The sequence below is a fragment of the Ictalurus furcatus genome, chromosome 7 (genome assembly GCF_023375685.1).
Source record: "Ictalurus furcatus strain D&B chromosome 7, Billie_1.0, whole genome shotgun sequence".
Taxonomy (NCBI): Eukaryota; Metazoa; Chordata; class Actinopteri; order Siluriformes; family Ictaluridae; genus Ictalurus; species Ictalurus furcatus.
Genome location: NC_071261.1, coordinates 5335684 through 5452774, shown reverse-complemented (window position 1 = coordinate 5452774; position 117091 = coordinate 5335684). Strand labels below are relative to the sequence as shown.

The 117091-nt window shown below is 39.1% G+C and overlaps 1 protein-coding gene across 1 annotated transcript; it reads right to left on the bottom strand.

The window, feature by feature from the left end:
* Positions 1-33605: 33605 nt before the first annotated feature.
* Positions 33606-103056, bottom strand: tnr (tenascin R (restrictin, janusin)). Its single transcript, XM_053627984.1, has 21 exons — positions 102525-103056; positions 100463-100939; positions 77561-77824; positions 75637-75752; positions 75100-75250; positions 69698-69967; positions 66151-66336; positions 61558-61647; positions 61040-61303; positions 60034-60300; positions 56941-57060; positions 56693-56836; positions 55064-55183; positions 51603-51746; positions 44287-44417; positions 39359-39491; positions 38770-38921; positions 38422-38518; positions 37142-37303; positions 36808-36971; positions 33606-33796 (listed from the first exon to the last, which is right to left on the bottom strand). The coding sequence occupies exons 1-21, from the start codon at positions 103015-103017 to the stop codon at positions 33677-33679; spliced, it is 4065 nt and encodes a 1354-aa protein (XP_053483959.1). The 5' UTR covers positions 103018-103056; the 3' UTR covers positions 33606-33676.
* Between the last annotated feature and the right edge of the window lie 14035 nt (positions 103057-117091).

The window sequence follows — 117091 nt, the reverse complement described above, 5'->3', positions numbered from 1 at the left end:
CCACCCTGATTACATCCTAAAGGGCATTAAAAGCACACTGCTTTACTGAATATGTCAATAAAAGAACATGCTGGAGCTCAGGTTATGGGTTCCCCTTTTAGTGAAAAAAGTGACAAATAAATCACACTGGCACTCTGTTTCGAGAAGCCAAATATAGCATGAGCGGCATGCACACTATGAGTCAGGCAAATGAAATGTATCGGCTTGGTGCTGTACTGTGAAAAGGGGTGGGGCTGGAGATAACATCATGCAATGCTCTTAAAAAAGTAATGCACATCTTACTTTCTTTCTTTCTTTCCACATGAAATATCTTACACTATGAAATGATGTGGAATGGTGTATTTATGTTACAGGTTTTCTCAAGAAATTGTGAAACGTATCATGTTCTTGCATTCGCCTCCCAGAGTGACAACAGGATTCCTCTTTTTCATTTGGGCTTTACATTAGTTGTAACCATTCATATGTCACAAGGCAGATGTGTTATCAGCCCCTGGAAAGGAAATGCAGTTTAATGTGAAAGACACAAAAGGGAATCAAAACCTGCACTCTGACTTGATTTTGTTCTTTAATAACTATTTCTATTACCTATATTTGCACTCCAAACTTTAGCTGGACAAGATTTTAATAAGTACTCATTTTGAGCTTAAGCTAATAGAAGAATAGAACACCTGTCAAAACCTTCGGAAAGTATTGACCAGTGTAGAACAAACATGGGGCATACAGCACAATCTAAAGCAGTAGGTATAAACAGTGCACCACATAAAAAAAAACAACGAAACAAAACAACTTTCCAAGAATGTACTCAAGCTTATAGAAAAATTGGTAGCCCTGTTCATTACAAACAGCACAACCTTTTATAGTAGGCCTGATGAATATTTAAGAAGGGGCATACTTATCAAGTATGATCAAATATTATCGTAAGTATTATCAAGATTTCTTATTGTACAGTTGTTAAAATCCTCTCATTTAGAGAACCTGAAAATAAGTAGTTGGAAATTTCCCACATGAATTCACCCCACTTTCAGCACAAAACCTCAACGACATTTTATTTTTGAGCTCCTACCAACCTCACTTCATACACCGATACAATCTCTGTCAGTGCTTGTTTGTGTGCATAAAGCTTTTCAAACTGCTGCATGGCAGATTCTAGTTTTCTATGCCTGTCAACACTGCCAAAAAACAAATGTGCTGAGAGTTATGGCAAAGTTTAACTCTCAAGATAATGAATTCATTCTTGGGTAAGAGGTGGGCTGTAATTATGCTAGATTTAATTTAGACTTAATCAACTAATGCTGCAAATGAAATGAAAGTAACTTTATATCACTCCTCCTTTTATCATTCTAACACCGATCCAGGGCATTACCCCTCTCCACCAGCAGAGGTTAGGGAATTCTTTCGCAACCTCTGCCTTTCCACTTCTTGTTCACTTGAAATCTATATTAATTACTTAATTATTATATTAACATACAAACATTATGGTTCTGTTTGGCCTGTTTGGATTGTAAAGTCTGTATTAGGGGTACTCCCTGGTTTGGATTTTGCATTAAAGCTCTTCTGCACATGGATCCTATCTCTCTGCAAGTCTGATATGTTGAGTGTTGACCACGTCGTCCTTGCCCAGTGGGCTGCTGCTGATTAGGGTAGAATTAGACCTTTTCTGTAATAGATTACAACATGCTCTCATCACTGACAACATCATTTAAAGACAAGGCCTCACAAATATTTTCAGAAACATCTTCAACCCCATTCAAAATGTTATGACACAGCAAATCACCTCACTATTACTTTATCACAGTTGCAATAATTAGCTATATTTTCCCTCACAATTTTGTATCCAAAAGGGTTTTAGAGACAGACTGTTTAAAGATAGCGGCCTTTTATGCTTTTTTATCTCATAAAAATGAGTGTTGTATTACTGCTGTGTGATTACTAATCAGCAATTCATTGTTATTTAGTACACAAGAACTCTGGTACATCAATGGTTTTGATAGATTAGTAACCATGGTTTCTATAAAAGCAAACTAACAAACAAACATGGTTAATTTCCCAAATGAATGGAATGCATTGTACAGTTACACTTTGCTTGGGTCCAGTTAAACTAGGCACAGTTTTCTATCTGCAATGACCTGTTTCTTCACTATTGAAAGTCTCTGGGCAAAAGGGGGAGGGAATGCAAAGTCTTTTTTGAAAGATAAACAAGCTGATAGAGAGATAGATAGATAGATAGAGAGAGAGAGAGAGAGAGAGAGAGAGAGAGAGAGAGAGAGAGAGAGAGAGAGAGAGAATTTCAAAGACCTCATGAATGGCTGAAAGAAACTCTAATTCAAAACTTATTAGGGTGTACTTAGCCTGAAGGAGTACTCCACTGTGGTTGCACCATATGCTTTGCTATCTCTATAAAAGGATAAAAGGCTCAAAACCTGTGCAATGCAAGATGGTTCAAAAACAAATTTTGCCTAAGAGCATCAGTTTCAGCATGGCTGGGAAGCTCTGAAAGCCCTCATTTGTACAGAGTGCCCTCTTGCTCCAGGCCATTGGAAGGCTTTTCTCTTCTATGTAATCTTCTGTCCTACAAACTACATTAAAGAGACAACAAAAAGACTATGATCAAAAGATTCAGACTTACAGAGTGCAATCTTTAAATTATAAATATTTACAGTTTTGTTGTTTTTCCTTCTGTAACGTATTTTGACACCTCTATTTCAAGAAACCACACAGAGGACATTGGGGGAGACAGAATCTTCTCACACTCTATCTCTGTGGGTCATTTAATTGGAATTGGGGTATTTTCTCAGTCTTTGGTTGTTTTTGGGTAGTTGTGTGTGACCCAACCGCTGGGTTAGTGGCTGGGCCATTTTCACTGACAGTTGAATCAATGTACCCCTCCCCCACTCCAATGCCTCAGCCCAGCTCCTTGGGTCAAACCAACTTAGCTCGGGCTGTTTGAATTCACCTCAGGTGGAAGTAGTGGTTTTCACATGGACAGACTTTTATTTGGAGAAACAATGATTACGGCTTACAGCTCATGGAAATAAAAAATCCAGTATCTCAAAATATTAGAATAAAGAATTTATAATACAGAAATGTCGACCTGAGAAGACTCTAATCAGATAATTAACTCAAAACACTTGCAAAGGTTTCCTGAGGCTTTAATCTCTCAGTCTGGTTCAGTACACACAACTACAATCACGGGGAAGATGAAAGTAAATTTTGCATTTCATTTGGAATTCAAAGTCGCAGAGTCTGGAGGAAGAGTGGAGAGGCACAGTGTGAAGTTTCCACAGTCAGTGATGATTTGAAGTGCCAGTCATCTGTTGGTGTTGGTCCATTGTCTTTTCTCAAGTCGAGAGTTGATGCAGTTGTCTACCAGGAGATTTTAGAGCACATCATGCAGTACAAGTTTTATGGAGATGCTGATTTCCTTTTCCAGCAGGACTCTGCACCTGCCCACAGTGCCAAAACTACTAGTAACTGGTTTACTGACCGTGGTGTTACTGTGCTTGATTGTCCGGCCAACCCGCCTGACCCGAACCCCATAGAGAATCTATGAGAGACAGCAGACCCAACAATACAGACGAGCTGAAGTCCGCTGTCAAAGCAACCTGGGCTTCCAGAACACCTCAGCAGTGCCACAGGCTGATTGACTCCATGCCACACCACATCGATGCAGAAATTTGTGCAAAAGGAGCCCCGACCAAGTATCGAGTGCATAAATTAACATGCTTTTCAGAAGTTTGACATTTCTGTATTATAAATTCTTTCGTTTCCAGCCTGATGAGCATCAACAAGTCCTTTGTTCATGCCATGATACGCTTCCATAAACGTGTTGGGAAAATAAGACTCTGATAGATCCCTGTTCTATAAATAAAACAGGGTGCTCACTCACACCTGATTGTCATCCTACTGATTGAAAACACCTGACTCTATTTTCACCTACAAATTAACTGCTAAACCTAGAGCTTCACATACTTCTGCCAATATTATGTAATATTGGATTATTTTCCTTAATAAATAAATAAATGACCAAGTATAACATTTGTCTCATTTGTTTAACTGGGTTCTCTTTGTCTACTTCTAGAACTTGTGTGAATATCTGATGATGTTTTAGGCCATATTTCTACAGATATATATATAAAAAAATTCTAAAGTTTTACAAATTTTCAATTTCAATCATTTGAAGAAAGTATAAAATAATACACACATAACAGGAGATACTACACTTAATCTTTATCAGTGAGCTATAACTAGGTTTCTATTTACAGCTGCAGAATTTCTGAGTGCAGAAAATTCTAATAGAAGCAAAATGATACCACAAGCACAAAAGTGATGATAGTAAAACTGATGTAACTCCACACCTATGAGACTATTACAAGTCATTTTAAACAGTGCGACAGATGAAAACAATGGCTATGTCTATAGGTGAATGGGAACTGATAATCTGCCTGAGGGTAAGGTGACATCCACCTTGATATATTTTATAGCTCCTGGAGGAAGAAAAGATATAAGATGCAATATATGTTACTTAAAAGCAAAACAAAACAAAACAAAAGCACAAGATAAAAATAGCTAACCCTACGCCAGTCCTAGATCTAATAAAACATTAAAAATAGTAAATACCTAAACCTACCTAATGTTTGGTCAAGTGAATGACATAAAGAAGCATTTCATAAGATCAACATATGAATAAAGTATAATTTATTACACACATAAGAGAAGATGCTACACTTAATCTTAATCAGAAAGCTATTACTGTAAAGCTATTTCTGTTTACAGATGCAGAAATTCTGAGCACAGTAAATCCTAATAGAAGCTAATGATGTCAGTATAAATACACCTGTTCTGAGTCTGCGACACCACTAAGCAAGCAACATGAAGACCAATGAGCTCAGAGACAAAGCTTGGAGAAGTAAAGATCAGGGTTGGGTTATATAATTTTTTTTTCCAAACTTTGAACATCCCACAGAACAGCATTAAATCCATTATAAAAAAAATATGGAAAGAATATGGCATCACTATAAACTTGACAAGAGAAGGCCACCCACCAAAACTCACAGACCGGGCAAGGAGGCCATTAATCAGATATTCTTTTCATCAGCAGGGACTGTAAAACTGGTAGGGATTGAAGAAAAGATGAATGGCACTAAATACAGGGCACTTATTGAGGAGAACCCGTTACAGTCTGCTAGAGATTTGAGACTGGGACGAAGGTTCACCATCCAGCAGGACAACGACCCTAAACATACCACTAAAGCTATACTGGAGACATTTAAATGGAAACGTTTAAATGTCTTGGAATGACCTAGTAAAGGCCCAGACCACAATTCAATTGAGGTCCAATCATGACTTGAAGATTGCTGTACCCCAACACAACTCATCTAACTTGAAGGAGCTGGAGCAGTTTTGCTGTGAAGAATGGGCAAAAATCCCAGTGCATAAATGTGCTAAGCTTGACTCGATAGTATACAGTTGTGGAAGAGGAATGACTCTTAATTACACTGTGTCACCCATACACAACCTGGTGTCACCCAAAAGAGGATGGGTTCCATTTAGAGTCTGGGTCCTCTCAAGGTTTTGTCTTCATGCCATCTTAGAGAGCTATTTATTGTCACTGATGCCTCTGGCTTGCTCATTATGGATAAATTTAAATGTTTATCTGGATCTCTTGAAAGCTGCTTTGTGAAAGGTCCATTGTAAAAAAAAAATAAATAAAATGCTATAGAAATAAAACTGAATTTAATTAAACTGAAGTTTATATCATTACAAATATATATTAAGATTATTTTGAAAATAATTTACACTATGTATGTACATAGAATATATAAATGCATACACACACACACACACACACACACACACACTGAACAACCATAGCATTAAAACCATTGACAGGTGAAGTAAATAAAATTTATTTTCTTGTTACAATGCATAGCTGCAGACCGGTCAGAGTGCCCATGCTAACCCCTAAGCATCAGAACTGGACAATGGAGCAATGGAAGAAGGTGGCCTGGTCCGATGAATCACATTTTCTTTTACATCATGTGGCTGGACAAGTATGTGTGCATTGCTTACCTGGGGTCTCAATACATGTATGTCAGCACCACGTCGGTTGTGCCTTTGTCAGTGGATGTTCGTTTACATCCATTTCTTGGTTGGTCTGCAACACGTCCTGTCATTTTGAATTTGCCAACAAATTTGGCAACAATATTGTTGCCAGGAAGCATGTGGTTGTCATGTTTCCTGTTAAAGTTTATCGTAACCTTGCGACAGCTTCCTGATCCAGCCATGAGAATCATTTCAATATGCTCTTCTTTTGTCAAAGGCATTCATAAAGGCTATCTGGATATATATATATATATATATATATATATATATATATATATATATATATATATATATATATATATATATATAACTAAGTATGAATAATGTATATGATATCAGAGCAATTTGACAAGGGCCAAATTGTGATGGCTAGATCACTGGATTAGAGCATCTTAGCGTAATTAGAAAGCCTAATTAGAAAGCTATAGATAATATTTCAAAATTTACATTAGATTGCAATCAGAAGTTATTACAAACACTCTGTAGTCTTTCAAAGTGAGTTTTGAGCAAAAAATATGCTGATGCTTTGTGGGGGAGACTTTTTTGCCGTGCCATCATGATTCATATCTATACAACCCATTACGTGTTTATGATTAAATTACTATTAGCACAAAATTGAGCACAAAGTTCTTCATAGGTCTAGCCTCTTAATTTTGCTCTCAAAGTGCACCAGATATGTACAAAATCTTCTTATCGCCGAACCCTCTCAGAGGTCCACCCACCACAGTCTGAAAGTACTGGCACAGTAAGGCCAATTCTCTTGCTTTTTTACTATACACTGAAGACATTTGGGTTCGAGATCGAAAGATAAACACGAGACATTAAATCAGAATTTCAGCTTTCATTTCCTGATGTTCACAGCTAAATGTATTAAATATCTTGCATTTAGATGTATTAAAAATATGGTAGAGAAAACAATGTGTAGGTGAGCAAAAGGAGGGTCACTATGGTCACAGATGGTCTAAAAAAAGTACTGACTCATAATCTGGTATAGTCTGGTGCAACAGAAAAGAGGATGGGTTCCCTTTTGAGTCTGGTTCCTCTCAAGGTTTCGTCCTCATATCGGGTCAGTGTACTTTTGTGTTCATTCAATTTTCTATTTTTAAATCTGAAATAAAATTTGTGAAAAGGTCGTTGTTTGTTTGTTTGTTTGTTTGTTTTCATAAGAATAAATACAGCAACCATTAAAGGCTGTATTTTGCTTTCAGAAACATTCTGCTTATTTAACAAACACAATATACTATTCATTTTCATTTTTTTTTTTTTAAATAGCAGATCATTTTTACTTTCAAAATGTTTAATTTAATGGCATGTGTTTTGACCTGCTTGAAGGACATAGTGCTGAAAGTGCTGCACCCCAAACTTTCAGGATTCTTTTAACTGTGCAGCAACTGTTAAAATAATAATAATAATAATAATAATAATAATATAGCCTAAATAATTTAAGAATTAAATCATTTTGACTAGTTTCTGAGTTTGTATGTCAGAGATAGTATTCCTGTTATGATGCAAATTATTATTATTATTTTTAATTTATTAATGAGCAACAGACTCATTATGAGTTTAATGTTGTGGATCGTTCAGAAGACTCGAGTCTCCAGGACAGAGGTGTTTACGCATTACAGTTTCTCATTAACATGGCAAACTGCACTTTTTGTCTCATTAACTTCAAGAAAAAGAGCAAAAATAAACCCTGGTGAGGGAACAACTGTATAAACTAACTTCTTTGTAGGATAACCTACTGACCTTTACAAAGCGCATTGGGACTCTTTCCATAAATGTTAAATGAATGTCTCCTAACTACGGAAGCCTTAAGCGGCCATGCATTATTAATATTTTCTTTCTTGTTTTCTTGTGATCTCGACATAACATAAATTGTTTTCTCATGAGAGCGCACAGTGGCTTAGTGGTTAGCATGTTTGCCTCACACCCCCAGTGTCTGGGGTTTGAGTCCCGCTGGGGCCGTGTGTGTGGATTTTGCATGCTGTCCCCGTGCTGTGGGGGTTTACCTGGAGGTTTCCTCCGGGTACTCTGGTTTCCTCCCCCAGGTAGGCTGATTGGCGTGTATGTGATTGTGCCCTGCGATGGATTGGCACCCTGTCCAGGGTGTACCCTGCCTTGTGCCCCATGCTCCCTGGCATAGGCTCCAGGTTCCCCCTGACCCTGAAAAGGAGTAAACGGTAGAAGATGGATGGATGTTTCTCATGATCTCCACTTAAATTTTCTGTGTACTCGACATCCATCGTCCCAAAGTCAATGGGGTTTATTAATGGGTTTTTGATTAAATGCCTGAAATAAGGTCTGTGGTTAACACAAGCTGAAGATATTTTCACGTTTTATTCTACAGCATAAACTACATAAGTAATTCCCCACTGATGATTTTTTTTTTAAGCTTTTACGTGTCTTGAAAAAGGCGGTTGCTAACAAGTGGATAAATAGGACTACGGAGGTTATCAGAAACATTAAACGTCATCATGCCGAACAGGAAAAATCATCTACTACAGCCTCGTTGTGTTTATACTCATGTGCTTGAAACTATTCCAACTTCAACTTTCCAACTTGTAGATGTATCAGTTTATAGTATTTTCCAATGGTAGTGTTTTTAAGTAAAGATTGAAAGAGCTGTCGAAAGCGTAGTGGTAGTGACGTTGAAGTCATGCGACCGTGGTGTAGTTCATTTATAGCTTAACTTTAGCTTTTTACTTCTGCCGATTGTATTTAGGCTTCAAATTCATAAAGGTTATGTCCCTTTGTGAAGATTAGCTTTATGAACAAAACGTGCAAGAATCATAAACTTTTGTTGGTTACAGAGCTTACTTTCTGCAATAATCTAAAACTCAGAGGAAAAATCCTATTGGACTTTTGTCGAGGGAACCAGGGTGATGCTAACTTCCGAGTTGGCCTACAAAAATACATCTTCCCTGCAGGATTGGTGACTTTCACAATAGACATATATAGACTCCCTATTGGCCACTTTGGTTCGTTGTTGGGGTACGTCAACATGTCCGTCATATTGATCCGGGCAAGACTGCTCTACAAACAAATACAAGTAAATGGGGGAGCTGTGGTTTTTCTGCATAAAAAGCAACATTTACATTTCTCAACCGATTTCAATGGTTTATGATTCACGTGGAGTAAAAAAAAGTTTGTTCCCCCAGTAACTTAGCATATCGTTAGTTAGACTTGGAAAATTATTCCTTGTCATAAAGTATCGTCAAGCATAGACTTGGCTTATGTTTCGTGGTTAATAATTGTGGAGACGTCTTGAATTTAATATACATGAAATGTGCATAGTTTTTTTCAGTTGTGGAAAGGACTTTTTCCTGTCTTCAACCCCATAATTTTAGCTTTTCTTGTTCTCTAGGTCAGAACACAGCTCGTTCACTTTGAAATACTGAAAAAAATTAAAAATAAAATTAAATTAAATAGTGCATCTTTAAGTACTAATAATTGACCATTATTGAGAAAATTCAACAAAACTGACAAATACAAATCAAATAGTGAGAAAATGGCAGTCAGTCTGCTTTCTATATTTTTTATTAGCAATAAAAGGATACAGATATACTCTAAAACAGACTGTATAAGATAATTATAAGATAATCATTTATGGATCCAGTAAAACATTTACAGTTACAGCAGTAAAACATATATGGGATAATAATAATAATAATAATAATAATAATAATAATAATAAATGACAAGCTATCAAATCATTATAGCCTATACACCAACTGTTTGGAGATGAGTGGGGAAACTGTGGACAGATGGTTTAGCTCTATTTCTAATCCTGACAGTCTGACCTGTCCTGTCAAAGTCCTCTGGTTTGAAGTGCTTACTGCATAGCACGGAAGACTCATTTGCAGAAACACCTTCCCTTCTTACAGCTACTTCCCACTGCCTCCTCAACTGTCTTTCTTTGGGAAAACTTCTGTGTGAGAAAAGTTAACTAGCCAACTAACTACAGTAAGATTCACAATGTCAGTTGCTCAGGTGAAACGAGGAGCTTGTCATAAAAGTCAGTTTGGAGAATAACCAGCAATATAGATGACAATGAGCAATTTAGTTTAGAATATAAACTATAATATAAGCTGAGGCTTACTGTTGACCAATATGGCGGTGACATTGACGTACGATCCAGCAGCCAACGTGGCGTCTATATTTATATGTCTATGACTTCCACATTAGCGTCTGACACTTGAGAAGGGGACTGCCCTCTATCTTAATGCAGAGATAAAAATTCATCTCTACAGCGGGCAATTATTAAATTTATGATGGCGAAGATACCAACGTGCATGAAACACCAGTCCCATTCCCGAGATTTTCTCGGGATAAAATTACGTCATGAGAAAAGAACTTTTTATTATGTCGAGATCACGAGAAAATGAAGCTGTAATCACGAGAAAACAACAAAGAAAAAATTTGTAGTGTATGGCCACTTAGGGCTTCCATACCTAACAGAAATCTTCGCCATATCACGTGAAAGAAACTATGTAAGATTCTACCAATATTCATCTATTAGCAGGATATCACCCGGAAGGGCAAAATACCTTAAAAAAAAAGAGTCAACTTTAAATAAAAAGAGTCAACTTTAAAATGAGTCTCTTTTAAAAAAATAATGAAGTCAATTTTAATTAAAAGCTGCCAAAATAAAGAGAATGCTCTATTTCTGGCGTAAAAGAAGCACTTCTCTTTCTAGTGTGAGTTGCAAGCTAAATGCTAACTAAATACGCAACTGGATACCGTTATCAGGTAAATATTATTGACCTATGGTAAAGGGACAATGTGTGAATCAGGTGTTACTGTTACTGTACAGGTATGCGCTTTAAACATTGTGGCAACATGCCTACTGTGATGGTCAGGTGTCCACATACTTTTGGCCATATAGTTGTAATCAGTGCTTAATTTATAAATCTGCAGGTCCTGGAACAATAAGAGGGTAATAATCCGTCAGGTCCAGGAAAGGTCCCTGTCTCTGAACTAACAAACACTTAAAAGTGCTTCTAGATTGTCATATAGACAATGATATTCAGTGCTGATAGGTAGGCCTATGTAATTGATCACACTGGTACAGAGACCTAAAGAGTTCATAACAGTGAGTATTTTCAGTAGAAAGGGAAACATTTATGGATTGCACATTCAATCAACTTATTTGCAGTCACCTCAGTTAGCTACAGAGCACTTTCGAAAACAGAGCTACGTTTTATACAGCAGGCCTACTTTAAATAAACGAACGTTAAATGCACAACATAATCAAGAAAAAGTGTCTTACCTAACACAAAATATTCCACAAAGCTGTCATGTCAGTGTCCTCCTCACGCACACAAATGGCTTGGGATTGAATTTTGTAAGCGGTGGACCCACGATCTTCAAAAACATCACAGACAAGATGGTGGGGATGAGAAGGGATTCACGCTGTGAGCTATAAATGAGATTGATTTTGGGGAAACCCTGCTCACGCTCCACTCGAGATATGGTATGGTATTCACAGTAGTCAACAACTGCCTCAGTCCTTATGGAACTTTCTGTCTATTTGAGTCTTTGGTTGCCGCCACACACGCTTGACACCATCTGAACCAAATAAGTTTATCTTGGTCTCGTCAGACCACAGGACATGGTTCCAGTAATCCATGTCCTTAGTCTGCTTGTCTTCAGCAAACTGTTTGCGGGCTTTCTTGTGCATCATCTTTAGAAGAGGCTTCCTTCTGGGACGACAGCCATGCAGAGCAATTTGCTGCAGTGTGCGGCGTATGGTCTGAGCACTGACAGGCCCACCCCACCCCTTCAACCTCTGCAGCAATGCTGGCAGCACTCATACTTCTATTTCCCAAAGACAACCTCTGGATATGACGCTGAGCACGTGCATTCAACTTCTTTGGTCGACCATGGCGAGGCCTGTTCTGAGTGGAACCTGTCCTGTTAAACCGCTGTATGGTCTTGGCCACCGTGCTGCAGCTCAGTGTCAGGGTCTTGGCAATCTTCTTATAGCCTAGGCCATCTTTATGTAGAGCAACAATTCTTTTTTTCAGATCCTCAGAGAGTTCTTTGTCATGAGGTGCCATGTTGAACTTCCAGTGACCAGTATGAGGGAGTGTGAGAGCGATGACACCAAATTTAATACACCTGCTCCCCATTCACACCTGAGACCTTGTAACACTAACAAGTCACATGACACCGGGGAGGGAAAATGGCTAATTGGACCCAATTTGGACATTTTCACTTAGGGGTGTACTCACTTTTGTTGCCAGCGGTTTAGACATTAATGGCTGTGTGTTGAGTTATTTTGAGGGGACAGCAAATTTACACTGTTACACAAGCTGTACACTCACTACTTTACATTGTAGCAAAGTGTCATTTCTTCAGTGTTGTCACATGAAAAGATATAATCAAATATTTACAAAAATGTGAGGGGTGTACTCACTTTTGTGAGATACTGTAAGATTAGCATTTTTATTGCAGTTTTTTTTTTTTTTTAATGTTGTTCTATTTTACTTTTGGTGAATTAAAAACTAAAACGAATTGTTTTGAGTTGTGGGACTTTAAACATCCAGCTGCAGTGGTGGCAGTGTTCTGTTGATTTGTCTTACCGTGTCAGATATTCCTACCCTAGCGCAAAATAATTGAAAATAAGTCAATGTAATTTTGAAGACTCTTACGTTTATGCTGTTTTTCCCTTCGCACTTGTTTCCACATTCTCTGCTTGGTTTTCCAAATGTTGTAGTTCGAGTTTCATGTAAATCAGGGCAGGCTTTAGCGTCACAATTAGTGCACTACAGCTCCTCCTTCTTGCTGTACAGTAAATAAATGAAAAAGCACAAAGCTGGTGTACATGCTTCTGAAGAAAATAACAACACATTTTGTAAGTATCTAAAATGAAACTAGTGTTACTAAATAAGTAGACATTCTATACATTCTATACCTGTTGTTTTTTAATGACCAGGGGCAGGTATGCATCAGTGACCTATATAAAAATATACATGGATAAAAATAAACTATTTGTTTTTGTGAGGAAAAAAATCATCTTTATCAACTATGTGACGCTTAGAATCAGGTTCTATGTTTATAAGTCATTTATACAACCGGCCGATTGGAGAGAAAGGCCACCCATAGCATAAGAATAAGTAATTTCTTTTGCAGTTTGAGTCTTACTTCATCAGAACGCCACCCAGTTCCTTGCAGTGATTGAAAAGAAGAGTCATGGAGCTTATATGGCCCAACAACTGCTTATACCTGATCAGTGATGTTTGCAGCCCAGACCTTTATTACTACAAAACAAAGACAGTGTTGTCAACAGTTTTTCTAATTAATCAATTTGACAGGGACAATGAACCAACATAAAATGCACTGTGCAAAGTGAATGTGCCAAACAGTCAAGGCCATAGGTTTGGTCTTTATGTTGGAACAGACAACAACACACCCCCCCAACAGAAGCATATAATATGAAAAATAATGTGATTGAGTATGATGAACTATTAGGAGGGACATTTCTGTCCTCCCAAAATACTGGTAGGGAGCTACCATCCATATGCAAACCTATGCCCAACAGTCATCATATAAAAAGTGTGCAGGACAGCTAGAGGAAGTGGATTTAACTCAACATTTTATGTTGTCCAAATTAAAAAAAGAAAATAATGATAATTTGGTGGCTGCAGTTTCAGTGAGCTTTGATTAACAAATACTGTTCATCTTTGTTCATGCATTTTGATCTTTTTAGGCATATTGTGCTTTTATTATTTATAGGGCTGTGTCTTGTTTGTATGATTTATTGGTTATGCTGTCTACTTCCTATAAATAACTGTGACCTGTGACTAACAGGTCAAAATGGCCACCATAATTTAAACACTGCAGGCATGCAAACATAATGCCAAGAACGAACTAGTCAGGTAGGTCAAACTGGCAACTAATGATGAACGGAGATCTCTGTAGATATAAAACCTTCTTGTTCTTCTGAGATTTGTTTTACATCTAATGGGAACTTTATTACTGGTTCTTCATCTGTTGTGGTTAATTTTACCTCCTTGATGTAGCCATATGTTTGGTTAAGCTTTTTAGGGGCAACTTGAATAACGTAAGGTCTTTGTAATGCTGAATCTTCTTGGAGCTTCTCAGGATCATTTACCTTGGTCACAGAATGCTGAGGGCTGATTGTAGGTGCATCAGTGCAAGGAGGCGTCTTGAAAGAACTGTTGCTCTCTGTAGACCCATTGGAGACTGAGTCATTAGGCACCTTTCCAGTTTGGCTTCTTCTGTATGGTTTAATGTGACCAATGCTATATTTAGTTTTTAAAGTAATCCCTCCAGGTTTGTTTAACATGACAAGTTTACCACTGAGTCTCTCAATGATGTAAGGTCCTAAGAAGTCAAGTTCAATCCTTTCTCCTTTTCTTCCATGCTTCTTCATATTCATCAGAAGAACCTCATCACCAAGATTGTAAATCAAATCTTTATACCACTTCTAGACCCTTTTAGCATATGCTTCCTTCTGTTTCTCATACGATTTACAAATGTTTTCTTCTGCCTCATCGCTCTTCTTTTATCGGAAACTACATAATCACTAAAACTAGATTCCACAGGGAGACTGATGGTGGAAAGCTAAAAAATAAGGCAATTTAACTGAAACAATATAAATTAAATTTTGAAATATTTAAAATGTTACATGTGCCTGTATGTAATGGAAAGCCCCTGGTAGCATCAGAAGAGGTACTTTCCTGTTTTAAAAACATGGTTGGTCACTATTCACAAGAAACTGAAAGGAATATTAGTGACCATTATTGTCGGTCGTGCAACGAGGTCCAAAAAAATATGATCATTACCATTAACAGTTTAAGATCAAAGGGTTTATAACAGATGTTAAAATTGTAAAAATCTGTGTAATCAGTCCAGGGTACCAAAAATAAACATGATATTTACTGTATGATGAGATTTTCAAAAAAAAATAAAAAAGTTTTGCATCATCTACAGTACCCATGGGCAGTGATTTCAAGGCTAAATTTACTTTAAGCACAATCCTTCTGACATAGGCTAGTATGATAAATTGTTGAAATGACTCCATAAGCACACTCACTGATATTTCAACAGGAACCTCTGCAGGGAACAGTGCCACTCGCTCATACATTAGAAGAAAAGGGGAGTGTTTTGTGGTGGTGTGGACCTTGGGTCTTAAAGAAAACAAGGTAGCATCCAGATAGACATCCCAGTCATTCTTCTGGCCGTTAATCAATGTATTGAGGGCTCTAAAATGAAACATAAGTTGAACGTTTTTTTGTTTTTGTAGAAGGCTTATAAACCTGTTGTATGACAGCCTTTTTAAAAATGCATTTATAACTTGTTTGGTGCAATATTAACTTGGTAAATGGTCCATACTTATATAGCGCTTTTTTAATCTTAGTGGTTCCAAAGCGCGTTACACTGGTTCTCATTCATCCATTCACACACCAATGGTAGCAGAACTGCCATGCAAGGCGCTAGCTTGCCAACTTGGGGAGCAAGTTGGGGTTCAGTGTCTTGCCCAAGGACACTTTGGCATGTGGAGACATATGGGCCGGGAATCGAACCGCCAACCCTACGATTAGTGAATGATTAGTGGACAACCAGCTCTACAACCAGAGCCACAGCCGCCCTCTTGTGGAAGATGAGTGAAAATGTCTTAAAAGTTCCCCTTTCTCTTAGGGTTATGAGTATGTATTTAGTTAACAGTGTATTTAAATTAACATGTGGGGCATTTCATGCCTTAACTTTTCCTGACCTACACTAGTTACATACAATATTAAAACCTACCGTTTAATGTTGTCATTGGTCTTTTCATCCAGGCCGTTAGTTTGAGGATGATAAGCTGCTGTCACACTTCTTTTGATACCCAATATTTGACAAAGCCTGTGGTTAAGCTTAAAAAATATAGAACAAATTACTGTGAGCAAATGGATGAAAAGCTCCTTAAAACTGAATGAATATATGTGCAATGGAAAATATAACAACTCTTGTAAATCTAAAAATGAAGACATTGAGGCTAAACCTAAACCACTTTATTACTGATCATTTTTAAATACACTTACTTCATTTACAAATTCTCTTCCCTGATTGTTTTTAAAGAAAAGGCCTCAACCCACTTTGAGAAGTAGTCTGTGGCTGTGAGGATGTATTGAAAGCCATCCGCAGTTTCAGGTACAGTAAGGGTTAAATCAATGCCAATCAATGCCAATCAATATATATATATATATATATATATATATATATATATATATATATGTATATATAAAACGCCTCTGAAACCATCATACTCAGCACTGGCATCCCCCAGGGCTGTGTCCTGATTCCTCTGCTGTTTACCCTGATGACCCACGGCTGTTGTGCCAAGTATAATTCTAACCATATCATCAAGTTTGCAGATGACACGGCAGTGGTGGGGCTCATCGGCAGTGATGACGATTCGGCCTACAGAGAGGAAGTGAACCAACTCATTGTCTGGTGTGACAATAACAACCTTTCACTGAATGTCAACAAAACTAAGGAGATCATTGTTGACTTCAGGAGAAAACACACAGCACATACTCCTATCACAATCCATGGTAACGCTGTGGAGTACATGGAAGGTATTAAGTTCCTGGGGGTGCACATCAAGGACGACATGACATGGAATACTAACACCAACTCTCTTGTGAAGAGGGCACAGCAGCATGTTCACTTCCTGCGTCAGATGAAAAGAGCTAACCTCCCCCTGTCTATCCTCACAACCTTCTCTAGAGGCACTATAGAAAGCATCCTGACCAGCAGCCTCTCAGTCTGGTATGGCAGCTGCACCGCTTCCAACCAGAAGACCCTCCAGAGAGTTGTGAGGATGGCAGAGAAAGTCATCCGAGCTTCCCTCCAGACTATACAGGTCCTATACTGGTCATGCTGCATAAGCAGAGCCAATAAAATAGTCAAGGACTTCACTCACCATGCCCATGGTCTGTTTAACCTTCTGCCATTGGGTAAATGCTAACACAGTATGCAGTGCAAGACTGCCAGACTCAACAAGAGCCATCAGACTACTCAACCCCTTTAATACTACACAAACATGTCTGTCTGTCTTGAACTTTTGAACTCCTGAACACACACATTCCATGAATGTAAACCTTAAACTGCTGTTATTTTTCTGTGCAATAATTCAATTTCAAATTACTCAAGCATTTTATATTAATAATTTACTAGTGTGAAGTTTACAGGTACTATGTACAATAATTTATTTAAATTTATTTACTGTATATTTCTGCACATTTGAGCTTGGAGAAACACAATTTCATTCTGCTGTACACTCTTTGTTGTATGGCCTGAATGACAACGTTCACTTGACATACACACACACACTAATTTTATATATATATATATATATATATATATATATATATATATATATATATATACTAAAATAAATATATTAAATAACATATACCCAATTTTCAATGTCAACTGACATCGTAACAGTAAAATCTGGCACAGATGGCAACACGTGTTTTACGAATCCCTGCGTGCCCACCAATCAGAGAGGAATATAATTCTTCAAAGAGCATCCCGGCTTCCTCTTTGGTTTTAATCACTCTTCTACTTCCATTAAAGTTAAAACATGACTATGACAGAAGTACTGTAGACTAAAAGTACATTTGCCATGTTTGGAAAACAAAGATCAAGATGGCAACAAATGAATAATAAAATAAACATAATTGAAATTTAAAGTTAAAATAACTACCCTTTAGGTTGAATTTGAGTGCATATCTATGAATGGTTTGCCTTTTGGACTTTTCATGCCCTGATGGGTACGATCCCACTGACAGGAGATAATATAGTGCTTCTCACTTATCTTCTATAGCTGTTAAAAAATGCAAGAAAGAAAAAAACACCAATTAACAGATAAATTTAAAGAAAATAAAGAAAAAATTAAAATTATTTTACACCAAACAATCAAATAATTTTGAAATTCACTAATCAGTGATGCATGCCGCATATCTAGTCTAACTTTTGCATGAAATATGCTAACAAAGATCATCACTGATGCTAGCTGGCTTCATAAGAATGTGACTGTAAACAGTCCTCATTGCTGCTAGCTGCCTTGGTATAATAAAAATGAACATAAATAACATAACATAACATATAAAAAAAAAATGCCTTACAGGAAGAAATCCATACGCAAGTAGTAAAAATGAACAAAAATAGTGAAAAAACCTTACGTGAAGAAGTCCAAGCGCAAGTAATAAACAATTATGGGCGTGTTGTTCAGCGTGACAAAAATGACGTAATATTGAGGTGTGCATACACAGAAAGCTCTAATAGGACAATCCGACAGGTAGGATGAAATGTCAGGACACCTGATCCACATATACAGGTTCCAGAACGCAGGTGTGCTACATTTTGGAAGTGCCGGATCCTGTTCAAATTAAGCTCTGGTTTTAATACATGAGGTCACTAATATAATAATTATATACTAATATACTAATAGTAATGTGTAATCCTATATTGCAGAAGTCTGTACACTCATATGGCCTGCGATAACGTGTAATTCTATATTGTAGAAGTCTGTACACTCATATGGCCTGCGATAACGTGTAATTCTATATTGCAGGAGTCTGTACGCTCATACGGCCTGCAGTAACGTGTAATTCTATATTGCAGAAGTCTGTACCCTCATACGGCCTGCAGTAACGTGTAATTCTATAGTGCAGGAGTCTGTACGCTCATACGGCCTGCAGTAACGTGTAATTCTATATTGCAGGAGTCTGTACGCTCATATGGCCTGCAGTAACGTGTAATTCTATATTGCAGGAGTCTGTACGCTCATACGGCCTGCAGTAACGTGTAATTCTATATTGCAGAAGTCTGTACCCTCATACGGCCTGCAGTAACATGTAATCCTATATTGCAGGAGTCTGTACGCTCATATGGCCTGCGATAACGTGTAATTCTATATTGCAGAAGTCTGTACGCTCATATGGCCTGCGATAACGTGTAATTCTATATTGCAGGAGTCTGTACGCTCATACGGCCTGCAGTAACGTGTAATTCTATATTGCAGAAGTCTGTACCCTCATACGGCCTGCAGTAACATGTAATCCTATATTGCAGGAGTCTGTACGCTCATATGGCCTGCAGTAACGTGTAATTCTATATTGCAGAAGTCTGTACCCTCATACGGCCTGCAGTAACGTGTAATTCTATATTGCAGGAGTCTGTACGCTCATATGGCCTGCGATAACGTGTAATTCTATATTGCAGAAGTCTGTACGCTCATATGGCCTGCAGTAACATGTAATCCTATATTGCAGAAGTCTGTACCCTCATACGGCCTGCAATAACGTGTAATTCTATATTGCAGAAGTCTGTACCCTCATACGGCCTGCAATAATGTGTAATTCTATAATGCAGAAGTCTGTACCCTCAGACAGCAAGCAAAAGTTTTCAGCTATTCTTTTTGTGATTTTAATTACATAATTTGTAGTTTTATTTAAGTATATATATAAAAAAATCTGGAAATAAATACATAATTGCACATTGCATTAAATAATTTATTTACTGATTAATAAAATACATGTTAAAATGTGTAGTTTACAGTTAACAGTGGTGTTCCCGAAGAGAGGTGTGATTCCTGAAGTTATCACTCGCCTTCCAATCAGGATGTAAAGCCAATGGTAGAAATCAGGTAGTACACAGGGAGTTGATCATTTAGGTACAGCTCACTGTGAGGAGGAAAACACACAAACATGTACACATTATATATATAGCACATTTATAATGACCTTATAATGCAATAGATTTAATCCAAATTCTATTAAGTACTATTAAATAGAGTGTGTAAGCATATAGCTAACTATTCTGAATCTAGACTACTAGCTATGATAATACCACTGTCACTATACTAACATTAATAAACATTAAACAGTAATAAGCCACAATAAATTAAATACAACTAAATAAATAATAATGCGGCTACATGTGTCTTTAGGTATAGGTACCAGTAATAGGATCACGATTAGCTAAGGGTTAATTCGTGCTAGCCAACATTCAGTGGCGTCAGCTAGCTTAGCTGTTGTAGCTACCTAGCGCTTAGCATAGTTTCTGTTTACATTCTGAATTTTCCACAAATACTCCAATAGCATTAGCATTGCTACAAACATAGCATTTAAATTTCGAGTAGAGAACAGTAACACCAGATTCACACATTGTCCATCCATTCATCCATTTTCTATACCGATTATCCTACAGGGTCATGGGGAACCTGGAGCCTATCCCAGGGAGCATCAGGCACAAGGTGGGGTACACCCTGGACAGGGTGCCAATCCATCACAGGGCACCAATCACATACACATTCACACACTACGGACAGTTTGGGCTTGCCATCCTACCATGCATGTCTTTAGACTGGGGGAGGAAATCAGTGTACCCCTGCAACCCCCGCAACATGGGGAGAACACGCAAACTCCGCACACACAGGGCAGCGGCGGGAATCGAACCCCCAACCCTAGAGGTTTGAGACTAAAATACTAACCACTAAGCCACCGTGTGCCCTCACATATCTTTTTACCATATTTCAGTAATATTTACCTGATAACTGTATCCAGTCACGTATGCAGTGGAAATTATTTAGTGAAAATGAAAAGAGCCCCCTGCAGGCTCTTCACTACATAAGTCTCATTTCTTCCACTCTTCCATAATGCACCATCATCCGTGTATAATTATCTACCAACACCCAGGTCTATTTGTGAATAAATATCATTAATCATTATATTAAACAATATTGGAGTGCATACACTACCTTGGGGAGTTCCATTTTCTTTAGAATATACTTGTGAATATGAAATCTCAACTCTTACTTGTATGGTCCTATAAAATAAAAAATCTTCCATCTAATCATGCGTTTTTTTCTGAAATTCCCAATTTATCAAGTTTCATTAGCAAACCCTCCTTCCACAACATATCATATGTCTTTAATATAGCGAAAACTACTCCAACTATCACCTCTTTATTCACTTGAGCCTTTCTTATTGCTGCCTCCAAACTAATTACAGAATCCATTGTATTCTTCCCCTTCCTGAAACCACTCTGGTATTGGTAAAATTTGAATGCTATAAATAAGGCTATGAATAATTCAACATATTAATTTATTAAAACCCTATTTCCTCAAGAAAATACATCAGTCATGACACTACCATTCATTCCATGAGTTTGCAGAGGTTTGAGGTCAGTGCTATAGGTCTATAACTGCTTGATTGAGACTGATCTTTCCCTCGCTTAACGATCAGCACTATCACACTATTTCCCTGTTTCCCATATTTATTAAACATACCCAATATTGTCGTTAATGATGCTTCCGATAAATTTTTAATCATCTCAACACAAATTTCATCTTTTCCTGGAGAAGTCTGTCTAACCCCCGTGAGCGCACTCTTCGTTTCATATAATGTAAACTCTGGCTCTATTATACTACCTTCATACATTTTCTCATTCATGATGTTCCCTATATTTTCTCATTTCTTCCAAAATATTGTCATTACTATGCACCTTCATAAATGTTTCTGCTAATACTTCTGCTTTTTCACTATCTGTAACTGCTCATTTATCCTAATTTATTTGCACTGCTATATCTCTGAATCCCACTCATCTTCCTAATCATCCCCCATACAGTATATCATTAATTTCAATGTCTTCTCCAATGTTTTCACAGAATCCCTTATTTACCTCTACGATTCTGTATCCAATACCTTGTTTTATCAAAGTTGCTACTCCACCACCATTTCCACCTTCCTATCTATTTTCTGCAATATATCCATATAATGTATAATTTACGCATGGTTTAAGCCATGATTCTTGAACACATATGATATCTGGGCATCTTTCTTGTTTTAATATAAATTTCTTAAATTCTTGTCTGTTAGCATCAAGCTTCTTGCATTCCATTGCAATATTGTTAAAACCATTAAGAACCACCACATGTTGCCTGAGTGTTTCCTACCTGTTCCTTTATTTTTTCCATTTATTATCTCCACATTAATTCCCTCTAACTCAAAATACTTTTCCTCTGCTTTATTTATGACTTTCTGCTTGTGCAGAGCAATTCACCACCTCCGCTATAAAAGCAATGAATAACACTTTATCAACCTCCAGTGAATTCTCCTTAGTTTTTTTCTTGGCAATCCTTCATTTTCTGGGGTGATTCTCCTCTATTTTCGTTTGTTGTTGTTGTCTGTTCAACTTTCTTCAGGGCCTCAGCATATGTTAATCCTTCTTCCACTCTGACATTCTGCACTTTCAAGACTTTTGATCTTGCCTTGACATCCTCCATACCCTGCGCTATGCTCTCCCCCACAGTTACAGCATTTGGGATTTACACGTTGCTCACATTTTCCATATTTGGGTTCTCCTCCACATCTTGCACATCTTTGTTTACCCCTTACACACTGTTGCCACATGGCCATATCTTTGACATTTATAACATCTTAATGGATGAGGTACATACGGTTTGACCACATAGCTCATGTAACCTAGATATATCCTTTCAGGCAGTTTGTCCTCATCAAAATGAATCATCACAGAAAGACTATCCTTCCTTTCTTTGTCTTTGACATACTGAAGTTGTCTTCCCTCCTTTACTTCTGCTCCTGAAATGTTCTTTTTAATCCTTTCTGTTGTCACATCATTTGAAATTCCTGATATTACCCCTCTTACCCACTTCTTATCTTCTGGAATTGAACATATCACTTTCTTTTACCCACTATCATCGGGGCAACTGTGGATCAGGTGGTAGAGCGGGTTGTCCACTAATCGTAGGGTTGGCGGTTCGATTCCTGGCCCACGTGACTCCACATACCGAAGTGTCCTTGGGCAAGACACTGAACCCCGAGTTTCTCCCGATGGCAAGTTAGCACCTTGCATGGCAGCTCTGCTACCATTGGTGTGTGTGTGAATGGATGAATGAGACACAGGGTAAAGCGCTTTGGATAAAAGTGCTATATAAGTGCGCCATTTACCTTCAATCCCCATGCAATTTTCTGTCGCTTATTATCTTTACAGAATAACAGCAACTTCCTATCCCTTTTATTCACTCATTTAATAATAACAATCTACCATCAGTCTTTCCATATGAATAACTATTAAATACCATTATGACAATTTCACTGAAAAATAAATAAATAAACAAATTAATTAAAACAAAGTTAAAAGTAGGGCAAGAGTACACCTTATATGTTTTAGTTCAGCATGGAAAAAAAAAAAAACTATTTTAAAATTTTTGGACATATAACAACAAAAGGAATACATTAAAATGTATTATGGCTATCAACTACAGAAACTAGATTTTAAATATAGCAACATTTATTATTTTAATATTTCTGGCAAAAATAATATTTATAATATATTTCTGAATGAATAACTTTCTTCACTGTAAAACCATGTCAAACCAAACGCACTATATTAGAATCTCTTAATCCTATCAACTATAGCAAAACCTCATTTTTAAAAATATATATTTTAATGATTTTTTTATTAACATTTTCGTTAAATCAGTAACCAAATATGCTACAACACAGTCTATTATTCCTATCAATTAATGCAAATAGATTTTAAAACCTCAGATTTTATGCATGTTCATGTTTATTTACTTTTAAAAAAAGATAAAATGTAAACATCAGTAACCTTTTGAGTGTAGAAAGTACACATAAAATTCTATTTAATTTTATTTGTGTAGTATTTTTAACAGTGGGCATTGTCACACAGCAGCTTTACAGAAATATTTTGTGATAAAACCAAATGCACTATGATAAAGTATATTATTCTGCAGAATAATGATTATTTCTCATGTTTCTTAGTTTCTTATATGTCATATTTTAGGAACAGTGGATACAGGATTGTGGGTGCTATGGGTTGTTGGGGGGCTTATATTAAAATAAAAGCAACACTTATTTTTTTTTTTTTGTAGCTGCTGCAGTTTATAGAAAAAGCAGACTGTATGCTTTGGTGATGCTGGATGGGTGATGGTGATGAATTTCAGTGTTGCTCATATCTATCCCCTGAATGTTCTGTTCTCTCAATACCTTTGGCTCAATAATAATCATAGTAAAGCTTACTATGTCACGCACTAGCTCTTCTATGCTCTGATCCAACTTGAAGAGGACAGGTGCCTTGTTTTGAAAAATCAAATTGGATTTGTCAAAACATTATGGAGAAAGCATGTGTATATTTTCATTTGGGAGTCTTTCAGCCTCTTCTGAATAATAAAGACTGGCCACTGGAGGAACAGATGTTCCAAACCTTTCCGTAAAGAAAGCCAGTGCTTATGTACTCTCTGCTAGGCAACATTGCAGAACTCTTGAAACTGTTTTAGGTCTTCTGTTCATTTAGAACTTTTCTCAAAGTAGTAGTAAATGTCAATGTCAATCAGTTCTTCAGGTGACACTGAGAGCTCCTTAGCAGCAGTTTTGACACAAATGTTGACCAGGTGACTTGGACAGCTAATGCTGTAAATATGAGGGGCCGATGCTTTGAGAGTTATCATCTCACAGCAGTTGTCAATGAATTAGACCATTCATGGCTGTTGTCATGCAGTTGAATATGTTTTCAGCTTTGGCATCATTGCATTGCAACAATTGGATTTGCATGTCTACAAATCTAACTTTTACCTTATCCGGTGTTTCACCATAGTACCTGGCTAAAATGGCACATTCCTGCTCATACATGATGTTGTTTGTCAACCAAAATACTAGATGAACTTGTACAGATCCTCTGAACATTCAGGTTCTAGTGCCATGTTCACAAAAGCTGCTGTCTTGGTTGATGCACAGGCATAGTTTATTTATTTATTAATTTTTGCTATTTCTGAATCTGGAAACATTTTTCTGAATAGCTTGCCTGTGCTCTTACACACCTGGAATGGCAAGTTATGCTCAGTGATGAACGATGTAAAGTATACCTATTGGCCTTCTTTATGCTGAAAAGAACTGTGAAGTATTTGAGCAGTGTACCTTGCACTTAGCCTCCCTAATATGTTGTGGTCCCTAAAAGAAATAAAAGCATCAGGTGTATCCTTATTATATGGTCTTATGTAATAATATAATATAATATAATATAATATAATATAATATAATATAATATAATATATTATTCAACTCATGGAGTCGTTTTATTATTCTATAACAATTTTAAGCAAGTCTACAGGGAATTTGGCCTCATCATGTAGGACATCAATAGAGTAGCTGTTTAGCAGCAAGCCAGCTAGTTTAAATAACATTAGTTATGCTAATGAATGAATGACACGTGTTAAACTCACCTCAGCATGTTTTTACAGGCCTGAACTGATGATGGATGAACTGAAGAGAGAGAGAGAGGTTGACTTGAAAGCCCACCCAGAGAGAAAACTGATCTTTGGTCTAATTAACAAAAAATCACTCACTCTTTTGATATCTCCAGAGCCCATCTACTACTAGAAATGGTCTCTCTCTCTCTCTCTCTCTCTCTCTCTCTCTCTCTCTCTCTCTCTTGCTCACTCACAACAAAATAGATTTCTGGGATATTGTATATAATTTGTGGGCCTCAGGGAGCATCTATCAATATACGGGAGACTCCCAGAACTTCTGGGAGAGGTGGGATGTCTGATTTCTTCAAAGACAATCACCAAGCTCAGGATCGTTCCCAGGAGCTCAGAGCCGTAAGACAGCAACACTACCAGGAGTTATGCTTTTTGTCTGAAAAGTAGTCTCTTATATAATATGCTGCTTTCATTATTGACATACAGTGGGGGAAGTAAGTATTGAACGTAAAAAATATTTACATTTTTTCCTGTAAATATTTTTCCAATGAGGTTATTCACATGAAATTTTCACCAGACATCAGTATTAACTCAAGAAATCCAGAAATATAAAGAATTTACAACATTAAAGTCCATAAATAAAGGTATGAGTAATAAAGTGGAATGACACGGGGAAAAAGTATTGAACACGCTAAGAAAAAGCAGTTGTCAAAGGCAAGGTAAGGCGAGGAACCAGGTGACATGTGTAAGTAATTATACCCCCTATCTGTGTAAATTAATATCAGCTGGGTTAGTAAATTGATGGTCTATAAAAAGGCTTTTCATCACCAAGGTGTCACAGAAGAAACATCTCATGATGTTTATTTTTTATTGAAGCAAAAAAAGTTATCCAACACCTATCACCAATGTGAAAAACTAATTGCCCCCTTAAACTTAAAATCTGGTTGTGCCACCTTTAGCAGCAATAACTGCAAGCAAACGCTTCTGATAACTGGAGATCAGACTTTCACTTACTTCTAGGACTAGGATTTACTCGTATGCTTTGGATCATTGTCTTGCTGCATAATCCAGTTGCGCGTGAGATAACGGCTCTCACTGTGGTCCTTTGGAGTCTCAGATCTTTTGAAATAGCTTTTTAACCCTTTCCAGACAGATGTCTTTCGATCACTTTCTTCCTCATCGTTTCTGGAATTTCTTTAAATTTTTGCATAGTTTGTTACCACGTAAGACCTTTTAAACAACTTCATGCTGTTGAAAAAGTTCTATTTAAGTGTTGATGTGATTGGACAGGGTTTGCAGTAATCAGACCTGGTTGTGTCTAGTCCAGCTGAACCACATTATCAATGCAGTTTCATAGATTTGGGGAATTAGTACCTATGGGGGCAAATACATTTTCACACAGGCCCAGTTGGTACAGATATTTTTTTTTCTTGAATAAATAACATTATCATTTAAAAACTGTATTTTGTGTTTACTTAGGTTGCCTTTTATTTAATCTATGAAACAATTTAGTATGAGATATACACAAAAAAGAAGAAATCAGGATGGGGTAAAATACTTTTTCACAGCACTGTACATGTATACTGTAGCATATAATGTACTGTAATAGACCACTTTTCAGACAAAAACCTTAATGAAGGCTGTCAGGAATGAGTAAAAACTTAATTTGATTGTAAAATAAAAAATGTAATTGTCAATGTCCTGTAAAAATAATTGTGTTGGACAAATATTCAACACATTACTGCACTAGGCTAGATTTATCATTAGCAACACAACAGCAGGATGTTTTCTTTAGTCATATTTGTGGTGTGAAAGCTAGTAGTATACAGGTGCTTTTATTACAAATATCACAAACGTCCATCTTTTTGAGCTCATCATTGTTTGTACTTAATTCCTATGCTGCTGTATTTATATTTATTGCACATGAAGAGACAAATTCATATTAATATTTTATTAGTGTACAAAACGTATTAAAAAGGAATTATACAGCACGTTTAAGTCAAACTAGAGCTAATTTTAATTAGTCACGTTAGTATCCAAGGTTATTCAACTGTAAGTTTCAGGCTATTACAGAAGCATATACAGTATTTCCACATATCCATCTTCTTACAATATCACGTTTGTCTTCAGCGCATGCATTATCCATTCTCTCAGTAAACAGCAAGAGTCAGGTAGGAAGAGAATACACAATTTAATGTGTATCATCTTCGCTCATCTACAGTCTCACAGATTAGTAAAACATCTGCAGAAACTACATTAGACATGATGAGAAAAAGAAGCCCATAATAAAAAAGTGACAGTATTAATAATGAACTGGATAACAGCATCATTTAGTAATAGCAAGTGGTTAATTAATTCATAATAATAAGTCTGAAATGTCAAGAGCACTGAGACACTTCTTAGTCTGTTAGCACACAAAGTCTCCAGCCAATGGATGGGAGCAAATGGATTGAAATAGAAAACAAAAAACAAACAAAAAAAACCTTTTCTATAAGATGGTCAAATAAGAAATGGATGGAAATGTGCTGGTGTCAACACTGAGATGTTCTCAATTACATTAGCATTAACGAAGCAAATCTTTAATCTTCTTAAGAAAACAAGTAAAATAGAAGAAAATACACCTTCAAACATATGTGTACTTAATTTTTATTTAAACGTAATCATGAGCCTGTGTGTAATATAAGTCTCTGATCCATTGTAGGGTGCACATTCTCATCAGTATTTGAGAGTGTATGTTTATTGAGCCTGGTGTGTGAGATGCTGGCACTGCTATGGTGTGTTACCCAGTGAATGAGCAGATAAAGACATTACAGTGCAGCCAGCAAGAAAAGGCTCATTAGTGGCTGGTCACTATGACAGGGGTTGCTGAACTGCATCATGAGAACAGGACTAAGACGGTTCTCCCTAATTGAAAACAGGATGTAATCGGTCATTTTTTTTATTTTTTATTTTAGAGAAGCATTGTGTTATAATAAATAACTAATCCAGTGATAAGAGCAGAATGGGAACTGGTGTAAATCTATGGCTTAGCTATTATACACTTCCTGACACTATCACTGATGTTCAAACTCTATGGATAAGAATGAAGGAAAGCACAAAGTGTATGTTTAAAAAATGGTGTTACAGTAATATGGAACCTGTATTGAAAATGAAACTCTCCCTACAAATAAAGGAAATACAACACAATGCAAAAACCTTACGGTTCTAAGAGAGCAAAAAAAAAAAAACAACAAAAAAACAATTACTTTCACAAAGATTGACCAAGACAGCAACAATGTGAATATTTAGTGTACCTGAAATTCCACACTCCAAGACAAATAATCATGTATAAAAACAGAAGACTAACTAAATAAATAAAAAAAAAAAAACATACGCCTAAGAAGGTAATATTTTAATAACTTTCCTTCATACACCATTAATAATATATAAACAAATCATTATTCAGAATTTGACCATTAATTGATGATTTGTAAATGTGTTTTGTACATGTTTACCAAAGAATTACAGATATAAAACACTAATCAACTGTTGTAAAAGTTCAGCTTTCTATTAGCTACTGTAAAATTGTCTGTACATAATTAATTTGTTATTAAACAATCTGTTATAAATATGAGTGGAGATGTCTAATAATAAAAGATATATGGAGAAGCCTAAAAATATATGACTGTATGTAATGCAAGAACTTAGCCAAAGATCAGTGTTAATGAATTTATGCAAATAATATTGTGATGATGTACAGAAAATTTAAATTCAGGACAGTATTTTGCATTTTCTGGTTTCTAACATGACAAACTGTGTTTTTTTTGTTGTTGTTGTTTGTTTGTTGTTTTTTTTTTATTTCAATAATCGATAACATGGACTAATTTGTTTCACAGACATTCCACAACATTAAATGTAACTATAAACATGAAAAGCATGACGTGATGTACTTTAATTAATTTTAAAAAACTGTTGCGTTGTATTACACTACTCAGACATTGATTTTTTTTTTCATAACAGCATGACCCAAAGCGTTTTACATATGTTTTCATTACATTTTCATAATGACTGCACATGTAAGTAACTACATGAAGTGTCATTAATAATCATTAGCTGTTTACATGTTTAAATTCTGAATAACCAATGATTTGTTCATATCTATTAACAATGTATTACAAAGTTATTAAAGTGTTACTGCCTAAGTAGTTCAGCAGGTCTATCATCGGGTTAATGTTTACCACTGAGTGCTATTTTTCTTTACAAATACATTTCTTGAATTTATACCATATTGATATAGCATTTTACACAATTACACATTTTAGCAAACCTTCCAAACTATGTAACTGCTACACATTAAATGTTTTCAAGTATCCAGAAGTTACATATTTAACAACTTAGTGGAAGACCGGTAGTGTGGTTTTACTTTGGAACTAGTGGAATTTTCCCTTTTCCCCCATGCTGAGTACTAAAAGCAAAATCATCACCTTGTGATTGTCACCTCACGCCCACAACAGATTCCCACAATGTCACACTCACCCTGTGGCCTTTCTCATGTACCTATTTGCCACAATGGTTTCCTCTGGGACTAGTGGAAACTGTGGATTTGCAATATGTTATGATGGCACACATGACCAGACAAAAATCAAGTAGGAAAGTTATGAATAGCTCATTATTACCAATGAAAACCCATCAATCTGACAACATACACTTCTAGGGTAGACACTGGAAAACCTATACTTGTTTTACTCTATAAGGGGCTCTATTTCACTAATTCTAACTGTATAAAACCTGGATATAAAAATCTGAGTGTGTACACATGCTGAGATCAATAAATTAAATACATTTGCTATAATTACCTTCATGCCATGTTACTTCTTTTCCTTTTCTCTACTCGCTAAGCACATAGCAGGTCTCAGATAGATTTGATTTTGGAGTCCTCACAAGATTGTGTCTGACATCCCAGTATAGACAGTAATTCACAACCCATAATTGCAAAGTGTTTTGTCTGCTGTGCCACAATGACCCATTTTTTCCTTTTATGTGGAGAGAACATCTAATAGCTCAATGGTTAAATGTTCCATTGACCAAAACTTTTGGGGATGTACCAAAGTTCTTATCACCAGTACTGACACAGCATATTTGAATACACTTCCTCAACTCTTCAACAAGATGCTGATACTATGATTTTGTAATCTTTCTATTTTTAAAATTTGCACCATCAGTCAAGGTGCACGGAGGCACACAATAGGTGATGGTAGTTCTAATATTTTACTTTTTTCTACTGTGACATTTGCTCTTAGTACGTGGCAAGGACACATACAATGGGGAAAACTCAACTAGTTCTGAAACTACCCTCTGTCTGGAATGAAAGAAAGGAGAACCAAATTTTTCAATAATTACTTTTGTCATGTTTCAGGTCTCAGTTTTGCACTTCAATGTTCCTTTTTTTTTTCTTTTTTTTCCTTTTTTTTTTTTATTCAATGGGTATGTGGATATTTTCAATCTGTGTATGCCTTTTTGCTTCCTTCCACTTATGTATGAATAAGGCTATGAATAATTCAACATATTAATGTATTAATTAATTTAATTAGAATTAAATTGTGCAATTGTGATACTTGATTAGTACAATCTTGTACTGTAAAGCTACCCAGAAATATTAATGTGCAACAGAAATAGATGTAGAAACAGATGTATCTAGAAATCTAAAGGCTGTGTAGTTAGGTTAACCTGCAAAATAATACTGACCCTAGACACCCCCCTCCCCCCAACCCCAATCTATATACAGTTTGACAAGTTAGACAAATTTACTCACTACGAACTTAAACAATACCATACATTGAAAATAAAAAAGAGGAAGCAAAAACTTTTTGAAGCAGTAGATTTTACATTTCAGTGGTATGTTATTCTGAACTCAGTATAAACCTGACTCAATCCTGTTCAGTGTTAACATGTGACCATTTTTGACATTTCGTACACTGAAACATTTACTTGCATGAATTCTGCAGCAAAACTGATTTGACTGCACACTATGACAGGACAAGTCACATGAAAATTTAAATTACATGAGCATGAGAAATAGTGCACATATAAACCATTAAGTTCAAGAATGGATTTTTTAAAAAAAGAGTTGAATTTACTGCAATAATCTGGGATTGTCTGGGATGCTTTATAAGCTGCAATGATGGCATTTCTGTAACATAAACTATCAAGCTGTAAGCTAAGTTGATTTTGAAATCTTTTATGAAATTCAGTCTGTATTTCCAGGCATTTCCAATCAATAAATCTTTGGTTCTCAAAGATACCATCAGTGCAAGGAATCAAAGAGCAATGAGACATTATTATTCTCCACGTGTAATGAAACTTACCTATGAAATCTCCAAAATGACAAAAGTCATTACTAGGCCAATGAGTCTAATGAGTCAAATATACATGGATTCATATATATATATATATATATATATATATATATATATATATATATATATATATATATATATATATATATATATATATATAATTGAATACAAACTGATTATAGAGTTGAGTTAAAAATACCTTCAATCATTTCCTAAAGTATCAAACAGTCAAAAAAAAAAAAAAAAAAAAAAAAAAAAAACCACATTATATAATTATCATTTACTGGATCATAACACTAACACTCTAGGAACTGAAAGTGAACATTTCAACAGGATAATGATCCTTAGCACACTAGCAGATCCACCAAGGAATTGCTCAAACAGAAGAAATGGTGGGATTGGAATGGCCTATTCAAAGCCTGGATTTAAATCCCATTGAAATGTTGAGGGGGGATCTGAAACAGGCAGTGCATGCAAAGAAAACCCCCAAACAGCTTGCAACTGAAAGAATATTGCATGGAAGAGTGGCAAAAAATTCCAGCAAGCCTGGTGGACAATTATGCAAAATGTCTACAAGAAGTAAAGGGGCCAATACTAGCTACTGAGGCCAAGGGTGTACTTACTTTTTTCCACAGAAGAATGTCACATCTATTGATATTTCTATTGAATAAATGACTGAAAAAGCAAATTTTCCTTTTTGTTCAAGTATATCAACTTTATTAATAGGCACTGTTTCCAAGATGATCAAATGTTTGCTTCTCCAAATATGTCAAAAAAGCCATAAATTTTCCTGTCTGGAATTTCTGAGCATGTCTCCCTGTGCACATGCAGGTTTCCACTAGGTTACTCGGTTTCCTCACACTTCCCATATACATGCCAATATGTAGATTGGCTATGATAAATTGCTCATAGGTGTGAAAGAGTTTGTGAATGTGTGTGTGCATAGTAACCTGCAATGGACTGGTGTCCCATTCAAGGTGTATTCCCACCTCATGCCCAGATACTGCATGGGTGAATAAGACACCCCCCCCTAATTATCATACAAGTGGTGTGGACTTTAAATCAGGATTGGTAAAAAAAAAAAAATGAAATATCTGGATATGTGCTGGAATCAATAATAATCCAACAATCCAAAAAGGAAGCTGTAGAATTGCTGCCTCATATTTCATTTTCACATATCCCAACATGTTAAGAAGCTTGGGTTAGAATGTGCCATGATACAGCGCCCCTGGAACAGATAAAGCTTGCTTAAAGGCCTAACGGCAGCAGCTCAGCAGTGCTGGAGCCACTGCACCATATTGTGACTCAGTGTTTGCTGGCACTGGCTCCTGATTTATCGTGACCCTGACCAGGATAAAGCAGTTATGGGTCTAAAAATATAAAAAAAAATTCTAACAATAATTAAGATGTTTTTTTTAAACTCACTCTATAGTATTCAGTTATATTTTTGACTATCAGATAGCCCATATAGTCTAGATTACCTTGTAATGTCATTTTGGGGATTCCCTAGTTACCCTATGTATATATTAAATAGCAAAATACATTAAAGGAACTTGCTCAAAACCAATGTCAGATCAAAAACAAAACAGTCCCAAAATATTGCATGTAAATCATTCAGTCATATTTTACAGCTGTTTTCAGTTATAAAAATATAAGTCTCTTAATTCCTGTGTAGTGATTTTCTTCTAAAATCATTTTCCTTAAAGTAATTCATGTCCTTTCCCCAAATCACCTGTGGTAATTAACACTGTACCATACTGTACCTAGGACATTTTTTATTATTATTATTTTTTTATTTTTATTATTATTATTTTTTTTACACCTTCAGGGATCAAAAGTTTTACAGAGTAGGGAACAATCCAAAAGGCTCATCGTCTAAATGCAATTCTTCAAAAGAGAGCAAATAAATGACAGCCTTACTTTTCCTTTTATGTAAAAATAGGAACAGCTAGTAAGATGGGCATAAAACAGCTGATTAATGTGGAGTGGACCTCCTTCGCTTGGCATTGATGCTGCGGTAATTATAAGGTCTCATCTTCATCTCCACAAATGGGATGGAGAACTCATGCCCTTTCCACAAGTGCCAGTTGATACCCTGAAAAGTGCAGAAGGGATATTAAAAAAAAAAAGTCACATGTGTAACAAAGCTACATATTATACTATACACTCACCATCCACTTTATTAGGAACACCTGTACATCTGCACATTCATGTCTATCTGCACATTCAGGTCTGTCTTACTGTATCTAATCAGCCATGTGGCAGTAGCACAATGCATAAAATCATGCAGATACAGGTCAAGAGTTTCAGTTAATTTTCATATCAAACATCAGAATGAAGGGAAAGTGTGATCTCTTTTACTAACTGTGGCATGGTTGTTGGTGCCAGATGGACTGGTTTGATTCTCCTGGGAAGTTCACACAATAGTCTCTATAGTTTACACAGAATAGTGTGGACAGGAAACAGGAATCTGAGTCGGTCGTGGACACAGTCTCACCCAAAGTGGACAGTTTAGAAAAAAAATATCATGTGGTCTTTTTCCAGTCTTAAACTGTCCAGTTTGAGTGAGTCTACGCCCAGTGGTGGGATGAACTTCCAATCCCTACCACAGATGCTCTCACCATCTTCAAAAAACAGCTAAAGACCCACCTCTTCCGTGAACACCTAACCAACTCATAAAAAAAAATAAATAATAATAATTACTCTGGCACTTACACCTCTACTCTGTGCACTTTGCTTCTTCTGGAACTCAATTAACGGATCTTGTACGGTAGCACTACTTGTATTGTTCTCTGCTTGATATATCGCTTTGCTTGTATTTTCTCATTTGTAAGTCACTTTGGATAAAAGCGTCCGCTAAATGAATAAATGTAATGTAAATGTAAATGTAATAATAGCCTCAGATTCCTGTTCTTGGCTGACAGGGAGTGGAACATGATGTGATGATCTGCTGGTAGCCCATCCACCTCAAGGTTCATTGTATTGTGCATTCTGAGATGCTTTTCTGTTCACCACGGTTGTAAAGAGTGATTGAGTTACTATAGATTTCCTGTCAGATCAGACCAGTCTGATCATTCTCCTCTGAGCGCGTTCATCAACAAGGTGTTTCAGCCTGCAGACCCTCTGCTCACAGGATTTGTTTTGTTTGTTTTTCGTACGATTCTGTGTAAACTAGAGATTTTTGTGTGTGAAAATCCCAGAAGCTCAGCAGTTTCTGAAATACTCAAACCAGCCAATCTGGCACCAACAACCATACCACAGTTAAAGTCACAGAGACCACATTTGTCCTCAAGCTGATGTTTGAGGTGAACATTAATTGAAGCTCTTGCATGATTTTGCATGATTTTGCATGATGCATGATTTTTTTGCACTGTACAGCTGCCATATGGTGGGGAGTATGTGGGTGGTGACTGATTTTGAATTAAACACTGGTATACTGGCTGGGATGGAAATGGGTAGAATGGCATCCATGCAGTAGAGCAATGCTAAAATGTATTGGTGATTTTAGTTGTTAAGTACAAGTACAAGGCCAAGTCCGAAAAAGTTGGGACAGTATGGAACATGCAAAAAAAACGAACAAAAAGAATCATTTGAAAATTCAATTCACCATGTACTATATTGAAAACACATTATTTGATGTTTTACTTTGTGAATTTTATTTATTTTTGAATAAATAAAAATTTTAAAATATACACTCATTTCAAATCGTCGGACCACAAAAACCCATTCCACTGTGCTACTGTCCATCTCAGATGAGGCCGAGCTCAGAGAAGTCGGTGGCACTTATGGACAGTGTTGATGTATGGCAGGCGTGTCAAACTCGTATATAAAAAATAGACCAATCCGCGGGCCAGATATGGCTTATGTTTTTTTTTTTTTGTTGAAAAAAAGTAATGCTGCTGTGACAAACTAGTCACTGCTTCACACAAATATGAACTTTTTTCGGTGTTGGTGTTGAGTGCGAATGGTGTTGGGTGACAAAAGTTGACCAAAGTATTCCCAAGCCAATGTCAGGACATTACAGACTCATGACTGATGGTGTTACACCCCCCCCCCCACTTTTCCCCCTTTTCCCCCATCTTTTCCCCCTTTTCCCCCATGCCTAGCAGTCCCTTTTTCCCTGTTTTGATCTGTCATGAGTCTGTAATGTCCTGACATTGGCTTGGGAATACTTTGGTCAACTTTTGTCACCCAACACCATTCGCACTCAACACCAACACCGAAAAAAACTTCTGAATGTGTGTGAATGTGTGTGAATGTGTGTGATCTCCGAACCCTCAGATGTCACTGTCTTGAAACCAGTTGTTTTTAAGACAGTGACATCTGAGGGATCAGAGATCACACGCATTCAGAAGTAGTTTTCGGCCTTGCCCTTCATGCACCAAGATTTGACCAGATTCCTTGAATCTTTTGATTATATTGTTCTCTGTAGAAGGTGAAATGCCCAAAATCCTACCGCTTTGTCTTTGGGGAATGTTCTCAAAGTGTTGGATTATTCGCTGATGCATCCGTTGGCAAATTGGCGAGCCTCGACCCATCCTTGCTCTTGAAGTACTAGGCCTTTTTGAAGGCTCATTATAGACTACAATTAGACAATTACCTCACCTGTTTCACATCACCTTATTTCAGTGTGTCACATCGCTATAAGTCCTAAATTGCCCCTGTCTCTACTTTTATGGAACGTGTTGCATGCATCAATTTCAAAATAAACATTTTCCTTCAAAAAACTATGCAGTTGATTAGGTAAAACTTCAAATATATTTACAGGTTTTTTTTTGTTTAAATAATAAGTCAAAGTGCATTTACAAATCTTTCCTCTTTGTTTTTATTAGCATTTTCCATACTGTCCCAACTTTTTCTGAACCGTGGCTATAGTTCAAGTCATTGTTTCTTGGAATTACAGAATAGCGTGAACATTATACCCAGTACATTTCCTTTGGGTTTTGCAAAACCAAGCAAGTAAGAGACTGGAGCACAGGTGTTTGAAAAAAATCAACTGCAAGAAAAAGCATGGTGGAGAATTTTTTTCATTCATGTTTCATTCATGGCTATAAGTTAAAACCAGGTACTGAGTTCAATATCCTGAGATATTTTTTTGGCATTTACCTGACTGTGTCTGGACTCTCCATATTTGCCATTTAGGTTGACTCTGTGACAGTTTTTATACCACCAGGCTCCTTTGTAGGAAAGTGCACAATTAGTCACAGCGTTGTCATTATCCTTGTCTTTAGTGGAGAAAGGTCGACCATGGTGGTAGCTCAGAGAGTCACCTAGTACAAATAAAACACAATATTTCATGCTATACAGAATTATACTCAGCAGCTTTCTATAACTTTAAAGGAATGAGATACACTGAGGATGACAAAAAAAAAACTTCTTCAAAGCCCAGCACACACTCAACTTTCAGTCTCCTTTTTTTCAGAAAAAGCCATCCACTCACCAGCAGTGCCATTGTATGTCCCTATCCTCAGTTTGTAGAGGTTTCTGGAGTCTCCAATAGAGAACCGGTCATAGTTGGCAAATACTGCATCCTGGCCATTTCTCATGTCAATGCGCAGCTCATAGCGTCCTTGAGCTGTAATCTTGTGAAGATTCTCTAAACCTGCATGATGAAACGAAAAAAAACAGGGTTATCGAGTACCTCTGAGAAATAGGTCTGAAAAATACACTGTATAACAAAAACAATAATACATGAATCATTTTTTTTTATTCATAAATTAATGAATAATACTTTTTCAGAAATGAGGTGCACATAGATCTATGCTGATTTGGATGTTTGGAAGTGATTATCATGCTGAAAAATCTGGCCATCTGTCTATGCTATTTTTTTTTTTTAACAGACAAAAATCTTTGAATGCATGGATAAAATGGCTTAGTAGTATTTGTAACAATTTACATATTTTCCATTATATATATTGTTTATGTACAGGTGAAAAACATCTCTTCTGAGTGTGAATTTTGTATTGTTGATCAAATGCAGCAACAGATTTTCTAGAAACTGTAGGTGATTTAATGACGTGTTTTTAAATATTGTATCTTTTTAAGAGAAAGTATTATTATTGTATTTTACACAGGGGAAATGCTTTGAATTCTGAGCCATATGGAGACATTCTTTTTTCCCTCCAGTGAATCTTAATGAATATATTCATTGTTTTATAATAAGATTTGTAAAGAATATTTATGCAGCCAAATACATCTAAAATGGGCTCAGAGGTTCCATGTCAAATTGGGTTTTTGATGAAGACAATTACAGGGTTGTTCAAATGAATGAATCTGGAAGCGGAAAATCATCATTACAGATTATGAACCCATTGTGGCATGAAGCAATCACAACAACACAATGGCTGCATGCACAGAGAAATAGATAACCACAAAGAATGAGAAATTAGAATGACTCAGACACTATATAGAAAAATTTGTTTAAAAAGTCGTACATACATTGTGCAGTTGTATTGCTATGAAATCAAAAGTGATATATTAATGGTTTAGCCAATACAAAGTAAACTAAAAGAAAATTAGCATTATTTGTACATAAGTATGAAGTCAAGTTTGTATTTTATATATGCCCAGGGGCAAATGGTATAAATGGGCATAGCAGGATTAAGCCTCCACTGTCTTTCGAGGATAAAGACATCATGTATCACCATGGTCTAAACATTCAGACTTTTATTTAAAAGTGGTCATAACACTGCTACAAAATGTGATCTGCTGTAATCTCACCTAGCCAGAACTCATCCTCCAGATTCCCAAATCCAGCCCTATATTCACTCCACTTCCTGGAGAAATCAGTCAGACCATTTTGGCGACGCTGAAACACCTAAAACAAATCAAATACAACACTCAGGGGATGCACATCGAGACCACGCTCAGGTTACAGTCTGCATATAGGAAATTTAGTGATAAATATTTAGTGAAATTACAAAATATATAGAACACTTGCCCAATATGATAACTTTAACGTTACTCCTAACTCCTTATATTCTGTATGGGTTCATTTTATAGATTAGATTTTTGAAAAGTAAACACATGGCATCTAATAGATGTTTCTAAAAATTTCTAGACACTTACAATCCAGCCACCACCATCAGTAGTCATGTCACAATAGACCTGTACACCCTGACTGAGGTCGCGGTTGATGTAAACAGTGTAAACTCCACTGAGGAGCTCACCATTTAGCAGATGCTGAGCACAGTTCTGCGGCACAGCAAACAACCGGTTTCCTAAGCAGACAATTAAAAACAAACATGTTAGAGTAATATCCACGTCCACGAAGAAAAGAACTGGGGACTGCATCTCAGAAAGCCTAAGAAGAATTGCCAACTAAAATGGACTTATTACAGGAGGAAGTTAGTCTTTAATCAAAAAGAGACATTAAAAAAATGAAGTGGAAACTTTAATCATGCCAAAAAATAAGTTCACAAAAAGAAAATAAGAAAACAGGGCCAAACCCAAGCACAGACACACACAGTGCAGTACTTTTTCAATATGACATTTATGAAACTTGAGCTTCCAGTCAAAAATGTAAAATCTTAATCACTGAGTTACCATTGTGCAGGCGCCCATGTAGCTGTTTAAGATATTAGGAAGGTTACTGACTATTTTAAGTTATTGATTCATTCATTTCATGCATCATTTTGTTTGAGTGAGGGTGAGGTACCAGTTGTGAAAGTTGTAGAGACAATGGCGCTGGTCTCAAGTCCTCGGGCTGCCTGCAATCTCACTGTGTACTCTGTTGTCTCTGCCAGCCCCTCCAGACGGATCCATGTATCCTCAGCATCAAGAATTAGCTCCTGCATTTGTTCAAACAAAAACATGGCCAATGTAAAATGATTACCCACACAATGGTATAAATAACAATAATGTAAAATCATGGCCTTTCTTCTCAGTTTTATTCCTTCACCAGGGGTTTTGTACAAGGAATAATATTTTGTTATGGAACAAAATTGCCTGTCACATTGCCTCTTCTTACTTGCAAACATTTGCATTTTCATCAGTGTGCACACACATGAAAAAGGCTTTTATTTTATTGTAATAGCTGTTAAATTCCGAAGAGATCGTGAGGGGCAACAATTTAATTGCTTACAAAATTTAAAACAATAGACTGCACCAGTTGGTCTAAGTAATGAATAGAACAAGACATTTAATAGACCTAGATGTTATATAATTTTAATGTTTTGCAAACATTAAATGATTGTGTATAGCAACAGAGATATTTCCATCACAGAACCTCATCAACCACTGTGTATTCACTCTGACTTAATTGAAATTTCTTCTTAAGCAGCATATATATATATATATATATATATATATATATATATATATATATATATATATATATACACACACACACACACGTGTGCGTGTCCTCAAGCTGACTCCTGAGGTAAACCTGCCGTAGAAATGAAATGTACTCCATCTGACTTGGTTTGGTTTTGACAAAACGTATTTTTCCTGAGAAGAAGAAAAAGGTGGATTTCAGAAAGAATAACAACTTTAACGCGTGCTTTGTTAGCTCAAAGATGCCATCTATCGATAAGAAGACATTAGACAAAACACACCCAGCTGTTAACTAAATAATGGATGACTAGATCCTTCCAACTCCTGTAAGAAACAAATGCAGCTATATATTTACCCCATCCGTCCTTAATTAAAAAGTCGTCAACACATTATTTTCTAATATGCATGTGAATACTGTATTGTGAATGTATTAACTAATAAATGAGAACAATTCACTTGATGTGTACAGTTGGTAATTTAAAGTTAAGTTAAATTGCAAACTACGTGGCTGAAAATAAATACTGTGCCAATCAGTCAATAATGTGCATCATTTAGCTTCAAAATATCTCGATACGGATGTATTTTAATGAATTAAAAGTACAAGTTACAGTTGCTGCCTCTGATGTTACCATCTGCCATATTTATTTTTCTTTTGCGCTCTATCGCTGTCTCGTGTTAGAGTATGGGAAATAGTGCACTGGCGAGTGTACATTGGATGTCCACTCGAAATCAGAGTGCATTGTGGGTATAAATGAGTGAACGAATTTAAGGAATGAAGATGAAGCTGTTCACTCAGAATTCGGACACCACTACAAAATGGCTGACACCCTATATAGTGCACTATATAGGAGATAGGGAGTGGTTTTAGACACAGCATTTGTGCACTTTTGACACGTGTGTTGTGTTGTGGTTTATGTCCTGTCTCCACCCCTGTATTGTTTTACGTTTGTTAAACACCTCATGTGTCTATCTTCAGAGTGAAGTATTGAGTGTTACTGCCGTGCCAAGCCTTTGTTCCTTGTTTCTGTACTTTGATCCTGTTCTCGTCCTCGTTTATTGATTCTGTTTTGCCTCGTTTATGCCCGTTTGCCGATCGCCTGACCATTTGCCTGTTTGACCACGCCAATGTCTCACGTTTTGGATTTGTCTGCCTAGCTCGTCTATAATAAAGCTCTTATCTACACTTACAGCTGTCCTCAACCTTCATACGTGACTATATATATATATATATATATATATATATATATATATATATACACAGGATCTCACAAAAGTGAGTACACCCCTCACATTTTTGTAAATATTTGATTATATCTTTTAATGTGACAACACTGAAGAAATGACACTTTGCTACAATGTAAAGTAGTGAGTGTACAGCTTGTATGACAGTGTAAATTTGCTGTCCCCTCAAAATAATTCAACACACAGCCATTAATGTCTAAACTGCTGGCAACAAAAGTGAGTACACCCCTAAGAGAAAATGTCCAAATTGGGCCCAATTAGCCATTTTCCCTCCCCGGTGTCATGTGACTTGTTAGTGTTACAAGGTCTCAGGTGTGAATGGGGAGCAGGTGTGTTAAATTTGGTGTCATCGCTCTCACACTCCCTCATACTGGTCACTGGAAGTTCAACATGGCACCTCATGACAAAGAACACTGATCTGAAAAAAGAATTGTTGCTCTACATAAAGATGGCCTAGGCTATAAGAAGAATCCCAAGACCCTGACACTGAGCTGCAGCACGGTGGCCAAGACCATACAGCGGTGTAACAGGACAGGTTCCACTCAGAACAGGCCTCGCCATGGTCGACCAAAGGAGTTGAGTGCATGTGCTCAGCGTCATATCCAGAGGTTGTGTTTGGGAAATAGACGTATGAGTGCTGCCAGCATTGCTGCAGAGGTTGAAGGGGTGGGGGGTCAGCCTGTCAGTGCTCAGACCATACGCCGCACACTGCAGCAAATTGGTCTGCATGGCTGTCGTCCCAGAAGGAAGCCTCTTCTAAAGATGATGCACAAGAAAGCCTGCAAACAGTTTGCTGAAGACAAGCAGACTAAGGACATGGATTACTGGAACCATATCCTGTGGTCTGATGAGACCAAGATAAACTTATTTGGTTCAGATGGTGTCAAGCGTGTGTGGCGGCAACCAGGTGAGGAGTACAAAGACAAGTGTGTCTTGCCTACAGTCAAGCATGGTGGTGGGAGTGTCATGGTCTGGGGCTGCATGAGTGCTGCCGGCACTGGGGAGCTACAGTTCATTGAGGGAACCATGAATGCCAACATGTACTGTGACATACTGAAGCAGAGCATGATCAGTATGCAGTATTCCAGCATGATAATGACCCCAAACACACCTCCAAGACGACCACTGCCTTGCTAAAGAAGCTGAGGGTGAAGGTGATGGACTGGCCAAGCATGTCTCCAGACCTAAACCCTATTGAGCATCTGTGGGGCATCCTCAACGGAAGGTGGAGGAGCACAAGGTCTCTAACATCCACCAGCTCCGTGATGTCGTCATGGAGGACTGGAAGAGGACTCCAGTGGCAACCTGTGAAGCTCTGGTGAACTCCATGCCCAAGAGGGTTAAGGCAGTGCTGGAAAATAACGGTGGCCACACAAAATATTGACACTTTGGGCCCAATTTGGACATTTTCACTTAAGGGTGTACTCACTTTTGTTGCCAGCGGTTTAGACATTAATGGCTGTGTGTTGAGTTATTTTGAGAGGACAGCAAATTTACACTGTTACACAAGCTGTACACTCACTACTTTACATTGTAGCAAAGTGTCATTTCTTCAGTGTTGTCACATGAAAAGATATAATCAAATATTTACAAAAATGTGAGGGGTGTACTCACTTTTGTGAGTTATATATATATATATATATATATATATATATATATATATATATATATATACACATATATATATACATATATATATATATATATATATATATATATATATATATATATATATATATATATATATATATATAGTGACAGATATATAGGCAATATATCTGCTGATGAGGAAACATCCAACAGTTTTATCATGAGCTCTCTCTCTCTCTGTCTCTCTCTCTATCAAACTTCACAAGCTACTCATGAGATACCAGTGATCCTGACTCATTATGCTCTCTGGACCTGCCTGATCCATTCTGATGCCCTACTTCTGGTTGGAATTCTCATCAATAGGAAATCAATCACTCACTGCTGCTGATTCTGGCCCCACATGGACAGCCTAAAGATAGTTGAGATTACTGTAGATGGTACCACTTAAAAACCATGAAAATGGCTTTGGACAACAATTCATATAAACAGTTTTGCTATGATGGCTTAGGACTACAATTTTTATGATAGCTTTAGGACTGCATTTGCCGCATACAGTTTTGCACTCAAGTCTCCATCAGTGAACAGTGGAGAAGTTCAACAAAACAGACATCATGTGAAAACTATAATGACTACTATAATGTTACACAATTGCACTATTTAACCATGTAGTACATAGTTATAGAAGGGATTTATTTATAATTGGACTATCCATTGTCACCCAGACAAGGATAGGTTCCTCTCAAGGTTTCTTACTCATGTCATGGGGTTTTTCCTTGCCACCATCACCTTTGGCTTGCTCATTAGGGATTACTTCATACATTTAAAATTTATATCCTAAATGTATATTTCTGTGAAGCTGCTTTGTGACAATGTCCATTGTTAAAAACACTATACAAATAAAATTGAATTGTAAGCAATGGACTCAGATCTCATTCCTTTAATTGTAGAATCCATTAGTGGAGCTTATGCTTTCTTAGTGAGGACCTAGTTATGTGGGTGAGAGTTTCTTTAGTCAAGCCTTCATTCACTGTCAATTACTGACACCCTCTGGACAATCAGCAGGACTGGAAACATACTGGGTCAAGTATTGATTGCATTTCCAGAAAACGTGAACCATTGTGATTGTATGACAGAGATATATAGAAAAATACAAAGAGTAATGGCGAGCAAACTACATTATGATTATATGCATTATGATGGCCTAAATAGATTATGAATGTAATCTAATTTGTATCAAAATATATTAGTGTTTTTATTAGACATTTTGCACATAGCATAGGCATGATGTTTTACTTTATTAAATCTTCACAGCAAACAATTCAGTAAAAATATAATAATTTCTTAAATTAAACTGGTGAACTGTGGAAATGGGAAGAAGAATTTTTAAAACAGGTGTACACACGCACACACACACACACACACACACACCTGTTTTATGGAGTACATTATAAAATGTGAAAATAATTTGGTACTCACCTTGCGGCTTCCATTGGCTGGCTTATAGGTCAGCATGTAGTTGTCGATGTCTGCAATGGGCGGTTGCCATGAGATGAGTGCACTACGGTGGTTGACCTCACTAGCAGTCAGATTCTGGGGAGCGTCCATGGCTTTAAGGTCACACAAAAGACAATTTATCTTCTCTTGTCCAGTTTTGACTTGTTTAACCAGTCCTGATATAATTGGTACTATTCACTTACAGTGATATTTTGTACAGTACAGTGACATCCTCTGCTGCAGGGAATATGTAGGTGTGGTAGGGGTTGCACAACTACTCATTTTTAATAGTCAATCAGTAATTCATAAAAGTGATTGAGTAATCATCTTTTCCATAATTAAAGCCAAAACTGCTCTAGGACAGTGATTCTCAACACTGGTGGTTCCCCCCCTTGGGGGGGGGGGGGATCTGAAGGGGGGTGCAAATTGTTTTCAAGAAAAAAAACACAGACAGGGCATCATTTGGGTACTCTGTGTATTTTATTGCTTTTCAAATAGAGTGTGTATGAATGAAAAACCCTTTTTGCTGGTTAGAGGCGGAGCTTAGCCTGCCTTTTACCTAGCTATCAGTGCAGACCAGTGTTGCCAACTTTTCAGACCCCTTTAGTGACTTTTTGGACAAACCTTTACAACTTTCCAAATATCAGCAGTACTGTCCTGCAAGCGCGAGGTCTTGCTTCCCCGCTATACTCACACCTCTCTCTGCATCTGCTCTGTTCAGTGAGGGGCTGAGAGCCAGAGATTTAACAACGTCATGGATAACGAGACGCGCCCTTCGTCCCGATGTATATAATTCGTATGTGAATGTTTTTAGAACACAAGACGAATGGAATGCAACATGTTTTACATGTAAAATAGTCCATGTTATTACAGCCTAGTTCTCTTGTTCAAAGTAGTTATAGTGTTCACAAACATTTTTGATAATTCATGTTCACTACCTGTCCGTTATATAGTTTTATAAAAGTCATTTTATAATGACTTTAGTTACAAAAGGTTGAGAACCTCTGCTCTAGGACATTATTATTTCTAGGCTGTTTTATGTAGCCAAGAACTTGTCAAACTGCACTTCAATTAACAGCCATACACAGGTTACAAATTCAATTTCCAGGTTCAATACTTCTTAGGCTACATTGTTAATGACAAAAGTAAATAAACTGGTGCAATATATGTGCAAAATAATTAATCTGTGTATCATATTACACTATTTAAGGACCAATAACAATTCTTAAAATGCACTTCTGTGGAAAAGCTAGCGACTCAGCTGGAATGGTTTATTCTGAATCTGAGAGCGTGCATTGCAACAAGGAAGGTACTGATAGCATAGCATAGCACTCAAAAATGAGTCTGAATCTGCCTTTTGGATCTGTCATGCACTTCTGATCTGACTCTAAACTAACTGAGAGGGACTGTATAGTGATGTACAACCAGAATGTGCTCTTGCATGGAGGTCACAACAGAGTTGTGCATCAATACCACCAATGTGCATCACTGCCATTAACCAGTATAGTGTTCCATCTACCCCAGTTTGCCCAGCCATAGGGTTATCGTGAGTCATGTGAAAAAGCATTTCTCTGGGTCACAGCTTCTCTCATTCTGTTCACTCACTATAAATGATCCTTATTAACTGCAAAGTGGAGAAAGGTCAGTGCTGCTCCAGTCTGCACATTTCTGCTAGTCAATCAGTGTAACCTCATCCAGTGCTTTCTTAAATTATTACTCTGTGACTGCTCCAGCCACGATGGGATGGAAGAGAGGAGGCGGGGCCTCATCCACTGTATGCGGAGGCTGGCATGAATGTGGATATTTGGTGCTCAGCCATCTGGGCTGCTTTTGCCAGAGCATCAGTTTGGTAGCATGGGATCCATGCTGACATCCGGGGTGAAAGACAGTTGATGAATTGCTCCAGTGGCACCCATTTGAGGACCTTCTTGGTTTGTGCCAGGTCCAGTCTCAGTCAGAATTGGAGGAGTATAGCATTCTCTGTGAGAAGGTCCCCTTGAAAATGTCCAGCTACACCTTGGCATAATCTTGAGGTGTCATCCTGGTGAGGATGCTTAATGATGGGCTCACAAATGTAGGAAAGGGATAAAATCTGTGACTGGATTGTTGATGATTCGAGTGAACATTGTTGTTGCTGCTACAGGTAAATGAGAACCTGATGTTGCTGCTCCTGCATCTGGGATTAGACTATTTGGGTGAGATTCTACTCAGAGTAACATTACAGGGTAATATTGAAAAAACAAACAAAAAGAGTCATTTGAAAATTCAATTCACCCTGTACTATATCGAAAACACATTAGTTGATGTTTTACTTAGTGAATTTAATTTCTTTTTGAAAATATAGACTCATTTGGGGGCAGTGGTGGCTTGACCACCACTAGGCTCTGGGCTACTGATCAGAAGGTTGGGGGTTCAGGCCCCAGCACTGCCAATCTGCCACTGTTGGGCCCTTGAGTAAGGAGCTTGACCCTCTCTGCTTCAGGGACGCTGTATCATGGCTGACCCCGCGCTCTGACCCCAACCTTCTAACATGCTGGGCTATGCGAAAAAAAAAAAGAAAAAAGAATTTCACTGTGCAGTAATGTATATGTGCCCAATAAAGACTCATTATTATTCATTATTATTTCAAATCTGACTGCAACCCACTCCAAAAATGTTGGGACAGGTGACTGTGTACCACTGTGTAACATCACCTTTTCTTTTAATAACACTTATTAAGCATTTGGGTGCTGACTGAAGATGCCAGTTGGTTAAGTTTAGCAAGCTAAATTTTCCCCCATTCATCTATTATGCATTTCTTCAGCTGCACAACTGTACAGGGCCTTCATTGCCTTATTTGGCATTTCATAATGTGCCACACATTCTCAATCAGTGACAGGTCAGGACTGCAGGCAGGCCATGGTAGCACTCTTTGCTTATGCAACCATGCACTTGTAATCTGGGCAGAATGTGGTTTGGCGTTGTCCTGCTCTGGATGGCAGCATATGTTGCTCCAAAAGGTGTACATATCTTTCTGCATTAATGCTGCCCTCACAGATGTGTAAGTTACCCATGCCATGGGCACTGACACACCCCCATACCATGACAGACGCCAGCTTTTGGACTTGACGCTGATAACAGCTTGGATGGTCCATTTCCTCTTTGGACCTGAGAACACGACAGCTGTTTTGTCTAGAAACTATTTGAAATGTTTACTCGTCGGACCACAAACACGATTCCACTGTGCTACTGTTCATCTCAGATGAGACCGAGCCCAGAGAAGTTGGCAGCACTTCTGGAAAGATTCTGCTTTGCATAGTAAAGCCTAACTTGCATCTGTGGATGCAGCGGCGAATGGAGTTGACTGACAAAGATTTACCAAAGTATTCCCGAGCCCATGTCAGGATATCCATTACAGACTCATGATGGTTTTTAAGACAGTCACTTCTGAGGGATCGGAGATCACGCGCATTCAGTTGTTGTTTTTGGCCTTGCCCATTACGCACCGAGATTTGACCAGATTCCTTGAATCTTGTAATTATAAGATTAAGGGCATTCTTGGCCACACAGATTGTGTGTGCTTGATGTGCACAGCAAGAAATGAAGTAAATAATCATGTCTTTTGTTTAATTAATTGAGAGATGTTGTCTCTGCACTAGTGTACGAGCTGCTCCACCACCCCCTGTATGCTGACTCATCATTACTGCTGATGAGGTGCAGTGTTGCTTATGAATAGTGTCATCAGTGAACTTTATGATGTGGTTGTTGAAGATGTCTGTAAAGACATCAGTCACCTGGTAGGTGCACTTCTTCAGCACATGAGCAGGGACATTGTCAGGGCCAGCAGCTTTACATGGATTTAACCTCAGCAGCAGGAGCAGACTTTACCATTAGGCAATTGCCTTGGGCCCCGAGCTACCAAGGGCCCCCAAAACACTGCTTAAATTTATGTTTAAGAAAGTTTTATGCTAAAATGCCATTAGAATGCCTGATAAACACCCCCCCCCCCCCCCCACCCCCATTAAGATACTGTGCATCTGTGGAGATAATTCAGGAAGAAAGTAGCCAACTTGAGCAAACGTCGGTGACATCACGCGTGGTGTGCAGACAAAGCAAAAATGAAGGGGAGCTACCCCAGGGATGCTCAAAAAAGGAGAAAGCGGGATGAAAGCAAGAAGGTTTTATCAAAGCCTGTGAAGTATTTTAAATGAACAGATTTTGCCTTTGGCATGAAAGCAGTTCTGCAGGTGTTTATGGCTCTAGCATTACAGCCAAAGAACAGCGAGGCAGGGACAGGCAGCAGGGTTCTCTCCCTCGTTCTCTTTTCTTATTCCTTCCTAAAGCTCTGCTGACCTGCTCCCAAATGAAGCAGTAGGTGAGCTTAATGTCACATGATGATAGTGTGCCATTCAGATTTGGATTCATGCTCAGTGCTACTTCAAATAAATATGTTTAAATATTACCGCAATTTATAAAATGGAAGAATATTTTAATAAGCTGCTGTCCTACTGTACCATACAGTGACTTATTATTTGCTCTTGGTTAGTTGTCATAGTGAAATAGACTTATTTATTAATATAGCCCTAATATCAAGATTAATGTCATACTATTGATAAAAATAAAATGTATTTTATTATTATTATTATTATTATTATTATTATTATTATTATTACTATTATTATTATAGTACTAGTAGTACTTGCAGTAGTAGGCATGGGAGTAGTGGTCTATTTTTGGGGGTTAAAATGATGAGATGTGGATTCATGCTAGTGCTAAAATATAAAGTTTCAGTCCTGATTGAGGAGATGTACAGCTGAGTGGTGCAGCTCTCCTACACTACACCCAGATGATGCCCCCTGACTAGCTAACATGCTGTCTTGTCTTGTTTTATATTCTGTCACACTGTTCTTCTGTTTCTATTTGCCTATTTTACAAATATGACTTGATATCTCTTCAGTTCTACTTCATATAAATATTTTTAAATAGCATTTATGTTTCTGTATTGTGTTATATTTTTATGCTAGTAACTGGTGTTAAAAATTGTTCTCACCATCAATGGGCCGTTATGTTATGGTGGGGCGTGTTGTGGGCCGGGTGTGGTGGGCTGCTCTGTGTGAAGTCCAGGGCCACTTTTTGGTCCCAGGCAACCCCTGATTATTGCTATTAATGCTAAATAACGAATGCTGAAAATGTAAATATCGATGTTAAAACACTGAAATGAGGGCCCCATTCATATATTTTACCTAGGGCCCCCAAATCACTAAATCCACCCCTGCTCAGCAGGGTTTTCCCTCATGTCTGCCCTGGTCAAAGACAACACTTGGATGCCAGGGGGAGCTGTTATTCATTCTGCTTCCTCTGTTTTGGAGGCTTAAAAGTGGGTGTAGAAGTCATTTAACGTGTCTGGGAGGGAGGCATCATCGGTGCGGACAGGGTGATTCCTCCACCTCTAGTGATTGTTTAAATCCCTTGCACATGTGTTGTGGGTTATTGATGGTGTTAATGTCTATTTTGTCTCTTTCAACAGCAGTTGATATGCAGGAATTAACAGCACTGAGGTGTGATCTGAAAGTCTGAGATAGGGCAGTGGATGGCCTTATATCCTCCTCTTCATGTTCATGTGAACATAATCCTGTGTGTTTACTCCCCTAGTTGAAACATAAACATGTTGTTGAATCATATAGTGCCTTGTGTAAGCTCAGGTGCAAGCTGTCCCATGAATGGTACGCATGTACTTCATTACTAAATACTACCTTCTAGACAGCAGCAAGTGCCCACCTACACAACATACAGCCTTTTAAGCACAACACAGCACCTTGGTCTGCTTCTCTTTGGGGGCTCATAAACTTATAATCAAAGACATATTATGTACATATTCATATCACAGTATAATCCACAACCATTTTGTTCTGTCTATGAAGCATCTCAAAAAAAGTATATATCTGCTGAGTACATTAATATTCATACCCACAGCCTTTAATCTTCATAACTATTAAAGCAGTACAGTAATTGAAATGCTGAAGACAGGCAACATTCCTCCAGAGGGAAGCATGAATTCAGTTTTATGTTTTCATTTCAATTATATGATTAACTCTCATATGCCATAAATGCCAAAATGACATATTTCAAAATCCCCTCTAGGACAGTACATATATTACATAACATCACTGGGATGTTTATTCTGCACTTTTTCAGCGATGAGGTATTGTTACAACTTATCAGAGCAGGACAGCAATTAAATCCACTGTGCTTTGAGTGTATATTTTTTTCTAACTTAAGCTGCCATTAATGAAAATATCAAAAATCTGTCTGAAGTCAAATGAACCCAGCAAACCCTGTCAGGCGATTGTACGTCAAAATTCACTAAGCCTGTGACACTTTTAGATGCAAATTAATTTCCTCTAATCCATGAGGCCTAATGAACAGCTTATGGGAGGGCTGCTTGATTGAGATTGAGTTTGAATGTGGCTGACTGCATTTGCTCATTTCTAAGCAGCCATGTTGGATTTTTCCTTTTTTTCTTTTTTTTTTTTTAATGCCTTGACTCATTTTCTCCTCATCTTGCCCATGGGGGAAAACATTCCTGCTGACAATTAAGCCTTTCTTGTTTGCCAAGGTCCCCTCACAATGTACTGTATGTTTCAAATATGTCACACAAGTGGCTTCTTGCAGCACAAGTCAAGGGCTGTGTAGTGGGGTGTGGGGTGTGATTGTCCTAGCCCTAAAGGAACAGGGTGGAATTTGTTTTCTCAGGTGTCATTTTTCCAATCTTCATCTGTACTTTTTTGGTTAGCCTATTCCCGCTTCCAGTTCTTTGCTGACAAGAGTGGAACCCAATGTTCTTCTCCTGTTTGACATGTTGTGCATTCTTAGATGCAATTCTGCTCACCATGGTTTTAAAGAATGCTTATTTGAGTTACTGTAGCCTTCCTGCCGGTACAAACCAGTCTGGTCAGAGGAAAAGGAATTTAATGAATGTGTGCTCCTCCAGTGCACTCCACTCACTCCCTCCATCATTGATCAAAATGTTCAGAGTTTAAATACTGACACTGCCAATTTACTACTCACAAAGCATTATGGGCGATAGTATTGCATGTAGTATTGCATCGTTTATAGTTCTTGGGACCTTTTCCAAATAGTACACACAATGTGAATACATGCTACATACAGTACATGAGGTTGCAGACATTGATATTGAAGTAGGCGATTTCAAATATTTTCATTCACATCACAAATAACACCAAGCACATCTTTAAACAGAACACATTCAAGTATCATGACTTGGATACATGTGATTGAGTAACTGACACGGGACTCACGAGTGATGAAGCTGGTGATCACGGTGCCGCTGGTCAAAGGGCCCTTGGTGGCATAGAGAGCAATGGAGTAGGGAGTGCTGGGGAGAAGTTGACTCAGCTGATGTTCCTGCTTGTTCCCTTCCACTAGAAATGTGTCTGCTGTCACTAGTTAGAAGGAAAAGGTACACTTCAACACCTCATTTGTCAAAGATAATGGCCATCTGTAGTTTGGTGTAAATCATGTTTTACCATTTCCACTTTTAATGCAAATATTTTAAACTCTGAATATTATAGTATACTGTTAAATACTGTAAATTAAGCATAAATATTTTGTTAACTATTTATTCATCATCAGAAATTGCTTTATTCTAGTCAGAGTCACCATGAATCCTGAGCTTATCCCAGAAAAACTGGGTGCAAGGCTGGATGAGAAAACACCCTGGATGGGATGCCATCATTGAGCACCACGTACACTCACATTCACAAACTCATTCACACCTAGGTGAAATGTGGAGTCACCAATCCACCTACTGACATATTTTTGGGAGGTGGGAGGAAACCCCTAAGAAACCCACAAAAATATGGGGAAAACATGCAAAAAAGGAGTTCCCTTTTCCCTGAAAAGGGAACTCCACGTTCCATTAGCATAACGCTATGGGAAGCGCCCTCACGTGCAATCAGCATCTGAAGCTTGTGTAACATCATGACTATTTATAGGCCTGGCGTGATCAGGTGATGTGGCAATTAAGCACGTCGGGTAATATATATGTGGCACTCGTGAACCGTACCGTCAGCCTCTATTATCTGAAGCAAAGATGCAATTCTCAGGCCTGCCCCAGTATGACAAAGCTATGCAACATCTCGTTCATTTCTCAGGGAACAGGGTTACTTGCGTAACCCAGACGTTCCCTTTCGAAGGGAACTCCATGTTACGTTAGCATAACACTATAGGAACAATAATACTCACTCCGTCATACCGAGGGTATGAGCTGTTCCAAAAAACCCAAGCCCGAGGGTCACTGCAAGACACTCGAGCCCGGGCGGAATGAATATCCGGGCTGTAATATCGAATGAATGTGTGTGGCATAGACCACCCTGAAGCAGCACACACATCCTGTAAGGATACCACTTTGGACAAAGCCTTCGAGGAGGTGATGCCCTAGTGGAATGAGCCCTTATGCCTAGAGGCGTAGCGAGACCGTGCGTCTCATAAATGATAGAGATTGCTTCCACTATCCAATTAGAGATGCCCTGCTTTGACACAGCATCACCTCTACTGTCACCGCCAAAGCAGACCAACAGCTGCTCTGACTTATGCCACTGGCCGGAGCGGTGGACGTAATTACAGAGAGCCTTTACTGGACACAGCATGTGCATTCTCTCTTGTTCTGGTGTGAGGAACGGAGGATGGCAGAAAGCCTGCAACACCACAGGCTGGGCAGCAGATGTAGGCACTTTAGGAATATAATCCGGCCTAGGATTCAGGAAGGCCTTGGCCTGGCCTAATCCAGGGGTAAAGTCAAGGCAGGAAGGGGCAACAGAGAGAGCTTGTAGATCTCCTACTCGCTTGAGAGATGTCAGGGCCAGCAGAAGAGCTACCTTTAGAGTCAGAAGCTTTTCAGAGGCTGACTCTAAGGGCTCAAATGGGGCCCCTGATAGACCTTCCAGCACCACAGAAAGGTCCCAGGAAGGTATGCGCGGCCTGCATATGGGTCTCAGCTACCTGACACCACGTATAAAGCTCAAAGTTATAGGATGTTGCCCCACAGAAGCTCCATCAATAAGGGTGTGGCTGGCTGAAATGGTGGCCACATAAACCCTAATTGTAGAAGTAGCCAACCCCACTGAGAAATGTCCTTGTAAGAATGCCAGGACTGTAGCTATTGTGCAGTTCACTGGGTCTAGCTGACCTTCCTCACACCACAAGACAAAAAGATGCCACTTGAGCGTATACAATTTTCTCGTGGATGGTGCTCTAACGTTCAGCAGACGTAGACGGACTCTCGCTAGAACTTGTGGGAGCAAAGTGGTGGGGGAAAAGCATACAGATGCGACCTCAGCCTCATGTGCATCATATCACTGCACTAACCTTGGACTCTGCTCTGTGCTGACTACTGTGGTGAGCACACCACTGAACAAGGGGGGTTGAGCTCTGAACTGGACCCAGTAACCCTTTTATATGGTAGACCAAACCCATGGAGACACATTTGGCAGTAGTTTCCACACTGCCATATGGTCTTTTAGTGACATTAACTTTTCCACATTCTATTGGCGGGAAAGCATCAGATTTTCATTGCCCTGTGACAGCTCACTGACCAGAGAACACTGAAAACTTGGGACAGCCTTGGCTGAGGGAGGCGCTACAGTAGTACTGGGGGCTGACTGCCCTAACAACCTCATGTCCCCAGATATGTCCCTCCACACCCCCTCAGGACCACTCCTCCTTTGTCTGCTTGGCCTTTATGACCATTCTCAGATCAGGCCTAGTAGCAGGCCGCGACTGTGGTCCCCTGGCTCTCTGCGGGGGGAGGTGGGCCAGCACACTCGCCTTCTGTGCCTCCCTCGCACTAGTGCTGGCCTGGGCTCCACTCGTGGATGCCCGGGTGAACTCGACACAACAGGGAAGGAACTGGCTGAATGCCGCTGTATGTCGAGTTCACACAGCAGGTCTGCTTGGTAGGCCTGCAACACTGCTATTGTCTGCAGTCACCCACAAGCAAGACCCACTACTGCATAGGCCTTGCCCACCAATGCTGCGGTGGCTTTCCATGGCTTGGATGGCAAAGCTGGCCTCCCTAAAGTACCTGCCATCAATGGAGAGAGGTAGCTATCGGCATAGCTAAATAGCTGTGCCGTGCCATTGAAATAATCTGATATAGTGGGGTTATAACTATGGCTTATGAAGGGTTTTCCCCCGGAAGCGTGATATTTTGTCATGCACTTTTGGAAAAAAAGGGGAGTTTTCTGCAGTGTGAGGGAGATTTATTTTCACTGGGGAGAAAAAAGCTTATCTAGCCTTAGTAATCACTTCAAGCAGCTGTTTATATGCTTGACAGCTGCTCTCAGTTTTTAGCACACCCTTGTGGCTCCTCTGAGTCAGAGACGAATTATTATTATTATTATTATTATTATATATTTTTTTGGCTTTCCATAGCAGAAGGAGTCGCGACTCGGGCTCCAAAATCCAGTGGAGAGCCAGATCCGGAAGACAGAGCAAGAGATAGAGCAGCGCTCATCTCCGGCTCCTCTTCCAGATCCATACGATATCCCCAGGACTTGAGCCAGCTGGCTGCTTCTGCAGCAGCCCTCCCAGATCCACGAGGCTCTGAAACCCAACTCCCTTCAGCTGAGAAGAGAGCGAGCCATGAGCGTAGCAGCCTAATTGTTAGGCCTTCACAATGCGCACAGTCAGACCTCTTGAGGGCTGCCCTGATGTGTTCCAACCCTAGATACTTCACACAGAAAGTTTTATTTCTACCTACCTTGGCTGCGGGTGAGCGTGAGTACATAGTTATCCACATTAGAGAGTGGAGGAGTCCAGCGTAACAATGCTCCCTGTGGAGTGACGTTCAGGGCCATCAGTTCCAATGGCATGTCCATGGCTGCAGGTGGAAAAGAAGTAGTTTATTGTTGTTTATGAATGAGAGTTTTGCTCATTGTTTTTTCATGTGCACAGGATTTTCTGAGATGGTTAAATATAGCACATCTCTCCAGGTTGAAACTAATTTGTTTTGATTAACATCCTAGGGAAGATCACAATTTTCTAAATGAGCAGAGTTTGTGGGAGAAATTATAAAGTCTAATGTGCCTGTTCCACACACCTTTATGCATATAAATAATAAGATTTTCAAGCCTGGCTTTGTGTTGTAACAATGTCAAACAGTGTTGTATTTGCAATAAATTCTGATGCTATATGTTGCTGGAATGTCAATTAAATTCAAAGTTTTACTTTCAACAATAGGGAATATCACAAAACAGATGTACATAAATCCTGATTAATTCTAGGTCCCCAATGAGCCAGCCAAGGGTGTCACTGGCAAAGAGAAATTTTTACCACATCACTGATGGGTTGGTGGGAGTTATATGCAACTACATTTACAGCATTTGGCAGATGGCCTTATACACATTGACTTATACTTCTCTCATTTATACAACTGAGTAGTGCTGGGATTTGAACTCATGACCTTCTGATCAGAAGTCCAAGGTCTTAACCACTGAGCTACCACTTCCAGTGAGTAGCAATCAATTTCACTCTGGATAATGTCAAGAGGAATCCGACACATCCTAGGATTCACTGGAAAGTGCCACTCACCCCACTGGGAGGGGCAAAATTAACCTAATAGAATCAGAAGAAAGCACTTGGCAATGCCCATGTAGGCATTCCCATAAAGAGGGGACATTTCTCGTAGAGTGGCATGTCATGGTAGGGGCTGGGCGTCCAGTACATCTATAGCTGATAAAGTCCAGACCCAGGTGCTTATAAGTGATAAGTGTGCTTTCCATGCCTTTGTTTTGTGGCTGATGAACAATTGGTCTGAGAATTGGAAAGTCACTGGCCAGTCTAAATAGCACTGCAACAATTAGCGGTCTGCAGGCCCTCCTTCATGAAATGCTGAAAGGTCAATTGATTGCCTTACAAAATTGGGTGAAAAAACTTTGCTCAGATATCCTAGATCCAGCCATAAGGTGACAGAGTCCTCTGGCCTCCAACACAAGCAAGGCATTCGTCAGAGTATGTAGTTCTCCCACTCTTTTTGCTGAAGTGATCACTAGAAGTTTCAGTCGCCCATCAATAGTTTGGAATCTTGCATGGGCTTGCATAGTCGTGGGGGAAGGGATGTAAGGGACTTCAATGCAAGGGCTGGGCTCTTAGAGTATCATTGTCAGCCATGGTGCTGTGATTTACGGCATATTCATGAATAATTCATCTGATTCAGTTGACAAAACATACATGGACAGGTTAACTGGCTGGAGGTGCCAAATTTCTCTGTCCATTAGGCCAGATCCGATGAGATTTGGCAATCATGGTGTCTAGTGTTGTACAGTATCAATAATCTTCTAAGCAATACTATTTCCACAATACAATATTTATGACCACTAAGTGAATATACCTGTAAAGACACTGGTGATGATGACCTTGCTCTCCTGGCTTCCACGCACAGTGTTTAACTTGATCTCATATTCTGTTGCTGGATGCAGTCTGGTCAGAGTATAGTTTGTTGCATCCTTGTCAATCACCACACTGTCCACTTGACCTGTAATAAAAAATAAAAATACAAATGAAAAACATTCCATAATGTCTTTACACCTTGAAATGGGTTTCTATACTAAAATGCAGTGGGAGTGTACATGATCATACCTCTAGTAGACTGGTAGGACATTTTGTAGTAATCAAAGTGAGCAAGCGGCTGAGCCCATGATACGGTTACTGAATCCTCAGAGATGTATGATACCATAATCTCTCTGGGAGGGTCCATACCTAAAACAGAGATAGCTGATCAGTGTTAAGTAAAGATAACTGTGGGAACTTTTAAGCTAGTATATTAAAAGTTTTACAAGTACTAAAACTAGTATTTAAAAGGATTTATGACTGAACTTATGCTTACATAATAATATGAAATATATATAAATCTTTTTATTGAAATATCGAGTTCTACAAACTCATTGGAAATATGAACTACATTCTATAATATGTTATAAACATGTTAAGGGTCACACCTCATCATAATACCCTGCGGATAATTTTTCTAATGTCATATTTTTTATGGCTTAGGCAGAATTATGAAGAAAATTTAATAGGTATTAATATTCAGTAAAACAGTGAACATTTACAGTGAAAAAAAAGTTTCAATCCAAACATACATTTTGAAGGTGTATAATGCACCATTGCTTGTTCAAGATGTTTAACAAGCTGCTGCACCTACTGCAAATAAATAAATAAATAAATAAATAAAATCAGAAACTTCATGCCGAATAGTGGCATTTACAATATAGCTCAATAGGTTTCTAAGCAATCAGGGAATTAATTACAGTACTCTTTATTTGAGTACTGTTCATGCAAGCACAAAAAATGACAAACACGTTTTGTAAACAGGTGACATGTTGGGTATAGATTCTACAACTCTCTGGAATTGTACTGGGGAATTGAACAACAAACAACATCCTTCCATAAGACATTCCCTCAACTGGAGTTTTGATGATTACGGTGCAGAGCGCTGTCCAAAATCACCCATTCACATTATTTACATTCACATTATTTTCATACATCAAAACATCCAGTGAGCCCTTCGGTGGCGCTGTCATTCTGGAAGACCAGTATCATCAGGGTAGAAATGTTTCATTATAGGATAAAGATGATCAGTCAGAAGAAGTGACTCTTCCCCTCTAAGGGGACAAGTAGACCAACACCATGGCAAAAAAATGACTTTGGAACAGAGTGACAAATTTTCCTTTAATTTGTCACCCATCTGTGAGTGCATATCAGTAATATACGGTCAGGTTCTGTGTCGATTTTAAAATTATGATGGTGATATACAAGGCATAACACAGCTTGGGTCATCATTACTTATCTGCTTTATTAATTCCTTACACCCTAAATCGCAGCCTGCGCTTCTCACAGTGTAATCTGTTAACTATTCCACAAACACACTTAAAATCTATGGGTGACAGGGCTTTTTCTGCCTCTGCTCCTTCGCTTTGGAACGCTCTTCCTATCAAACTTAGGGAATCTCAGACCTTTGGCATTTTTAAAGCTCAACTCAAGACATACCTTTTTAAACTTGTATTTGACTGTTGATGTACACTTTTATTATTATTATTATTATTATTATTATTAACTTCGATCTTTTTTTTCTGTGTACTGCTTATTTTGTGTACAGCACTTTGAGAAGCTGCTTTTAAAGGCGCTTTATAAAATAAAGTCTATTATTATTATTATTATTGCATATACTGTACACATTGCATTTGCAGGGAATCATTGATGATTTATTTCCTTCTTCAATGAACTCTTACTGGCACCAAAGCAAAGGTTGGCAGGCAGTGATTTGGCAAACATTTACAATATATGGAGCATAAGTTCAGTGCTCTTTCAGAAAGCTGCAGATACAGTAATGTATTCAATTCTAAAACTAGAAATTGCAAATAATAAGCAGTCTCATTCTGACATAAAATGTATGTAAAACATAAATAAAATGTATTATTCATGTATGCATAACTTAAATCATTATACATTCAAAAGAGCAAAGTATCTTAAGATCTAAAAGGTGGAACATAACAATTTAGAAAGCTGTAAATACAACACCTTTATGGATTTTAAACTTAACTGCTAGAATTTCTCAATACATGTTATGTGGTAGGAACAATGTGTGGCCAAACAAAACACACACACACACACACACACACACACACACACAGTCCTGATAATAAGCCGGACACTCTCTGCTGTAAACAATCAGCCACAAAACACTCTGCTGCAATTGTCATCCCTCTTGTGAAGACTCTGTTGTGTAAAGATCTGGCTAATATGAAGACCAGCACATATATTTGTCCACTGAGCTGAGAGACACACCCCTAAGCAATGCTACCACCCCGTTTCATTTCATTCTGTATTCAAAATATCTCCAAAGATATTCAAAGAAGGCACAAAGCCTGTTTTCTCTATATTATCACTGCAAGTCCTGGTTCTCACTGAAACATTGCAAAAATAATTTTGATGCATCCTTCTTAGTCTCTCATTTTAATCTCATGTAGCATTTGTTAATGAACCAATGAGTTAAGTTTGTTGTGTTAGAACAGTGCCAACAGTAACATCTGCAGCGAACCAAAATCAGGATTGGAAAACCTTGTATTAGATAATATCACTGACTGGCTGATATTTTGTATAGGAGGCCATATTGCACTTCGCTCTTATTTGTTATGGATCAAATAATTCAGCTAATTATATTTTTTAGTTAAATATGTTATTTTTTGTTAGTAGATGGATGAAGTATTTCTAATGAAGTGTGAAGTTCTAGTGAAGTTTTAGTATAAAGTCAGTAAAATAGTACCATGCATCTATCTTAAGAGAGTGACAGTAATGACCCAAAATGAGTTCACTGCATTGACAAACTTCAAGTTGACATTCTGCAGCAAACCTTGTCATTGTTATTGTTATTTATACAATTAGTCCATTGTTTACACCCCTTCATTTGTCTTATGGTTCAAAGTATTTAATATTACAGAGTTTTCTGCTGTGTTTCGCATGTCTTCCAGCGTTTTCTGTCAGAAATGGATTTTCTAAGATGAATATGGTTGCCTCTGTTCAGCTTTGAATATTGACAATTTATGAAAACAAATAAATAAATAAATAAATAAAGCTACTAATTTGTTACACAGAGTAATCAAACTGGACCCCATTATTATTATGAAATAAATCACTAGATTTGGTGTTGCTTGAAGGCTAAAGCAGCTGTACCTGTGACAATGGTGCCTGTAACTGGCTCTGAAGCTGTGTCCCCATGCATGGTAACTAGAGTAACAATGTATTTTCTGGAAGGCAGGAGGCCTGAAAGGACAGTCCTGGTCTTGGAACCATCCAGAACAACTTCAAACTCCTCACTGGAATCATCTGTAGCGTAGTACAACTTGAAACTATTGGCAGGTGGGGCTGGAGCACTCCAGGCTACAGCCAAGGAGTCAGCTGTGATGTCTGAGAAGTAGAGTTGACTCACAGGACGGAAGCCTGTAACCAAATGATGGATGTTCAATATTATTGGCTCTCTTGAGGAATTAACTTTTCTCTAATCGGTGAATCTTCTCAGGGATGCAGGAAGTTAAGAAAGCAGCATGAGGCATGCTGAATGAGACAGTATGCAGGATGGAAGATCTTTTGCCACACACATTAAGTAAATGATGAAGTTTTGAAGAAAAAAAAATGAAGACCGGTGATGAAATGAGATGAGAACAAAGAGGTGAAAAGTATTCTCATCAGACATACCAAACATAGAAATAAACTGAAGCTGAACTGAGGACTGGGCAGAAGAAAACAGTTTGGCAGATAAACTGACTATCAATGTGTAGGTGCTCAAAAATATGTTAAGAAAAAAACGAAGAAGCAGATGGTAGAAGAATATTACAAATGAATAATTAAAACTGAACGGTCAAGAAAACTGCACTCTTAGACATGAATCATTAATCTCAACGCATATTTCAGTACAAAAGCAATGGTGACTCCATGGTAATTCTTCAATACAAAATGAATACATTTAAAGTTTGTTATACGCTCAATATTAAAATTAAAGTAATTAACTAATTAAAATAAGACAAATTAAAAAACTGTACTTAGCATCACATCATAATAATATACGGCAGAAGAAGCCATAGCCTTTTGTTATGTGTGAATCCTCAGGGCTCCAGATTAAAAATATAACAAATAAATAAATAAATAACTATTCAGTATGTGAAATATCCACAGTGGGTACCTGTAAAGGCATCAATTGTGGCAGCAGCGCTTTGTTGTCTGCCCCTCTGAGCCATGACTGTGATGGTGTACTCAGTACCAGGCTCCAGGCCACTCAGTGTGGTGCTGCTGATATCTCTGGGTACGGTTATTTCAGTGGTCACACCACTAGCTGAGGTGTAGCTCACTCGGTAATGCTCAATGGGTCCCTGGACAGAGCCCCAGAGTAAAGTTATGCTGTCTTCTGTGGAGGCTGTGACCATCAGATCCATGGGGATATCCAGACCTGTGTAAAAGGAAAAAAAGGAATAACAAAAATGAAGAAGATAAAAGTAGTAGTTAGTATCAGGGGAAATATATGGGATGGCAGGCAGTCAGGCTTAAAATATCATGTCATGATCATGTCTACAGAAGGACTTGGGGCTCACTCCTAAAATCTTGAAAAAATGATCACTCTCCCTCTACTTTTAGTGATTGGAAATACGGATGAATAAATGTTAAATACCTTCAGTCTACTGATCTACACTGAGAGCTGGTTACCTGTCCTGGCATTCATTGTGGCTGGGTTGCTTTGGTTAGTACCCAGAATGGCCGATATCCCAATGCCATATTCAGTGCCTGGTTGCAGATCTAAAAAGAGAAAGCATTAGTGATTTGTTCACAGGTTAGGAAAGGTATTATGGAAAACAAAAACTTTTTTGTGAGTATAATAATAATTAATAATTTGGAAGGATAATAATAATTAAAAAAAGATATATTATTATCCTTATCTTGACTGTTATCTGCTGTTACTGTGGCCAAACAACTCTATCTTTGATTCATCTGTCCAGAGCACATTATTCAAAAATGCCTGGTCTTTGACTATATGCTCATTAGCAAACTGTAGTCTTGCTCTAATGTACTTTTTAGAGAGCACACCTCCCATGCAGGTCAAACTTGTGTAATCTCGTGCTGATTGCAAAAGTATATATTTTGACACCAACAGTTTTGGGTCCCTTTGTGACATCGTTTCGCACCAGACGGTCTGCTCTTGCGCTGAATTTGCTGGGATGGCCAATCCTGGACAAATTGTCAGTCATTTGAAATCTGCGCCACTTCTAAATGATTTTCCTGACAGTGGAATGATGTATTTCAAATAATTTGGAGATATTTTTAAATCCCTTGCCAGACTCATAAGTATCCACAACCTTTTTTTCTGAAGGCCTTACAGAACACTTTAGATCTTGGCATGATGACATCACACACTTTAATAACAAGGGGAACACCAGACACTTGATATGAGAAGGGTATAAATAAGACCGGTTCCACCTGCACTCCCTAAGCAGGTTCTAATCACTGAGACCCAATCTTGAACACTTGATTCTAATTTTATGGATTTGAAGGTGTGATGAATGTAAGGGTGTACTTACTTTTCCCATGAGACTGATCCGTTGTTTTCGTTCATTTAAATTGTGAAAATTACTACACAATGTCCTTTTTATGTATCATTTGATAGAGTGCATGACCTTTATTAATAGACACTGCTTCAAAGAGGATCAAATGTTTGTTTGTCCATATTAACTTTTTTGTTTGTTTTAAATGTTTGCTTGTCTGTATTTGCTTATCTTAAAACTTATTAATAATAGATCAAATCTCAACTGAGAGACATAAAGATAACATTTGTAAAACCACCCTGGCATTCTTACCCAGAGAAACTGAATCTACAAGAGACCAAGAGATGAGTTTCTGCCAATAAAAAATGTATTATCCATTATTACAGCATTTCGTGGTCACAGCACCACAATCACACACTGATCACATGCATAGGGTCAATGACTATATGCTACAATAATATAGTGATAGAGAGTACTTTATTGATCCCTAAGGGGAAATTTGGTGTCCCAACAGCCACAACATAAGCACAACAAGGAGGACTAAGACCAGTGCTTAATTTGTAAATCTGCAGGTCTTGGAACAATAGGTCAGGAGCGGGGCTTAATTTGAGCCGGATCCTACCAGAACAGGATCCAGCACCTCCAAAATACAGCACACCTGCATTCCGGAACATTTTTATGTGGATCCGGCACCTCTGCAGCTGGATGTTTAAATTCTCACTGGGCAATATTATCAAAATAAATAGTTTTTGTTTTTTAATTCACGAAACATGAAATAGAATGCTACAACCCGCTAATCTTTGGGATGGGAAGCCTTTTTTGTGTGTGTGTATTGTGCCATGTTTTGTGTGCAGGTCCGAACTCCCTCCCAGAGTTTCCAGCCTGCCCTGGCCTGCCTTGCTCCCACCTCCCATGATGACATCACTGAATGGCGAGGAGAAGTGAGACTGAGACTCATTTGTGTGGCTGCCATTTCTTTTGGGAGTGGGGTCCTTTTTGTCTGTTTTTGTGTTAGGGAAGTACATTTGTGTTTTTGTTGTTTTTCTTTTAGGTAAACTAGTACTCTCAAACAAAAGATTATTATTTGGCCTTGGCCCACCCTGAAGATATGCCTGGTGTTGTGTTCTATGTAGTTGTGTATATACACTTGCCGATTTTGTACAATATACCACAACTTCAGTGAAACCTGTTGTGTCTGTCGTTCCTAGCTTCCCTGATTTAGAGGTCTTTCCCTTTGAACTGCGAGCTGGTTAATCTGTGTGGCTCAAACTAGACTGGGTCTTAACAAGAAAAATGCTAATCTTATATTACTGCTGCTCAAATATTCCTAATAGCCAATCAATAGCCTCTTTCATATAATGTAATCAAGTTCAAAGGTCACCTGAATTTGTTGTCCTGAAGCAAAGCCTACAGTCTCGTAGCATGCATTGTATACTGCATCATGGCGAAAAGAAAACAGTTATCATTAACATCATTTTTTTTTTTAGAACACAAACAGCAACAAAATAAAGGAGCAAAATACTAAAAAGGCAAGAGTCCAAGAGAGCGAGTGGCAACAGGTCACTGATAAAGCAGTTTGGCAATCGTTCCCATGACTAGCAGTGATAATGCTAGGGTTAGGGACCTTTCAAGTGCCTCCCGACTTGCCAGATCACTACCCTCTTATTGTTCTGGGACCTGCAGATTTACAAATTTATCACTGGTTGGGAGGCACATGAAAGGTACTGGTCCCCGAAATTAGACACGTAAAAGTGCTTCTAGAATCTCACATGCTGATGGGTATGTATTTGATCACACTGGTACAGTGAAGTACTGAGTTTATAGCAGTGAGTATTCTCAGTACAAAGGGAAACATTTCTGGATTGTAGGGATGCACCGATCTGAAAATTTTGGCCGATACCAGTAACTGATAATTCTTTATATTTGCTATTTTTACTGCTTTCATTTTAAAACCTTAACAGCAAGGGAAACTAAGTAGTTGCCATGTGTGAACTTATTTCTCTCATCAGGCGCAAGGAGTGTTATTGCATTTTCAATAAGGCATTACTGATCTGCGCTGAGTGATGCGGGAAGCTCGTATTCTGCCCCATATGCACCAAGTGCCCGCTTCTGCACTAACAAACTCAAAAACATATCATATGTCAAAATTCCCAGACAGCTGACATTGTATCTTCTCTCTAGCATAAACGCTTCTAGAGCGCACGTACTGTAGTCTGCTGTGGTGTCAGTTCATGCAGAAGGCACCAATCAAATCCCTCATAGCGATCAGCGTTCATCTGAAGTGGTTCAACCGGAGGAAATAATCCATAATTTGCTGCCAATATATCGTGCATGCCTAATGGACTGCACATTTTGTCAACTTATATGCTGTCACCTCAGTTAGCTACAAAACACATTTGCTCAAAGCACCTTGAAAACAAAGCTACGTTTCATACAGCAGGCCTACTTTAAATAAACGAACATTAAATGCACAACATAATCAAGAAAAAAGTGTCTTACCTAACATGAAATATTCCACAAAGCTGTCATGTCAGTGTCCTCCTCCTCTTCCCTGTGTCCCTTATGTATCCATGAGTGCACAAATGGCTTGGGTTTGAATTTTGTAAGCGGTGGACCCACAACGTTCAAAAACATCACAGACGAGATGGTGGGGATGAGAAGGGGTTCACGCTGTGAGCTCCTGTACAAATGAGATTCATTTTGGAGAAACCCTGCTCGCGCTCCACTCGAGATATGGTGTGGTAGTAGCCAACAGTTGGCAGTAGCCAACACCTGCCTCAGTCCTTCTGGATCTTTTGTGTATTTGAGTCCCTGTACTCCCTAAAAGCCCGAATGACTGTAAATGGGATGTTAATTCCATTTAATTCCGGGCAGTCAATCTCACTTTCAAAGCCACGCACAGGTTGACAACGTTTAGCACCATAAGCGCTTCTAAAAACCTTCCACAATCAGGCTAGAGTTATCACTGCTAGTCGTGGGGACAGTCGCCAAACTGCTTCATCAGTGACCTGCTGCCGCTCTCTCTCTTGGACTTGCGTTTTTAGTATTTTGCTCCGTTTTCTCACTGTCGCTGTTTGTATTCTTAAAAAATACTGTTTAAAAATAACTGCTTTCTTTTCACCATGACACACTTTATAATGCGTACAGTCATAACATGACTGTAGGCTTCGCTTCAAAACAACAAATTCATGTGACCTTTGAACTTTAAATGATTACTTTATGTGAAAGAGGGTATTGATTGGCTATTAGCAATATCTGAGCACCAGTAATATAAGATTAGCATTTTTTAATTGCATTTTTGTTGTTGTTCTATTTAACTTTTGGTGAATTAAAAACTAAAACTGTAAAAATTTATTTGGGGTTGTAACAGTAATCACTTCATCCTGGTCAGGGTTGTGGTGGATCCAAAGCCTATCCCGGGAACACTTGGTGCCAGGCCGGAATACACCCTGGATAGGACACCAGTCTATTGCAATGCACCATGTGTGCACACATTCACACTTAGGGGTAATTTATCATGGGAGGTGGGAGGAAACCAGAGAACCCAGAGGAAACACAAACAGACACTGGGAGAACATGTAAAAACACTCCACACAAACAGTTAGTCAAGCTCAGGACCACCCCCAAACCCCCCAACTCCACTTGTTTGTTTGCTTGTTGAGAATGCATCATAATTTCCAACTACAGCTTAAGTTAAGCAGAAGAACGGAATTGAGCAGCTCTGAAACAGAGTAAGATTGTGAAGGTGTGCTGAGCTCACTTGTGAGAGTGGTCTTGGTTGTGGCTCCATTGCTACGTGGAATTATGATTTTATTGTACTGATCTCCAGCCAGCGTACTGTACACAACACAAAAGTACTCCACAACAGCCTTGCTGTTTTCCCACTCCAGCTCCAGAGATGTGGATGTCTTAGAGACTACCCGCAAGTGCTTGGGTGGATCAATCTCTGTAAAAAAATAAAGGACAAACTGAAAGACAATCATCAGACATCAAATGCACAATGTGACAATGCAATGCACTATATATCTAATGATGCTTGTGTGATGACTAATTTATTTACCCAGCAGGAAAGTTATAGGGAAAGATGGTTACAAATAGGAGTGTCATAGTAGCAGATTTTTAAAAATCTTGCTGATAAAATCTTGCTGTTCTTCATCCTAGCACTTCTTCTGAACTCTTTTGGGGTTTTTTTCTGCCCACCATACCAAACGTTGACGTCTTTACATTATATTTTCAATTCTTTGGAGCCTATCTTTCTCTGTTCTTCACTGAAGCTTCAGTCTAATTCATTTCAGCCTGTCTGTCTTTCATCCCAACCTCCATGTTCTTTATCACAGTCACACATTCTGTCCAATCATCATACCAACCTACTATGTCTTACCAAAGAACAAATTCTCACCTCTACATTCCAGTCTCTTTGCTCTTCCTTGCAGCCCCCATGACCTTTACAGCCTCCACCTATCCCAACCTGACTGTTTTTTGTATTGTCCACCGTCCACTTCCAGCTGCTCCACCTACCATTTACAACTCGCTGCCCTTTTTATATAGCTTCTCTCCCCTTCCTTGTAATCTTTTCACCCTTAATGTCTCAGCCTTTCCACTTCATCTAACCACTTCCCCATTCATCCCACAACACAACCACTCCATTCATTTCAGCTCCCTTTTTAATAAAAAAAAAAAAAAAAATCAAAACAGGCTGATTTTCTGCAAGTAGGCAAATTTAATAGCATCTGGAGGCTCACCTTACTGCTATATTATGAATTGACCTATTTTATTAATTTACCTATTGCAATGCACCAATTGTTGCAGAAAAAAGCAGTATGTTGTGGTCAGAAATGAATAATATCAAACCAATACTTTGTTTTGAATGCAGAAGTGGTAGTTTCCTTTCAAATGGGACTCAACCTTGCGTGAGCTTCACACGCGCCTTCATGCACGACCAGTCTCTAATGTCTGTATAAAATCATGCCTATTTATAGGCCTGCTGTGGTCAGGTGACACAGCAGAAAACTCCCCTTTTCCCAGAAGCGCACCATGAAGTGTCATGCTTCTGGGGAAAGCAGTGTTTATAACCCAGTGACGCCAGATTATTAGGCCACCGTGGGGGATAAACAGTATGGCTATTTTGCTATGCCGAAGGTGGAGGAGGCACTTGCGAGCTACCTCTCTCCATCAACGGCAGCAAAATCAGGGGGCCCGGCTTTGCCATCCAGGCCATGTAAGACCACCTTGGCGTTGGTTGGCGAAGCAGGTCTTGCTTGTAGGTCTTGGCATACAATGGCATTGTTGCAAGCCTACCAGGTAGACCTGCTGAATTGTGAGGGAGGCACAGAAGAGGAGTGTGGCAGCTTGCCTCCCCCCGCAGAAAACCAGGAGGACAGGGTGGCCACAGTCGCAGCCTGCTAATGGGTCTGATTTAAAAATGATAATCAGTGCCAAAAAGGCAAAAAGAAGCTGTCCTGAGGGGCTGTGGAGGGAGGTATCAGGGAATGAGATGTTGTTAGGGCAGTTATCCCCCAGTATTACTCTAGGGCTCCCCTAATCAATGTCTCTAGTCAGCGAGCTGTGACAGGGCAACAAAAATCTGATGTTTTCAGATTGGAAAATAATGCCAAATATATAGCCATGGGTTCTGTCCGCCATAGAAAAGGGTACCAGGTCCAGTTAACAGCTCAACTCACCTGTTTCAAGGCGTGCTCATCACAGTAGTCAGCAAAATGCAGAGCCTGACATTAGCCTCTCTCTTGGACAAAGGGGCCATAGAACATGTACCACCTTCTCTGAAGGAGGGAGTTTTTTTTTACAACGGTAATTTCCTGGTCCACATTAAAGACAGGGGTATGCAGATAATTTTAGATCTGAGTCATCTGAACCGCACTCTTCGAACATACAGGTTCAGGATGTTGATGCTCAAACTTATCGTGCCACAGATTCAGTTCGAGGATTGGTTTGTGATGATAGATCTAAAAAATATGCGTATTCCATTGTCAAGTCACAGGAAGTTTCTGACTTTTGCGTTTGAGGACAATGCATATAATTATCAGTTCTTCCTTTTGTTAGCTTTATCCCCTCACACCTTCACAAAGTTCATGGATGCCACGCTGGCTCCTTTGCGACTCTAGGGCATCCATGTGCTTAACTACCTGGATGACTGGTTAATTCTAGTGTGGTCCAGGAAGTTGGCGATTCAACATCGAGATGATGTTCTAACCCACGCAAGGAGCTTGGGGCTCAGGTTGAACCTCAGGGAAAGTTGCTACTCCCGTCAAAAATGACTTTTCTAGGGGTTACCTTGGATTTAAATATGATGAGGGTGTGTCTATCCCCAACACATATAGTGCAACATCCTATCAACATTGAGCAAGATAACATTAGATCTGGGCATCCCCTCCAGTCTCTACGGAGGCTGTTGGGGCTTATGGCAGCAACAGCTAACCAAGACCATTCAGTGGTGGCTGAAAGTCGGGGGTTTTGCCTGAGGATGAAACCCCTGAGAGTAATCAGTGTCAAGTTTTGTCAGTGAGTGCAATATACATTCCGGGCAACTGGAATGTGGGGGCAGACATTCTGTCAAGGCAGTGGCTGAGGCCCAGGGATTGGAGGCTCCATCCACAAGTGAGTGAGTCCACATGGCGGAGTTTCAGCCGAGTGGAAGTGGACATGTTCATGTCCAAGGAGACAACACACTGCCCACTGTGGTTTGTCCTCACTCCTCCCTCATCAAAGAGAAAAGGTTAGGGCTGGACGCCATGGTACACACGTGGCCAAGGTCACACCTGTACGGCTTTCACCCGATCTCTCTGCTCCCACACACTCTAGTGAAAGTTCGCCAAGACCATGCTATGTCTGCTGCTAGTAGCACCTGATTGGCCAGCTCAAATTTGGTTTACGGAGATAATTGATGGAGCCTCCGTGGAAGGCCATACCCTCAGTATAATGGGGTGGGTACACAGTACTCATTCGCACAGAGTGAAGCTCACACAACGTTGAGTTTCCTTTGAAAGGAAACTTCTGGGTTATGCATGTAACCATGTTCCCTGAGTAGGGAACGAGACATTGCATAGCTTTGTCATACTGGGGTATGGTTGTAAATTGTGTCTTCGCTTCAGACAAAGAGAAGCTGATGCCGTGGCTTACAGGTGCCATTTTATAGTCACGCGTTGCACTTCCCACACCGTGAAGCTTCTCAGGGAATAGGGTTACATGCATAAGCCAAACATTTTCAGCTAGTTTTCATGATCAGCCATATTATCACGCTGGAAAAGCTAGATGTTCTGTCATGATGTATGTCCCAGAAGCATGCTCACCTGTGATAAACTCAGCAGAGACGATTCTACTTTCATTGCCCTTGTGAAAGCTGCTAACCAAAACTTCATATCTGGTGCCTGGCCTTAGAACTTGCAGTGAGTACTGACTCAGAGTTGGCTCCAGATGAAATGTGGTCTTGGGTCCACCGTAACCCACTATTCCATAACGTAGGATGATTTCATCCACTTTGGCCCTGGGCAGGGTCCATTCTACAAATGCCACTGTGTCCGAGACATCCCGAATCATAAGCTGGCTTGGTCCATCGATTACTGAAAACCAGAAATCAGAATGGCCATGAAAACATGAAAACATTAGTGTGCACAAAAAAATGCAGAACTGTAGGTAATGAACAGATCTAAAGCTGGAAATGAACTACTAGAGACAAAAATGCTACCAAAAAGTTTACTTTTATACTTGCTCAATTAGTAAATGCTTTTATCCAAAGTGACTTACTGAGGCAGGACATTACTAAGACATGATATAACAGAGACCTGATATAACTGAACAGTTGAGCGTTAAGGTCCTTAACAGTTCTAGAACAAAAACATTAATTTTGAAATCTCTGTTACTAATGACATTTTTTTTGCATTTTTTATTCCCACTAGCCTATTATTTACATTCACCAAACACTTTATTAGGAACACCATACCAATACTGGGTAGAACTTTGCCCTTTGCTTTCAAAACAACATCAATTCCTTATGGCATATATTTCACAAGATGTTGGAAACATTCCTTTGAAATTCTGGTCCATGTTTTTGCTTCATGCAATTCCTGCAGATTTTTCAGGTGTACTTCTCTCATGCTGCAACTCTCCCGTTATACCACATCCCAAAGGTGCTCTATTGGATTCAGATTCATTGACTGAGAAGGCCACTGAAGAACACTGAACTCATTGTCATGTTCATGAAATCAATTTGAGATGACTTTTGCTTTGTGACATGTTGCATTATTATGTTGGATGTAGCCATTAGAAGATGGGTAAATTGTGGTCATGAAGAGATGCACATGGTCAGCAACAATTCTCAAATAGTCTGTGGCATTCAAGTAATGATTGATTGGTCCCAAAGTGTGCCAAGAAAACATTCCCCACAGCATTACATCATCTCTAGCAGCTTGGACTGTTGACACAAGGCAGGTTGGGTTAATGGATTCATGCTATTAGTATTCTGACCCTACCATCTGTGTGCCTGAGCAAAAACTGCGATTTACCAGAGCAGCCTACATGTTTCCAGTCTTCAACTGTCCAGTTTTGTTTAGCCTGTGCCCGCTGTAGCCTCAGCTTTCTGTTCTTGGCTTACAGAAGTGGAACACGATGTGATCTACTGCTGTTGTAGGTTCGATGTGTTGTGCATTCTCAGATGCTGTTCTGCTCACCACAACTGTACAGAGTGGTTATCTGAGTTACTGAAGCCTTTCTGTCAGCTCGAACCAGTCTGGTCATTCTCCGTTGACCTCTCTCATCAAAAAGGCTTTTAACTTTTCAGTTCATGAATGAAGAAACAATGTAAATTAAACATACTATAATGTTTTCTCAACATAAATCATCATTATGTTAAAGCTTCCACTTTACAGATAGCCAAGCTTGTTTGCTACTGTATTGCACTTGCAAGAAAAAGAAAACCGCAGGACAGGTTTGGGCATTCAATGTGTCTGTGATGGCTTGTTTGGCATACGAGTCAAGCCTCATGCCACCGTCCAGATAAAGAAGTAAGCACACTGATGTAAAAACAGAAAAATGTCATATTCCACAACAAATAAATGTACAAATTCATTGTGTTTGCTCATTGTTTGCATTAAATCCGATATACATATCAGATACAATGGTGGAGGCAAGAGGACATTTAGGCATCATGGATTTTGCCTTTTTGGGGGATCATAATTTAGGAACCTGGTCAGGCACTCTGGACCATGTACTGTACATCTTTGTAGTAGAGACTGAACTTCTGCAGTAATTTTTGCCAGTTGGAGTGAGTCTCATGCCTTTGTGGCTAGACACTGTGGTTGACAATGAGCTAGTAACATTATGTTGGGGTTACTATGCAAGAAACAAATAGTTTAAATATTGCTTTTGCTAAGGAACACAACAACTGATCATTTATTTTGTTTCTGAGCCATGGGAAGAAAGCTGAAACATGCATTGTTGTATGAAATTTACTTAAATATACAAATATAAGGGCTTCCTATTTATTGTTAAATATAGTTTCACTTTAAAAATCTACCTCTTCCCTTTGCCGTACACTTACTGTTCATTGCAAGTATCTTGTATTCACTGTCTATGTACCTATGATTTCTTTTTTCTACTGTTTTTGTCTGTTTACTTGCACAAGAGAAGTAACCTGACAGTGTTTTGTTATACACCTATACCCCTTGTATTGGTATAGTGACAGTAAAGTTTAATTGAACTGAGTGAAATATTAATTAACTCAAAACTGTTTATGAATATAAACAGTAACCACACATGTAATCTTTAGCATTAGCTTAGTTAGCAAAAGCAAGAAGAGTTTCTACATGTACATAAAAGGTACAGACATTTTAATTATAAAATCAAAGATAATATGCCACTTAGATTAAATCATACTCTGTATCTTTTGCACTTGGATGCATTTGCATACCAGATTTATGCTTGAATTGAAGTGGGAGCACATGTTGTGACTGACAATAATTCAAAAAGCATTCCCCTGCTCTCTCCCTTAAATAGAGGCAAGGGAATGAAGATATTGAAGAAGATATGAAGAAGAACCACTTTTCAGTTAGGGAGAACGCCACAGAGCTCACTGGAAGACAAATACTATTATTGTGCTGTTTGGTTATGAACCTGTATTTTAATATAGGTGTAGATATGGAACACACCCATAACTATGAATACAATGGAGTTAAGGTGATTGATTTTGGCTATTGTTTTTGTAGAGTCATATCTGTAGAATCTCAACCACAAGCAGGATATATGGCCCACAAAAAATAGACACACAAAAACCATGGACACTCTCAGACAGAAAACCCAACATATAGCTCTGGCTGCCATAGGGATCATAAAGCAATGAATCCTCACCCAGCAGATATTGAAGAGCCACTTAAGTAATGCCTGTTTGCACTTGCCTCATCTAAACCATGGGGCGAGTGTTAGAGACATCCCTGAGCCAGGGCTGAACCATCTCAACCACAGATACTGCTGTCACATGCAATTTAGGCCTTTGGGCCTAACCAGATGGCTTACCCAACAGATAAAATCCAAGGTCTTTCACTCATAAAGTGATAACTTCAGGAAGAAAGGGTGGGGGCCTTCCTTTGTTGAATCAGCTCTTCATACATCGCACAATCAGAGCATTCCACACAGCCTACAGGAAACAATGACTGTGAAAATTAACACATCTTTAAAACAATGGCAATCAACTCTTTTCTGCCATGCTCTTCTTCTTGTCCTCTCTTTCTTGTCTCATCCACTTCCGTCTTTTGGCTCACTCTCATCTCACCTCATCGGAAGGAGAGAGGCCGGGGAGAGCCTCCAATCAATATCTGCTTGGAGACCCAGCCTAGAGCCCGCCAACTTTCTCCCACCACCAGCTCTTTAAACTTTCCTCATACTAGATGCAGTTTCATTCATCATTCCGGTTGGTCTTCCGAGACGCCACTCGACGCCAACCAGACCACTGAATAATAACCATCGTGGGAATCCCCTAAACAGGCAAGCGCAGTACCTCGAGAGCTAGCTAATCTGGTGCATATATTATTAAGTTTAAAGCCCTTCTAAAGAAGTGAAATTAGATTGATGAAGTTGATGGTTTGTTCAGGTCATGGTCTGTGAAATAACATACTGTGTTATGAACTTGGAACTTCATTGAAAGCCATTTTCTCCCCCGCTTGTGTGTGTGTGTGTGTGTGTGTGTGTGCGCATGTTCATATGTGTTAGATTAGTTTCTGTGTTGTAGAACAAATATATGTGTCTTATTGTTTATGATGTCTTTTGCCTTGAATTGCCAATCTTGCTACATGCTCTTAAAATAATGTTTCACTGTATTTAGGATATTATTGCCGTTGGCCACGGAGGTAATATCTAACGCATAATTAACGGATAGACTAAGTTCAGTTTATAGCTGGATGAAGAGTTGATCAGAAATACTAAATTAGCCAAATTTCAGCTTTTGAGCTGGTCTGCTAGTCTAGCCCGCCTATTTGGTGGAGAATACAGGTAGCTCAATCTAAACAGCTAATTTTCCTTACATACAATGGTGGAGAATGTAAAAACTTAACCCAAGCAGCTAATTTTCCCTACATATCAATTGAGTACTTACCTAGCTTGCTAACAATCTATTGTGTTAGCTAGCTATAATGCTTGGTAAGAAGAATAAAGTGATGAAGTTACAGGTCTGAAATTTAAAGTTACAAATCCAGTACAACATTTTCATAACATTCAGTATATTCCTCAGGCTTCCAAAAGGTCATCTATGAAACTTCAGTTGACTTAATTAAATAATGTAGCAAGAAAGGGATGCTAAGCTAATAGGAAGATAATAAAGGGACAATAAAATGTCTAACAAAATAGTAAAGCACACTGATTATCTTTTAAAATTAATATGTATTGGTATTTCACTTAATATAAATGAGATTTTTTTTATTGTTTCATAGGATGTCTCAATTGCATCATGCTAGTACTAAGTCATTGACTAAATACTACTTAGACAGAGAATACCATTTATTAATGTCTTTGGATTATTTCCTCACTTTTAAGGTTTATTAATAATCGCAAGTTTTAAATATACTGGATTTATATTTTCTCTTTTCTTGTAAGATTTAAGCCAAAGGGTGAGGGTTCTGGGTTAGTTCTTTGTCAGTTGCATTCAGCACCCACGTGTGGACCTATACATATTTTACTCATGTACTTATTTCGCTGCAGTGAACATGTAATAAATTAATAACCTCAAATTCATAATTATTGCCTCTTTAATATTGATTGACTAAAATTAATGGCCTTTTCATAATAGACATATAGCTTATATTGCTCTTGAGAAGTTCAATTGAATCTAATTGTTCTGTCTCTATGTGACAAAGGAATTTTTTTTAATGAAGTCCGTAATTGCTGACAGGCCTGCTCATTCATCAAGGTGACATTTTCCATTTCCAAGGCAGTGTGATTTTTCGTGGAATTTTACAGGTCCAGCCCACTACCAATGTTCTGGTTTTAGGCTTCATGAGTGAATGCAGTGGTAACTATTCCACCCTAACACATATGATGGATAGGATGTATGTTAAGAATACTCCAGCAGGATAAGACCATCAGTTTTGGTCAGGTACACATGGACATCAGTAAATTTTAGAGAAAAAAAAGAGATATTTGTAAAAACATGAAGCACATTAAATTGAGGGGAGGAGCATGTCATTGAACGAATGCTAGACAAACTCACATGTGGTAATGGTGGCAGTGACAGGCTGGCTCCTGCCTTGGTCTTTCAGTGCCACCAGATTCACAGTGTACTCCTCTCCAGGCCTTAGACCAGTCTGATGGTAGGATGTGATGGTGCTGGGCAGCTGGGTGGTCATTCCTCCATCATTGTCCTGTGGTGGAAACAAACGAACAAATGAACACACACACATACACACACACACACACACACACACACACACACACACACACACACAGCTTTCTCTTCCCAAATAAATGAAGCATGCATAATTTCTCCACCTTTTCTTAGGACTTTACAATGGACTGGGAGTATGAAAGCCTCAGCATTTACTGTGTTACTCTTCAGTTTGCATTTCATATCAGTGGTTCTGATCACGGCAAGAAGGATCAGACACCATCATGAGCTGAAGCTTTTTATTGGGTATGTCTGGCTTAGCACTAAAGAGTGCACATTCTTGTAAATGATTATGGATCTTTACTATACCAGAAACTGATGTTGAATGGACAATCAATTGAACCTAGGAAGAAAAAGTCTTACCATGGGAATGAAGCTTATTTCCCAACCATCAAACAAGTAGTCAAAGGGTTGCCACTGAACCTCCACTGATGTTTCCATGACCGATTTGAAGAGTAGACCATCAGGATTTGAGAGATCTGGAAGGCACAGACTGATGCATTATTTGCTTTTGTCTTCACTACGGTTGATATATTAACACTTTTATGCAGTTCTCCACTTCCCTACTGTATGTTTGTTTGCTTTTTGTTTGTTTATTTTCCTGAAGGAAGTACAGATAATATGCGTGTCAATAAACAAACCGGGTTATCAGAAATATTTTTAAATGAAAGAAATATTTGGTTCAGCAAATGCTAAACAAACACATTGATAATTTTATAAATAAGATTACAGAAGACATTGTATGTCATTCTTTTATGTGAATCACTAGACCAAAAAATAAAAAAAAATCTACTTTTTAAAAAATTCTGATTTAGAACTGTATATTGTTAGTTATATTGAACAGTATATAACAGTATATAACTGTATATTATATACTGTATATATAACAGTATATATACTGTTAACAGTATATAACAGTACAGTATATTGAACTGTATATTGATTTAGCGTGGGAGCACGCAGCTAGGATTTCTGTCGTGTCTCTGCCCCTGTATTGTCATTGGTTGTTTCCCGTATGTGACATCATTGTATTCAGCTGTTTTATGTTTCACCCCTGATTACGATTGTAATTTAAACTCCTTGTGTCTCATTGTTCATCACGAAGTATTGTGTGTAGGTTTCAACTCAGTACTAAACCTTTGTTCCTCATTTCCATGCCACAGTTTTGATCATTATTTTATTTGCCTAGTTTATGCCCATTTGCCAATCACCTGACCTGTTGCCTGTTTATTACCATGCCTTTGCCTTTTGATTTGGATTTGTTTGCCTACCTCTAATAAAGCTCTTATCTGCACTTGCATTCATCTCAGCCTCCATTACGTGACTATATATATATATATATATATATATATATATATATATATATATATATATATATATATATAAGCTTTTTAAAGTATTTTAAATTTCCAATTTAGGATCTTATAAAATCAATTCCTCCACTTGCTCCATTTGTTCTATTTAAATCTTACCACATCTGTCATTCCCCAGTACAGATGTTGGTAAAAGCATAACTAACCCACTTGATAACAGCAAGATACTAATTACATGGCCCAATCCCTTTCAAATTCAATAAGCTCCCATTCACATGATTATCTATAAATTATCTGTATTAGTTCATGCAGCAGAGGTTTATCCAGCATGGGTTATTATTTCTATTATTTCTGTGGCAGTTCTTGTTTAGATGCACATGGTTTGACAGGCAGTGAGTGCTTGCAATGGATCCTGGAGAATTCTACCAATTTGCTACCTAGTAAGTGGCATGAATTGAATTGTATCCCACTGACAAATGAGGTTCATTTGCATAATATTCCATCCTGCCTTCAAACTTGCAGTTGATAGTGTTGATCCCCTTGAGACTTGCAGTTAACCATACTACTATTATCCGAGCCGTGTGCTAATTATGGCTCCTTATGTTAACTGTGCGACACTCATTTCTGATCAGCTGGTGGAATGTTTGTCTCGCAACACTTATATCACTAGCCTATATGCTTGGAAGGTATTATGCTTGACTTGTAACTTTGTATGAAGTCATATATGTCAATAATATAAACAAACTTGTACAGATTTTACAAGGAAACTGCCCAAACACTGCAGGCAGAAATTATAGCACATCAGGATCTCTCATATATGGCTGAATTGCAGATTATATATGGATATGAAGTTCAGCTTTGCAAAGTCAAATTATTTCAGAAATACTGTATCAGACTGAGAGCAATTTTCTAACCCATGTTTACAATGTCGTGTGATGAATAGTGGCAAAATCTGAACCAAAAATATAACTCACAGGTTGAGACCACAGTGCTGACAGGCACACTGATGACATCATCGATGACAGTGTACACATTGATGTTGTACTCCAGACCTGGCTCCAGCTTACTGATGGTGGTGGAGGTCACATTCCCTTGAACTCTCAATTCCAGCTGTACTCCACCAGGGCTTGTTGGAACATAAGTGATCAAGTAGTCTGTTACAACTGATGACCCGTCCCACTCTATGTCAATAGTACGCTCCGTCAATCCACGCGCACGCAAATTCATAGGTGGTGCCACTGCAAGGATAGAAGGATGGGGAGGTGCGAGTTATGGTATATTACTATATTCATATATATATATATATATATATATATATATATATATATATATGGAATGAAGAGAACTAGCATTAAAAAGCAAGTTTTGAAAGTTAAAATGCAAAATTTGACAAAGATATTGACAGACATCCTGGGTATTGGGAGTTAGTACATGTTTTTGTTTTGTTGCAAATGGAAAATCAGTCAGCCAACATTATTTAAAACATAACATAATGTTATGTACATATATAACTGACAGCACCAATATGAAAGTTTCCCACAAAGTCATATAGGGACATACAGTCCCCTCTGAAATTATTGGAACAGAAGGACAATTCATTTGTTTGTGCCATACACTAAGATATTTGGGTTTGAGATCAAAAGATGGATATGAGTCAAGAGTTTAGGATTTCAACTTTTATTTTCTGGTATTAACATCTAGATGTCTTAAACATTAAAAAAAAAAAAAAAAAAAAAGTAAATTAAAGAAAATAACACTTAAAATTTGGTTGGATATCTCTTGCTTGCAATAACTGCATCAGGATTGTCACTCACTGACGTCACCAAATTGTTGGTTTCTTCTTTTGTGATGCTTTTCCAGGCTTTTACCGGAGCCTGGCCAGCTGGTCAAGATGGCGGCATGGCAGTAGCATGCAGTGGCCTCTCCAAATTCAAAATGGTGCTATTTTTGTCTCTTAGCTCGATTTTTAGAGCAAATGGTGGAGTTTGTAACTGTTAGATGCAGACCATTTTATTTGCCACAGGAATTCACCACTGTTCTTATAACTGGAGTGTGCATTCCCCCCAGCACTAATGCTAAGGAAGTGCTGTGAGAACTGTATGGGGCTATTAATGAACTGCAGAACACACACCCTGATGGGGTGTTTATCATCGCCGGAGATTTTAGTCATGCAGATTTTTACCATGCATCTCAAATCAGTGCTCCCTAAATTCCACCAACATGTGAACTTTGCAACGAGAGGGGCAAACACATTAGATCTTGTTTATACAAACATCCCCGCCGCATACCAGGAGGAGCCCAACCCCCACCTTGGCTACTCAGTCTACATCTCTGTTATGCTAATCCCAGCATACAGAGCACGTCAGATGCTCTAAACAGGTTGTGAAGCATGTGAAAACCTGGCCACCAGAGCAATCTCTGCTTTTCAGGACTGTTTTGAGCACACTGACTGGCACATGTTCAGGAAGCTGCAACCGACAGCGACTCCACCAACTTGGAGGAATACACGGCATCAGTGACCAGCTACATCAGCAATGCACCGAGGACATCATTGTCTCCAAGACCATGACCACACGCTCCAACCAGAAGCTGTGGCTGACTGCAGAGGTGCGTGCACTGCTGAGGACCTGAGAAAATCCACAGTCACTTCACGGACAGCGGTGACCTGCATTCAGGCCATCAGCAATTACAGGACAACATCACCCACCTGTGACAGTGATGCCTCCCTTCCAGATGCGTTGAACAGTTTCTATGTTCACTTTGAGGCGCAAAATGATGTGACGACGAGGAAGACCATCCCTCCTCCCAACGACCAGGTGCTGTGTCTAACCACGGCTGATGCGAGAAACACTCTACGCAGAGTCAACTCACGGAAAGCCACTGGTACAGACAACATTCCTGGCAGAGTTCTCAGAGGATGTGCAGACCAGCTGGCAGATGCTCTCACTGACACATTCAACATCTCCCTGAGGAGCGCTGTAGTTCCAAGGTGCTTCAAGGCCACCACCATTGTCCCCATGCCGAAGAAGTCTTCAGTGTCCTGCCTCATTGACTACCATCCTGTTGCACTCACACCCATCATCATGAAGTACTGATGCTACTATATTATGTTAAATTTCTTGTCATGACTATACTCTTTACCTGGATGCTACCACAATAACTGCAATGTCCACATATGGTATAAGCTAATCTGCTGAATACTATGTCATAGTATGTTATTGTGACACTCTCTAAAGGTGGGGCAAGGAGAAGGAAGGCAGAGGCAGTCTTGATACACTCCCATGATTTATTATTTTTTCTCTCTCTCTGGGGTTTCTTTTATTTTTACACACACATGCTTAGTGTCATGCTCTCTTGTTCTTTCAAGGCGCATGTCTTTCTCTCTCTTATCCTTGCCTCGTCTCACTGAAACAGAGAACAGAATAATTCCCCACAGGTGTGCACACCTTACCACTCGCCTTCTCTGGCTCCACCCTCCATTCACGAACCGGCACTCATCCGTACCTCTGCAGCCACAGTTATGTTTATGTTCAAAGCATGTATTTGTTTATTTATTTATTTTATTATATTGTTATTCTTTTGCACTACCTGTTATATCGAACACTTCCATAATAGAACTGTATACTGGTCAGCACTACACTGTCACTTACTGTGCCCATTGTCCCGTTTTAGTAGTTACTGTACTGACTTGTGTTGTTTGCACGTGCACTTTATGTAGAATGTGTAGGTCTTTTTTTTAGTTCTGTGTTGTCACATGTGGTTAGTGTGTTGTTTATGTAGCATCATGGTCTTGGAGGTACATTGTTTCATTTCACTGTGTACTGTACCAGCTATATATGGTTGAAATGACAATAAAAAGCCACTTGACTTGACTATTGACCTCTTTCAGCTGTTGTTTAGTTTGGGGGTTTCTCCCTTTAGTCTCTGCTTCAGGAGGTGAAATGCATGCTCAATTGGGTTTAGGACTGGTGATTGACTTGGCCAGTCTCAAACCTCACTTTGTTGAGTTGGCAGTGTGTTTTGGATTATGTCTTGCTGCATGACGAAGTTCCTCCCAATTAATTTGGATGCATTTCTCTGTAAATCTGCAGACAAAATGTTCCTGTAAACTTCTGAATGGTTTCTGCTGCTACCATCATGAGTTATAACATCAATAAAGATCAGTGAGCCTGTTCCAGAAGCAGCCATGCAAGCCCAAGCCATGACACTACCTCCACCATGTTTCACAGATAAGCGTGTATGTTTTAGATTATGAGCAGATCCTTTCTTTTGCCACACTTTGGCCTTTCTAGCACTTTGGTAGAGGTTAATCTTGGTTCCAGAACGTTTGTGGCTCATCTTTGTATTTCTTTGCAAATTTCAATCTGGCTTTCTGAGTTTTACTGCTGATGAGTGGTTTGCATCAGGTGGTATGGTCTCTATATTTCTGCTCTTGAAGTCTTCTTTGAACAGTGGATTGTGTTACCTTGTTAGTGATGTCACTGACTGTTGTTTTGGGGTTTTTCTTCACAGCTCTCATAATGATTCTTGGCCGACCCATTCAGTGTCTGCTTCTCAGCACACCAGTAGTTTCTTTCTTTTTCAGGTCATTCCAGTTTGTTGTATTGCATATTCCCAATGTTTGTCTAATGCCTCTGATTGATTTTCCCTCTTCTCTCAACTTGCTTTTTTGCCCATCTCACATGGCTTATTCTTTTATCAACAAATGCAGTCTTCAAAGGTGAAACTGAGGGCTAAAACCAAGAGTAGATGTTCAGAGCTGTTTATTGTTGAAACAATCAATCTAACAGGACACAGCTGGGTAACAAGAAACACCTGTAAATCACATGGTCCAAGATTTTTGCTCGCATACAGATGGTGTGGGGTGGTCTGATACAAAATGTGCCATGTTCTATGTCATTTAAAACATCGATATATAAATACCAGGAAATAAAAGCTGAAATTCTATACTCTCTTCTCATATTTATCTTTTGATCTCAAACCCAAATGCCTTGTCTACAGTAAAAATAAATGAATTGGCCTTGCTGTCCAGTAGTTTTGTAGGGGACTGATGCATTATTTCCAGTAAATGCCACTATCATATAGCCATCATTTACTGAGCTGTTAGGAATAACAACCTATGAGAGAAAAGAACCAGAGGGAGCTCCTTTGGTATTAATACTTAGATATTAATTACCCTGTGAGCTTATAACAAAGCAGACAAACTTTGCTGTATTAGTAGTTAGTACACGTAAATTCATGTACAGTCTGTCAGATGAGCCCCTAATATTTGCACACACTCAATTTCTGCATACTTTGCTGCTATAGTGAAGCATTTGACCATGACCAACCTTCAACAACAAAAACAGCAGTCTCCTAGAACATAAAACACAGACTTAATGATGTGTTAAATCAAATGGTAGCAGACTATTTTCCTTCCCAGTTGGGATTTTTTTTTTTTTTAGCTCACTGTCAGTCCTGTTTTCAAGTATCAGAATAGGACCACTGTCAGTCCTGTTTTCAAGTATCAGAATAGGACCAGTAAAAAAAGCTTAATTTAAATCAATATCAAGTTCTTGCTACCAAAGATATATAGTGACACTTTGAACACTCTTTCAGCCCCCACAGACTCTTACAATTTCACTTTCCTCAAATGATTACTGAGGAACGCATTCTCTTCTTTATCGGGAGCTAAAACATTGGTTTAAGTTAGATACGTATAAAGTAGCAGTTTTGTTCTATCAGCAGTTTTAAGTCTCACATAAGGGCCATGATCTCATGCTGTAATAGAGGTACATTTGGAATTTCACCTAGACACAATACATACAGTACATCATGGCTGGGATATCAGTAAGATTTCAGCTGGCATACATCTTGTAGAAAACATTTCTGCATTAATTAATTTTATGAAGCCAGAACACCAGAGTTTAACACAGAAATTCAGAATATCAATAGCTAAAAAAGGCCTTAGAAATAAGTAAATAATGACCGTGTTTATGATATTATTTTAAATATTAATTTAATGTTAAATTTTGTAATTACAGACAAAAATGCTAATACAAAATGAATAATGATAAAAAAGTGCTATTGTCTGTTACAGGAGTCCAGTTGACAAGTTACAAAGAGCTAAGAGTGTTGGGTTAAGAGAGAGAGAAAGCGAGAGAGAGTGAAAGCGAGAGAGAGAGAGAGAGAGAGAGAGAGAGAGAGAGAGAGAGAGAGAGAGAGAGAGAAAGTAAAATAAACCTGGGCTGAAAGCTGAAACAGCTGTAGAGAAACACCACCAAGTAAATCACTGTAAATAAAATTGCCTTCATTATTTCTAATATGAGTCATATTCCCCACATCATTCCCCCAAAATATCCATAATAAAATATGTAAAACATACTAGGACCTTCTATCCAACCACACCCATCTCTCACTCTTCAATTTATTTTTTATTTTATTTTTTTTTTTTTTTGCATAAGGGCATACAATAGCCATGTTCTAGGGGCTCTTGCATTCAGAAGTGTTTCCTGGCTTGCCAGCTTATACTCCTCAGCTGGCAATTCAGCCCCAGAGTCTAGACCTACAGACACAGATGACCTGGCTGACAGATGCTTTAAGGGGATATGAGACCCATAAGACATGCCTTCTATAGTACTGTGATTCTCTGCGCTGACTGCCACATACATCTTAATTGTAAATGGAGACTTTCTGTTCTGTCTCATAGTCCCTCAATAAAAGATCATAAGAATTGGGCAATGCACCAGGTCCAGCAGATGAAGTGAAAGCAATTCGGAAAACAGCTTCCATAACCAGCAATCTTGGTACTGGTGTCTCATCAAACCTTTTCCAGTAATGAATTAATCCACCTGTGCAGATGCTGTGCAAGGCTGAGAGAGTTGCTTGACCTTGTGCCACCCTTTGCCAACCAACAAGAACTTGAAGTCCAGATGGCCTACTATACCAGTTGGTTGATGTGTTCTGACCTTACACCAGGGGGTCAGACACTTGCATACCCTGTGACACCACACAACTCCTCAGCCTGTAAGGGATGTGATTAGCTCCCTCTGATGGAGACTCCTTTTGATAGGAATGCATCTGTGTTCCAGGGCAATGGGAAAATTATAATAAGCAGCCTGTATGAACTTAATATGATAAGCTTAGCATCCAGTAGGGGAGGGCCTTCAGTAACAACCTTCTCAAACCGAGAAATGAGAAAAATCACCATCCTTTCTCTGAATAAGGAAGTAAGTTGAATAGAACCCATTTTTTGGACTGTGGGGCTTTTTTTTGGGGGGGGGGGGGGGGACACCTTTTCTATTGCACCTTCTTGGGACACAGCAACAACTTTGTCATGATTTGATATTGCCTTTGAGCCCTGAAAAGGCTTTGGCTGGTAGCAGAACTCTACAGAAAGATTTACAACAATGTGTGATGTTATCATCTGTATCCAGGCACCCTGCTATTCAAGAGTGTGCACCACAAAATTTTTTTTAGTGATATGGGGTACAACCAATGGGAGAGATGACAGGTACTCGGCACCTACCAGGAGTCTGTGGGTCTGGATCTCCCTGACTATAGTTAGTGTGAAGCAGGTGAGTCCCTTGTTAGCACTGGCCAAATGGAACTAAACTGTGGTGAGCTAAAGGTGCAATAATGATAATGATAGTTTGTCCATGCTAGATTTTTGATTACAAAACTGCCAGCAGGTCTGATGAGTGGCCCTGCCACATGAAGCAGATTCTGCAGTGCTGATTTTCACACATGGGGTGTAGTAGATTGTCTTGACCACACTAGGCAACATGTATAACTAAAGTTAACATTAAATCGCCTTGAAGGTGCCCCAATGCCAGGAGTGAGTTGTCTTACATAGTCCAACAGCTTAAGAATATGTAAAATGTTGTTTTTCCCTTTGATTGCATTTTTATTCAGATATACAGAAACTATAAATTTCCCAAAATTCTGAACCACCAGAAAAAATAGGTTCTCCAAGATTAGATGCAGATGTGAATAATCTTCTGAAAGGGTTATTTTTAGTGCTGACATGAGACTTGCACAACTGGACACAGCTCACAGAGTAGTCTTGCTCAAGATAATTTTAATTAGCAGTGTAGCTCTTGGCCATATGCTGCAGTGACTCCACCTCCATTTTTTTTATTCTGGCCAACTGCTGCATCATAAAGCTGCAACTGTGTGTGTGTGTGTGTGTGTGTGTGTGTGTGTGTGTGTGTGTGTGTGTGTAAAAATGGGCTTCTCTTGAGACTGATCTTTGTCTAGAAGTATTATGCAGCCAACTAAAGGCAAATTCTAATGACAAGAAGGTCATTCACTTACTTTTCTAAATGTATCACACAGATGATTCCTCCTGTTCCTGTTATACCCTTTGTAGGGGAAAAAATAGCTTTTCCTTTTGTTAGATTGAGCTCAAAACAGAGGAGATGTGCAAACTTAATATTTCAACAGCTGATGAACTATTCGTCCACCGATGAGTTTAACTTAATACATCTTAAGTCTGGCTTGGATATTAATCCCATTACCAACGGTAATAATATCCTGATGTTTAACACAAATTATGAGTATTGTAACACGATCGGACAAGTTAAGACAATAAATCATAAATACAGTCAAGAGACTTGCTATTAAAATCAGACGAAACTTGGTGGGGGTTGGTGGGGATTTGTCAGAGGTTTGGTTGCTTTTGAGCGGCGTCTAGGAGGACCAATAGGAATGGCAAATGGGGTGGAGTCTCGTAGGCTTGGCAGCGGTTCTTCTGGTTCTTTCATGACTAGAGTTAGGAAGCTTTGCAGGAACCAGTTCACACAGATACTGATTGCAGAGCCCTCTTGCAGATGTTAGTTGAAGAGAGAACTCATGGAAGATGCTGGTTGAAGAAGACTCTTGCAGATGTTGTCAGTTGATGAGGACTCCCTAAAGATGCTGATTGGTGAGTACCTTTGAAAAGTGTTGGTTTAAGAGAACTCTTTGGTTCCATGGTGTCCAAGGGTTTTAACTCTTCCTAACTGGGTAGAACCCAAAAGGTTTTGCTCCAGCATGAAGTTGGGGTGGGGTGTAGCTACGTTCTCAGCCCATGATTTTACTCAGTCCATTGCCTTTGTGGTCACATAATTGCATGCCTTCTCTTTTCTTCTTTTTATAGAGTGTGTATCAGACTTTTAGTCCCAACTGTTGGTACCTATACCTAATAACTCTGTACTCGATTTTCCTTATTCTCATCTTTCAGAAAATCACTCAAGGAACACACACATACCAAATAAGACATATGCAACTTTGTGGTCACAAGAATGATTATTACAGGGTAATGCATAGAAGAAAATAGGAAACTTCAGTTGTTATTCTTGCAGTCTTTGGTCTTTTAGAATATAAGCGGTGTCCTGATGCAGTTGGCATGACCGATGTGATAAAGACCGTGATAAAGAAAGTGAACTGTGTAAGAGAACAAAGAGTCTTGCCTGTGTTGATTGTCCTTGGGGCTTGTCTGGGTGAGTCACCCCCCTTTTCCCAAAGGGACAGGGCTTTGATCTTGTAGGCCAGCCACCACGTCTCGGCCAGTGGCCTAGATCAATGAGTTTAAGAGAGGTTTGCTAATCTGTGAGGGATCATCCATTGTTCACAGTACAGTGAGAAGCCAGCAAACCATGTGCTGTAATTGGTTTAGTGCCCCAAAGTCTGCACACATTGGCTCATGATTTATGGCTTATGTGATGGGTGATCTTATGCTTATCATCTTATGCTTATGATCTTGCGTGTTGAGGTTCTACACCTTGAACTCTGTCTACATTCCTCTAAATAATGTTTTTGTTTTGACACAGAATATGCCAATTATTTCTGTAAACTGTGCATAAAAGGTTTTTTTGATCATGGGCACTGTACGCCCTCTTTGTCCTCATTCACATGACAAAATCGCAAAATCACCTTACTGCTTTGACATAGTGTGCACCTGTCATATCACAGCAAACCAGTGACTACATTTCCCATCCTGCACTGTGGCCTACAAACATGGAGTACACTTCCCACACACACGTTCACCTTCTCTGGAATTCTAATCACACACACCTGTTCCAATCTCACACTTACTCACTCCACGCTATAAAAGAGACTTTTTGAACACCATGACTTTCCGAAGTATTGAGTGTTATCACCATACCAAGTGTTCATACCCTGTTGCTTGTTTTGATTCATGTACTTTGATCTTGTTTCTAGTTTCTTGTTCTTAATTCTTGCCTTGCCTCATTTATGCCTGTTTGCAGATCGCCTGACCTATTGCCTGTTTTTGACCATGCTTTTGTCTCATGATTTGGATTTGTCTGCCTGCCTCTCTCAAATAAAAGTCCTTAACTACATTTGCATCCATCCTAATCTCCATTACGTGGAATACATGACAGAATACTTCGCCTAACCATGGATGCAGCAGGAAGACAGAGGAGACATCATGCCAAAGTAGTAAGGAACACCCTACTGAGACTCGACTCTCTTAAGCTTCCTCAATGAGTAGTCACAGATTCCCCAGAGCCATACGATGGATTTTTTGGCTAACCTGAGTATTTTCTCTTTGACTGCCAATTGCATTTTTTGAGCCTGCCACACCCCAAGCCTGACCAGAGGCAGTGGCTAGGGTTCATACTCTCCCCACTCGTTTGCCAAGCCCGCCAGTGGGCGGAGCATCTGGCCCGTACAGATTCAAAGGGTCTGCACAATGTAACTCAGTTTGTGGGACTATTAATAAAGGAGTTTGGGAGTCCAGAGTACGCCCCCAACCTGGATGAGTGTTTGGGGAAGGCCTGCCTTATAGATAAACCTGACTTGCCATTCACCACCTATTATGAACAGGCAAACTGGGTGACCTCCTCCCCAAAGCTCCTGCCTAAGACCCACTTTGTGGTCTCAGCAGACGAGCTCCAGCCAGAGGTCAACATGGTGACCTCTTCCCCAGAGCTCCAACCTGAGACCCATGAGGTGGTCTCATCCCCAGAGCTCCAGCAGGAGACCCACGAGGTTGTCTCATCTGCAGAGCTCCAACATGAAGTCAAGTTCCTGCTAGAGGTCAACAAGGCAACCTCCCATGCCACATTCACGTCTGAGGTAGACAAGGTGACCTCCCACGCCATGTTCCTGTCCGAGGTCGAAGAGATGATCTCCCAAGCCACGTTTCTGTCAGAGGTTGACAAGGCAACCTTCCATGCCAAGTTCCAGCTAAAGGTCGACAAGGTGATCTTCCATGCCAAGTTCCAGTCTGAAACCGACATCACGACCAACCAAGTTATGCTCACGCCAGAGTCTGTTGACACGACCAACCAAGTTCACCTCATGCCTGAAACCGACGTCCTGACCAACCAGGTTCTGCTCACACCTGAAACCGACGTCAAGATCTAACAGTTTCTCCTTATGCCTGAAGCTGACGTCACAACCAACCAGGTTCTGCTCATGCCAGAAACCGACGTCTCGACCAACCAAGTTATGCTCATGCCAGAGTCTGTCGACACGACCAACCAAGATTTCGTCATGCCTGAAACCAATGGCACGACCAACCAGGTTCTGCTCATGCCTGAAGCCGACATCACGACCAACCAGGTTCTGGTCACGCTTGAAACCAATGTCACGACCAACCAAGTTATGCTCACACGATAGTCTGTTGACATGACCAACCAAGTTTTAATCACGCCCGAGTCGGCTGACCTGGACAATGAAGTCCTCATGCCTGAAACCAACATCACGACCAACCAGGTTCTGCTCACGCCTGAAACCGATGTAACGACCAACCAAGTTATGCTCACGCCAGAGTCTGTTGACACGACCAACCAAGTTCACCTCATGCCTGAAACCAACGTCACGACCATCCAGGTTCTGCTCATGCCTGAAGTCGATGTCACGACTAACCAAGTTATGCTCATTCCCGAGTTTGCTGACACGACCAACAAAGTTCTGCTCACGCCCGAGTCTGCTGACATGGCCAACCAAGTCCTGCTCACGCCTGAAGCAGACGTCACGACCAACCAAGTTATGCTCATGCTCGAGACTGATGACCACGGCAAACCAGCCCCAGCCTCATGTCTGCTCCTTGAGGAACCTGGTACTTGTCAGACAGTGCCTGCATTTGAACCAGAGGGGCTGTGAAGACTTTTTTTTCCAGAAGGCCAGGAATGCCAGGGGTGGGAAAGGATTTTGGCTTGGGGGGGGTTCTGTCATATCACAGCAAAGTAGGGTTTGATGATAAGACCTTGTGGTGTTTGCGAAGCAATTATTGCTCATACTTCTTCTTCCATACAAAACTTTGGCATGTATCTCATCCCGCACTGCTTGTACTATGGACATGAATGGGGGCTCAAATTGACCGGCTTATTGAAGAGAGGTGTGCTATGACTTTTATAAGTGAACCGACTTGCCACATTCGAACCGCGGACAAAAAATTGCAAATTTTTGGTGCATAAAGAATGAATGGAGAATAAAACACTTATGTAACAGCTCGGATGTCGTTCGGCTGACATGCTCGTATCACATATCCTCCCGTACATCTTGGGGAGTAGCCCCCTCAAGTATACATCATGTTTCGGAATTTTCTCTAGAAATGTCTGGAAAATGGCATTATTCCAGCCTATTGAAAATAATAGGACAAGGTGGACCCCCTCTAACTCCGACACCGTCAGTGACAGAGATATGGATGGCATGTCCAAATGTTCAGCTTGGTCCAGAGAATCAGGAAATCCCATTTGGGAATGGATCCCATGTACATGTCACATGCAATTTCCCTTTGAAATTCCCAATACACATTATTTTATAATGTGAAATAGAATAAGTCTAGGGGAGCACACAGGCAAGCAGAAATATTGGGGTTTTTTTTTTAGATTTATTATCGCTACAGGAAATATTCGGCACTTAACTAGTCGCTCATCGTTTTACTCACAGACATGGATCATACCTCAAATCACTCTGAATTCTCGGGAGATGTGTGCAGTTACTTTCCTCGCGATTCCCATGTATGTTTCATGTGAAATTCCAGATGAAATTTCCCCCATACACACTCATTGAGAAATAAGTAGTAGAACCTAACTGGACATAAACAAACTATTGCAGCCATACATAAAAATTATCAGCTCAGTGTGCAGTAATGCATTATGGATATTTTAGTGACGTCCATGTTAACCCCCAAAATAAGTGGAATCACTAAACTATCAACAGGGCCATGTGACATATCTAAACACTCAGCTCAATGAGGACAATTGAATTATGGATCTTATAGTGACATCACATGACATCATGTGACGTCACATGCACGTTAACCCCCAAAATAAGTGGAATCACAAAACTACCTCAACATAGACATGTGACATATCAAAACACTTAGCTCAATGACGAGAATTGCAGTATATGTTCAGACTGTCATAAAGCCTATTGTATTAAAATCTCTCATTAAATACAATCATTACAGATACTGATATGTCAAATTAGTTATGCTTGACCAAACACACACACGTAGCTCCCCTTCTGACCAGAATATGCAGCTGCATGTAGGTGTCAAATTTTGCATGGGCAAGCACCACTCACATTTTCTTCAGAAAATTTTAAATCTAGATATTCTTCTTCCACACGGTGGCTGAGTGGTTAGCACGTTCGCCTCACACCTCCAGGGTATGGGGTTCGAGTCCCGCCGGGGCCATGTGTGTGCGGAGTTTGCATGTTCTCCCCCGTGCTGCGGGGGTTTCCTCCGGGTACTCCGGTTTCCTCCCCCAGTCCAAAGACATGCATGGTAGGCTGATTGGCGTGTCTAAAGTGTCCGTAATGTATGAATGTGAGTGTGTATGTGATTGTGCCCTGTGATGGACTGGCACCCTGTCCAGGGTGTACCCTGCCCTGTGCCCGATGCTCCGTGGGATAGGCTCCAGGTTCTCCGTGACCCTGAAAAGGAGTAAGCAGTAGAAGATGGATGGATGGATGGATGGCTATTCTTCTTCTTCTGGACAAAACTTCGGCATATAACCCATCCCACAGAGACTGCACTACAGACATGAATGAGGGCTCAAATTGACCGGCTTATTGAGAAGAGGTGTGCTATGACTATTATAAGAGATCTGATTTACGCTGTTCGAACTGTGGACAAAAAAATTTACGTTTTTGGCCCGTATAGAATGAACAGGGAATAAAACATGGGTGTCATGGCTCAAAAGACATTCAGCTGCCATACTCATATATCTTAGGGAGTAGACCCATCAAGTACACATCGCGTTTCTGAATTTTCTCCAAAAATGTCTGGAAAATGGCGTTATTTTGACCCCATTGAAAATAATAGGAAAATGTGGAGTTCTGATGCTCACATGCCCATTGTAGGCATTTTCAGTGGTGGACAGGGGTGGACTAGCCATCATAATTTGGCCCTTGTCAAAGTCAACCAGATCCTTACACTTGCCCATTTTTTCTGCTTCCAACACATCAACTTTGAGATCTGACTGTTCACTTACTGCCTAATATATCCCACCACATTGTAATGAGATAATCAATGTTATTCACGTCAACTGTCATTGGTTTTAATGTTATGGCTGATCTGTGTAGTTGGTCTCTATTTTACTAGTAAAAAAAGATCATCACAATCCCCAAAACTGAGAAGACATTTTAAACAAAGTTCATAAATATTTTTGCAATTCTACATAATTAACCTTCCATTTTAAAGAACAGCTTTATTTTCCTGTCACTTGTCTGAATCCATAATGTCACTTCATGCTGCTCCTAAAGCTTAAAGCACCAGAGACAAGCATTAGAATTGAACCAAGCTTTTCCTGTATTATTCCACCTCTCTCTTGTACCACCACCCTTATGGTTTTCCCCTCAGTTAAATTGAAATGAGCAGTTTTGACTCAATCAGGTCTTCAAGAAAATGAGAATCGAATAACATTTAATTAGTAGTGTGATTTGCCCATTTTCTCTTTTCATCCTGCTCTTCTTACTTATGAGGTGACAGCTGTTTTTAGCAATGACGCCTGTTTTTCTCTCTCTTTTGTGTTTCTCAGAACAACTGTGAAATCAAATGATCACTATTCAGAAACTGCCCAGGCCTGACTAACATGAAGAGCCTTCTGAAGTGAATGTGACTTTTGACAAATGAATGATGTTAAACTCCGAGACATCACCAATTTTATAGCTTCAGTGTGTGCAGAGGCTTCAGCGGGAGGTTTAATTGCTGTTGCTTGGTGTGCAGCTGCTCTTTTACTTGAGGTAGACTTGTGCATGTATTTGGCATGGTTTGCTTATACCTACAAGGATTAAGCACTTTAGAAGTCATTTATAAAGATGAATTAAAGTCCTAGTTAAATATCTGAACTCATCTTAAAATGATGCACTCCTCTCCCAATTGATAATCTGTAAGAGCTGATTTATACTTCTGCGAGCATGCCAAGGTGTCATGTATGGACTCATGCAAAAACATCACTTAAGGAACAGTGTCACATGAACCACACCATAATTTACAGTAGGAAAGACAGCAAGAAACAGAAACAAAAAGTCTCAGAAGCAGGGCTCTACAGAGCGACCGTTTCACTCGCATTTGCAACTGAAATGTACTTTGTGCGACTGTGAATAAATATACAGGTGCACAGGTGCGAGTGACCTGTTCAGAGTTGTATAATACGATCGGAATAGAAACTACAACTCCAAAATCCATCTATACCGCGCAACAGTTACTTTCACACTGTTTTTCATCTCCTCAGTCAACCGAACAAGTGTGTAAATACTGCAGAGAAGCCATTATGATGAAGAGTAACACTGAACATCATCTGCTTCTCTCAACTTCCCGATCTCACAAACCGCCATCTTTTACTGATCCCGCAAAATGACCTGAACCTGCGCCAGTAAATTAATAATAATAATAACGCTACAAGATGGGTTTAATTCAAACTTCTTTATAAAATAATTCCTCACCAATCATAATCAAGAGTAGCAACTGTTCAGTCTGTAAACATACAGCACGCTGCCGCTCTCCCACCAACTCTAATAGACAGCTCTTTCACTTCATTTAAACTCACGGTTGCCAGATATCACCAGAAAAGTCAACTCCAGTTTTCATGTTTTGATTTAAATCCCCCAAGTTTTCTCATGCCTACTTGTGCGTTATATTGTGGCACGTTAATGTTACCATCTCTTAAAAAAAAAACCTAAACCTCAACTGTGCTCCTAAATTTTTTGACTGCGCTCCTAAATTTTTGTAATTAGGATCACAAGTGCTCCTAAAAGAAATTGTTACTGTAGAGCCCTGTTGAGAAGCCAAAAATTTGTTTTGTAAATTGTTGTGGAAAAAAAACTAAACCTTGAGTGATCAATTATAAACCAGTTCTCCCTCAGTATGTTTACATGGACAACAATATCCTGATATTAACCTGATTAAGACAACACTGATTAAAAAACTACCAATGCGATTTTTGATTACCTTAATCCTGCTAAAGTCATACTCGAAGTAAACACAAATCAAATTAAGACATGTGGAGTATTCCTCTTTTAGTCACATTATAGAAATGTACACACCTTAATCACAGTATTAACATTGTGTGGGAGTTTTTGCCGCATTTTGCGACAGGACACACACACACATGGCAGTGTTCAACTGTGTGACGGCAAACAAGAGAGCTTGGCTGCGTCCGAAACAGCATACTTACCTACTATATAGCAGGCGAAATACATGTACAATATACAATCGCCTACTATACAGTAGGCAAGTATGCGGTTTCGGACGCAGCCCATGGCTTCAAGCAGTCGTCTATTTGAATGTTGATAAATTTACTGTGAACACCCCCCCCTTTTTCCTTTGTTTCTCTGTTGACTCAGGTCAGTCTAAATCAGTGATAGCAGTCAAACTGACTATTATTCAGGAAGTCTAGCTGACTTCTCTACCATTAGGCCCTATAACTCTTGTAACTGCTCATGCTGAGTCTCAATTATCTCCTTTTGAAATCATAATGAGCAAACCGGTTCCAACCTCATGGACTAAAGCTAACCCTGGTGTTTCTTTTACAGGAGACCTGGACGTGATTGTCAGCAATTACACTCAAGCATTAATTGAACAATGTACATGGTAATGTGTTTGCTTCTCTCCTTTTACCTGCAGAGAAACATACTCCCCTTTCCCCCAGGTGATACAGTACAAGAAATGCCTCAACCCCAGGAAGGATGGAAAAGCTGCCTTTAGACCTCACACAACAGTAATAGCAGTCACTGGCACATCCGTACTGACTGACTCTCAACCCCAGTGGACTCATGCCAATAGACAGAAATGGTGTCTGACCAGAAACAGTTCACTAGAGAAAGAAGAAAATGCACAATCAAGCAGCCCTTAAGGGGGCCTCTCCTCATTTCTCCTTAACACATACACATATAGATTTTATTGTATTAGTCTTGAAAACACATACATGTATAAACAATGACTCATACCCTGTCTGGAGGGAGGATATAAATGGTGGGAGCTGTCGTAGGCTCATGGATCCCTGGGCGTTCCTTGATGCTTATGGGGGAGTGTGTGTGTGTGTGTGTGTGTGTGTGTGCATGTCCCATTGGTACCAAAGAGGACAAGTTTAAGTGAACACTCTCCTCTCCCTGTGAACACCCCCCCCCCCCCCCCCCGTTTCCTGTTGGCACCTTTTTTCTTTGTTTCTCTGTTGACTCAGGCGCAGATGGATAAAACCCCTAACTTGTGCAGTCCTTTGTCCCCTCTCATTTTGCGCATTTACATTACATACATTAACATATGTTCCTGTTTCATGCAAATATGGCCTTCCACCTAGTCAATCAGTAGTTATCCCATTGTCTCTGATGTGTGTCAAACATGATATATACTCTGCCTTTCTTGGAATAAAGATCTTGCCATTTGAACTTTGTGTGTCTGTGTGTCATTTGGCAAACTCTCCCAAATGCTTGTTGTGGGAAGCATGTAGCGAGGCGAGTGCACCATCTTTCTTGTGTATTTTCACTTTCTCTCTTCTTAAGAATCGTAACCCGGAGATTCAAATCCTAACATATGCATATCATGACAAATAATTAACTGCACTTGAAGCTTTCGTAAAAAAACAGATTAACAGACTTAAACAGATTAAGTACTAAAAATGTTTTTTCAACTGATTGACAAACTGTATACGGTACCATAACAAAGGCAAACTGTATGTTGATACGTGAAATTCTGGAGGGAATGTCGGACGGCGTGGCGCGGTGACGTAAAGACGTGTGCCATTAATCGATCTATGTTCTATAACACTTAAAACAAGGAACATGAAAGGAATATTCTAAAAGCAACTCATGTAAACACCTTAATCACAATATTGTCTTATTCAGAGTAAGGTCAATAATTAGATTACTGCTGTCCATGTAAACGTAGTCACTGAAAGCATTTCTGAAGCCTTTTCTCTCACTGTATTCAGTAGTATTTTAAAAGTATTTTAACTAATGTTTAAATCCACACTATCAATCAGGGAATGATGGATGCTTTAGACTTTCTTTTAGTGAGTTGCTGTGGCTGACATCATTATCTATTGTGTGTTTATTATGTGAATATTAGAAGAAAAAAGAAAGTATGCAATCCTGCAGGACTAAAATGGCTATTATAATGAGCTATAGTAAGTATAAAGCCTCTTACTTTATATCCACACATGTGACAATACCAGTGTTCTGTAAAGAAATCCATCACTGATTCTTAAGATAAGGGACAAAATATGTTTTAGAAGTTAGTTTATATTTTATATACATTAATTAGAAATTGATATATTTGTAGATAAATGTAACATGTTTTAATGAAAATGCTTGTTTCGAAAAATTGTCATTTATTCACTTAATTAATGTCAACTCCGGCAGACACATGAAAAGCATGCTATTTTAATTTCATCCATCCAACAAGAATGTCCATCCATTAATGTCCATCCACATACACACTCACACACCACGGAGACTTTGGACATGCCAATCAGCCTACCACACATGTCTTTGGACTGGGGGAGGAAACCCCCACAGCATGGGGAGAACATGCAAACTCCACACACACAGGGCCACAGTGGGAATCGAATCCCCGACCCTGGAGGTGTGAGGTGAACGTGCTAACCACTAGGCCACCATGTGCCCCCAACAAGAATGTAATGTCCACAATTATCTAATAATGGTGTTCAGTAAAAATAATATTCTCTACATTTTTTTTTTCTGTTTACACACTTATGAAAAATCCAATTCCTAAAATCCTTAATTCTCTACTATCCTGTTTAATATTAAGCATATATAACCAGTGTTCTCAGGCAAACAAGACATCATATCATGTAGTTCAGTTAGTGTTTTAATTATTAACACAATAAATTGAAACAAAAAATAAAATATTTATTTCGAAATGAACAAAAACCTTCATCTGACGGTGATGTCAAATAACTGAGTTGAAAAAAAGAACCAACTGAGGTTACAACAGATTAAGTACTAAAAATATTTTTTTCAATTTCATTTAATTAAATAATTTCATTTTGTAATTTTATTATAATTGGGTTCCAGAATCCTTCCAGTGCTTTTCTCTTCGTCTCTGGTCGACGGGCCAAAGGAATTTTATTGTCCTTTTATGCAACGTTATTAGGAGAATGTTGCCATTTACACAGCTGTACATAGTACCTATGTACTCATGCAATATACCATTGGAAAGCTAAGAATATTGTGATTTGATGGATATAAACAGTTTATAAACAAATACAAACAGCACCAACTCGCCTTTGAAGCAGTCCACTGAACAATACCATCCTGACAAAAACAGTGTTGTTACACTGCCAAAGGTCCAAACAATCTAATTATGCAAAAATATTTAGTCCAAAACATATTTTACATCAATAAATCCACAAGAACTGCTGCAGCATTGTTCCAAATCATCTCCTTATCTCTGCAGAGTGTGAGTGAACACACCTAAATGCCAGAACTCAAAATGCCCCCTCCCCTCAACTTTTTGTAGATTCCTAGACATGTGATATCATTATTATAAGAAAAATCAAGAGTAGCAACCTTTTTATCCAAGTTATGTGTACAATGGGCCCTTTGGAGTCTCCAAAAGGTTTTGGTAGAAAAATGTATTGACATACCATTATAAAAACGTGTAAAAAAATGTATAAAATTTTTATTTGGTTTTGTTATCATATTTGAACTTGAACTAGGAAAGGCTTCATACTGTGGTTCAATTGTGTTTTCAAGCTAATAGCTCCCAGCTGTAGGCATCTGCAGGCCTCTGTATGCAAAAAAAAAAAAAAAAAAAAAAAATCAGGCAGAAAAAACCCAAATCAGGCCAAGGGAAAAATCCCTTCTGTTTCAGTGTTTCAAACCTCTACTACTCAATGCCAGTAGCACTTACAGTGATTCTGACTTCTGGGGATAAAACTTCAGTGTCCCCTTTCAAAAGAGACAAAACAATGCATGTACTCCAGATGGTTAAAGAACAGCTTTAATTTTACTTTGGGTATGCCTTGGATAGGTGTTTTAGGCTAATTTTACTGAAACTTCATGGGAAAAAATAAGGTAGCTTTGAATTTGATGGCTGCAACACGTCTTAAAAAATTTGGGACCGGGGCAACAAATGGATGGAAGTAAGTGTTACTAAAAAGAAACAGCTGGAGGAACATTTTGCAACTAATTAGGTTAATTGGAAACAGGTCAGTAACATGATTGGGTATAAAAAGAGTATTTTAGAGCAGCAGTCTCTCAGTAACCTAGGGGTAAGTCTATTTGTTGCTCTAAAACCTGTATATACACAATGTCCCAGCCTTCTTGCAAATGGGTTTTACAACTTGTTTTTTAACAGATTCAAAAAGCAGTTTGAGAGCATAAGCATGTCCCCAGACTTTAGAAGACAGGAAGTACTGGATGCATAAGGGAAATTTCATATTGTAATTAACTCATTGCTTAAAACTTTACTGTTTACATTTGAAATGTATTTGGAACAAGATTACTCTGAAACCTTTGATAAAATACACAAAAGTAATATCTCCATGTCTCATCATGTAATTTCCGAGTAGGCATCACGCACTTTCCCGCCAACCAGTCTGCCTTTCCCTTGAAGGGAAAGGTTTAAGTTCCCAAGTTTATGGAGACCACTACTTCTGGTACATTATAGGATTTTGTGATTGCACTTGGTATTTTCCAGTATGGTTTTGGATGAGATCACATAAAGGTGTACTCTAAAACAGTGGTCTAACTAAGCAATATTATACCAGCAAGAGTGTGGTTATACTGAATATTGGTATAGCTCTGATTTGGCCCTAGGTAGTATGCAGTATAAGCACATGATTGCGAGTGTGGTATTGCTTTTATACAACAGTTTTATAAACAAGAAACGAATACAGAGTATAGAGTAAGTATATAGAATATAGAGTAAGTTAAATTTAGGACACAATATGGCCAAATGTCCTGTTTATTTTATTATTGTTCCACTAGAGGAAATGGATACTAATGAAGCCGCACTCACTTTATAGCAAGTCGGCTAGCTACCTAGCTAGCTCACATTGATTTGTACAATCCCATTGAATGTGCTTCCAGGAAAATTTACATCCTTTCTTCCTTTTCATCTTCATCTGCTGAGCTTTCATATTTTAAGACAAAGGTATTCTTTGCTGTCACTATCACTACTGTAGTGACTGTTTTGAACTATGGAGTGGGATTTTATGTGGTGATCACAGACAAGTTTATTTAATTAACTGTTGTATAAAAAGTCAATACTAAGCTGTTTCAGACAGTGTTTAAATGTGACTGCCTAAATAATTATTGCCCCTGTGTTTCTGGATTGTTAGTATGTTTGGTGATTTTATTGTAATATGTCCTTTGAGTATGCTACATTGAGAACTATGGGTGTTTCTTTACTACTGCAGATATACATGTAGAACTGAAAGCAGTCAATAAACAACCACTCACTGCACAATTTGCACTTGAGTAAACTAACTAACTGTACTATGCTTGGATGAAGCAAGGCAGGGCAGTTTATAACCTGGCTTTTTGAAATGTCAATTCATGTTCTCAAAAATACCTAAGCAATAGTTTTTAAACCACCATGTCATTATTATGAAGTTGGATAAGTAATTTTTTTTTTTTTTTTTTTTTTTATCTAAACAAAAAAGACAAAAAAAAAAAAAAAAAACTCAAACATACACACATTATATATATATATATATATATATATATAGTAATATTAATATGGATATAATCCAAAATAGATTAAATTCATTATTTTCCTCAAAATTCTACAAACAATACCCCATAATGACAACATGAAAGAAATTTTTTTTTAAATCTTTACAAATTTATTAAAAATAAAAAACAAAAAAAAAGCACATGTACATAAGTATTCACAGCCTTTGCTCAATACTTTGTTGAAGCACCTTTGGCACCAATTACAGCCTCAAGTCTTTTTGAGTATGATGCTACAAGCTTGGCACACCTATTTTTGGGCAGTTTCTCACATTCTTCTTTGCAGGACCTCTCAAGCTCCATCAGGTTTGATTGAGAGCGTCGGTGCACGGCCACTTTCAGATCTCTCCAGAGATGTTCAATCGGGTTCAAGTCTGGGCTCTGGCTGGGACACTCAAGGACATTCACAGAGTTGTCCTGTAGCCACTCCTTTGTTATCTTGGCTGTGTGCTTAGGGTCGTTGTCCGGTTGGAAGATGAACCTTTGCCCCAGTCTGAGGTCCAGAGCGCTCTGGAGCAGGTTTTCATCAAGGATGTCTCTGTACATTGCTGCATTCATCTTTTCTTTGATCCTGACTAGTCTCCCAGTTCCAGCCGCTGAAAAAAACATCCCCACAGCATAATGCTTCCTCCACCATGCTTCACTGTAGGGATGGTATTGACCAGGTGATGACTGGTGCCTGGTTTCCTACAGACATGATGCTTGCCATTCAGGCCAAGGAGTCATTCAGGTGCCTTTTGGCAAACTCCAGGCGGGCTGTCATGTGCCTTTTATTGAAGAGTGATTGATGGAGTTCTGCAGAGATGGTTGTTCTTCTGGAAGGTTCTCCTCTCTCCACAGAGACACGCTGGAGCACTGTCAGAGTGACCATCGGGTTTTTGGTCACCTCCCTGACTAAGGCCCTTCTCCCCCGATCGCTCAGTTTGGCTGGGCGGCCAGCTCTAGGAAGAGTCCTGCTGGTTCCAGACTTCTTCCATTTACGGATGATGGAGGCCACTGTGCTCATTGGGACCCTCAATGCTACAGAAATGTTTCTGTACTCTTCCCCAGATCTGTGCCTCGATACAATCCTGTCTCGGAGGTCTACAGACAATTCCTTGGACTTCATGGCTTGGTTTGTGCTCTGACATGCATTGTTAACTGTGGGACCTTATATAGACAGGTGTGTGCCTTTCCAAATCATGTCCAATCAACTGAATTTACCACAGGTGGACGCCAATCAAGTTGAAGAAACATCTCAAGGATGATCAGTGGAAACAGGATGCACCTGTGCTCAATTTTGAGTGTCATGGCAAAGGCTGTGAATACTTATGTACATGTGCTTTTTTTTTTATTATTTTTTTTTTTATAAATTTGCAAAGATTTCAAACAAACTTCTTTGAAGTTGTCATTATGGGGTATTGTTTGTAGAATTTTGAGGAAAATAATGAATTTAGTCCATTTTGGAATAAGGCTGTAACATAACAAAATGTGGAAAAAGTGAAGTGCTGTGAATACTTAATGGATGCACTGTGTGTATATGTATGTGTGTGTATGTATATGTATGTATGTATATATATATATATATATATATATATATATATATATATATATATATATAATGTGTGTGTGTGTGTGTGTGTGTGTGTGTGTGTGTGTGCGTTATTATATTATATGTATGTACTTAAGAACACACTTCTCTTAGGGGCTATAATACTCTGACTGTTTTCAATGCAGGAAATTTGGTAAAGAGCACCCACCTGAAGCACACTCGTCTCCCATGTAGCCCTCCTGGCACACACAGAATCCAGCTTTACATTCTCCCTTGTGGCTGCAGTTGTTAGCGCAGGAGATACGTGAGCAATCTTCACCTAGGAATCCCAGCCTGCACTGGCAAGTTCCATTGACACAAAGCCCCTGCTCAGAGCAGTCATTCAGGCATCTGTTCAGGGAGCAATCATCTCCGGAGTAAGCCTCCTCACACTCACATTCTCCAGCAATACATACACCCTGGCCTGAGCAGTCACCAGGGCACCTAGGCTCTGAGCAGTTTTCTCCACTGAAGTCACTGTCACACACACACTCGCCTTCAACACAAACACCCTGGCCAGAGCAGTTCCCCAGACATTGTGGTTCTGAGCAGTTCTTCCCCATCCAGCCTTCTTCACACACACAGCCACAAACATCCATGCTGAAGGTGCCATGGCCACTGCAGTGAGGACTAAAATCCAGCCGGCCTAGGAAGAAAATAATTGTTTTTTTAAACATGATATGGGAGATTTTTGAAGCAACATGTTAGAAATTATCCTCAAACCATAATTTGAAAGAATATTTTTAGTAGAATGCTGTTTATTCTTCCACTACAGTTCCAAAGACTTAACATGTCAGCTCATTTATACACCAAGAAAACAGGACATGCCATTAATTTGAAATATTCTTTGTCCATAATTTTGCCACATACAGTACATTATTTAATGTGAGGTGAGTCACAGTCTTAAGCAGTTCTTGGCATGTGCATTTTAAGAAATGGACATTTGAAATTGTAATAATAATAATAATAATAATAATAATAATAATAATAATAAACTATATTTTATAGAGCACCTTTAAAAGCAGCGTCTCAAGGCGCTGTACACAAAATAAGCAGTACACAGAAAAACAATAAAATAAAAGTAGACATCATCAAGCAAATAATAGTTTACAAAAGTATGTCTTGAGTTGAACTTTAATTATGTTAAAGGTCTGAGCTTCCCCAAGTTCGAGAGGGAGAGAGTTACAAAGGGTAGGAAGCATAGACGGAAAAAGCCCAGTCACCCACAGATTTTATGTCCACAGATTAGACCGTGAGGAGCGCAGTCTCCGATTTGGGGTGTACAGTATTAACAAAGCAGATAAGTACTGAGGAGCCAAGCCATGTAATACTTTGTATGTCACCATCATAATTTTAAAATTATAAAATGAAACCTGACATGAAACCTGACTGGGAGCCAGTGTAAGGACTCCAGAACAGGAGTTATATGATTGCATGTCCTGGTCCCAGTCAGGATCCTGGCAGCAGAGTTTTGTACATATTGGAGCTTATTAAGTGTGGATTTAGAAACTCCAGCTAAAAGGGCGTTATAGTAATCTATTCGAGTGACAATGAATGAGTTTATCAGCTTTTCAGTAACAGGGAAATTTAGCATAGGGTGCAGTCTTGCTATATTTCTGAGATGAAAAAAGGATGCTTTAACAGTGCTTTTGTACAAAAACATCAAACATGAGACTGGTATCAAAAATTACTCCAAGGTTCCTCATTTTACTTTGATTCTCTAGAACCGAGCAATCAACAAACAGAGACAGTGGACCAGCTTTGAGAATTTGATGACGGGAACCTATAAGCATAACTTCAGTTTTACCGCTATTAATTTTTTATTATTCATCCATGTTTTTATTTCGTTTTTATCTCAGAATTACAGTCAGAAAGAAAACAAACATCAAGGTTTTCCCCAGAAATAATAATTAATACACTGACTGAAATTAAGCCTGATTCATGAAGTTTCATGTAGGAAAATGTCATTTTAGAGTTGTTCCTCCATTATTTCAAATTTAAAATGGATCATTCTGATCCAAACAGAGTGAGGATTAGATAAATATTTGTACATTTTTCACGTCAAATACTTTCACTATGTATCTTGTTTTGTTTACTTGGGTGAAAATTAACAATTGTCCCCAGATTCCTTTTCAAGCTTGGAAAAATGTGTGAAAATTTATTCTAGAATTTCTAAAGATCAACCATAAATTATATTAAAGAAATAAACAATACATGTATCATGGACTCACCGAGGACCAAGTTATCTCCACAGCAAGCACCACTACATTGTGCTCTTAGCAGTGAAACTTCTCTCTCCAGCATCTCTATGCGACTGGCTAGCTGCTGGAGCATGGCTGAAGCTGGGCATGAACACGTTGCCTTGGGGATGTTGATGCGGTGAGTGAAAGTCACCTGGCTGTCTGAGTCCATTGATTGCTCCTCATACTCGTCAACCGATTTATCACTCCCTGTGATATCACTCCCTTTTGAGTCCAGATCCACTGAGCACAGGGACTCTAGTGGAACATTAATGTTGTACACATGGTTGAAAATCATGGGCTGGCTCTGACTGTTGTTGTTGCCACTACCATCTGTGGCGTGACGTTTGATCCTGGCTGTCCATACTATTTTGTCCTTGTGGGCTGGCACAGCATTAACACTGAAGAACAGCAATGCCAGGCTCATCAGAGAACACAATGCCATTATGGACCCACACATCATGGCTCTGGGTCTAAAAGGCATAAAGAAAAAAGAAAATGCTAATTTAGTCTGTCATTGGAAACGATTTCAGAAAAGGACAGTGGCCAGTATCAGATGGTGATTCCCTAGGGTTATGGGATTGTTCAGTAAGCAGGGCCAATATGTAGTCTATAAAGCTTCTAAAACTTACTCTTAAAATTGTCTTAGAAGTCTACTTAAGACAGAAAGAAATCTTAGTTAAAAGTGACTAAAATGTTCTACAGAGCTGTTGTATAAAGCAATTCTTAATTCAGAAGTAAATGCTGTATGACAATGGCATAATAGAGTACGACCTAATAGAAGTGCACAAGTAGTAGAATATTTTATATATATATATATATATATATATATATATATATATATATATATATATATATATATATATATATATACACACACACACAGTTGTGTACAGAAGTTTGTATACCCCTTGCAGAATCTGCTAAATCTTAATACTGTTAACAAAATAAGATGGATCATAAAAATCCCATGTTGTTTTTTATTTAATCCTGTCCTGAAGAAGCTATTTCACATAACAGATGTTTACATATAGTCCACAACACAAGATAATAGCTGAATTTATAGAAAGTACCTCATCCAAAAGTATACATACTATGTATTGTTTCCTGTATGATTCACGACTGTTGTTATGTTTTGTGATAATTGTTCATGAATCCCTTGTTTGTCCTGAGCGGTTAAGCTGCCCACTGTTCTTCAGAAAAATCCTCCAGGTCCAGCATGTTCTTTGCTTTTCCAGCATATTCTCCATGTTTGACCGCTCTCCCACAGCGGCTATATGATGGTGAGATCCATCTTTTCACACTGAGGACAACTGAGGACAACTGAGGGACGTATGATACATTAAGAGCCAGGGGGATGTAAACTTTTGAACAGCATGATAGGTGTAAATTGTTAGTATTTTGTCTTCTGGGAGACATGTAATTTATTATTAATAACATGTAATGTCTTTTTTAGCATCTGAAGGGCAGTACTTTAAACTTTAAAAATATCTTCATACAAAATAATAACAATTTCACTGATCATCCTGTTCAAAACTTTACATCCCCCTGCTCTTAATGTATTGTGTTACCTACTTGAAATAAAAAACAACATGGAATTTTTATGATCCCTCTTATTTTGTTAACAGTATTACGATTTAGCAAATCTTGCAAGGGGTATGCAACAAACTTTTGGGCACAACTGTATATTATATATATATATAACAAAAGTAACATTCAGTATCTGGTTTGGCCATCAGCTGCTTTAAGTACTACAGTGCATCTCATGCTCATAGACTGCACCAGATTTGTCAGTTCTTGCTGTGAGATGTTACTCCAGTCTTCCACCAAGGTATTTGCAAGTTCTTGATCACATCTGGGGGATACATGGTTACTCATAATTTTCCACTGCAAGGACGATCAGCTATCCTTCCTGTCTCCCTGTCCTAGGCGTCTTACATTACAGACATTGCAGTTTATTGCTCTGGCCACATCTGCAGTCCTCATGCCTCCCTGCAGCAGGTCTATGACATGTTCACGCAGGTGAGCAGGAACCCTAAGCATGTTTCTTCTGGTGTTTTTTAGAGTCAGTAGAAAGGTCTCTTTAGTGTCCTAAGTTAAAGTAACTGTGACCTTAATTGCCTATCGCCTGTAAACTGTTGCACTGTTCCAGGTGCACGTGCAATAATTGTTTATGGTTTATTGAACAAGCATGAAAAACATTGTTTAAACCCTTTCCATTAAAGATCTGTAAACCTTATGTTTGTAATACTATATATATATATATATATATATATATATATATACACAGTAAGGTCCATAAGAATTTGTACACACTATATTTGTAATTTTACCTCTGTACACCACCACAATGGATTTGAAAAGAAGCCATCAAGATGTGATTAAAGTGTAGACTTTCAGCTTTAATTCATGGGGTTAAACTATATTGCAGTAATTGTCTAGAAATTATAACCAATTTATTTGACAATTAACTGATTGGCTGGGTGTGGCCTCTTTCCTCATTATTTCATGACAAATTTAGGAGATAAAAGGTCTGGACTTGATTCTAAACATTTGGTAGCTGTTCATGGGAACTCTCAATATGCGGCCTAAATAGGTATTGATGCAAGTGAAGGAGGCCATCAATAGGCTGAAAAAAACAAAACAGACCCATCAGAGAGATATTAGAAACATTAGAAGTGGCCAAATGAACAATTTGGTCCATTGTTAAAAATTAAGGAATGCACTGGTGAGCTCAGCAACATCAAAAAAGGCCTGGAAGACCACATAAGATAACTAAAGTGAATGATTACAGAATTATTTCCTTGGTGAAGAAAAACTCCTTCACAACCTCTAACTAAGTCAAGAACACTCTGGAGGAGGTAGGAATATCATTGTTCAAGTCTACAATCAAGAGACACCTTCATGAATGTAAATACAGATGGTTTATCTCAAGATGCAAATCACTGGTAACACTCAAGAACAGAAAGGCCAGATTATAAAAAAAGAAAAAAAGCCTGACCTATTCTGCTGCAGGATTCACTTGTTCCAAAATGATGGGAAGAGAATAGTATAGAGAAGGAAAAGAAGGGCTCATGATCCAAAGCATACCACGTCATCTGTCAAACATGTGGAGGAAGTGTTATGGCATGGGTGTGTATGCCTGCCAAAAGAACTGGGTCACTGGTATTTACTGATGATGTGACTGCTGATAGAAGCAGCATGATGAATACTGAACTGTATAGAGCTATACTTTCTGCTCAGATCCAGTCAAATGCTGCAAAACGCTTCACAGTACAGATGGATAATGACCCAAAACATACTGTGAAAGCAACACAAAGGGCTTTTAAAGGCAAATAAATTAAATGTTCTAAAATGTCTGATGACCTCAACCCAATTGAGCATGTTCCCTTTCAAAGGGAACTCAACGTTGTATGATCTCCACGCTGTGGGGAGTGCCCTTGAAGGTGACCGGCGTCTGAAACTTGTGTGACATCATGCCTATTTATAGGCCTGCTGTGATCAGATGACATGGCAATTAAGCACATCGCGTGATATAAAAATGACACCTGTGAACTGCAATGTCCACCTTATCTTCAACGTGACTGCATGTCGGTCGTTTGTGTAACACTTGCAAAAAAACTCATTTCCTCTGTATCTTTAAAAAAATTAATAATCTTTACTTTTCTGTCCCTTTAAAAAAAAGAGAGAAAATTATGAGTGAGAGAGAATTCAGGAAGTGTGTTATGCCTTGCTCCTGTTTTATCATGGGGGATGGAGGGCACCCTTTCTGTGTGAAGTGTCTAGGGGTGGTGAGTGCCTCGCAGATCTGGGCCGGCCGCTGGATCAGGTCCTGGGGATCTCGTCTGGAGCTGGAAGAGGAGCCGGAGACAAGCGTTGCGCTATCTCTTGCTCTGTCTTCCGGGTCCGGCTCTCCACCGGATTTTGGAGTGCGCATCGCAACTCCTCCTTCTGCTATGGAAAGCCAAAACAAATAATAATAAATTTTCTCTCTGACTCCGAGGAGCCAGAAGTGTGTGCCAAAAACAGAGCATATAAGTGATTGACGTGATTACTAAGGCTGGATGAGCTCTTTTCTTCCAAGTGAAAATAAATCTCCCTCACACTGCAGAAAACTCCCCTTTTTTTTCCCCAGAAGTGCATGACAAAATATCAACGGACATATCAGGGGACATGAGGATATTAGGGCAGTTAGCCCCCAGTGCTACTGTAGGGCCTCCCCTAGCCAAGGTTGTCCCAAGTTTTTAGTGTTCTCTGGTCAGCGAGCTGTCACAGGGCAATGAAAATCTGATGCTTTCTCTGCACTAGAATGTGGAAATGTTAACGTCACTAAAAGACCGTCTGGAAGCATGGCAACTACTGCCAGATGTGTTTCCATGGATTCTGTCTTCCATAGAAAAGGGTTACCGGGTCCAGTTCAGAACTCGACCCCCTGGTTCAGAGGTGTGCTCAAAACAGTAGTCAGCACAGAACAGAGCCTGACATTAGCACAAGCAGTAGGATCCCTCTTGCACAAAGGGGCCATAGAACATGTATTCCTTGAGGGAGGGAGGTTTTTATAGCCGTTATTTCCTGGTCTGCAAAAAGATGGGAGTATGCAGCCATTTTTAGATCTGCGTCATCTGAACCATACTCTTCGGACATACAGATTCAAGATACTATATGACTGGTTTGTGACGATAGATCTAAAAGGCACATATTTCAACATAGAAATATTGCCCAGTCACAGGAAGTTCCTAAGGTTTGCGTTTGGAGGCATTGCATAGATTTATCCCCTCGCACCGTCACAAAGTGTATGGATGTCCTTCTGGCTCCATTGTGACTCCAGGGCATCCGTGTACTAAACTACTTGGAAGACTGGTTAATTCAAGCACGATCCAGGGAACTGGCAATTCAACATCAAGATGTTGTTCTTCCCCACATGAAGAGCTTGGGGCTCAGGTTGAACCTCAAGAAAAGTATGCTTTCTCTAGTGCAGAGGACAATTTTCTAGAGGTTATAACAATTCTGCTATGATGAGGGCGTTTCTATCCCCAACATGCGTGGGGTCAATCCCATCAACATTGAACAACATAAAGTTGGATCTGGCCATCCCCTCCATTCTCCATGGGTTAGGGTTAATCAACCACCAGGGAGGATTATGTTCACTCCCCCTTTTCAGGCAGGCGCAACTAATTCTTCTCTGGGCAGAGGGAAAGTTTTTGTCAGTGAGTGCAATGTACATTCTGGGCAACCGGAATGTGGGGGCAGAAATCCTGTTGAGGCAGGGGCTGAGGCCCAGGGATTGGAGGCTCCATCCACAAGTGGTGGCATTCATATTGTGGAGGTTCTGCCAAGCGGAAGTGGATGTTTTCGCCTCTGAGGAGACAACACACTGCCCGCTTTGGTTTGCCCTCACTCCTCCCACATCATTGGGGCTGGACACCATGGTGCACACATGGCAGAGGTCACATCTGTATGCTTTTCCCATGATCGCTCTGCTCCCACAAGTTTTAGGACCTAGATAACAAGACAGCAATGTTCGAATGTTGTTTATCAACTACAGCTCAGCATTTAAGATAGTGATACCATCTAAGCTCACCAACAAGTTTAATACACTTGGTATGCCACCCACCCTTTGCAACTGGGTCCTGGACTTTGTAACGGGCAGACGCCAGTCTATTAGAATAAGGAATCACACATCCAGGATAATAACACAGGAACACAGGAATTCCACAGGGCTGCGTACCGAGCCCCGTTCTCTACACACTCTTCACCCACTACTGTGTGGCCTCCCAGAACACCCCCATCATTAACAAATTTGCTAATGATACTATAGTCATTGGACTGATATAGCCACCGCAACACCACCTGTTCACACTTATACCATCAGGCAGACGCTAAAGGAATGCAAAAGCAAGAACAACAAGGCTGAAAAACAGTTTTTACCCACAGGCCATTAGGTTTGTGAGCAACTCTTATCCACTACCCCTCCCCTCAACACTGCAGACATACAGTGCTTTGAAAAAAGTATTTGCCCCATCCTGATTCTGTTTTTGTGTATATCTCATACTAAATAGTTTTAGATCTTCGAAAGAAATACAACATAAAACAAAGGCAACCTGAGTAAACACACAATACATTTATTTATTTATTTATTTTATTGTAGTAAAAAAAAATTACCCAACACCTATCACCCATGTGAAAAAACTAACTGCCCCCTTAAACTTAAAATCCGGTTGTGCCACCTTTTAGCAGCAATAACTGCACCCAAACACTTCCAATAACTGGAGACCAGTCTTTCATTTACTTCTACATTTTAACCACCTTCATACTGTTGAAAAAGTTCTATTTAAGAGTTTATTTGATTGAACAGGGTTTGCAGTAATCTGGCCTGGTTGCGTCTAGTCCAGCTGAACCCCATTATGTAGTTTCATAGATTTTGTGAATTTGTAACTACAGGGGCAAATACATTTTCACATAGGCTCAGTTGGTATTAGATATCTTTCTGGCTTCAATAAATAACATTATAATTTAAAAACTGTATTTTGTGTTTTTTCATGTCGTCTTTGTTTTTATCTTAGATTTTGTTTTAATTTCTGAAATAATTTAGTAAGAGATACACAAAAACAGAATAAATCAGAGCAAATACTTTTTCACAGCACTGTAGTATGCCCTCTGATCTTGAGACATGCCAAGCATTACCCCACCCTGCCCACCCCACACACTCATTTACATAAAAACAACATCATGGACCACTACTGAGCCTACATCTGCAGGCCTATGCACATGTTTACATTGCACACTATCACTTTTTACTGCACATTAAGTCTCATGTTTACTATACACATAAACACTTTCTCTTGCACATTTTATCTTTTTCTTTCTGCATTATTCGTTATTTATGTTTTTGTGTTTTCCTCATGTCCGGTTTGTCAGAGGTTGCTGGGAGGATTTACAGAGTAAGAATTTCCTTGTACTGTGTAACAGACTGTTTCCTGTACAATGAAAAACTCTTGAATCTGATAAATGATAATTCACTAATTCACAGGCTTGAGTTCAAACATTTGTGACAGAGCACACGTCACACAGGATAATGGTAAATAAGTAGGTCTTAGCAGTGTCTAATCTCCTTAGCTTTGAGCAGAATAGAAGTGCATCGGGCAAATGTTGAAGAGAATCAATTAAAAAAAGCTAATTAGGGCTAATCAGTTAGAGAGAGGAGATTTAAACTCAGTGACAGTGTCTAATAACATCTGTTTTCCTAAGCATTTCACTCTCCTCGTGGTAGCTTTCATGCTAGGATAGCAATTACAAACTTTTCCAATGACCCAGGGCTGGTGCAGGTGCCAGAGCCAATTCTATAAACCAGTGACTGGAGAAGCAAGATCAATATGGAATTATTGTACGTCACCAAGGCATGGAAAATTCCTAATAATATAAAATGGTAATGTTTGGGTAAAGAGTGATTTTTATACGCTCACACATTCTGTGTGAATTTGTGAATATAATAATATATAGGCAAAAATAAGCAGCTTTCTCATGCACAATATCTATCTATCTATCTATCTATCTATCTATCTATCTATCTATCTATACATACATACACACAAACACACACACACAAACAAATCCATTGTACAAGACAATAATTCATTAAAAGAAAAAAAGTAGTTTTAAATTAGAATTGTGCATCCATTTACATAGTGTTGCAAAATAGGGCCAAAGAGAGTAGATAGAGGGCCTGAAGCCTGCATGTACACTATATGAAGTATTACAGTTCATTATTAATTGATGCTGTAGTAGTAAAAAAATTTTTAAAAATTAAAAAGAAAAGCAACACTTGTTTGTGTGAGACACAAAAGCATAAAAAAAAGCTACATTATATCCAAGTAAAACTGATGCTGGATTTTTTAAAAACCTATTTCTTTGGGCAAAAAAAATAAAACAAAGTGGAAATTTGACTAAAAATACAGGGGTTTTTTTAGTTTTTTTTTTTTAACCTACTTCTGTATAAAGGTGGAACATTATGATGATCCAGTGCTGTCTGATTTCAGTCACGTGTTCTATTCAAAACAGTCTATACTTTAAATAGTGAAAGTGAAAGTAGTGAAAGGTTTACATACACCTAGACTCAATCTCAATCTCATTTCATGTTACCATACATATCTGTTGACAAATCGTTTAGGGTACCTACAGTACTTTATTCACTTCAGAAGTAATTTTGAAACAATCAATTATTTCAGCATTATTTATCAGAATTCCAATGGGTCAAAAGTTTAAATACACTAAGTTGGTCCAGAAATTGATGTCATAATTTTTTGAAGCTTCTGACTGGCTAATGGCATAATGAGGAGTTCATTGGTTGTGCACCTTTTAAAAAGGCAAAACCTTAGAGCCTGTACCATTTTTACCCTTGATACCATGGGAAAAAATCTCAGACAAATGAACTGTGGACCTCCACTGATCCAGTTCCTCCTTAGAAGCAATTTTCAGACAACTGAAGGTATATCTACAAATAACTGTTTGCAAAAATAAAAATCTTGTGACCACACAGACACTGCATCATTCTAGAAGAAGGCACAAATTAACTCCAAAGTACTGACAAACTTTGATCCGAAAGGTTCAACTTAATCCTAAGGATTGAAGTAGTTGAATGCATCAGGTACCAAATATGTACATCCAGGGCTCTACGGTAACATTTTTTTTTAGGAGTGCTCCTAATGACAAAAATTTAGGCGCACGGTCAAAAATTTAGGAGCACGGTTGAAGGTTTTTTTTTTTTTTTTTTTTTAGAGATGGTAAGGTTAATGTGCCACAATATAACACACAAGTAGGCATGAGAAAACTTGAGCTTGTCAATTATAACAGAATTTAGGAACATAGTGTGAGCCATGACGAATTAATTTACCTTCTGATAAACTAAATTTAATAGTTTAATTTAAAATTTAAATTTAAAGCTGCACTATTATACATTTCCCACTGTCATGGTTCTGGGCTGGAGTCAGTTCTCGAACCTTACATATATATATATATATATATATATATATGTGTGTATGTGTGTGTGTGTGTGTGTGTGTGTGTGTGTATATAATGTGTATATATCTGAATAATCTCATATAGGATGTGATTGGGTGAGTTCATTTACCCATCAGATGCAATGTGCTTTAGTTTAATGGTGTTCATTAGGGATGCTCCGATCAGGATTTTTACAGCCGATACCGATTTCCTGTCATCTTGATACCGATAGCGATCCAGATACCAATCTTTTTTTTTTTTGGTTTAAGTTTTAATCAGGAGGTCTATCATAAACAGTTGTAAGCTTTATATTTTAGAGGCTCATGGTAACTGTTTAATTGAATTAAAATAATAGCAATAATAATAATAATAATAATAATAATAATAATAATAATAATAATTAATAATAATAATAACAATAACAACAACAAACTTTATTTTATAGAGCACTTTTAGACTCCATCCGGGTCACACTCTAGGAGTGTCTCCTTATTGCAAGATGGTAATGACAGATGCCTCCATTGTGGTCTGGGGCATGGTCTTAATTGGCTGTCCAGCTCACGGCCTTTGGAGTGGCCCTCATATGGAGTGGCATATAAATTGCCTAGAGATGCAGGTCATATTTCTAGCACTGAAATTCTTTCTTCCTCAATTAAGAGGTCACAATGTGTTAGTCGTGACAGACAACATGGTGGTGGTCTGATATATCAACCACCAGGAAGGGTTGCACCTGTTCAGGCAGGTGCAACTACTTCTTCTCTGGCCAGAGGGAAGGTTCTTGTCAGTGAGTGCAATGTACATTCTGGGAAGCTGGTATGTGGGGGGCAGACATCCTCAGAAGAGACAACACACTGCCCACTGTGGTTCTCTCTCACTCCTCCAGCACCGCTAGGGCTGGATGCCATGGTGCACATGTGGCCGAGGTCATATCTATATGCTTTTCCCCAATCGGTCTGTTCCCACATGTTCTAGTGAGAGTTCGCAAGACCGTCTACATCTGCTGCTAGTAGCACCTTATTGGCCAGCTCGAATATGGTTCTCAGAGATAATATCCCTGCTAGACGGTACTCCTTTTGAGATTCCCATCTGCAGGGATCTACTATCTCAAGCTGGAGGGCTGATTTATCACTCTCGGCCGGAACTATGGAAACTGTGGGTCTGGCCCCTGAGGGGCACCAGCTTATAGATTCTGGTCTCACAACTGAGGTTGAAAAGATCATGTTGATGCTAGAGCTCCATCCATGAGGAAAGTGCTAATTTTTTGTCTCGTGGTATGAGGAACGTCAGCTAGACCCAGTGAACTGCGCAATAGCTACAGTCCTGGAGTTCTTACAAGGATGTGTCTCAGTGCGGTTGGCTCCTCCTAAAATCAGGGTCTACATGGTCACCTTTCAGCCAGCCACGCCCCTATTGATGGAGCCTCTGTAGGGCAACATCCTCTAACTTCGAGATTTATGCCTGGTGTCAGGTGGCTGAGGCCCATCTGCAGACCATGCATACCTTCCTGAGACCTTTCTGTGGTCCTGGAAGGTCTGTCAGGTGCCCCATTTGAAGCTCTCTCATTGGTAGCTCTCCTGCTGGCCCTGACATCTCTCAAGCGAGTTGGAGATCTACAAGCTCTCTCTGTTGCCGCTTCCTGCCTTGACTTTACCCCTAGATTAGCCAAGGCCTGCCTGAATCCTAGGCTGGATTATATTACTATAGTCCCTACATCTGCTGCCCAGCCAGTAGTGTTGCAGGCTTTCTGCCCTCCTCTGTTCCTCACACTGGAACAAGAGAAATTGCACCGACTGTGTCCAGTAAGGGCTCTCTGTACTTACGTCCACCGCTCCGGCCAGTGGCGTAAGTTGGAGCAGCTGCTGGTCTGCTTTGGCAGCAACAATAGAGGTGATGCTGTGTCAAAGCATCACATCTCTAATTGGATAGTGGAAGCAATATCTATCACTTATGAGGCACGTGGTCTCGCTACGCCTCTGGGCATAAAGGCTCATTCCACTAGGGGGGTCGCCTCCTCGAAGGCTTTGTCCAAAGGGGTTTCCTTACAGGATGTGTTCGCTGCAGCGGAGTGGTCTTCACCGTACAAATTCATTCGATTTTACAGCCTGGATATACATTCCGCCCCAGGCTCGAGTGTCTTGCAGTGACCTTCGGGCTCGGATCTTTTTGAACAGGCCGTACCCTCAGTATGACATAGTGGGTATTATCATTCCCATAGCGTTGAGCTAACACAACATGGGAAGGGAATGTCTGGGTTACACATGTAACCCTGTTCCCTGAGAAGGCAATGAGATGTTTTGTAGCTTTGTAATACTGGGGCATGCCTGTGAATTGTGTCTTCGCTTCAGATAATAGAGGCTGATGGCGTGATTCACAGGTCCATAATATATCACATGATGCACTTTTTTTTTTGCCATGTCACCTGATCATGGCAGGCCTATAAAGAGGCATGATGTTACACAAGCTTCAGATGACAGTCACACGCGAGGGTGCTTCCCACAGCGTTGAGCTAAGGCAACATCTCATTCCCTCCTCAGGGAACAGGGTTACATGCGTAACCCAGACGTTTTTGGGGGACTAAATCAAAACATGAAAACTGGAGTTGACTTTTCTATTGATATCTGGCAACCGTGAGCTTACTGTAAATGAAGTGAATGCACTCTCTATTAGAATTGGTGAAGAAAGTGAACGGAGAGTGGCAGTGTATGTTTGCAGACTGAATAGTTGATAGTCTTGATTATGATTGGTGAGGAATTATTTAATAAAGAAGTTTGAATTACACCCCACCTTGTAGTGTTAGCATTATTGTTAATTTACTGGCACCTGATGCCACTGTGGCTACATGAGCAGGTCACAGTCACAAGTTCTTGTCATTTTGCGTGATCAGTAAAAGATTGTGGTTTGTAAGATCGGCAAGTTGAGAGAAGCAGATGATGTACAGTGTTACTCTTGTCATCACAATGGCTTCTTTGCAGTATTTGCACACTTGTTCGGTTGACTGAGGTGATGAAAAGCAGTGTGAAAGTGACTATTGTGCATTTTGGAGTTGTAGTTTTTGTTCCAATTGTATTATAAAACTTTGAGCAGGTCACTCGCACTGGTGCCCTATATATTTTTTCACAGTCGCACAAAGTATTTTTCAGTCACAAATGCGAATGAAATGGTCTGACATCCACCAGTGAGAGTCTTACCTTATCATGGCCTGAAAGACTGTTGTAGAAAAGCCGGACTGAAGTTTGCATGTGATCATTTGGTTGTGGACATGGGTCTTTGAATGTTACAGTGCATCAAAATGTCTGAGTAGAATGTTAGTGTTCTAACCTTGAGCACCAGCTTCTGGGACCAACTGAGCAGTTAACGTTTGCATTCAACAATTTCTCTTGGAGTCGCTGCTCAATCCCCTCTCTCTCTCTCTCTCTCTCTCTCTCCCCCTTTCTTCTTCTTCTTCTTCATTGATCTCCTCCCTGCCTATGTTGGGTATGTGACAAGAAGTGCGGTGAGTGTTATCTTCCCGGGAGATTGCACACTAGGGTGAAAGGAGCAACTCCATAACCCCTATTTACACATGTTAAATTGCAAATATCTTGACACAGAGTCTGCAGGAGAGAAGATGGCTCTTCCTCTCACTTTCCTTCTTCACAGGGCAGCTCGACCACCCCAATGACATCTCTGTTCTATTCTCATTAGTCCTGCAAAACCTGATAAATTGCGTTGTCTTTCAGGATCATTGGTGCCTGTTCATTTCCTGCACCAGTGACTTGGGATGTAACACAGCGCACATTAATGCACAGCAGTGTAAAGTCTTCCTTTCTGTTTTGAATGCCTTTGAATGTGTGTAAGTGTGTGTTAAATATTCCAACTATCATTGGCACATTAGCAAGTATTGTACTGACACTGTGACCTTTTTAATGTGCTGCATTTATGTCCACCCTTCATTTAAGACTAAGCTGACAAATACAATACAGATGTGAATATTTATTAGTAATCACTACACGTGGGAGGGGATTCAATATTAAAACTTTCCTCTTTTAAAAATTTTATCTTCTATAAATTGAATTAACATGCAGTGCACAACTGTGAACTCAACAGTGCATTTTAGATGCTTTCTAGCACTGCTAGCACTTTTACATTTACATTTGTGGCATTTGGCAGAAGCTCTTATCCAGAGCACTTACAGAAGTGCTTTGAAGTCTCTATCAATAAATATATCCTGATACTGGTTCACTAGGTCCTGGACTAAGAATACTATCAGTCTTAAAACTCTGATGGGAGGTAATATAGTAAGAAAAACACAAACAAAAATGCAAAAATAAATAAATAAATAAATAAAAAATAATGAAAAGTGCAAATATGAGTACTTTAAATTCTAGGGGAAGTGCATTCCACCACCTAGATGCCAAAATGGAGAAGAGTCTTGATGCATGCCTTCCTTGTACCCTGAGAGATTTTGCTAGAGGATCGGAGGGAGCCTGGTGCAGTGCGGGGTGTGATAAGAGATTTGAGGTAAGTGGGTGCTGGTCCACTTTTGGCTTTGTAGGCAAGCATCAGTGGTTTAAATCTGATGTGGGCAGCTACAGGATGCCAGTGGAGGGAGGGTAGCAATGGGGTGGTGTGGGAGAACTTAAGAAGGTTGAAAGCAAGTCGAGCAGCTGCATTCTGGATCAGTTGCAGAGATCAAATTGTGCTCAGGAGTGAGTTGCAGTAGTCCAGTCTTGGAATGACAAGAGACAGAACCAGCACCTGAGTGGCCTGTATGGATAGAAATGGAAAAATCCTTATAATGTTGTAAAGGAGAAATCGACATGAGTGGGTCAGATTAGCAATGTGAGAGGAAAAGGACAGTTGTTATGTCCATGGTTACCCCAAGGTGGCATGCAGTAAGTGAAGGTGGGATAAGAGAGTTGTCCAGGAATATTACAAGATCCTGACATGGTGATGAATCACCTGGGATAAACAGCAGTTTAGACATGCTGATATCTGTGCAGAAACAAGAGGATATGAGGGTAGGAACAAGAGGATGAGTTGCATGTCATCCACATAGGAGTGGTATGAGAATCTATGTGAGGATATGACCTCACCAAAAGATCAATTATAGAGGGAGAACAGATGAGCACCAGGTACTGAGCCTTGTGGGACACCAGTGGAGAGTCTGCGGGGAGCAGATGTGGATCCCCTCCATGTCACCTGGTATGAGTGACCTTCCAGGTAGGAAGTAAACCACTGCCATGCTGCACCGTGAATTCCAAGACTCATGGGTTGACAAGAGAGTCAAGAGAGATTGTGGTTGACTGTGTCAAATGCTGCTGAAAGGTCAAGAAGGATGAGGACTGATGATCTAGCAGCATTTAGCTGATGTTTGGCTGATCTAGCAGCATGTAGCTTCTCAGTGACAGTCAAAAGGGCAGTCTCTGTGGAATGTGTCACTTTGAAGCTGGACTGGTTAGGATTTTGGAGGTTGTTCTGTGAGAGGTAGAGAGACAGTTGATTGTGGACAGTGTGCTTGAGGATTTTAGAAAGAAAAGAGAGGAGGGATAAGTTGGTAGCTACCGATGTCAGAAGGATCC

Excerpts from the sequence above, each read along its gene's own strand:
- tnr (XM_053627984.1), bottom strand. The coding sequence starts at position 103,017 with ATGCCTTTTAGACCCAGAGCCATGATGTGTGGGTCCATAATGGCATTG. Across the intron at positions 77,825-100,462 it reads GGGAGACGAGTGTGCTTCAG|TGGCACCACCTATGAATTTG; the intron begins GTGGGTGCTCTT and ends CTATCCTTGCAG. Across the intron at positions 66,337-69,697 it reads CTCTGCTGAGTTTATCACAG|AGATTGATCCACCCAAGCAC; the intron begins GTGAGCATGCTT and ends ATTTTTTTACAG.